At 40.7% G+C, this 144,179-nt stretch overlaps 5 protein-coding genes and 2 long non-coding RNA genes across 11 annotated transcripts in view; 2 read left to right on the plus strand and 5 right to left on the minus strand.

Annotated features, from left to right (window-relative positions):
- The window catches only part of LOC110953107 (ribonucleoside-diphosphate reductase subunit M2), a 5,946-nt gene extending 1,054 nt beyond the window's left edge, over positions 1 to 4,892 (minus strand). The window contains exons 1-10 of the mRNA XM_051960598.1: positions 4,756 to 4,892; positions 3,569 to 3,667; positions 3,210 to 3,278; positions 1,943 to 2,092; positions 1,745 to 1,861; positions 1,475 to 1,608; positions 1,302 to 1,396; positions 1,083 to 1,216; positions 793 to 897; positions 589 to 702 (exon numbers count right to left, since the gene is read on the minus strand). Of these exons, the coding sequence (XP_051816558.1) occupies positions 589 to 702; positions 793 to 897; positions 1,083 to 1,216; positions 1,302 to 1,396; positions 1,475 to 1,608; positions 1,745 to 1,861; positions 1,943 to 2,092; positions 3,210 to 3,278; positions 3,569 to 3,658 (1,008 nt within the window). The 5' untranslated portion in view covers positions 3,659 to 3,667; positions 4,756 to 4,892. The remainder of the gene's footprint in view (positions 1 to 588; positions 703 to 792; positions 898 to 1,082; positions 1,217 to 1,301; positions 1,397 to 1,474; positions 1,609 to 1,744; positions 1,862 to 1,942; positions 2,093 to 3,209; positions 3,279 to 3,568; positions 3,668 to 4,755) is intronic.
- Positions 4,893 to 7,617: 2,725 nt separating this feature from the next.
- Positions 7,618 to 34,237, minus strand: LOC110953103 (palmitoyltransferase ZDHHC14-like). Of its 2 annotated transcripts, XM_051960594.1 has the most exons (10): positions 33,357 to 34,237; positions 30,572 to 30,610; positions 28,529 to 28,689; positions 26,053 to 26,196; positions 24,737 to 24,874; positions 19,768 to 19,816; positions 18,850 to 18,952; positions 18,603 to 18,712; positions 12,949 to 13,054; positions 7,618 to 11,604 (listed from the first exon to the last, which is right to left on the minus strand). In XM_051960594.1, the coding sequence occupies exons 1-10, from the start codon at positions 33,650 to 33,652 to the stop codon at positions 11,161 to 11,163; spliced, it is 1,590 nt and encodes a 529-aa protein (XP_051816554.1). In that variant the 5' UTR covers positions 33,653 to 34,237; the 3' UTR covers positions 7,618 to 11,160. The 2 variants fall into 2 exon arrangements, with proteins under 2 accessions (XP_051816554.1, XP_022052638.2); XM_022196946.2 differs by lacking the exon at positions 30,572 to 30,610 and having other exon boundaries at positions 33,357 to 34,223.
- LOC127537673 (uncharacterized) lies at positions 27,408 to 28,802 on the plus strand. Its single transcript, XR_007947464.1, has 2 exons — positions 27,408 to 27,728; positions 28,545 to 28,802. It is a non-coding gene; the product is annotated as an uncharacterized LOC127537673 (long non-coding RNA).
- Positions 34,238 to 36,151: 1,914 nt separating the features above from the next.
- Positions 36,152 to 37,079, minus strand: LOC127537674 (uncharacterized). Its single transcript, XR_007947465.1, has 3 exons — positions 36,975 to 37,079; positions 36,782 to 36,855; positions 36,152 to 36,331 (listed from the first exon to the last, which is right to left on the minus strand). It is a non-coding gene; the product is annotated as an uncharacterized LOC127537674 (long non-coding RNA).
- tmem242 (transmembrane protein 242) lies at positions 36,989 to 42,849 on the plus strand. Its single transcript, XM_022196953.2, has 4 exons — positions 36,989 to 37,126; positions 38,772 to 38,872; positions 41,512 to 41,649; positions 42,031 to 42,849. Exons 1-4 carry the CDS (start codon positions 37,042 to 37,044, stop codon positions 42,163 to 42,165), a joined length of 459 nt encoding a protein of 152 aa, XP_022052645.1. The 5' UTR covers positions 36,989 to 37,041; the 3' UTR covers positions 42,166 to 42,849.
- Positions 42,850 to 51,035: 8,186 nt separating this feature from the next.
- On the minus strand, positions 51,036 to 113,375 carry arid1b (AT rich interactive domain 1B (SWI1-like)). The gene is given in 27 exon segments (XM_051960605.1): positions 51,036 to 53,213; positions 53,918 to 54,608; positions 54,721 to 54,851; positions 55,493 to 55,765; positions 55,768 to 55,821; positions 55,824 to 55,925; positions 55,928 to 56,252; positions 57,405 to 57,486; positions 57,845 to 57,926; positions 57,929 to 57,960; positions 58,537 to 58,680; positions 59,317 to 59,384; positions 59,416 to 59,503; positions 60,471 to 60,606; positions 62,675 to 62,894; positions 63,147 to 63,356; positions 69,043 to 69,183; positions 73,419 to 73,528; positions 73,612 to 73,775; positions 76,519 to 76,861; positions 76,993 to 77,148; positions 77,959 to 78,042; positions 78,136 to 78,382; positions 90,678 to 90,791; positions 95,791 to 95,961; positions 106,349 to 106,540; positions 112,103 to 113,375. Coding segments are annotated over 27 exon segments (6,621 nt in total). The 5' UTR covers positions 113,309 to 113,375; the 3' UTR covers positions 51,036 to 52,158.
- A 15,203-nt stretch (positions 113,376 to 128,578) lies between these two features.
- LOC110953105 (claudin-20-like) lies at positions 128,579 to 133,733 on the minus strand. Of its 4 annotated transcripts, none has more exons than XR_007947456.1 (3): positions 133,007 to 133,733; positions 131,294 to 132,854; positions 128,579 to 130,094 (listed from the first exon to the last, which is right to left on the minus strand). XR_007947456.1 is itself a non-coding variant. In XM_051960602.1 (3 exons), exon 3 carries the CDS (start codon positions 132,513 to 132,515, stop codon positions 131,700 to 131,702), a length of 816 nt encoding a protein of 271 aa, XP_051816562.1. In that variant the 5' UTR covers positions 132,516 to 132,613; positions 133,007 to 133,044; positions 133,301 to 133,733; the 3' UTR covers positions 128,579 to 131,699. The 4 variants fall into 4 exon arrangements, 3 of the variants coding, with proteins under 3 accessions (XP_051816562.1, XP_022052643.1, XP_051816561.1); XM_051960602.1 differs by having other exon boundaries at positions 128,579 to 132,613; positions 133,007 to 133,044; positions 133,301 to 133,733; XM_022196951.2 differs by having other exon boundaries at positions 128,579 to 132,854; positions 133,007 to 133,044; positions 133,301 to 133,733.
- Positions 133,734 to 144,179: the final 10,446 nt, after the last annotated feature.

Here is a 144,179-nt window from a genome sequence, read left to right on the forward strand (position 1 = left end):
GAGTGAAGTCTCCAGTACGTCTGATTATTAATAATATAGATGCTGTGGCTTTATCAGGAGTGAAGGATGAGAATTGACAGCTCAGTCTGACAGTAAACACTAACTGCTGGTTACTGCAGCTTTTAAAGAGCTGAATGTTTGCGACCTGCAAACACTGTAATCATCATCATCATCATCACATGGACGATCTGCCTGCAGGCTGGAAGCAGCTGATCTGACTGCAGCTCTGACTGGGATCCAGTAAATGTCAGTTTCTACACAACAAACAGCTCCAACAGTCTGATCAGTGGCCTCCTCCACCTCTAAAAACATCACACTGAGCTGACATGATCCTGCAGACGTGACGCTGGAACTCCTGGTGTCTCGGTTTAAAGAAGCCGATCTGTGCAGACGCTGTAACTCATCCAGCTGCTGCAGATGAAACCCTGCAGCTGTTAGTGGAGCCACAGCTCAGTGACTCGGCTAAAAACTGAAACTCCTGGTGTTCCTCCACCAGAAAGGTTTCCGCCGAATTCAACTTTGGAGTCTTTGTTCAAGTGTCACTGGACGGTGGATCAGCTTTACTGGGAGCTGCGGTTTTGTTTGTACCTTTGAGAAGCCGAGCTCCAGCAGCAGTCTGTCGGCCACAAACTCGATGTACTGCTTCATCAGCTCACAGTTCATCCCGATGAGCTTCACCGGCAGAGCCTCAGTCAGGAACTCCTGAACACAGACAGAGCAGCAAAACCATGAAAACCAGCAGCAGAGAAACCAGAGCGACACGTGGAGGATGGACCTGCTGCTGCCACTCACCTGCTCGATCTCAACGGCGTTTCTGATGATGGTGGTGACGGTTTGAGTGGACGGTTTGTTCAGCAGGTGTTTGAACATGAGACAGGCGAAATCGCAGTGCAGACCCTGAAGGCAACACACACACATACAGTTTTAGAGCAACAGTCTGAGTCTGAGCAGCTTGAATAGGAGATGAGCTGCAAAAAACCGACAACTCATTAAACACCTGACAAAAAACAGACATTTATGTCCTGAAACGTAAACGGAGCCGATCAGTTATTGATGGGTCTGGTGTTTGTGTGGGGCGGCACCTCGTCTCTGCTGATGAGCTCGTTGGAGAAGGTCAGGCCGGGCATCAGGCCTCTCTTCTTCAGCCAGAAGATGGCAGCGAAGGAACCAGAGAAGAAGATTCCCTCCACGGCAGCGAAGGCCACAACACGCTCTCCTGTGTGATCAGTAACAAACAAATGATGAATATCAGCGAGTGGCAAAGCGGGAGCATCATGTGGAGTCTCGGCGGGCAGGTTTACCGTAGGTGGCGTTCTTGTTGCCGATCCAGTTGAGCGCCCAGTCGGCCTTCTTCTTCACGCACGGCAGAGTCTCGATGGCGTTGAACAGGTATTCCCTGAAGGTCAGTAAACGCACCGTCAGACGCCAGGACAGACCAGCAGGGTCCAGTATAAACCAGTAGAGAGCAGCTCACCTCTCTTTGGGCTCCTTGATGTAGGTGTCGATCAGGAGGCTGTACATCTCTGAGTGGATGTTCTCCATGGCGATCTGGAAACCATAGAAACAGCGGGCCTCCGTCACCTGCACTTCCTGTGTGAAACGCTCCACCTGGTGGTCAAAGTCAAGAACAAGATGAGGAAACAAATGAGCGTTTAATAGCAGCAGAGAAGCGGAAAAAACATCCACACTGACCCTGAACCTACCACACACACAACTAATGGGTGATCAATAATCAGGTTCTCACCAGATTCTCGTTGACGATGCCATCGCTGGCGGCGAAGAAAGCCAACACATGTGAGATGAAGTACTTCTCTTCTTCCTTCAGAGTCTCCCAGTGCTGCAGGTCTTTGGACAGATCCACCTGAACAGAGAGACAAACTTTAACATCACGTCGTCCACCTGTTTCTAATGCGATGTGTCTGAGAGCAGCAGCTGCTTTTACCTCCTCTGCCGTCCAGAAAGAGGCCTCGGCCTTCTTGTACATCTGCCAGATGTCGTGGTACTGGATGGGGAAGATGACGAAGCGACGAGGATTATCTTTCAGCAGCGGCTCCTCCTCCTCTGAGCTGCTGCTCTTCTTCACGGCTTTGGGCTAAACAAAAAATAAACAGCATCTTTAAGCTTTTTGCAGATCGGCAGAACACATTCTGAAACCCAGACTTAAGATTTCAAAAATCCTGCTACAGCCCTGAAAACCCCTGGTAACTCAAAGTCTGTTTTAGAGCTAAAACTCAAAGCTTTTCTATGATTAATCTACAGATGATTTCCTACATTTATTTAGCAAAAAGTAAAAAATATTTGTTTCAGTTGTCTGACAACAGAGAAAGCTCATGAAACACTTTTGTTGTTCCACACAAAAACAACAAAACTTCCACTTTAGAGCAGTCAAAAACTAAATATTTGGACATTTTGTAGAAAAATTTGTTTAATTAACTAGTAAGTGATCAAAAGAATTCCTCACTTGTTTTCTGTCATCCACTGATCAACTAAGTGCTGCAGCTCTTTATTTCTATTCAATGACAGTTTACTGTAATTTAATGTAGAAATCAATGAACTGCTGATCATATCACAGTGAACCACATTTAATGAATGTTTCAGTTACAGAATATGACAGCATGATCAATAAATACACACAAGGTTTGTCTGTGTTCTATTTCAAAACTCAGAATAAACCTTTGGATGAAGAAATCTAAAGACGAGAACTGAAGCAGCAGAAAAACAATCAGCAAACATTTTAATAACTGATGCATGAATTTAGCTGAAATTCTGGTAAAACTGTGGGAAAAAAATCAGTTATCTGCATATTTTAATGCTGAAAAAGAAGATCTGCTGCATTTCTTTGTCTTATATCAGTTTAAACTGAACATTTTCAGATCTTGGACTTTTGGGGACCAGATTAAAAATCTGTAAAAAGTATTTAAATGTAATTGATCAGTGATGTAGATATTAATCTGCTGCAGCCCTGTCTGTCTAAACTGTACACACAATAATCAATGATGTATTGATCATATCAGATTAAATCCTCTCTGATGGAGGACAGTAAAGGCAGCACTGACAGCTCACTGTTGGCGCCACATCCACAGTTTAGGCGCCACATCGCCGCATTAAAGGACACAAAGTTGCGTTCAGGTGATCGATCTGCAACACTGATAGTTTATTAACTGAATCAGCTGAAACTGTGAAGCTTCAGCAGCTTTTCTCTCACTCACCGCAGCATCGTTGAAGATTTTCCGCGCGGTTTTGGACGCCAGGATGCGGCTGCTGCTCAGACTCGGAGGCTGGAAGGAAACAAAGACTGTCAGCAAACTGAACACAACACTTATCGATAAACATAGCGACTGACTTATTGATTGATTGATTGATGAGGTCAGCGAGCTGAAACGCTGACTGAATGTGGGTCAGTCAGGATGAACTGAGGAGAAAACGTCCGCAGTGAGTTTGCGGTAAAAAGCAGCATCATGCTGGTCTGCAGACGGACATGGGATCGTTTAAACGGCTCCCGGAGCTTCAATTAGCGATATTTATTGATTCCTGCTATTTTCAAATATCGATATTTGTTGATTCTCACCGTGTTTTCTTTGTCCAGCGACATGTTGTTCATCTGACTGCTGACTGTTTTCTCGTTGAGGTCGGAGAGAGGAGAGCGAGCAGAGAGCATGGCGGTTGCCTGGTTAACACGGAAAAATAAATTTAAGAAGTAAAGGAACTAAAAGTAGGTTAAAAGCAAGAGAAAGCTAAACGAACTAACTAGCAGCAGACAGACGGAGAGCAGAGACTGAAGCGGCTTCTTCTGGCTGCTCTCGCCTTTTTATTGAAATCTTGGCGCTAGAACGCAGCCAGCCAATAGGAACGCAGCTCGTGCAGGCCCTTTAAAGAGACGCAGCGCCGCTGCCAATCAGAGGGAGAGACGTCAACACGTGACTGGCATGGAATTGCGGGAAATTCAAACGGCTTTGTTTGTGCGGGGTTACAAAACTGAGCGCAACCGCTGTTACAAAACTACTCACAATGAGCGCTTACAAAACGTTCAGATTGTTACTAAAATACACATTAGTTTGCATTAGAACTGTGATTTAAAAATACCGACGGGAAGTTGAGAAAAATATTGAAATCACCAAAAGTAAACCGACTTCCTTAATGAGCTATTAGCTTGTAAATAGCGCATATTCGTAATTAAATTAATGCAGAAGAGTTGAACTGTCAAAGTGGTCTGTATATTTAATGATTCGGGGCTTCACAGCTGTTTACATCCACTCAAACTCGATTGAATTAATCATGAACACATAATAACACCAGTCAGTACAACTGCTAATATCTTGTCTACTTGCTTTTATATTAGGATTTTAATGTATCTGACAGCAACCTGATTTTGTTTAACGTCTTATTTAAGCGCCATAATAAATATGAGATGCTGTTTAAGTGGTTCACATCTGTTTTGCTTCCCGCTGCCGTGCTTTTTGTTGTTTACTTTCATATAAAGGCGTTGTCTCCATGGTAATTTAGCGCCAAACCAATTTTTCACAAAAAATAATGATTACTGTGTTTCAAGCTGCCGTGCATCTTTGCGTATATGAAAGTTAAAGCTGATATTCGCGGTTTTAAAATGAATCTGACAAGATATCATAAAACAAAAGAACACATGCCCGGTATTTTTTACAGTTTATTTGTTGCCACCTCGACCTAAAAAAAAATAAAAAAAAATTGAAGACTAAATCATTGCGTCTTTCTGTCTCGAATAATCTGAACGTGTTGTACCTTTGATCTGATCAGGGTTCAGCCTGCGAAGCAAAAGTTTAAGCTTCATTTTTCCCCTCTAAAATCAGATGTTATTAAAGGGACTTCGTCCTTCACAGCTGTCGAGGTTCACGGAGGAACTGTTTCCGGGTTACTGCCGAGGCGAGCACTCTGATTGGCTGCTGAGGAAGCCCACGACAGCAAACGTGCATGCGCCACATCTGTCACGCCGCCTGGCGGCTGGGATGATCTGGTTTTGTTACAACATTTATAAACTGAGATTAAACTGTTTGTGTGTTGTTGTTTTTTGCAAACCTTGATTACTCAAATTAAATAAACTTTAGGCAATTTTATGTAACCAAAAATCTCCACCCCAATTTACTTGTGAAGAACTAGACCTATACCCTTTTCTTTTTTCTTATGCCTCTCTTTTATGTTTTTATTTACAAGTGTCCTATATTACAAAGGGAAAATCAAAACCAGATGGTCCGTGTATTTTTCTGGCAGTTGGATTTTCCGTTCTAAAACGGGTATTGAAAAACAAAAAACGAGTGGTTATTTGATTTTTATTTAAAAATACAAAAAATAAATTTGAAATACAAGGCGTTTTTCCTTATCATGATCAAAAAGGGATATACAGATTTTTTTTATTTATTTTTTATCAAGGGTCAGTACCTTTTGGCCCTTGACCCGTTTCCTGATTTTTTTGGGTTTTTTTTGCTCAAAACGAAAAAACGAATAAACGGCTTGATTTTTTTTTTTGTTTGTTTCTGCTGGTGTCTTTTATAGCCAGGAAACGGACTGATAAAACGTACCTTGTCCGTCAACATATGTGATGGAGATAAGCGTCACATAACTGACAAATTAACTAATTAAAAAAGATTGAATTCACTTGTTGCTGCTGAAATCAACACTTCACCCTCACTAAGAGTTACAGTTCATTATTTCTACATCAGGAAAGACTAAATTTGACATTGAAGACCTCAGTAAAATGTAAGTGTTTTTAAGTGCCATCCCAGATACTTTCTTTTCTTTTGTTGAGTAACTGGATTTGCTTCATAAGAACATTTGTCTAGACCTGCAGAAACCCGATTTCCTCCTGGAACTTTCTAACATTTTCACACATTTAATGATTAGTCATTAATGACTCATCTGTCAGTTTACGCTTCATTTTTTAAAAAGAAGTTTTTTTTCAGAGTTATGAAAAAAAAAAAGTCTTTAGTGCTGAGATACTCATGGGTTAGTCTTACTCTCAGCTGGTGATCACATCAGTATGCAGATTTAATGCCAGTAAGTGACAACATCTGTGTGCACATCAACTTCGTTTAAACCTGGAAGGAATCAAAAACATTCAGAAACACAAGAAGTTCTGACATGTAAACTGAAGAAACAACATTTCTCATTCTGATCGACTTCTCTGATCACATTAGCGATATTATACCGCGTTAACTCCTTTGTACAAAGGTGAGATTTCCTTCGGTTGTAATCTTCCACTGACACAGCGTTCAGATGACATTCAGTTGGATTTAACTGACTCATCAAGGCTCGTTTACTAAGACAACCTGCAGCCATTGTTTACCTCGTATAAATCAATCTGCATGTCAGTTTTGCTCATTAAGCAGCACTGTGATGGTGGGAAACACGGCATTAGAACTAAGTTCAACTGATTGTTATTCTGGGCAAAGAGGAGCTTTCTCAGCGTCACATCATGTCTGGACTGAAGGTTTCCAAAAGGTCAGTGCATGGAGCTCTAACACTTTGTGGAAACTGGATCAGTTATATCCAGACAGGATCAGACAGATCAAGAGTGAGAAAATCATCAAAAGGATCAGGCTTCATGAAGCAACATCATGCTTTGTTCACTGAGAGATAGAACAGCACCTTCATGACAGACACAGAATTGACTAAATAAAGAACACAAGACTCCAATCAGCTAAAGTTCTGTGAAAAGAAAGATGTCTAGTAATGTTCTCAGAGGATCAGGAGCGTCTCTAAACCATTTCTCACGAGGTGAAACAAGGCCAAATGCTCGGGATTGACGAAGACGAAGCAGCATTTCACTGTGGATGATGGAAAAAAGGTCCTATTTACCAATGAATCCCAGTGACAGTAACAGAAATCTGTATGTAAAGAGACCAACAGGAGAGAGAATGATACCACAGTGGATCAAACTAACAGTGAAGGTCAGGGTGGATTTGGATACCTGCAGAGAGTCGACTTCAGTATTGTCAAACCAGCAGAAGCTGACATTCGTCTTATAACCTAGCTATTAAAATAAGTTTTATCAATAATTCAGAACTAGAGTAGGCATATGTAATATTTATTTACAATCAGTGTTTTATATTTAATCAATCATGTGATTGTTCCTCATCGACCAAACACTGTAATTCAATTTGAGCTCCCTGAATTTAAATAATACGTTTACAGCTGTTTGGGCAGAAGCTGTAATATATGTTTCTGCTTCATTGGCAATGATTTAATATTACTTCACACGCACGAAATATACCCAAATGACATCTTTGGCATTAAAATTACATACTGTTGTGACAGTTGGAGCCCAGAAGGGTCGACGAATATAAAACTGGACCTGCTGTTGGAAAGCGGTTCACGTTGGTGGAACAACAGTGAAGTTACTGAACGTTATTCTAAGAAACGGCGAAAAATAATCATCACAAGCAGAACTGTAATCAGGATAATAGAAATATTGACGTATTGATTTCTAATACCCCCCAGAAAAAGTTGTCTTTGATCGGTTCATGCCTCAGTTCTTTAAAATTTCAAAGCAGGTTAAAAAACTTTTTCGAAACTGCCAACAAAATTCTGCTGAATGAATCCAATATCTTTTTTTCCCGGTATAAAAGTCGAGTTAAGTTTGACACAGCCTCCTGAGGAATTTTTTTATTGCAAACAATGTTGGCATGAAATCAACAAACTCTTAACAAACTGAAATAAACATTTGAATCACAGGATCTGGAATATGCATGTGACCTTCAGAATAAAAGGACAGACCTGGTTTTGGGAATGTTCACACAAATTCACCTGTAAACAGCCATTTAACTGGTTTCCATCCAGTTGCTTTATGTCTAAGTAGTAAAGATGTGCACACATAAACTATTATGATATTGTGAAAACTTTTCTAAATTATGCTGTGTGAAATAAAGACAGATTTAGTTCATCTCGCTGGTTCCTTCTTCAACCAGAAACGTCTATAAAAGAGGACGTGACATATAACAAAAAAAAGCAAGTCAGAATATTTAAAGAGGTGAACTCCAGCTGAACGTCTGGCAGTGTTGATGCTTTGCTCGACGCAAACTGATCCAATCAGGTTTTTGGAAAACTCACTCCCGCTTCGTGTTTTTGTCCACAGAATCCAACTAACACCTGAAGACTGATGCCGTTTCCATCAGCTGGCACAGAAAACAATCAAATGTCCCGGATCAACCACTTGATTTGTAATAGCAAAAAAAACCCCAAAAAAGTCAGTGGCTTTGGTCCCAATCCGACTGTAGCAGGAGGCAGATGTCTGTTTGGCACTGAAGTAGCTTATTCTGGATTAAATGTTCACTGTTTCAGCAGGAATTTGACTTCATTAGGACCACAGAGGAACACGAACAAAAGTGGAGACAAAACATAAAGGTGTAAAAAAAAAAAAAATCAGACTAACTGGGGGTGAACGAGGCTGAAAAGGTAAAATGATTCACCCCAAATGAATATATGTCAGAATATTTATAATACTGTGTTATTTTTTGTTTAAAACCTTCTGGAGTCCATAAACATTATGTAGCCACGAGCTAAGAAAAGGAAAGAAATGTTTAAAGCCGTAAACTGTTCGTACTTTTAGCGATTCGCAGGCACAAAACTGTGAGGGAAGAAACCACTTCACATGTAAACAGACATTTTTCTACTGTGTATTTGAGCGTATAAACCACAGACTGTATGTATAGATGGACAACATAAAGGGGAAGCCAAAATGTGAGAAACTAGTGGCCATTTTGTTTTGGTACGCATCCAGTAGAGCTCCATGATACATCACTTCAGCGTTGACAGCGATATGCTGGATACAAAAGCAAAATTTGACAAACATACAAGAGAAGTCTGTCTGATAGAACATTTACTCTGATTTAAGAGGGTTTTTTTTTTTACTTCATCTACATGAAACAGAGTTTGTTGACATGCTGGCTCCACATGTGCACAGCAACAGGAGAGAAACACTGAAAAGGAGGATTTGGTTGCAAGAATGGATGCAACACAGAAAAGACGATGTTAACCAGAACTATGTACTCTGTCTTGCAATTGCTGCCTAATATGTTCGATCATCTAAACCTGCAACACAAAGCTCTGTATGATGGATGTAAAGCCAGACCGCAATATTTTTTAAAGCACAAAACTAATCTGAATGCCTTTGCCCGTGTTCCACCAAATGAGAACAGTTCAAAACAGCAGAAATCAATGGTGAGGTAACTTTTCATCTTGCAAGACATGATACCAATTAAAGTTTACCAAAAAAGGAGTTAAAACGTGATCCGGTCGCTTGACATGAAGTAGGATCGCCACACACCCGTCTTTCTCAAGTTTCCATCCCAGAGTTGTTTAAAAGAATTCAAGGCACAAGTTGAAACAGAGCTGTCACAAGTGGATATAAAGCAGCTACAACAGGCGTCTGGTCCAGCTGGACATAAGAGTGACACATAAGTCTCTTTTTTCCCTGGATGATCATACATGTGACAAAACCACAACAGTAATGAGTGAAGCATTGGATGATTGAGAGACATTAAGCCTGTATAAAGACAATGTTGCAGCACTGAACAAGTGGACCAGACTGCATCTTGCAGTTGGTAAGTTTCTATATTTACTAAAAGCAAAACATTGCAGTGGTAGTTTTTTCCAATAATCTGCAGCTATAGTATGAAATCCTGTCTCCGGCCTCACCACCCAACCCGGTCTCACGAGGATTTGTGAAACTGTCACGTAAATTTTTGTTTCGGTTTTGTGCGCACCAACACAATTTCGTTATGTTTTTCGTGCCGCTCACAACGAAATGTTTTTCGTGTTGCTCACAACGAAACCCGCTGTGGTAATCGCATCTGAAAGTGGTTTATACCGGCAGATTCATGACAATCTAAGCTGTCCATCGGCGTATACTGTTTGTGTAATCGCGTTTGCAGCCGTCGGACATTCTTAGAATCGCGTTTGCACCCTTTGGACATTCTTTAAATTCCTATGCAAATTGGTAAGTGTACCACCGGGTTATGGTTAGGGTTAGGGATGATGTAATGCAAAATATAGCGTTGGATTCGCAACGGTTTCACATTAAAAATATAATATACCCATTCGTTTGAAATACGTTCTGAGTGGCACGAAAAGTCCGCCGTTTAAAATACATTGGTGTGCATTTCGTTGTGAGCGGCACGAAAAACATGACGAAATCGTGTTGGTGCGCACGAAACCGAAACAAAAATTTACGTGACAGTTTCACGAATCCTCGTGAGATCGGGCTGCACCACCAACACCAAGCTACGACCACAACCAGTCGATGGGGAAAACTAGACGATATGTAGCTAGCCAGACAGCTAGAAGTTACTAACATGTTGTCCAGAAGACGATCAGGTGTTGAATCTTCATCCCACCCTCCACTCATCGGCTGACGGTAGCATCGCCCGTTTCTGTCAAACTGTGGCTTCACTTTTGTGCTATATGGTAGCCATTTATATATCCAGTCTGTGGCAATAATTTGCAAAATTTTTTGTATTTTTTCCTGTGTTTTTTAGTAGACTACGGATATGGGATTTTTTTTGAGGCTCCCGTGTAATTTTTTTGTATCACGGTTTTACAGTTGTTAAAAAAAAAATCATAATTTTTTTGTTTGTTTAAAAGCTGACAAAAATGAACCGAGCTGAACTCCATGGGGTTTAAAAAACAAAATCCAAAACTTTGTCATGAAGAAAGAAATCATTCTGTTTTTAAACACAATTCTTGGCTTGTCAAAGTAATTTGGAGATTTTCTTCATTTACATTTCAGAGAGACGTACTGTTACTGCTTAACATGTGTGATTTGTAGTTAAAAAGAATTAGCCAATTGACACATTAACTTTCCATTTAAACAAAACTCAGATGTTACTCAGATTTTCTAAAAATGGATAAAAGAAAAAAGCCTATTTGATGTTTTTGTCTGTTCACTGGAAGCTTCAGAGTACGTACACTGATGCTGTTTCCATTTGTTCTGTTTTTGTAATCAGCACAACAGTTTGTGCTACTGAGTCATTTATTTTTCTACAGTATAATGACTTTGCTTTTTAAAATCCCAGTTCTTTTTTTCTTCTAAATTGAGGGTGTATATAAAATCAGATGATGGAAAACTATTCAAATCAAAGGTCACATTGAAGTCAGATGAGTCAAACTGAAATCGAATGAAAGAAACGGTTTTGTTCAGACGGAGCTGAGCTTCACCAGCCCTCTGACCGAGTCCTCATGCAGAGCGTCCTGACTGGCGGGGTCGTACAGGGCGGCGGGGGAAGGGACAGGTGGGTGAGGTTGGGGGTGGAGGTGCAGGTGGGCGGGGCAGGCCAGGGCGCCCTGCGGCGTGGTGCAGGGCGTCTCCTCCGGGCTGACAAAGTGGTGGTGGTGATGGTGGTGATGGTGGTGGAGGTGGTGGTGGCAGTGGGAGTCGACGGCGGCGTCCCTCAGGGTCAGGACGTCTCCACCACAAGACGGCAGGGATGGCTGGGTGGGGGCCAGGTAGGCGCAGGGGCCCCCCAGTGTGGCGGTCTTCCCCGGCAGAGGGGCCAGAACCACGGGGTCACTGTGCAGCAGGGGGGTGGCTGCAGCCTGGAGGACAAACTTGGTGCTCTGGATACACTGATCCTGATCACACTGAGGAATCGGAAAACATTCAGAACGTTGAAGCTTCAGTTATGCAGCTAATTTACAACAACAGACACATTCAGACCGGATCATGTTTTCTATCAATACAACGATGAAATATTGTTCATTTACGTATTTAGCAACTTGTAAACTGCCCAAACGTCTGATCTGTCACTTCATTATCCACCTAAAGAGGTTAACCCTCAAAGTGTTACTGAGGAACAAATCCAGAATAACCTAATAATACAACCTGTACAGGAAAAGGACAATAGCAACAACACCAAGAGTCCTGTATGGACATATTATGAGCTTAAGTGGAGTATCAGGGTTATAAGTTATAGATGACTGAAACTCAAATCACAAGAAAATGTAATTTCAGAACATTTAAAGATGGAAACACCTAAAATTGATCAATGCTTCTCAAAAAAAAAGATAACCAAACCCATGTATATCTCATTCAAGCTGAGTTTCAGTTGTTACTTTACACTGAAGACCACACAGAATGTTTAAAAGGCAAACATTAGCTTCTTCAGGCTAATGTCATCTTGAATACCCTCACCAACCAGCTAATATTAGCTTGTTCAGGCTAATGTATCAGATAACTTTGTCTTGTTTGGGCTAATGCAGCAAGTAGTGGTTTCCTGTTTAAGGTAATGGTGCATGTAATGTTATTTTGTTTATGCTAATGTCGTGGCTAACATTCCTGTTTAATGCATGTGCTTATATTGTCTTCATAGACTAACACATCAACTAATATTATCTAATTCAAGTTAATGTTATCTTGTTCAGCCTAAAATTGTAGTTTATGCTATCTTCTGTCTGTCAACATACAACTCTGTGAGCAGCAGGTCATTTTAATGAATTTATGTTTCTAACACATTGATTTGACAGATTTATTTGCTTTTTGGTATCAAATTTGGTGTCAAAAACGATGGACTTTCAGTAGTTTTGGAAGCAACTAGCACCTTACTGGTACCAAGAATGCAGCAGAAAATGAGAGAGAACGGAACACATGAGGTGTCAGACACTGCCTCAATTTCATTAGGTACTGATTCATTCAGAAATATCCTTTAAACTGAAAAACAATCACTCTCTGCATAAGATGTTTCGTATTAACTCTAAATCAGCTGCTGAGCAACACAATCTAGTTTTAAACGTAACTATAAATATTTTTTTTCAATCCAACACCACTGGTTGTATTTGTTATATCAAATAGACCTTTTTGTTGCTGTCCTGATGCTGCATCAACACAGACTTTAGACAGATGTGATGTGACTGCAGCTCCCCTCCATGCTCTGATGATTCACATGATGTCTGATGTGTCGGTATCGATCAGCAGTGTCCTCCACCTACCATGTGACTGCGGAGCTGAGTGGAGGCGTAGCTGCTGCTGGTCCCGTTAGACTGGGAGACGGTGTGCGGTGTGTCACACTGAATCAGACCTCTCCTGTCAATCAAACTGGAACACAGAACAGAGAGATGGAGATGAGTCACTTCACTTCAGATTCTAGCCTCACCGGCAAAAAAGAAACAGATACACAATATAAAAGCAGAGACACACAGTACAGGGACCCAAACATCCATTTACTGACATAACTTTGTACTGGGCATTAAAGGACAGAAGCTAAAGTTAGCATAGCTTAGCATGGATGCAAGCTATTAGCATGGTTTCGTACAGTGTTCTGATGAAGGTGCATTCCAAATCGCATACTTTTTTCTTTTTACTTAAAGTACATACTACAATTTCCCTCAAAAAATAAGGACTGTTCTACACAGTTAGCATACAACTGACACATACTACTTTGTCAAAATAATATCTGTTAAACTTTAGCTATTGCAGTCTGCTGTGTGAAATGAACTGCCACCTGTGTGGGAACTTTGGACGGCTCAGGCTCTTTGATACTCACGAGATCTAATTTCACAAAAGATTCTGGCTCAGAACATGCAGCAAAGCATGCTGGTTTACATACTTCAAAAACTACACAGATGTCCTGGTGTTTTTGGCATACTGCATTTGACATTCCGCGCATTGGGATACACCTAATATTTTTCTGGAATATAGTATTGAAGCATTGGTAATATAAGATACTGTCATCATACATGCATTTCAAGAGCACATCTCAGCCCTACTGTTAATTTTTCCAGAGGTCAGTCATGGTATTGCAAGTAAAAGAGACAAACTCATCATGTAGTGACATTAAACAACTAAAAAGATGCACAAAATGCTGACAAAGAGTGACAAACAGACTAAAAACATGTCTCTATCAGCCTCATGAGGGGCCTCATCATTCATCCACTGCTAACTGGATGCCCAAATCAGCTCATGTTACCATTCAAGACACTGAGGTGGAACTTGTCTCCAGCTACAGATATCAATGATTAAAGCTGGATAAAAAATGAACTGGGCCACTCCTATAGAGGCCCTATGTAAGAAGGGGTAAGAGTGTCTTCTCAAGGCTGAGACCACCTGCAGACCTCTTGTGTGCACCCTCTACTGAACTGTAGTGGCCAGTACCACGTTTTTTCATACTGGGACACAGTGCTCCCATAGCAGACAAAAACAGGATTAATAAACAAATCAGGGAGGCCAGTTCCATCATCAGGACTGAAATAGATGTTATTCAGAAAGTTACAGAGGTGAGGTTGCTCTCAACATAGAAGTGAGTTGTGAGAAATCGTTCACAGCTTTTTCACACCTTGGAGGTCATTCAGCAGAGCACCATCGGTAACAGACTAAATAATACATGTATACATCTTAACATTTATAAATGTACAAGTCATCTTTTGCACACTGTATTTTGTTTTTCACATGAATGACTTTTTCTTACATTTTGCACACTGCATATTTTATCTACTGAATATTTTAACACTACATGTCACAAATATTTTTATTACCTCGCTCTTCAGTACGTTAGAATAGTTTTTGTGCTGGAAATGTTTTATTCATGTTCAGTGTTAGATGTGGGAAACTGCAGCTGTAACAAAGTCATTTCCTACAAAGGATCAATAAAGTATCTTAATTATTTTCTGCTTGTGTGGGTGAATTAATGGCAGGGTGTGCTCCAAAGTTAAAACCGTTACAACAAGCATTTCTGTTAGAAGAATTACACTTATATTAGAATGATTATACTTATGTTGATTTGAGGTTATCATTGAGTGACTATGAAGAAATGAGGACTACCATCAGCATTCTACGTTGTGACCTGCATGTTCTCGGAAGTAACAACGTAAAGAACAAAGCTGACTTGTTCCTATAGTGAGCTGACTCGCTCTTATGATAAGATCATGCAAGTAACACATGTTCTGTCTTTGTACTGCTCTGATATCTTATGACTGACGTATGATGACTCCTCTGTATCGTATGATTGTGTGAGAAGGAAATAAAAAGACAAGGAGAGAGGCAGGCTCTCCAGAGTTTGTGAGGCTGTAGCGATGCATACTGCAGAGCTGTGGTCTCTATCTCTCTCCTTGTGCGCAAGTAAAAGACCGCAGCTCGTGAGTGCTGTCCTTTCTTCCTGTGCTGTTTGTGTATTCTTCAGGTTTGAACCTAACAATTTCCATTTCTGTTCAAACTGAACTCTGAATAAAAGTCAATCAGTTGAGATAAATGACGTTCACTTTGCCAGCAGGAACCCCCAACGTCTGCGATTCCTTCGCTGCTCGACCTAAAAAGCCTTTTCCTGGGTGTGGGTGCGTGCAGATGGATGTCACCACCTGTTTGGGTGTCAGCAGGTGCAGCCGACATGTTAATAAGCTGCCACCAGCCAGTCATGAACTAACAAGCAGACTGTGTAATGAATCTCCATATGTTCAGCCCTGGAAAACAAACCTCTCCTCTTCGACTGACACCAAGCTTTTACTTTCAAAACCCAGCTCTCATATCGAGCCGCTGGCAGCTTCTTCTCTGACCAACATCATTTTTGAAAATCACTCAAGAGGTTTGTTCTATCTGTGTCACCCCCAGAAGGCCACAACTGACTCATCAATCAATCAATAATCAAACAATCTGTTCTAACAGTCAGGCAATCAGAAGTGAATGGGGTGAACACAACGCTGTCAGCATTTGGCTGAAACCAGGATCATAATTAGAATAGTAAATATTAACTAAATATTATTACATGTTTTAGTAGAAACAATAAAATAATTAATGTTCTCTTTTCATGTAAGGATCACAGAACCACAGTTAATGGCTTAAAGTGAATTAAACTGAAAGACTGTTGTACTATTAAGTGTATAACCAAAAATTACTTAGCTTATAAATCTCCTGAAAAGCATTGGACAATGAATACTGATATAAACAAGAACAAAGTGACCCTGTTAAAGAAGGAAAAAGTATGCTTCAAAATGCCTAAAACACACTCTTAATTTTATAAAAGAATAAGCTCTTGGAGCTAAAGTCAAAAATGAGAGAGTCTGAAATTGCATCAGTACAAGAAGAATTAAATGTGCAAATTTAATGGAATTTAACCGTAAAACAGTTCAGAATAGACAATAAAAACCGAAACACAACACATAAGAATACATACATACTATATAGCTAGAAGTATGAGGACACCCCAGTCTACTTATGTGCAGATTTGGTCTGTTTCTCCTGGTTTATTTGAAGCAGATTAGTTAAAATGCAGGGAAATATTAACAACAGCGTCTTTCCTGCTTTGTGTCAACAGAGACAGATCTATAAAGAACTTAGTCTGGCTACCACACGGTCCCAACCTCGACTGGATCCAACAGCTGAGGGATGAACTGGAACCCTGACTGTGAGCCGGACCTTGTCAGCCAGAATCACCGATGCTTTTTTGGATGGAAACTGGAAGACGGGAGGCTGTTATAATCAACGCCCACGGTGATGTAGTCACCATGAGAGAATATTCGGCTGTCAGCATACGGCTGGCATGCACGATATGCAACTAAAAAAAAAACATGTAGTCCAAATCCATTGCTTCGCTCAGCTTTTAGAACCAAACCTCGTTTAATTAAAGCTTAACTTTGCTCCCATTTCATTTTAGACCCATTAATGAAACAGAACTAATCAGCTGCTTTGACAAAGCAATAAATAAACTTGCCTCGAGTCCTGATTTCAACCATAAAACCCAATCCAACACCTGCAGAACGAATAAGATCACTGGTTGTGATCCAATCACCCAGTGTCAGTGTTAGACTTCACGGATGCTCTTCAATCCGTGGAAAAGACTGACACCAAAAGATTGGAGGCTGTTTAAGCAGCACATTAACACATCATGGTGGTACAGCAGCATGTTGATATAATCCTACATGGAGAGAATATTAAGCTGTCCACAAATTTTTGGCATGCAAACGCATACTGGGACAAAAATTGCAAAAGAAAATCCAACCAAAAACCACACCTTCGCTCAGTTTTCAGAACCAAACCTCATTTAATTAAAGCTCAACTTGGCTCCAATTTAATTTGAGGCCCGCTGGGTGAAACAGTATCAATCAGCTGCTTTGACAAAGCAATAAAGACCATCAGTAAACTGTCTCAGAATCACCACCCAGGTCTGCAGACGGATGAGGTCCTCCCTCAGCCTCTCTAATGATGATGTATGACACAGAAGTCGTGTGCATGGAAACATAAGAGCAGATGAAAGCAAAGAGCAGGAGGCTTATATGATGAACTGTAGAAAGTGCTGCGATCCATACCCCAACTCTGATTGCTTTTTTGATCAATTTTTCAGGGTAAATGGTAGAGAAGCACAGCTGAGAGATAAGAAACTCTGAAGGCGAGGATAAGGGAAAAGCAGAGCGTAATTACTTCAAGGAAGGTCTCAGCTGAAAACTGTCCTCATTAAACACAGGAACATACCGTCTGCTGAGAATGCGGGTGGCAGAGAGGAAGAATGAAGGTGATGATGGAAAGAGTGAGAGAAAGTAAACACAGAGGAAGACAGGAGTGAAATAAGAATGTTTTAGACAGTTTTATAGCCTGAGGCACATTTGAAGTATGACATTTTATATATTTTGATACTCAGACGCCAGTCGAAGGAAGCACAAAGCAGATGTGATAAAAAGAGCAGCAATGAAGCCAAAGCTTTCAGGCACACACTAAGAAATGAAAGATAAACGTGTTTGTTCTGGATTGTTTGCGGTTTCAAATATAATCTGTGGTTCAGCCAGATTATTTCTCAGCAAAATGCCATTATTGAGTTAATTGAATTAGTGTCTACTTAATATTTTAAATACTTCAGTCTTCAGCACCGTGCTGTCAAAAAGGACAAGATAAACAGCATGCTGGCTGTCCGCAAACTAATTAAATATTAGGTAATGCATTAATATTTTAAGCAGAAAAGCTGTGAGTTATGTGACGTAACTTGGATTCAGTCGACTGAGTTTCAGCCCTGCAGCTGTAAGAACAAATGAATCTGAATTAACTGTAAACACAATTAAAACATGTTGGTCTTTAGACTCCTGAAACATATTTTCCGTGTCTTCTTAGATTTTAAGGTGACGTTGATGTAAATTTTAAGAGAGAATAAGAGATCGTAAATGCCCTAAATTCATATCTGACTTGTCCTGATTTTAGTCCTGACTTCGGTGCTGAGATTCATCTTGAGTTTAGTCCTGAGTTTAGTGTTTATTTTAGTCCTGACTTCAGTCTTGAGTTCAGTCCTGTTTTCAGTGTTGACTTTACTACTTTTGTCCTGCATTTAGTACTGAATTTTCATTTCTTTGTTTCATTGCTGATTTTATTCCCGAGTCTGTGCTGATTTTAGTGCTTCTTAAATCTGAATTTAGTCTTGTTTTATCCTGACCAGCAGACTTCAGTCCTGTTTAGTGTCGAGTTTAGAGCTGACTTTAGTCCTGCATTTAGTTTTGAATTTAGTCGAGTTTAATCCTGACTTCACTGCCGACGTAAGCTGTGTTTAGTCCTGATGTCAGTGCTGACTTTTTTTCCTGTTTAGTCGTAAACTTAGTCCTAATTTCACAGCAGACTTTAGTCTGGTTTAGTCCTGACTTTAGACCCATATAGTGGTGCAAAGGATGTTACTGACCTGGGCGGCAGAGGTCCACACAGGGCCGCACAGCAGTTGGTCAGGATGTTTCCATAGCTGTAGGGGTTGTAGTTATCCTTCCCTCGCTTGGTGGACCAGGACCCTTTAATCTGAACCACATCAGACCAAGACAACATCAGGACAGATACAACAAGAGGAGCGTTTGTCCACTGCATTAGAACCAACAATATTTTTCTCTTTTTTTTGTCCTTCGACTACAGTTTCAGGCCCAAATAAATATACTTACGTCCTCATTGGTGGTCTGGTTGGAGCTGATCAGGTAGGTGTGGAAGCCTGACAGGCCGACAATGGACCAGACAGAGAAGAAACACACCACCACCTCCAGGACGGTGCAAAACAGAGTCAAGGACAAACTCGGCTCTTGGATTCTGAGGATATTGTGGACCACTGGCTCTACAGTCCACTAGAGTGTTTTCATTTAATGTGAATTACTAGGATTTATATCTGGAGCCTGGATCCATGGACACAGAGATGGATGCGCCCTGACTGTCACTAACAATTTGCTTGTCGCTATAGCAGAAACAAATAGAAAACAGCAGAATTTGCATGGAGCTGAATGTAAATACGTCCATAAGAGTGTGTGACAAGGGCAGTGAGTTTGACCTTGGTGGTGCATTATGGGACATATTGATCTATGGCTGGTGACAGCGTGAGTCATTGATTTATCAGAAACACACTACAGAGTGGGTGTATGAGGGGAATTAGTGTCTCTGTTTGATTTTCTGTGCATGTTGCGGACTGCATTTAAAGGCAATTTAACATATTGCATTTGCTTTATTTTGTGCGATCATCAGTCAAAGAACAGCAAATTTTGAATTTATAACAATAAAAAACTGGAACTCAAGCAAAGACTCACATCTGAGGAGTTGGAATCAGAGAAGTTATGACAGCTTTGCTTAAAAAGAACTACTTAACCTGCTATCAATAGCATTCCATGTGAGCTCTAGAGGATTGTCTGGTTTCTGGATGACTGACGAAATAATGAAAATCACTTGTACAATGGGGTCCAACAACAAAGTTTGTGCCCAGAGGGGCTCTTTTCAGGTTAATCTAACCATAGTTGTGGTGAAACCGTGGTGAAATACTGTGGGGTGATTGAGTCATTCCAGCTTTTTAACCGTGAATTCTCCACAGTAAAGGATATCTGGCGGGGCTGTCTTTGAGCGCGCTCAGGAAACCTGTCCGGTTTGATCCTGAAAGACATCCAGACAGGAAACAGAGTTAGATTATTCAGTTTACCTTTTTATTCATTAGGACAATATATATAAAAGTAGGATTAAATTTTACAGCAGCAGCAAAGGCTAAGGCTGTATAAACCAGCTCTGGCCTGTAAGATATTTACCCCTACTAGGATGAAAAATTAAATCCAATCTGTGCTGGAAGTGGGACCAAATAAACTGTGTAAATCATATACTGCACATGGACTACCATTAAAGCTTTGAGTTTATATTTGACCATCACCATCTTGGTCTTTTGAAACCAGATGTGATGAGTGAGGAGTGACTCTGACTCAGAACTTGACATCATCACACACAGCCATCTCTAAACAGGACCAAAATTTACAAAGTTAACATCGTGTTTAATTAAAAGAGACTTGAAACTAGCAAATGAGATCATAAACTTATCAGGAATACATTTACTGAGATAACAAATCAAGTAAGAAGTGGGGGTATTTTCTCATAGACTTCTAAGCAATCAGAATTTATTTTGCATCCAGAGGAGTTGCCCCTCTGCTTGCTGTTAGAAAGTAGTTTTAAGGCATTTCCACACTGGCCTCACCTTTCAGACCCACAGATAGCATCCATTTTTATTATCAGGCTATGGTCTAGCTCAGTGGTTTCCATCCTGGGGTCTGCGCCCCCCTAGGGGAGGCGCCAGAGATCAGAGGGTGGTGCGCAAAGCTTTGTCTGCTCAGAGGCTGTGACGCTATAAAAATTTGATTTTCACATTCTGGATAAAATCAGAATAACAGACTTACTGTGTCATCAAAAGTCTACCTATAAAACATTTTAAAACAAATTTATTTACTCTTCCCTCAAAAATCCTTTGCTACTTCGATGGCCATGCCTCCTTGACCTTTCAACCTCTGTCCACACTTTCTTCAGGTTGGCTTGCAAGCTCATCCAGATTCATTATTTTTGTGCGCAGTTCGAAAGTTACTGACGGAAACGATGTCTGGTAAACGCAAAACTGCTGGAAGATTCCATTAGTGCCTAAAAAAAAAACCCAAAACAACTCTGGTTGTACCTTGAGAGTTACCTTAAATTTGGTTTTATTGAAGGACAAGACATGATTCAACCCGAATGCGTCATTTGTGGTGACATGTTAGCAAGTGACAGCATGAAACCAAGCAAATTATGGCGACATCAGGAAACAAAACACAGGTCGGTAAAGATGGAAAGATCTTCACAGATTTGGACTTCTGGCATCAATAAATCATCAGATATACGAACAGTTTAATCAAAAATAGCCGTCTTTCAAGCAGCCGAAATTATTTTGGTGACTATGGGGAGCCAGATGTGTGATGAGTGCACAGGGACCGTCTGCAAATTGTAAAACTGTTGCAACAACAAAGGGAGACACAAATATTCAATAACTTAACTCTTATATATACACTGTAGGGTCACAAAAATCACTGCAGACAGCAACTGGCTCATCCTTGGGCTGGGGTGTAGCTTATAGGGGGGTCCAAGAGAAATAGGTTGATAACCACTGGTCTAGATGTTATCCGAGCATAGTGGCCCTTTTAGGATATTTCAAACCTATTCTGTTAGGTTCAGTTATACACTATTAGACTTAGGTCACTTAGGTCAGCTGTGTTTAAGCTGAGCTGTGAGGCCAACGTCAACATGTTAGCACAAGAAAACAGACATGTTTATAATTCTCTCTCTCAGACAGTGGCCTTTATGCTTAGCTGGACTCAGCCTTTGATCTTAATGCTAATGAAAGCATATTAACAAGGTAGAATTTAGTTTGTAATGTTAAGCATGGTTAGCACGTTCATATGCTAAAATCCATCCATCCATAATCAATGCACCGCTTAATTCTCACTAGGGTCGCAGGGGGGGGGCTGGAGCCTGACCGGGTCAACCTGGACAGGTCATCAGTCTATTGCAGGGCCATATGCTAAAATGTTTAGCAATAATTTAGAATACAATTTTAAATTGCTACGCTAATATTAAGTGCCCGACTGTTAATATGCCAAGTTTTACACATGTCCCAATTTGTCATATAATGATTAACATATTTGCTGACTAGCATTTTGCATGATGACATGAGCATCATTTCTCATTTGAGCATGTTGAACGACAGCTGTTTACTGTGTATCGGTATGGAATGATATAGCATGTTAGTATAAACAATAATTAGGCAGCGCTGAGAGTTTAGAACTGTTTAGCATGCTAGCTTAATATGTGACAGCATAACTTTTCATCATTTCACTTTCAGCTCATTAGCATGATGACATGCAACATTTACTAGTTAAATGTGAACGCTAACGTTTCAACGATAGAATTAAAAAATTAGCAATAATCTCGGTGTACAGCAACTTCATTGCAAACATTTCACAACATCTGTTTCTATTTATTCTCTCAGCTTTGAAGATGCTGAGATATAAACTGAAAACAAATACAAGAACATAGCATCTGAAAGGGGAGTAAAGCTAAAATGGTTCAATCAAGAAAAATCACAGCGAAAGCTTGTGGTGGTGAATGAATTGGTTCCTATTATAACTCCACATCTGACTGAGGCATGTCATCCTAAAGACATGCCAAGATAAACCAGAAAAAAATTCTGACAACAAGAGTAAACATCACCAGCAACAAGAGTAAACAAACAGTAATGAGCTGAAGTCTTCAGCGCAGACAGTCACTGCTCTCTAAATTTACATCCTGTAGATCAAAGTCATGACACCGCCAGATCTTTTTATAGCTCCGCTGCTAAAAACAGCAAACAAACAGTGTAGTGTTCAGAGGAAGGCACGGGTTTATCTCAGACAGTCTGCTGGTTAAGAGTTTTAGTTTAAAGCAGCTCAAGGCTCCAGTTTTCTGACAGTTTGGACCTGCAGGGCAGGAAAACAACATCAGCAGCCTGAGCAGAGAATTAGGTCAATGAGCATGACAGGAAAGAATCGGCAGGCGGCTTTAGATCCTGAAACATAAAATCAATGATCAGTGTTAAACTTCCTTACAGGCAGCCACTCGCTCAAGCTAATTTCAACGAAATGCAACCTGAGGAGAGTCAACATGTGATCGTGTTGCTCTTTAAGGCCAAGTTAAAAAGCAAAAGTTCAACCAAAAACAACCAGAACTCCATCACAAATCAGCATCAACAGAGCCTTAAAATTGTGAAATTTAAACACCCACGATGCAGAGACAAATTTAAACAAAATCATTGTTTCAATAAAGTCCGGTTCATATATCTGCAAGACCAAAACAAGCACGAGTCAAAACAGTCACGAGACCGAGACAAGTCAGACTGAGAGCGTATACTGAGTATAATCCACAACTCTCATGGCTCAGGCAAATCATGTAGCATGAGGAGAAAGAGTCAAAATATAAACCAGACTGAGTCAATGTGAAGTGCCCCTATGTTCAAGACAAGTTTGAGTCAAAGCACCAAGACAAGTAAAAACATATCAGAGGGAGAGACGTATGAATCACAAGTCAAAGACAAGTCAAACATGCCCAAGGAAAACTGCCCATGACATAGACAAGTCAATGAAGCCTATTTGCCCATGAAATCAATAAGCACGAGTCAAAACACCCCTGAAAATGTGACAAGTTAAATCCTGCAAGTCCAGGATAAGACAGATGAGAGAAAGTGCAAAACATTCACAAGTGAGTCAAATCAGACAAAGAAAGGTTTGATGAGTCCATGATACAACGAGTCACAACTCCCAAGAAACCAAGACATGTCAGGGTCCCCATGCCAACCAGGCTGAGTCAAGTTCTAGTTAAATACAAGTGAGATGAGACAAGTCAAACCATCCACAAAGTCGAGACATGTCCAAGCAAAGTCATTCATCAGATAGAAAACAGTCCATATGCCCACAAGACCAAAACAAGTCAAAGCACCCAGAAGTCCAAGAAAACACAGACTGAGAGAATGCAAAACATTTACAAGTGAGTCAGATCAGAGACCGAACAGTTTGACCAACAGAAATCCATGATAAGACTGAGTCAAGTCATCTATAAAGTTGAGATAAGGAGGCAAACAACACTTCATGTTGAGACAAGTCTGAGACCCAACAATCAAAAGGCCTGAGACAAGTTAAAACACCCACAAGGTCAAACGAAAACACTAATGAGATTGAGAAAAGCCCAAGACTGAGGCCACCTGTATGTGAAGTAGTCAAACCGGATCATACGTGATATAATCTCAGTGTGATCGGTTGATTTCTCTCACTAATCAGGTTTTTGTTCTAAGTCTGATTCAGCAGTGTTCATATGACCTGCACCTTTCTGTCTCGCTCTGGTCTGATTGATCGATGACAGGAAGCAGGAACAGACTGCAGCCTCAGCCTCCCTCTGACAGCCTGTCAATCAATTGACAGTGGGCGGGGCTGTGGACGATCAATGGCCGAGCTTTGTTTCATCCATTACACAGATTAGGAAGCTGGCACAAAGCTACAACACACAGACTTCAAAGCAGAGACCCAAACAGGCCTGATGCAGAATAAGTTTGCCCACCAGGTTATTCAGCCTCAGTTTACCAAATGTCCCAAACCTGAGCATCTTCAGTGTGATTGATTGTTTTTTGAAGCAAACCAAAACCAACGTCTGTATTGTACAAATGTAGGTCAAAGAATTATCAGCAGCTTAGAAGAAATTTTAAGTTAAAAATGTTGCTGTTGTATTTTAATCTGTGTCTTTATTTTGTTCTGCAGCGTTTTCTACTTCTATTCTTTCTTTCTTTTGTATGTGAATAGTCTTTTCCAGCAGAATAAGAGCTGAAGGCGAGTACGAGTGTTTCACAGGAAAGACCCGAGTGCATCGGAATTTCAAAATGACTTAGAGAGGTAAAAAATGAGTGTGGCAGGGAAGTCGGAGAGAGGAATCAATAAGTGAATCACAGCAGAAACGGTGTGTGGAGGCGGCAGCAGCGTTACTCACTGAGGATGACATGTGTGATGACAAAGGCGAAGATGAAGATGGTGAGGAAGGAGAGGGAGAGAATGAACAGGTAGAAGAAACGATAGTTCCTCCGTCCGACGCAGTTCCCCACCCAGGGACAGTGATGGTCGAAACGCTCTAAGGGAGGGAAAAAAGAATCAGAGCTTCAGTGTATTGAAACAAAATTCAAATTACTTTAAATGAAACAGTAAAAGCTTTTGTTAATGTTTTACTGCTATTGTGTCCATCTAAATGTGTAATTATCACTGGTGACAATTGTGAATTTGTAAAACTGCAATGGAAAAATGCCCCTCTCAAAACAAGAAAAAAAATTATTTCAAGGAACTTTTACCTTGAAATAAGTGAAAAAATGGCTTGGTAAGAGCTCTTCAGATCAGATATTTAGAATCTTGAGATGGTAAAATGAGCTGGGAAAACTTATTTTAAGCTATATTTTACCAAGATTATCAAGCTTAGGCGTCTTAACCCTCCTGTTGTCTTCATTTACAGCACCAAAAAATACTGTCTGAAAAAAATACAGAAATTCAACAAAAAATTCCCCAAATATATAAAAAAAATTGCAAAATCTTCAGAAAGAAAATCCCTTAAAAGTTTCCCTTAGAAGTTATTAAAAAAACAATTTTTTCAAGAAATTAAAATAAAAAAAATGTAAATGATTTCAAAAAATAAATAAAAATCTTCAAAAAAATCCTAAAAATATTTAAAGTGATTACATATATATATATATATATATATATATATATATATGAGTGAAAAGTCTAATATTTTCTTCAAGAACATTCAGACAAACAATCAACCAAAATCCAGCGAATTTCGCCGGATTTTGGTTGATTTTTTTTCCAAATGTTCTTAAAGAAACATTTTTTAACATATCTTTTTTCCAATCAAAAAATGTTCGAAAATGTGAAAGTTTTCACTGTGAAAATATTTTTTTTCCCACATTTTCAAACTTCAGAACGGGTCAATTTGACCCACAGGACGACACGAGGGTTAAAACAAGATAATTTCAAAACTGTTTAACTTAACAAGATATTGAAGATGCGTTGTCTTAAAACAAGTCCCTCCATCTTGCTAGAATGTCACTTGTTAAGCGAATTTATCTTAAGTCAAGTGAGATGAGACATTTTGACTAAAAATAAAACAAATAGACTTGATAAGATTTTGAGTTTTTGCAGTGTGTGCAATAAAGTGAGTGGGTTTGTTTCTGCTTGACTAATGCTGGCAACATTAGCTTTGTGCTAAGGGAGTTCCTGCAACGCCAATACATCTCAACGTTCACGGAGACACACACTGACCCACACAGTTGTCACACAGGCTGCAGTGTGACGCTCGAGGCGGCCTGAAGATTTTGCAGGTGAAGCAGTACTTCAGTTTCACCGTCTGTCCGTTGATGAGGACCTCTCTGGTACGAGGTGGAGGTCTGGAGCAGCCCGCCGAGTCTGAAAACAGACAACAGATTGTTAATGTACTAACGATTGCTGGACTTGCTAATACATGCTAATGTTAGCAAAAAACAAAGCTTGTCCTCTTAAAAAACAAAAATAGTTGATTGTATGCCTGAACACAGGAAAAAAAAACAACTGACAGGCAATAAAGTTAGTATTTTTGTCCATTTAAGAAAAAACAAGAATGCAACCTGACTTCCTTTAATATGATTTATAATTACTTACCGTAGTTATAATTTACACTCTGATTAGCATTAGTGGGCGAGCCTTTTGCTAAAATTGAACCCTATTAATTCTTGCATTCTTGCTTATCCAGTGGTCAGTGGAAAACAGAAATTAACTTCAGATATAAAAATCAAGTCATCTGCAATTGTGGAAAAAAGTGTTCGGATACCCCATACATTTCCATGTATACTGCATTAAGAATCACTCTTAGTGCATGCTTCAAGTGCAATGACTTTTAGTACAATCACAGTCATAGTACTAAACAAATCCTAAAAAGGCCCTTAAAAACTTAAAATTGATTGGTTCCATAAAAACAAGACATTTTGAGTATTTTGTCATTTTGGCAGAATTTAGTTTTATTAGTTTTTCTTGTAAACAAAAAACAAAAAAAATCATTTGCATTCGTTTGTGTCTGTCTAATGCAGCCACACCTCTTGAAAAACAAAAGAAGATTTTTCCACAAAATTCCACTGTTTGTTTGAATTGTATAAAATTTTAGGGGTGTTCGACATCTTTTTTCCACCCCTGCAGTTTACCCCACCCCTAACTGGTTGAGGCAGACTACTGCCCTCCCTGAGCCTGGTTGTGAATTGGTGCAATATAAATAAACCTGTGTTAAACTGAACTGTGTTATTCTGCTAAAATTTTCACATTATGTATAGTCATTACATTTATCATTTTATGGTATTACAGAATTTACTCAAATGTAAATGTGGCTTTGGGATTACTTTTTCTTTCTTGTTTGTCAGACAGGAAGTGAGGATGTTATTTCAAGCTGTGCATCAGAATAAATTCCTGACCACCATCGGACAAAACAAACAAAACACAGTAAAAAAAAAAAACGCCTGCCATTTCTATTTCCATCTTTCCTCCACATGTCACACACACTGAGCTCAGCGGGTTTAACGTCCACAACGATGCCCAAATTTGGTCATTCTCTGAGCCTGGGTTCTGTTGTCGCTCCACGGATTCCAGGGCGAAAATAAATTAATTAATCAGAAGAGCAGAAAATATAATAACAGGGTTCCGAAAATATATCTGAGAGCTTCAATCAGTCAGTTTCTGTGGAAACGACTGATTCGCCAAGACAGATAGAGGAAGCCTGAAAGTGAAGAGATGACATGTGACTGAGCACACACACTTATAAAAAGACACACACACCGACTGGAGGAGGCGGTGAACGGCTTTCTGTGATGACTCAGTATAATTAGCGAGCATTAGTCTGCAGCTGATTTACAGTTTCTTAACTCTGATTAGAGGAAAACCTGCACAGACAAAATGGAAACGGAGAGTGGGCAGATGTGAGTAAAGCTTACAGTAATGACAACCATATAATATTACAAGTCATGATGGTTAAAAAATACTAAAAAGTTAAGTATTAACATGTTAAAGAAAAAAAGCAATAAATTTACCTTAAAAATATAACACTACAAATAGATAGTTTAGTTTTTTGGCTATGTTTTCAGCTACAAACGGTGAACGTGTCAAAACTTACTGGCTTAAATAAATCTTGCTGTTACATGTGGGCGGTCTAAAGCACCCCTGTGCACTAATCATGGTGTCTAATCAGCATCTTGATATGGCACACCTGTGAGGTGGGATGGATTATCTCAGCAAAGGAGAAGTGCTCACTATCACAGATTTAGACAGATTTGTAAACAATATTTGAGAGAAATGGTGATATTGTGTATGTGGAAAAAGCTTTAGATCTTTGAGTTCATCTCATAAAAAATAGGAGCAAAAACGAAAGTTGTGTTTATATTTTTGTTGAGTGTGTGTGTGTATATATATATATATACACATACACTTCAAAAACATCTGTTACACCGTTGCATACAATATTTAGATTTTTTTCATTATTTGTCACTAATTTGACTTTTCTGACTGACACACTACCACTGTTAGATAATCAACAACCTTTTAAATATTTTGTATTTGTTGTTTTAATTCAGTATTTTTGCATGCTCTTTCGGCATCAAAGTCCTTGTCTACTTATCAGATGCTTTTCCTTGAAACGTGTCTTCCAGACTAACAAAACTACACAAAAAATCCCACAGAAGAAGTGATTTCTCATCTCTAATGTGTGCCTCTCCATGATTACCAATCTGCCTCTCCAGGTCGGCGGCCTCGTCTGGTGTGGCTCGGGGTAGAACGCCGGGGTCGCTGAAACTTGCCCTGAACAGCATCCCCATTACAAACACAAAGAGGATGCCACCCACTGCTGGAATGGCCGGGGTCAAGTTGGATGCTAGGAAGGGACAGCTGAAGACACAGAGAGAGAGGACAGTAAAAACAAACTGAAGGTCTCAGCCAATCACAGGAGTCTGCATGTGTTTGTTCAGGAAAATAAATATACAGCAGGAGGCCAAAAACAACAGGGTTTCACATCAGGGACTCTTCCTTCATGTTTACTTGTTGCTCCAGTGTCCAAATTTAAAGAGTCTTTGCTATCAGGCTGCTTGACTTTGATAAACAGTGTCTGACGAGATTTTAAAAAGCCTTTTAGTAAAGTACTTTGTCATGTTACCTATTAATAAAATTATTCTAGCTTCAGTTTCAGAGAATTGTTAAGCAGGTAAAGTTAGGTGTCATCTGCATATTCATGCCTCTTGACAGTTTTTTTAAATAACATAATTTACCTCACGGAACTAAGTAAATTATAAACATCAGAGGACCTGGCATTGAGCCTTGGGCAACTCCGAGTAATATTTGATTAGACTGGAGACAAAGTAGCTTCTGTTCTAAAGATGATTTTATTTAACTGGTGAAGATTTGCCTGTTTGCAGCGCAGATGTCCGTGTTTAGATACAGCTGTATAGTAAACGTTGACATCCATGTTTACGATAGAACGCGGACATCCGCACTGCATCATGCATACATAATACATGCATGATGCAGCGCCGACGTTCGTCCGTGTTCCGCGCTCCGGTCGGAAGGGAATTTCTGTTGCATTGCGCGCTCACTTCCGCTTTTGATGACGTATCGTGCTCAGACGACTCGTCGACGCGTCTTTAGGTGCAGCCCTAATATTTTGTCATTTTAGTTTTCTTAAAGTAAAGTGAAAATATCGTCTCGTCTCGTTCTCGTGAACCCAATATCGTGTATCGTCTCGTCTCGTGAGCTGAGTGTATCGTCACACCCCTACTACTGACCATTCCTTATTTGTACTGAAACAACCATTTATCTGGCGCTGCCCAGTTTGTTTGGACTGGAGATAAATACCTGTCAAAAATAAATGATCAATAGGCCCAATGTGCAATAAAACCAGAACGAATTAAGTAAAAAAATACTCAAAAATATGCAACATTTCATAATAATCACAGTTTTGTAACGTAGGTTTTTCAAACAAACTATTCAATAAGATTTGTCTCAGCTTGCAGTGAAAAATCTAATTGAAAATTAAATGAAAATCAAATAAATTGAAAAAAAAATTCTAGACTGTTTGCTGATTGTCATCTTTTGAAATGGAGTTATTGGTTTTAAAGAGCTTTGTGAGTGTAATAAGTAGAATGTTTCTTTTTAAAATCCATAACGGAGAAATAAACATTGCCGCTTGGTTTCCACCTGACCACTTTGTCATACACATTTCTATCACCTTAGAAATGTGGAAAACTGAATCGCAGGTTTACCTACCCTCCCCTGTTTCAATCTCCTGCTGTTACCGTAGTGACATGAGCTGCAGAAAACGGTTACCGTGGAAACGGGAAACACTGGGGTGCTGTGTTTAGGAAGTTGCAGTGAAAAATGTGGGAGGAAAAAAAAAAACTAAATAAACCCTCCAGACGTCCCTTTGGGCTCTGAGAACTTGTTTGGACACTATTTTTGACATATAAAGACAACTACACTATAAAAATATATCACGAAAGATTCTGAACAACAACTTTTAGTGCCATTAAATTAATGTCTCATTTAAAATTTTTTATAGCGATTTCTAAAACCAAACACAAGGGAAACTGCCCCTTTTAGACTGTTGAAAGTGAAATGAGGCATGAATAAATCATAGCAAACTCATTCTGCAATTTGAAGAAATAACTCATTTGACTAATCTGTCCACAGCATCGTCTCGGGTTCAGAAGTGGTGTATAGAGACCAGCGGTGATTTTCAGGACAAGCAGAAACAACCTGAAGCTGATCACAGACTCACCTGGTTTCTGTGTCGCTGCGTTTGTTGGCAGTAAATCCACTGAAACGAATCAAATCAGCGAGCAGGAAAATCCAGCAGAAAACAACAGTTTACATTCATGTCAGAGCTGCAGCCGCAACACAGAGACGGTTTAGTTAGATTTAGATGTTTCTGTGACTCAGGAGGTTGAATGACGTCAGGTACATCCAGTGACCCCGTGCACAAAGCAGTGACTCTTCATTTGATTTAAGGACGTCTCCAGAAATCAGAACATAAAACCTTATAAAGAAACGCAGGTGGAATTCAGAGATTTATAACACGATCGAATCGACGTGTAACGATGATTTGTTTTCACAGAAGGACATTTGGGGCATTCTTACCGACGCAAGCTCAGAGGCTCCAAGAGTCACAACGTACACAACAAAATGTCTCTAATAAAGACACAAAATGAACCCCAAGACACGCAAAGCAACAACAAAGAGACACATGAGAACCACTGACAGTCAGAAAATGACCACAAAGATACAAAAAGCGACCACACACCACACAAAATGATCACGACACACGAAATAACCACAGACATACAAAATGACCACAAAGACATACAAAAGAACTACAAAGACTTACAAAATGACCATAAAGACACACAAAATAACCACAAAAGACACATATAATAACCACAAAAGACAAAAAAAATACTCAGATACACAAAAAACACACAAAGAAACACAAAAGAATCACAAAGACACACAAACTGACCTCAAAAACACACAAAATGACCAGAAAGACACAAAATAACTGCAAAGACACACAAAACAATGACAAAGGCACACAAAGTAACTACGACAGACAAAATAACCACAGTGACACACAAAACAACCACAAAGACACCAAAAATACCCACAGAGACACAAAAGAATCACAAATAAACACAAAATAACCACAAAGATACACAAAACCACCACGAAGTCTCACAAAATGACCTTAAAGTCACATAAAATGAACATAGACACAACAAAGACACACAAAACATTCACAAAGACACACAAAACAACCAAAAAGACACACAAAGTAAGAACAAAGACACACAAAGTAACCACAAAGACACACAAAATAACCACAAAGACACACAAAGCGACTACTTTGAGACAAAACCACAGCAAGCTCATCAGATCAGGAGGATAACGGAGCTCAGTTGTAGGAGATGAAAGTCCTTCGAAGCTTCACAGATGGATTCAGGAGAGAAACTCACAGTCATTGCTAAAATAAAAGCTTCAGGAACAGAACGCTCGTGAATCCTGACGCAGCAGTGTGTAAAAATAAATCTACTACAGTCAGTTAATGTCTTCCTCTAAAGCTGAAATCAAATCCCAGTTTTATTTGGATTAAATTACTGGAAACAGCTCACAAAGAAAAACTAAAACTCTGGAAACAGTCCAATGAAATTCTAAAATTTGGCTCCAATAACGTCAGTCTGAACTCAATCTGAGCGTATTTTACTCTCAGCCCTCGAGCTGATTCATGTATTAATCAATCCACAGAAAAATGACTGCCAACTATTTGAATAATTATTTATTTTTTTAATCATTTAAAGAAAAGCGAATATTTAGAAATACAGTCAGACTGAATAAAGAATACATAATGCATAAATCAAGACTTTAAAGGACGCAAAGAGACACAAAAAGACACTAAGCAAACGCAAAGACACACAAAATAACCAGAGAGACACACAACAACCGTGAAGGGACACAAAACACCGACTGAAAGACACAAACAAACCACAAAGAGTCCCTAAACAAACAGACAGCAAACAGCCATTAAGACACACAAAACAGCAACAGATGGACACAAGGAAAACAAAATGACACACAAAGCAACTAGAGACAGACAAAACAACCACAAAGAGAAACATAACAAACACAAAGACACAGAAAACAATCATGAAAACACACAACACAACCACAGACAGACAGAAAATGAGTAAAAAGACACACAAAGCAACCAGAGAGATGGAAAACAACAAGACAAAGACACACAAAATGAATACAAGGACACAAGACACACCAGATGACAACAAAGACACACAAAATGACCACAAAGAGACACAAAATAACCACAGACACGCAAAACAACCCCGAAGACACACAAAATAACCACAAAGAAACACAAAACAACCATGAAGACACAAAATAATCAAAAACACATCAAATAAAAAACAAAAACACACAAAATAACCACAACGACAAACAAAACATTCACAAAGACGCACAAAACATTCACAAACAAGCACAAAATAACCACAGACACACACCATAAACACAAAGACACACAAAATAACCACAAAGACACACAAAATGACCACAAAGAAACACAAAACATTCACAAAGACACAGAAAACATGAACAAAGACACACAAATATACACAAAGACACACACATAACCACAAAGACAGACAACATGATCATAAAGACACACAAAATGTGAACAAAGACACACAAAATAACCAAAAAGAGACACAAAACGACCATAAAGACACACAAAACAACCACAGGCACACAAAATGACCATGAAGGCACAAAAAATGAATACAGACACAACAAAGACAAAAAATAACCACAAAGAGACACAGAACAACCACAAAAACATCAAACAGGACATTTTTCCTATTTAATTGCAGCTTCAGTGGGAGTATTTCAGTTTATTTGTCTGACCAGCTGGGATTACATGTTATTGCTGTTTGTTTGTTTGTTTTGATAAAAGATCCATGTAAATGTCAGACTACAAATTAAAGTGTGTTTGGACTCACTCGAAGGTGAAGAAGAGGCCGCTGGTGAGCAGGATAAGCACCAGGGTCAGGTAGAAGACCCCGGTCTGCCTCGCCATCATGATCCTCCCGTTGCAATAGAAGCGGTTCCTCCCCGGGAACACCTGCCACTTCCTGCGGGGGGTCCGGCTCCTGTGGCCCGGGCAGGAGGACGGCTCGCTGCCCTCTGCGGGGGCCGGTGACCCGCAGCTGCTGGTTCGGGTGCAGATCTGGTTGTACTGACCCGGCTGCTGCTGTTGCTGCTGCTGGTCCAGAGCCGCATGGTGCATCTGAGACATGTGTCCTCTCAGGTGAGCGCGCAGGTGAACGACGACACGGTGATTAGGAATAAAAACGGATCCGGAGCTGTACGCGCTGCCGGTGCTGCGTTCAGGCGCTCCGGAGCTTCAGCCCGCCTCCAGCCTCAGTCTTCGGGAGCCACAACCAGAACAGATGCGACATTTTTATTCTTCTTTTTAATTTTTTAGCGCTTTTATTTCGTAAACAAACACGAACTCGTGGTCAGACGCAGGAGCGCTGGCTGGCTCCACGTCCAGACCCCCTCCACGACCACCCCCGCCTGGCGCCCCGATCACATACTAATCCGGCGTCTCTCTCCCGGGATGCCGGATCAGGTTCTGCGGGTGAGCCGGGTCCGGATCTGCAGACAGGAGCGGCTCCGGGGCTTCAGATGGTGTGTGTCGGTGAGGAAGAGGAGGAGGACGTGAAGAGCATCCTCATCCTCCGCAGAGCCGCTGGAGCTCCGACCGCACAGATCCTCTCTGAGGGAGGCGCCACTCTGTAGGAGGAACACGAGCCTACCTGTAGCCTTACAGTCAAAGCTGTGGGCTAAAAGAGCTGAAGATAGTTAAAACAGTGAATATTTACTTTCCCCCTAGTTTTACCTCTCAGGTCATGTCCATGTCGTCTCATCTATGGTGATTCCATCGTTTTAAGACCCTTAGTTTTAATTAATTAATGAAATAATAATTTAATAAAATTATTTTGAGCACCTTTTCCTTGAACAATACAAATTATATACTTATGCACACTTATGATGTTGCTCTGGCTTTGAACGTTAGCTAACACATATAGCATATGCATAACTTTCAGTAGGTTTGGATTTTTACCAATTAATTTACAACTGAGGGCCCAAGTATTAATGTTATACCTTTAATTGATTATCACTGACATTTAAATTCATGAAAGATAATGACAAATCATCAGGGAAGTCTAGCTGAAAGTAGCAAAGAATTTAAGCTAGCTCGCTATTAGCTAGTGCTAGCTAAAATAGGAAAACGTAATTAGCTTAACATAAAGTCAGCTACTTAGTCTTCTAGACAGATAATAATACTTACTAATAGATGACAATACGTGAAAGTTAAGAGTAAATAAAAGTTTACATATCTATATTCTGCTACAAAAAATAAATTAACAAAAAGGGCCTTATTTTGTCTGTCAGAATAACACATCATCTTACCTAAAATCCACTGCTTTTGATTTCCTCAGATCTATCTATCTATCTATCTTGAAATGCAGTCATGATGTGCAGACGTTGCTCCCTTCTTTTTACATTAATTTCTAGAATGATATAAAAGTGTGATTAAGAACGGAGTATCAGGAACTGTCAATAGGTTGTCCTGAAGAAAAAATAACTATAATCTGAAAATATTAATATGGTTCATCAGGAGTTTCAACTTTACAGACACCTGGTGAAAAATAGGGGCAAAAATCCCATCAATGTACAGCTCCTGAAATGTTTTAATTGCCCTTTGAGACCGACATTATCATTTAATGAGGGAGGAAACACTGGCTTTCAATTACAGGCAGAGAACAGTGAAATCGACTGCCTGAATATAGTTTGGGTGTTTGGGAATTAAAGTTAGTCATGATCAGAATATCATCATCCTAGATGTTGGTTTGCAGAACATTTCTTTCATTTGTACCCAGATTAGAACTACCAGTCTTTAAGATGTGACTGGGTTTATTTATTTACAACGCCCTCACTGGTCTTTTGCCTCCTTACGTGACTTTACTTTAGCCTTCTGATGTGGTCTTTCACCAAGCGTGCTTAAATGAGTGATTTACACTACAGTGTAGGTTGTTATTATTGAGTTTGGAAAATCTGGTTTTACCCACTGCGACCTAGAATAACCTGCAGAACAATCTACACCTGACATATTTTTATCTTTAGACTGATTCAGGCTTTTAATGTCATCATATATTAAATACCCACTGTTTTAGGTGAGTTGTTTGTTTTTCCATTTTTATGGTTTTAATCACTTTTTTAAATTTTACTAAATTTGCACTTGAATATTTGAATTGTTGTTGTTGTCCAAGTAATTTGTATACGTGTGTCCTTTATTTTCTTACTTGGTTACGTTGTAATTGAAACCTTTGCACCTCAGTTATTTTAAACAAAGGTGAAATAAATGAATGAACATTTACACTCATCAAACCTTACTTGCGTCCATTTGTCAACACAGTGTTGGGTATGTGAAACATTTATTGTAATTGTGAAAATGCAAATTTATCCAGCAGGTCTGCTGCTGACTGGATGGAGAAAATGCTATTCAATCAACATTATCTTGCTTTTAAAGGTATAAATAAAGATTTCAAAAAGCCTGACAGTGGATTTATAAGATAAAAGGCCACATTCATAACACTGACTGTGTTTTATGGTGTGTTTAAAGCCCAAAGCTTTGTGTGTCATTCAGAGTTTTTCAGCCTGTAAACTCATCCTAGAAGAGATGCGATCAGCAAAAAGAAAACCCCAGGAAGATTTTCAGGATGTCTTATTTTACATTTATTTATCTAGGTTTTCAGGGATTTTGTGGGCCTGGAAACTGGTGTGAAGATTTTACAGAATGGGGAAACCATGATTCCACTTCAGCCCTGCTACAGACTGGCAACCTGTCCAGGGTGTCCCCTGCCTTTGCCCGATTCAGCTGGGATAGGCTCCAGCACCCCCCGCGACCCTAGTGAGGATAAAGCGGTGTATAGAGAATGAATAGATGGATGGATGGATGATTTCTCTTAATCTATATAAAAAAAAAACAGCTAATACATGAATCAATAATTTTGCAAAAATATATCATATATTTTAACAGATCAAATGCTTTGACCTGTAATTCTACTGTGTAGCTTGTTTCTCCCCTCAGAATGATAATTTCAGCTAATTATATTTTCTCAGTAACTGTACTTCAGTGGATTTTTAGGTCTTTCTCACTTGATTTTTTTCATTTTATGCTTTTTTTTTTTTTTACCTCAGTACACAGAGTTAAACGCAGATTATCTTCATTTGAAGTATATGACAGCTTCAATCGTTAGTTACATAGCAGATCAACATTTTACACGCAAAACATGCTACAGATAATCAGATCTAATCTCATTTCACACTCGGATAATTCACTGAAACGGAGTGAGACCTCCTGATTGCTGCCTCCAGTGAATCAGCTGCAACCCCGCATCAATAGACGATCTTTGTTTCAGGATTCCCCATCTGTAAACAAAATACATATACTTGATATACAGTTAAAAAATAAAATGTATGCAGTATTACATGTACATAAATTGAGATTTTATACAACACAATTTCTAAAGGTACAAAATGAAACACACTTTGCCTTTGCGTTCCTAGCGAGGGTTGTTTCCGTCCGGTCGTTTTACGAAGACGGACCGCAGCAACATGACAGCGGCTGGTGGAGGAAGAGTTGTGGATGCAGCAGAAGGAGCAGAAAGAGATGAAGAGGAGAAACTACAGATAATGAAAGGCAAGACAGCAGTCAGCGGTTTAGTTAACCTGGTTTGTTGACAGAAAGTGTTCCCCGGTTCTGTTGTTTGTTTTCTGTCTGAGGTCACAGCAATGTCGACCCGCTGCACCAAACTCCAGTAAAAAAAAATAGCATTTTAACGACCATCCAGTCACTGAGAAACCAGGAAAGAAGGCATGTGGTAGTTTGAGGTTCATGGCAAATTAAAAATTCTGCTTCAGATGTGAAATGTGATTAAAGTTTGTTCCTGAAACATGAAGTTCTTCTGCTCAATTCGGTTCAGTAAATTCCACCAAAACAGTCTGTTTACGTTGGTTTTGTTTACTCAGTATCTATGCTCCGATGTTTCCTATTGTTTTTAAAACAGCTGGCTTCAACATACAGAGAAGTTTCTGAAGTTTCCAGAAAACACTGGATGTCTTTGTGTAACTGATTGATCACCAATCCTCCTCAATGGCCTCCACTTAGACAAAGGACTTTGTGGTACAGCCTTGAACTGGTTTATGTCATACCTCTCTGGAAGGACAGAGTATGTCAGCCTGGGCAGTACCAGACACATCCTGCCACCTGCGGTGTCCCCCAAGGCTCTGTCCTCGGTCCAACCCTATTCATTTTATATATGCTCCCCCATTGCTGCGTCATCAGTTGCCATGGAATCTCTTTCCATTGCTACGCTGATGACACACAGCGTTATTTCAGGACTGTCCCAAACCCATCTACTCCCCCGCCGTATTCATCATCATTGCCATCATCATCATCATTAGCAGCCGAGGCCTGAATTAATCAAAACTTTCTCCAGCTAATCAGCTCCAAAACTGAAGCCATTCTTGTCGGCACCTCTCATCGGGTCCAATCATCCTTCACAACCACCATCACCATTTATGAAGAAGACATTCCCATCTCATCAGCAGCTACCAACCTTGCTGTGAGACTGGACCCTCACCTAACATTCAGCAACTACTTGAAACATCTGTGCAAGTCTTTCCACCTCAAAAGCATCACCAAACTCTATCCCACCCTCACCCTTTCTGATACAGAGAAACTCATCCACATCTTTGTCTCCTCCAGGCTGGACTATTGCAACGCACTTCTCATCGGGATCCCTAGCAAGAGCCTGCAAAAGCTCAAGTATATTCAGAACAGCGCTGCTTGGATCCTGATGAGAGTGCGGAAGCAAGACCACATCACACCCATCCTCCGTTCACTTCACTGGCTTCCCATATTCTTCAGAAATCATAACAAAATCGCTCTCTTCACCCATCAGTGCATTCATGGCAAAGCCCCGAAATACCTCAAAGAACTCCTATGCCACCAGTCATCCAAAAGAAACCTCCACACTAAAAATGATCACCTCCTCTGCTTGCCCAGAACCAAACTCCGGATGGTGGGATATAGAGCCTTCCACTCAGCCGCCCCTCACATCTGGAACTCCCTCCATGACCACTTGTGAGCTCCACAGACAGTGGATGTTTTTAAAAAAGGCCTTAAAAGCTTCCTTTTAAACAAAGCTTTTAATTAAACTTGCCCTTTAATTTTTTTTACCTGCTTGTTTTGTTTTGGCCTTTAATTTTTTTCAATGTAGCACTTTGAGATTTTGCCTAAATGAAGAGTGCATTATTATTTATTATATTATTGATGTGTGCAGGCGCAGCGTTTCTGACCACGGTGGCGTCTGCAGGGATGATCGCAGGATTTGGTTCCACGTTAGCGCTGGCCAAGAAGAAAAGCCCAGACTGGTTTAGTAAGGTACATGTGTCCTGAATGTTTCAACTCTTAGTAAGGTTGTTTTTTTTGGTGGCTTCCAGTAGAAAGCGTTCTCCTTCTCGGAATAGAAACACTGAACTCTTAACACACCGCCATGAAAAATAAATTTTTAGATTTCCTATGATTTAATCTGTCTGATGACGTCAGTATCTCTCATGTTTGTTCTGAGGAAATGTCCGTAAATCTGATTAGAAAACAACAAAAATAGCTCCTGAAAGTGCAGAAGTTCCCACAGTGTCACAGTAATCCAGTGCTAGTTGTCTGTATAGCCATGGTTGCACTATAAACAGAAGCTGCTAATATGTAATTCTGTAGCTTTTAAATGGTGTCATGGCGACTCACAACTTATAGTGTGGATTAAGGTACTACTTAGACCATAGCTGCCACAGTTTGTACCTGAAAACACACTCTTCTTGAAGCTGTAACTCAGTTATATGTAAACACACAGTCATGGAAAACCCTTTTCTACATTCTCTATGACTCTCTCTGATGATATCAATATATCTAATGTCACTTATGAGTAAATATCTATTATTCCACTCACAATAATCCAGTGATGGCTGTCTGGACATTCACGAGTACATTACACACAGGAGCTGCTAATGTAATTTAATTCTGCTACTTTTACTGTGATAAAATAAAAACAAAAACAAGATACTTGAAGCTCAAAGTTTGCATTAACACCTGCATTTAGCATACACTACCAGCTAAAAGTTTGGACACACCTTCTCATTTAATGTTTTTTCTTTATTTTCATGACTGTTTGCATCGTAGATTCTCACTGAAAGCATCAAAACTAGGAATGAACACATTATGTAGTAAACAAAAAAGTGTGAAATAAGTCGAAACGTGTTTTATATTTTAGATTCTTCAAAACAGCCACCCTTTGATTTGATTACTGCTTTGCACATTCGTGGCATTCTCTCAGTGAGCTTCATGAGGTCGTCACCTGAAGTGGTCTTCAGTGAGAATCTACAATGCAAATAGTCATGAAAATGAAGAAAAAACATTAAATGAGAAGGTGTGTCCAAAGTTTTGACTGTTGGAAAAGTTTTGGTATTTCGAAAAGTGACTTTCATCAGAACTGATAATGTCAGCTAGTCTGTTTGGGTTCAGTACAGGGACTCTGGTGGGGAGAAACTTATGATTGACATCAGGTTGTTTACAGTCATGGACAGATGAAAACAGTGTACTGCTGTTATTGGGATCTCCGTGATGACGTCTGGTTTCCCTCCTGACTCATCTCCACACATTCCTGCAGGAAGATGACCTGAAAAAGTCCAGAGAAAAAAGACTTTCCATGAAATCTCAGTAGCATAACACACGTTGGGTTGAGTACCTGATCTTGGCCCGTTCACTGGAACTGTGCTGTTATTGGCGCCGCTGGATCCGATTAAACATGACGCACATGGACGTTCGTGTCGAGATAAACTTAGCGTGGAGGCACAATCGACTCTTGTAGCTGGACTCTATTTCTGTCACAGGCTCGTCTTTGTTGTCTGCGTTGAGCCTCAGAGCCTCAGACCGAACAGAAATTAACAACGTGAAATTTGATTAAAGCCACAGCAACACGTGGTTGAGGGTCGCTGTGATTTCTCCTGGATTCACGTTAAACCGCTGCTTTCACTCAGTCTGGACTCTAAAGCTTCCTGAATATTATGTTATTACACTATTTGATCAATCTGTCCATATTATCCCATTGTCTGACAAATCATTTAGTCCATGAAATAACCAAAAAAACAATTTGTGTGAAATTTGCTCTAAAAACTTGGAAGAATGGAAAACATGCAGTCGAATTGAGGATAAATGATGTCGGACAGTCGAATATAATTGAGGCTGTTGTTCAGAGTTCAGAGTGAACCACCAGCTCAAAGGTGAGAGGTCAAAGACAGATGACAGAATCAGGTGACTCTGCAGGAAAAACAGAAGCAGCAGAGAAAGTTCTCAGCGGTTTATGTAATGGACATTGAGTATTAAGCATAACATGTTTCTGCACGACTCAAGAATTGTACCTTTAATCCCTAAGAGAAAGAGTTAGCGATGTAAGGTCTTCAAGAAGTTTTTACTGTTATTCAGTCAGGTTTTTGAGGACTTCGAGAAGGTTTTGGAGATTCAGGAGGTTTTTTACGTCTTCATACGTTTTAGGGCTCTTTGTGGAGGTTTTCAAGTACTAGCAGTCTTCGTGGAGGTTTTGGAGATCTTTCACAAGGTTTTACACTTCATCAAAGAGGTTTTAGAAACCTTAAGGTCTCTGTGGAGGCTTTAGCGCTCTTAAAAAAGATTTTACTGTTCTTCAAGGTTTTAGAGATCTTAGAGAGTCAAGAAGTCTTCAGGGAAGGTTTACATGTCCTTGATGCTGTTCAAGGAGTTTATGGAGAGGTTTTTGAGGTCTTCAGAAAGATTTTGCATTTCTTCAAGAAGGTTTTTAGATATCTTAGAGATTTAAGAGGTCTTCAGGGAAGGTTTACATGTCCTTGATGCGGTTCAAGGAGTTTATGTAGAGGTTTTAGATGTCAACACTGAGGTTCTGCAGGTTTTGAAGGAAGTTTTAGAGGTCCTTGTGAAGGTTTTAGAGGTCCTTCCATCTTCATGTAACATCTTACTGTCTGTTACCTCCACAGGGCGTCGCAGCGACAGCATCAGTCCCAGAGAGTGGAGCATCTCTGGCTCTCAGGGCTCTGGGTTGGGGTTCCCTGTACGCCTGGTGTGGAGTCGGTTTGCTCAGTTTCACTGTGTGGAAAGCCCTCGGTGTCCACAGTGTAAGTATCTGTAAACTTACAATTTACTGGATGGACTCGGTGACAAGTTTAATCTGTGTTCCAGACAGCCACAGTTTTCCCTTGTGAGTTTTTTAGGTCACTTCAGACTAAATCTAGAAATGTCCTCTAACTGAGCAACGTTACGACCGCGATATGAGATTGAGATGAAAATACTGTGAAGGATAAAGCTGACCAACAGTTGAATAATTTAATAGACAAAACTGAAATGTTTCCATTAAAAAGTCATGTAATTTCAATTTAGAGTAGACATTTAATGGAGAACGCATGGAGTCAGAAAGCTGACTGAGAATTATTGTTGAGGAGAACTGGTTCTTCTGTTGTCATGTTTTGATTTGTGTTCTCGGTAATGATCTTTTTCAGTTACCTGAATTCAGACATAAGATGCAGTCCTTCTTCCCGTCCATACCAAAGAGCGCAGAGGATGCAGCTGGATCTGAACCTCTGGACTGGGACTCTGTATTCAAGTCAAAGTCACCTGAATCAACGAGAGACTGAACATGAACGAGGACACCAGCAAGACCTCTGCTGACGTGTTTCTCAGCAGCTTTTTCTGTTTTGTTCTGGAGGCAGCTGAGAAACTGGACAATTCTATGGACCAGTTTGTTCCCAGTCTGGCTCCCAGCAGCTCTTCTGGTTGACAACGATTGTGTAATTGTGAAGCTATGAAATGAGCGAGCTGTGAGTTTTGGAACGATGTCGAAGTGTACGTCGAGATTGTGCAGTCGGTTACAGTAATATATATAGATATATGTATCATGAAATGACATGCACCGTGTTAAGCATCTATTTTAAACTCTGAATGTGATCTTATGATTTTAGCCTCTCTGAGCTGCTTTGTGTTTTTTTTCTCAGCTTTCCGTCACATTTTTCCCGACGGCAGTTTAGCTTCACATTCATAATTTTCAACTGTGGTGGTCTTTTACAGCTGTGAAATGAATATAAAGGAAACAGAACTCCACTGAAAATGTGTTAAATTATGTGTGAAAGGATGAAAAGCATGATTAAAAGGCCAGAAAATAGTGCTGAAGTGATGCAGTAACAAAGAAAAAAGAAAGAAAGATATATGTAAAGAACTGAACTAATTCAAAAGAGTTGCAAACTTTGATTAAAATAAGGTTCAATTTTGTTAAGGGAAAAAGTTGTTAAAAAATTGTGAATAAAAATATTTAAAGAAAGTCATACTTCTCATTTATAATTTATCTTCTATTATTGTACATTTCACAACACAAATCCCTGTTCAAGCAGCCACAGCTGACTAAATCACAACCTGCACAAGAAAACATGTTAGCATACAATTACAGTTAGCTAGCTAGCTAATATGCTCACTTCAGAAAGCTATTTTGCATTAAAGTGGTACCATGTTATAGCAAAACTACTGTGCTAACATAATGTGTGCTTTCAACATGCTGCTGTACCTGGTGGTGCTATTTTGTTCAAAGCTGAGTATGTCAATATATAAGACAGAAAAACAAACTGTGCAGCTGGAATCAAAATGAAATTATATGCTAAAGCGCAATAAATTTCTGTTAGCATTTAACGTATGCCAATATAGGTGACAACATACGAAGCAAAGGTGTTTTAACATAGCAACAGTCTCATTATGCTATAAAGTGTTGCACTTTGAAAGCTAATTTTCATATTGACCACTAAAACACAGACTTAGACTGGTTTAAATAGAGCCAAGTCAAGACCAAGTCCGGTTTAGACTCCGTATCGGTTGATAAACAGCAGAGTTTAATGAAGTTTAGACTGATTTAGTTGCAGCTGAGTCAGAATATGTCTAATTTAGGCTGGTTTGAACACAGTTAAATCTAAGTCCATCTTAGACTGATTCAAATTAGTTGAGTTTGAAAACATCTAACTAAATAAAACCTTGTCTAAAAGTACAGCTCAGAACTATTTAAATACGGCCGAGTCTGACAAAGCCAGATAAAACCGGTTTAAGTTCAGTTAAGTCTGAATAAATCCAGTTTACAGTGATTACAGCCAAGTCTGTATCCAATTTAGATAGATTCAAGTCCATTGAATCCAAATAAGCCTAGCTTACATGTCTTAGTCAGCTAAGTCTAACAAAGCCCACCTTAAACTGATGTAAGCACAGCTGAATCAGAACAAGTATGGCTTTAAACTGCTTTAAATACAACTGAATCTGACAAAGTCCAGTTTAGAGTGGTTTAAGTACAGCTAAATCTGAATAAATCTAGTACAGCTGTGTACAAATGTGTCTGGTTTAGACTGATTTTAAAACAATGTATTCTGTCTGATTAAATCCAATTAGTCCAAAAAATCCAGTTCAGAATGATTTAAACAGAGCTGAGTCCAAATGAATCTGATTTAAGCACAGCTGTCTGATATTTGTAGAGCCGAGGCTTAGTTCAAAGCTGAGATCATGTGCATTTAGCAGTTTTATTCATGCTAATATGCTACCATTAGCTCAGAACACAACTGAGCTGAGACCTATAAAGGCCAGCATACAAAGGATTTGTTGATTGAAGTTAGAACTTTTCTTCTAGTGCCACCATCAGGACAAATCATATATTTTTCCTAATGTGAGTTGGCCCACTTTTTCCCCCACACATTGTAGGGTATAAAAATGTTTTATTTGAAAGCAATGTTTGGGAAAAAAGAAAAGAAAATGTGAGCATATACAATTACATGACACATTAACTATGTGGCGTAATAAACATTTCACCCTCACAAGGGCACTGAAGTGACAAACACACTCTTACCTTGTGAACAGATGACAGTTGAGAAGCAAAACTCCAGTGTTACATTGAAATCTTCTTAGTTTCAGTACAGCGTTAGTGCTTCAGTGTCTTCCTAAACGTAACCCTAAAACGTAGTTAGATCCTGGAAAACATTTTGTACTCTTTGTTAAATGTTTCCAGAAGCCGTAGAGTGAAACCCGCCGCACAGTTCAAACAAATACAGTAAAGTTCGGTTTAAAAATATAGTCGTCACAGTGAAAGACTGTTATTTGCTCAGTCTGGAGAAGCTGACATGATGAGTACAACATTAATGCTACAACCATGTTTTTATAGTTCACCAATTATTCAAATAAAAATCCCTGATGTGTTGTTACTTTAGCATCAGGTTTCATCATCACTGTCCTCTGTGTTGCCTAAATTTAAAAGTTGATTGGTGATTTCCCATAATTGTGGCTGTTCAGGTGACAGACATCATCATGACCATAGGAGGTCGTTTGCTATCACTTCGAAGACTCATCTGACAATCTAGAAGTAAAAAAATTCTTTGTCCACTATATTTTTTCTGTGACAAAGTGACCTACTGGTTCCTCTTCTGGCTCAGAAAGATGGCGAGCATCCAGAGTTAACTAGAAGGTGAAATCTTCATTTGGACCAACAGCTTCTTCTGAACGGGAACTTGTGGAACTCAAACTGGACCCTGACTGGAATCATTTTAAAACGTACAGGAGGGAAAACACACTTTGAACTGGATCATGCTAACCTTGCATTCTCCACCTCTGTTGTAGTGTTTCAGGGTAAACAAAGCCTGAACCTCTGACAGCTTTCCAAATAAACACAACTGTCTCTGAGTTGGACAGCCAGTAAACACAGAAATCAGCCAACTGGAACAAACATTATGTCCAACTGCAAAGGGACCCAGCTCTATCTGGCTGAATCACCCTGTATATTCATGTGCACACTGTGGTTTGTGTACATGCTGATACACTGTCTTCTGTGGAATTCAAAGCAGTAAATGCAGTGATTGTGTCGCAGACCATAATAAAGACAATCACGAGTCATTTTACCTTGATAGGTGACTAGGTATTGAAGATCAAACTGTTGCTGAATAACCCCATTTTCAAGAAAAGCAGGAGTGCTGCAGTTCATCGCAGTTTTTCTGGAAGTAGACTGAATTAAAAGCTGTGGAGAGACTTCAATCACAGAGAGCAAAACATCTTTGATGAACATTTTTAACATTTGCACAGTACCATGTTAATGTTGCAACTGGATTTGACATTTCTTGCAGATTCCTCAGTCTCCATTTCACACTCATAACATATACGACATGTCATTAGTGACTGTTCAAATGCCAACATTAACATTCAATGTTGGCATTGCCAGAGGTGGCACTGAATTGGTTTGTCTTGCAAATCACCAGTAAGTTTCCAAAAAATCCCTGAGACAAGACCAATAAGATTCCAGCTTTAAGACAAGTCTCAATGTGAGGTACCAAATCAAGACAAATGAGTCCTCCATCGAGTCTCAAGTTCAGACCAACAAGTACTAAATCCAAGACAGAAAAGTCCTGTCTTGGTCTCATGACCAATAAGTTTCAAGTTGAGTCTCATTTGAAGACTAAGAAGTCCTGAATTAAGACCAACAAGTCCAGTACTAAGTCTCAAATCAGGACCCACATGTCCAAAGTCAAGACTGACAGATTCTACGTCAAGCCTAAAAGGAAAACCCTATAAGTCCCCAAAGCAGAGTTCTTGAGCCCAAGACCGACAAGTGTCAAAGTAAGTCCCATTTGAAGACCAAGAAGTCCGAAGTACAGACCAAAATGTCCAGAGTCAAGACCTATATGTGCCAAATTAGAACCAAGTTGAGTCAAGCCTAAATTCAAGGCCGACAAGTCCAAAGTCAAATCCTCCAAACCCCAAATAAAGTTACAAGTTGTGAGTCGAGCGACTCGAGCCCCATGTTAAGCTGCACCTGTCCTGAGTTGAGTCCCATTTGAAAAGTTAAATGTCCAAAATCAAGAACCATTTGAAGACACAGAAGTCCTGGAGTCAAGCTGCAAGTCAAGACTAAAGGCAAGATCGCCACTCCCAAAACAAGTCCTGTCGAGTCCTGTTTGAAAATCATAGAGTCCTCTAGATGTCCTAAACTAGCCCCAGTGTAACTCCTAAGTCAAGATCAACAAGTCTGGAGTCAAGTCCTCAGTCAAGACCTATATGTCCCAAGTTATGAACAGACCATGAGTGAGGCCCAGTAAGTCCAGAAGTCTCAAATTCTCAACTAAGTCCAAAGTTAAGTTGGACATATTGCAAGTTAAAATTTGCAAGTTCCTATTCAAGCTCCAAGTGCAGAGAACGTTCTACAATCTATAGGTTTTGTGACTCCTGACTTGACTTAACTCTAATAGGCTGTATTGGGACCATGGGAAAAAGTGCCTAGAAAGTGAATTTCGTTCCACTCACGTGGATCTACATGAATTCTGCTTTATAAGATATATCTATTGCTAATTAGTACCCAAAAAAAGTTTCTACTCACCGTTTCCAGTCATTTTTTAATAATTAGCGTTTTTGTGTCGGTCTTTTTTTTTACTGTGGCGTAGTGATATTTACACGGGCGGACTAGGATTTGCAGCGCGTGCAGCGGTTTTTGGTCACGTGGACCAATAGGAGCCGAGTTCTGTTGCTGTGGTATCAGATCAAAACAACATGGCGTTGACTGTATCTACCACAGATACGAGGAAAGATAACGAAAAGAAAAGAAAGACAAGGAAACCGCCTTCAAAAGTTACTAAAAAAGGATCGAAACGATGCTATATGCATCTCAAAGTTTTTGTCAAGGCCTATGGAAACAAGTACTGCAACCCCAGATGAAGCATGAGTTATTACAATGCATTAACATTTTAATACACATTGTACATTTCAAAATGAGGCATTGACAAACAACATAGTCTTTAGTTTGTTTAACTGTAGTTCCAAAAACCTATTTGATAATTTTATTCAGGAAAAATTGGCGGAATAGACAAGCTTAAATAATCTTGATTGGATGATTATGTAAATATGACATGGCTGCAATCCATTTGTGGACATAGTGAAGAATCAAGAGGGTCTTGATGCTTCAGAATACAGGTAACCAAAATATCATTTCTCTCTCACGGTTCTTGTAAACAAAAAAGTAAATACTACAGGGTTAATTGTTATTGACTTGTTCTCACAAAAAAGGGTATGCGCGTATGCTTATGTAAACACACATGTGCATGCGCACACACATACTCATCTTTCCCCATATTTTTTTGTGTTTCAGGCAGGATCTACTGAAGAGGCGGCTGACGCGTGACTTCCCGCAGCTCACTTTCCACTGCCCTGCCAAGAGAAACATCAGTGAACTTGTTTTTGTTGAGACACTGTCAGCTGATAGACTATTACAAAAGGTACCTCCACAGTCAGGTACATCTACTGAGTCCACTGAGGTAAGCCAAGCTGAAAGCCAAACTGAAAGTGACAGTGAACACATGGCTAGCACAACATCTGGACAGAATACTACTGATGTCACAAGGACACTGTACAGTGCAGGCTTGATCTTAAAGAGGGTTCTCAGTGACTCTCCTGGTATGACATGGCCCTGGCCTCCCACCGCTGACAATTTAAATGTGTCTGATGCTCAATCTGTTGTGCCAGAAGAACTATATAATCTAATTGCATGGATTATAGGGGCATCAGAAGAGGCAACAGGAGTGGGTTATGTCGATATTCCCGATGATGTTAGGCTAAAAGTTCTATCTGTTTGTCATGACATTGTTTACCTTGCATCTAAAGGTCGAAAGCAGACACCAAAGTCATTGTGCCTTGGGCTAACTGTACGCCATTTAACAGGATCATCTAATCTTTTGTCATTGCTGAGTAGACTAGGACATTGTGCTTCATGGAACACAGTACTCAGTCTAGACACTAGCCTAGCTGAACTACAACTGCTAGAGAATATAGACAAAATCCCAAAGGGTTTCTCAAAGAAGGTGCCTACAATACCGGTGTGGGACAACATTGATTTTGGGGAGGAGACACTGTCTGGTGGTGGAACCACTCACCATACAAATGGCATTATGCTCCAAAGTTCTGTCGCTGAAAGTGAGTCAGGATCAGACAGACCGCCGCTACAGAAGGCAATTTACACATTCAAAGCACCTCCTAGCATCCCTGTAGAACACTACCAACAGTCTAAAAGACAAGGGCCACAGAGCTTCTCACAAGGAAAGTGTTCCATTGCAGGCAGAAACATACAGGCTGAATACTGTGTCGGCTGCCAAAACTGAACTGGCATATGTTTTATTGAAGTATGCAGAGGCTGAAGCATGCACAGTGCCAATCTGGACAAGTTTCCATACAATGCTTCAATGTAATGCGACTTTGCAAAAGTCAGCATTGTATTATCTTCCAGTCATTGAGGCTTCACCGACAGAGATGTCAACTGTTAACACAATTCCGAAGAGAAGTGTTGCAGTTGCTGATCAGCTAGAACTGGACCAGGTAATATTAGTTTTTGACCAAGCTATATATGCCAAAGCTCAACAAATCCGTTGGAAAAATGACAATTTCATGAAGCGGCTAGTGATTCGACTAGGTGAGTTTCATACATGCATGTCTTTCCTTGGTATTTTAGGAAAAAGGTTTGGTGATGCAGGATTGCAAGATATACTCATTGAGTCAGAAGTTGTTGCCCCAGGATCCATCACTGGGGTGATCAGTGGTCATCAGTACAACCGCAGCATGAGGGCACACAAACTTATGTATGAGAGTCTGCAACGTATTTGTATGTGTATTAATCTATATTTTCATATTCAGAGACACTGTCCTATTTGAATAAATGTTTTATACTATACTTGTGAATGACTCTGACCTTTTGTGCATTTTTTTTGTCTTATTCCATTTTTGCCATTATTCCGATTTAGGAGGGCGTGGTAGCAATTCGGTTGATTGTCAGCCATTTATGGCCATGGTGTGCATTTTTATTTTATATCTTTCATAACACAGTAGGTTGTGATATTTTTAATATATGACACATAAGCTTTTAGCTAAATGTACTATATGTTTCACTGTGCTGGGTGCAAATCATCTAAGTTGAAGGGTTTCCTTCAAGAAATTAGCTACACTTCTCACTCTGAATTCACCTATGTGTACACTAAGGCACCAATACTTGGTTCAAATGTTTGGTAGATGTGTTTATGACATTTGATAAAGATTTTGTGTTGCCAGAATTAACATAGCACTTAAAACAAGCAAAAACAGCAGCACCAGATTTTCGTTTTTTGGGTATTCTCATAAAGATACATTTCTGGGTGGTGACAAAGTTCGGACAAATATTCTGAGTAGAACTTTTAACCCAGAGTCTAGAAGGGTATTGTCTATGAAAAAATGCATTGAACACGTAGATCCAGTGTAGTGGTGCGAAATTCACTTTCTAGGCACTTTTTCCATGGTCCCAATACAGCCTAAACGCAGGTTGTGTAAGCTTCCCACCGTTTCCGTGTAAAGTCCTGCACGTCTTCGCCCTGGACATCTGTGAGATGCATATAGCATCGTTTCGATCCTTTTTTAGTAACTTTTGAAGGCGGTTTCCTTGTCTTTCCTTTATTTTCGTCATCTTTCCTCGTATCTGTGGCATAGACTGTATATATAGTGGACGTAGCATCTGGCTCCAGAATTGAAGCCAACCCGGAAGTGTCAAAAACTTGCAATATCACGCCGCCCGCTAGGGTTGGCTCCAAAAAGCTTTTTCTCCATAGACCCCAATTCATTTTTGGAAAAAATAAAATTTGATAGACTGATTTTCTACAGCTCAGGATTTTTTCCCCGTTAGTTTTCATGGTCAAAATGAGAGATCAGGTGGTCGATCTTAAAATAAATCAATACTGAATTTTAAATAAATCGTTAAAGTTGGCGGAGCCAGGGGGCGTGGCTATACTTGATAGAAAGCAACAGAAGCCTCTGCGGTAAAATGTGGGCGGGATAAGAGAGTCTTCAGCCAATCCTGCCCCTAGTTGCTCTCCGGTCCAGCCTGTTTGATGACGCTTTTTACGTCACTGGCTCCAAAAAATCCAAAACGGCGACCAGGAAGTAGCAAAATCCGGGCTTCATTTTCTTGGCGTTGAAACCAACGGGTGACGTCACAGTTAGTTTACGCCTGATCTGTGGTAGATAGTCGACGCCATGTTGTTTTGATCTGATACCACAGCAACAGAACTCAGCTCCTATTGGTCCACGTGACCAAAAACCGCTGCACGCACTGCAAATCCTAGTCCGCCTGTGTAAATATCACTACGCCACAGTAAAAAAAAAAACGCTAATTATTAAAAAATGACTGGAAACGGTGAGTAGAAACTTTTTTTGGGTACTAATTAGCAATAGATATATCTTATAAAGCAGAATTCATGTAGATCCACGTCAGTGGAATGTACCAACACAATCTCGTTCAGCCAATACAGCCTATAAACCACTGTATTCAAACCAGAGAGGAATGCCTGTCCATGAATCTGTTAATAGTTTTCTTCATGCTGATGTGTAATGACCTTCACAGCCTGAGAGGGGTGCTCCTGTGACTGCACATCTGTAAGTTTTAAATTCTGTCACAGTTTGGATCTTGTGCTTACAAAACCAGCCCAGATCTGCATTCACAGTGCTCAACCAGAGTTCATGTACGTTTATTCTTTAACATGTTGTGGAACATATAAAGATCTCATACTGAAGAAACAACGTCTGTCAAATCAAACGGGAGACGTTCTGAATGTAGAGATTTTCTTTTTTCTCTCTTTACATTTGTTATAACTGTTTCTGAAGTCGTGTCAGTTAACAACATGAGTACAGTCCCGCCCCCCGACCTCCTGTACATACAGTCTCTCAGATCAAACACACCCTCCCCAGAGGAGACCCCATAAAACATCCTGAAACTGAGGCTTTTCTTTAAATACAGAAAAAAAATACTCTTCACCTGCTGCGAAGAGCAAAACTGAACGTTCAGGTGAGCAGAAATGTGATTATAAATGATGACCGTTAATTCATTACCAGCTACCGTCACCGAGTCATGACACCATGTATTGCAGCTCAAATATACATCGTCTATTTACAGGAGGATGATGACGGTGGAGGAAAATTTGGATTTGATTGGTGGAGGAGACATAAAAAGTTCTTAAAAAACAGAAAGTGACACAGTCCCCTGTTCGTTTGATACTGCTGTGGTTCGGCAAAATACTGATGGTCAAACGGCAGATGGTCAAATAATTCACATTTAAAAACGCCCAAAACAAACTTATTGCACCAGAACAAAGTACATGACTGAACATCAGTGTCTCTGTCAAACCACATGAGAAAAGAAAGGCCTATCTACAACATGTGTCACTATTTAAATAACGCTGACCCCGCCCCAAATCTAACTAACCCCACCCCCCGAACAGAAAGAAACGACCATGTCTGTTTAAAAACATCGAAGAGAGCCAGAAACCAAGCGTTCTCCACCGTCACACTTTGGTTAAAACAAAAAACAGAACAAAAAACTGCCAAAAGAATAAAAAAATTAAAAATACAAGTATTAAATATTTTTGTATTAAAATTACTTTAAAATCCCAAATAAAAATTTGCGGATGGAGCCGAGGAGCTATATATATTCTATATATATTCATTTGTATGTAAAAACATTTGTTTTCTGTTCTTTAAATAAAAATATAATAGGAGCCGGTTCGTCACATGAGCGGAGCTGCTTCCAGCGCCACTGAGCATGCCCCATGGCGGTGTTTGTGTCACGAGCGTCCGATTTTAAACAGTACTTCACACATGATGGCCGCCACAGAGGAGTTGAGGGCGGACGAAAGCGAAATGTCCAGCAGCCGGCTCTCATACAGAACAAACTCCGTCCGGTTCTCCTCCACCTTCGCCATGGCCAGCAGCGCCTTGGCAGCACGGCACATCATGTTGATGCTGGGCGGCTCCGTCGGGGCCGTGGCGTGCAGCAGGCTGTGTGGATTCTGCTGGTACTGAGCCACGGCCACGCTGTCCTCAAGGAAACCAATCAGAGTCCCTACACTGCCCTTCTGCAGGGCCACAGCCCTTGCCGCCGTGGAGTCGCCCTGAGCCAGGTTGGACAGGACGGCCACTGCCATCTCCCGGCACACCTGGCTCTTCCTCTCACCCACCAGGCGCACCAGCGTGGAGAAGAGCTTCTGCTGGCGGCTGAAAGGCGGCGTGGCGAGCAGCAGGTCCACGTTGCAGTCCTGGATGCTCAGCTTGCAAAGACACTCCAGCACCAGTCTCTGAGGAGTGAGGGATGAGAAGCCGCCCGCCGAGGAGAAGGGGTCTTGGGCCTCAGCGGACGGACACACCATCCAGTGCAGCAGCCCGTCCAGGATGGGCAGGCAGATGCTCTCGGGGTACAGCGACAGGTCCAGCTGGCCCGAGATGTTGGCCAGCGTCACCAGCGTGTTCTCCCTGAGCGCCGCCAGGCAGTCCCACCACCACTCGTCCCGGCTGCAGGCCAGACCCTGCTCCTCCTCCCGCTGGTAGGTGGGAGGCGTCCGTTTCCTGCGGGGGTGGTGGTGATGCAGCAGCACCAGGCGACCCAGGATCAGCACCAGACCGGGGTGCCGCGACAGGACGGCGTCGTTGCCGGGGATGAAAGAGAGCCCGCGCACGATGTTGGAGATGCAGACGCAGCGTTTGGCCAGAGAGTCCTGCCAGGACTCGGCTGTGGACAGAGGAGCCTCATCCCAGCAGCGAGGCTCGTCCTCCTGATGGCTGATGGGACTCCGAGCCTCGCCAGGAGTCGGTGACCTCTGACCTCTAACCTCTGACAGACAGTCTGTTGGCAGAGCACAACAAAAGCGGAGTCAGACAAGAGAAACACTTCAGTTTACGGTATGATTAGGGAAAGCCAGAGTCTGATCATAAATTCCATTTTAATGTCTATGTTATGTTTTGTCATGACCCTGTTTGTCTGGAACTCAGTGTTATATTGACTAGTATAGGTCTCTTAGTGTTGTTTGTCAGTGACTCAATGTTGTCTTATGCTAATTAAGGACAGGTCCCTCTTGAGAAGGAGACTCAGTGTCTCAGTGAGATTACCTGTATAAATAAAGGCTAAATAAAATTAAATAAAATATAATTGGGACCAATCTTAGGATGAAATTTAAATTATTATCAAACAGAAATATAATAAACAGCAACAAAAACTGTATTCAAATGTCCTGCTGACACAAAGCAGTACCGTTTTATTTTATCTTGGCTTACTTTGACATATATTTGCTGGCCTGAAGTCAACAAGTTTCATTCTAGTCTCTGTCATGGTGTTCCTATATGAGCTTAATTCCCTCCTCTTCTGAATGTTATAGGATTAAATAGTAAGGTACCAGCTACTACAACTGATGTACAATACTTAAATTATGCACATTAGGAAAACGGTATCCGCTTTCAGCAGATATCTAATATCAATTGAGCAGCAAAAAACAAAAAAACTTGATCAAAATCACTTTTTAAAGATGTCTCCTGCCTTCTTCAAGTCTTTACCTTGTTTGTTGTCTTGCGTTTCACCTCCATCTACCAGGCTTTTATTCACGCCTCCGTCTGCCTCGTCCTTACCCTGCTCACGTCTCTCATTTTCTGGACTCCCCCCGTCATCTCCTCCCTCCCTCCCCTCCCTCTCCAGCAGCTCGGGCAGAGTGGACTCCCCCATGCGGGACTCAAAATGTGTCTGGATGTGAGTGGTGGAGTCTCCTCCTCCGGCTTTCCAGTGCAGGAGGCCACTGATGAAGCCGTTGGGTCGGCTGAGTCTGGCCCAGCGCTGCTCCACCTCCTCCCACTCCTCCCCAGTCTCCTCCACCTTGATTGGCAGCTTGTCGTACTTGCTGGCCTGCTGGGGGCGGGGCTCTGACTGCTCCTGGTGCTCCTCTTTCACCTCCGCCTCCTCCTTGACAACAGGTTTGCCGTCTGCCGTCTCCTCTTGAGAAGTCGTGAGTTGCGGCGCCGTCTCCTCCTCCTCCATCGCAGGCCTCCTCTGGATCCTCTGTTCCTCTGCTGACCAGCCGTCAGGTTCAGGGGTCGCAGCTGGCGGCTCCTTCAGCACCTCCTGCTTCTCAGGCTGGGGTCCCAGCAGGGTCTTCTTGCCCTCAAATCCCACTTCATACTCCTCCAGGATGCCGAAGATCTGGATGAGGCAGCGGCGATAAAACTCCACGATGAGCTCCAGGAAACCAGGCAGCTGCAGGAGGACAGGAGGAGGTGACACACACAAATTATTACACATTTTCGTAAAAAATTTTTTGTACTTTTGGGATATTTTCATCATTTTTTTTAAATCAGTTTTGTCTGACCTGTGTGAGGCTGAAGGAGCCCACAGTGCTGTCGTCATACAGCAGGATGTTGATGGTGTCCAACGCCCAGGTGCTCTCTGCTAATAGGCCAGATTTTAGTGACATCATCACCCGCCACGCCTCCGGGGTTCCTGATGAATTAAATCACAGAATGACAGAAGCCAGTGTGTCAGCAAGTGTGTTTGTGTTACTGTGCATTATTGTGTATTGGCTAATGTGTCTGTGTGTCTTATTGTTTGTTTGTGTTACTGTGTATATTTGGTTGTGAATGTGTATGAGTGTGTGTGTTTGCTTGTTATTGTGTGTTACTGTTCTTGTCTAGGGCTGCACACTGGGGTAGTGGTTAGCACTTTCGCCTTGCAGCAAGAAGATCCCCGGTTCGAGTCCCGGTCTGAGCCTGGGATCTTTCTGCATGGAGTTTGCATGTTCTCCCTGTGCATGCGTGGGTTTTCTCGGGGTACTCCGGCTTCCTCCCACAGTCCAAAAATATGCTGAGGTTAAATTGCCCGTAGGTGTGAATGTGAGTGTGATTGTTTGTCTGTATATGTAGCCCTGTGACAAACTGGCGACCTGTCCAGGGTGTCCCCTGCCTTCGCCCGAGTCAGCTGGATAGGCTCCAGCACCCACCGCGACCCTAGTGAGGATAAAGCGGTGTATAGAGAATGGATGGATGTTCTTGTCTAACAGTGTGTGTGTGTGTGTGTGTGTGTGTGTTACACTATATCACTATTTGTAATGCAATTGTGTTAATGTGTGTTACTGTATGTGCTACCTGTGTCCTTGGCGGTCAGCCGTCGCCGTGGTTTCAGTTTGGGGGGCGTGGCCTCCACAGAGGCTGGGGGAAAGCTGATTTCTCTGTGGACGAGGGGGAGGCCCTGAGTGGGTGGGGGTCCTGGCGGGGCACCTGGCAGCCCCGGCTTCTTGATGGAGGGCAGGTATGGGGTGCTGTTGGGGGACAGAGAGCCTCCCAGTGGTCGGGGAAAGGAGGAGGGGCTGTGGGAGCGGCTCACGTGGTTAGGGACGGTGGGTGTGGCCTGAAAGGAGGAGGGGGCTGTCTGGAGGGCAGGGGGGGCATGGAGGATGAGGATGAGGAAGAGTGGGGGGGAAAGGAGGCTGGCGCTGGCTTAGGTGACTGGGGGGCCACTGGTTGTCCTGAGGGGCCCTGCCCTCCTGGTCGTCCCCTCGGTTCATGCCAGGGTAGGGGGCCCCTGACCCTGCCGACTGTATGAGTAACCCATATCTGTCCTGGGGTGCCACATGTTGGCCTGTGGACCTTCACTGGGACCCCCAGAGACTGCTGGCGGTCCAGAGCCCATCATACCGTGCTGTGGGGGCCCTTGTCGGTCTCGGCTATACGGATATGGATACTGTCCCTGGACAGGCCGGCGCTCAGGGCCCATGTAGCCCCCACCTCCTCCTCCAAAGGGGCCAAACATGTCGGGCTGCTGTGAGCTGTACTGCTGCACACTGAAGGCCTCCCCCTCATGACGCTTGGCAGCTGGATACATCCCCTCCATGGGACGCTTGTAGCCCTGCAGACACACAGAGACCTCCTTCAATAACCTGATCACAGCCACAGCTCTCATGTCCTTGGAAACACTCTTCTGTTTCCTGTTGTGTGGCCGTTGTCATGGATACAGCCAATGCCTGTGATCCATGCAGGAGTATTTCTCTATACAGACTGCACACATCACATACACTACCGTTCAAAAGTTTGGGCTCACCCAGACAAATTCATGTTGTCAATGAAAACTCACACTTTTATTCATGTGCTAACATAATTGCACAAAGGTTTTCTAACCATCAATTAGTCTTCCAACACCATCAGCTAACACAATGTAGCATTAGAACACAGGAGTGACGGTTGCTGGAAATGTTCCTCTGTACCCCTATGGAGATATTCCATTAAAATCAGCCATTTCCATCTAGAATAGTCATTTACCACATTAACAATGTCTGTATTTCTGATTCATTTTTATTATTGTCTTCAATAAAAAAAACTAGACAAATAAGGACATTTCAAAGTGACCTAAACTTTTGAATGATAACGTATATGAAAACGTACCACATAAATAAACTTGTTTTTAAAAAGGAAGATGTCTTCAGTATTCACACATTTATTCTGGTGAATATAAATAATTTCCTTCTTTAGGTCCAAAGACCTTTAGTAGAAGGCAACTAGACTTCTCTTTTTGTGGTTGAAACTCCTGTGAGGACAACAATGTTGACATTTTGGGCAGAGCAGACAGGTGATTTGAGAGGAGTGAAGAAGGCCATCAATAGGAAGTTAAACCGAACAACTACCAATAGCCGGCGTACAACAGCACTTAGTTATAATGCAGTCTTTAGATGCATCTCAGACAGTTTCACCACCATTAACACTTTTAAGTCATGCATCAGCTGGGAGTTTCACACCCGGATACATGTGACTCTTGCCATGTCACTTGGTGGTGAGAATGAATACCATAGACTCTCCATCAGTCAGCTAGAACTGAGGAACCTCCTTTGATGAATGAGTGAAACATATTCAAAAACTACAAAAAGAAAAGTTCAGTCACTTTCTATTGAAGCACGCAGTATTGTGTTGACCTGGAAGACTGTGAATATACACAAATCCTTGCAAGTAGGTTGTACAGGCACAACCTGTAGTTCATTTTGCAGTGAAGGAGAATCTGAATAGTCACCTGCTGCTGAGGATACAGGGGCTGATGGGAACCGTAGGCCATGCTGTGAGGATACTGCTGCCCATAACCATCATGTCCATGCCTGAGGAAAAGAGTGATGAGTCAGCAATAATTTGCACTTGAAAGACTGATAGGAATTAAAACTTTGCTCAAAATATCCAATATGTAAAAAACAAACAAAAAAAACTTCTCTGCACTAAAACAGATGTCAATAACATTATTGTAACAATAAGCCAGACCAAAGCATCACTGTATGTACAATAGTGAGACAACACTGCCATCATCCGGACGAAAAATGTAATTTTCATCGTCCAGTAAACTCTTTTGACATTCTGACAGTAGATTATTGTTCAAGACGAACAGTTGATGGAACACCGGGAGCTGTGTGCTGTATGTATTACAGGGTTAAAGATATTAATTGTCTCTGAGCCTCCTCTTACCTCTGGTGGGGGTATCTGTTGGCAGGATACATGCCAGCCTCATTTCCAGATGGACCCATGCTGTTCTGGCCCCCAGGGGCGCCATGCCTCCGTCTGGACCAATCACATGGTCTGGCCTGCAGAAACACACAGAACCAACATAAATTATAGGGCTGTCATCAAATAACAGCAATTTCACATTCTTTATAACCTATATATCTTTAAAATAAACGTAGTAATGCAAGGGTAAAACAAGTAATTTATTTCAGTTTCCCGTTGAAAACTTGGCAATACCCTAAATGTAAATAGTTAAAGAACCAAAAACGTAAAGAAAAGGTGAATAGAACTAGATTTTTTAAAAGAATTTTATCTACTTTTATTTATGAAAAGTATTAAAAACATTTAGTATGCTTCATTTTCATAGCTGAAGCCCATAACCTCAGGTAGTAAAATGAAAAAGAAATCACATGTTTTTACTATAAATATTGGACTATTTACACTTTTTTGCATCACTGTCCACTCTTATGTAATATATACATTGTTCATATAGATTAATTGTCTCTCAAACAGTACACCACATATTTATTAGTAGTTTAGTGTTTTGAAACTGTGGTAACAATAACAGTCATCTATTCTCTTTCACACCAAGACAAAATTAGCATTAGTAGTAGTAGCAGTAGTTGTGAGACGTACTACGGCTCTCAGTATCTTACCTCCGCTCGTAGCCAGGGCCGTAGGGATACTGTGGTCTGGGGCCCATCCCTGTCAGGGGCCCGGATGGTGGCCCACGGGGGTACATGTCCTGCATGGCACCACTGGGCATCTGACCAGGACCGAAGGCTTCACCGGCCCAGGACCTGAGGAAGAACAAAAATGAAAACTCCGACTCCTGAAAACCTCCAATGGTGCACTTAAAGTTTTCTTTGCGTGTTTTTATAAATGGACTGTAGCCGTAGAAGGAAGAAATAGGACTGGTATACTGCTGAATACTGCTCAGTGGTGATGTAATGTGGATGTAACCAAGGAAAAAACTGCAGCAATCCTCAATAAGAGTAATAGTTGAGATTTCAACCACCAGGGGGCAGCAGAGCACAGTCATTCCCGCAACTAAAGACCAGAGCCACAACACAAATCCAACATAGCGCACTACTGCTCCTTTAAAGAGCTCATCCTCGGCCTGACAGCCGCTGGGTTTTTCCTGGCACTGGGTGATCTGAGTTGAAATGGTGCTGGATTATGGACCAGGGTCAGAGTTTTGAGAGAACGTACTAAAACTTAAACAATTTGGTCCTGTAAAAACATATGTTGAAGAGCATTTAAGTTTCTTTACAGGTGAAATGAGTTGCTCATTAACCAAACAGAGCTCTGAGAACTACTTGCAGCATATGAGCTACAAATACAGGAAAATAGAAGTTTATTAGATGTAATTTATAAAGCAACCTATCGTGTTTCAGATCATTAGCAAAGCAAAATTTTCACTGTGTTCTTCCTACTCCTCACCCTTCCTCGGTCCTCCGAACGGATCTTTGTTGGCATCATACTGCATTCTCATGGCAGGGGTCTGTTGGACCTCCTCCCTGCTGGTAGGGGGCGCCGCCGGGTCCCGGGCCTCGTTTGGGGTGGAAGGCTGGATCGCTGCCTTCAGAAAAGGGATCCTGGACACTTACTCCTCCCATATTCCTGACAGGGAAACCAGACGTTAGAATAGAGTAGAAAATAGATCTCAGTGTAGAAATTTTAAACACAAAAGTACTGTTTCCATCTTTCCGCATTCTTCTTTCCAGTCCTGGAAAATTCATAGTGTTTAAGTGTATTTTGGTGCTATATCATTAGCGACATGCAGATTCAGCCCAATATTATAGAGTTTTTCTTTGAGTTTCTAAATCAGGATCAGCAGGGTGGCAGACAACCTGCTACCGCAATATCTTGAAAGGTTGTGTATTGAATATTTTAGTATTAGAAACTAAGCATCATGCTGGGGACCAGAAAAATTACCATTAAGGACTTGTCATTCTCAAACCTTTTCTACATGCTACGAAACTGCGAAATACCTGTCACCTCTGCTTAATACAAGTTAAGATTAAAGTGATTATTAATCAATTAGCTCAATCAAAATGAAATTAATCTAAAAACCGTCTGGTTCCAGTTTCGCAAAAATGAGCATTTACTATTTATTTTAAAATAGAACAAGAACAAAAACTGACAATAGCATAATATTTTCTGCAAAAGGTTGGAAAAGTGAGTCAACATCTTCAGAACATTGCAGAGTTGAAGCTCAATTATTTTTTGCCTCTTCCGATGTCTCATCAGTGGTAATTTTAGGTGGGGTGTGCCTCAAGGCTCAATCATGGGTCTCTTTCAGTTAAGTTTATATTTTTTGCTTCTTAAGCCTAAATACTCACTTTGCATTCAGCTGACATTCAGTTTAAGATATGTCATACCAGAAAATAAACTTTATTTCTGACATCTATCTACGGAATCTGCATCTTCCTCAAGCTAAAGAAAGACTGCAGAAAATGTAGTCAACAGAAACATGTGACAAGGAGATAAAAGAAGCTTTAAGACATTTAAACTCTGAGGTACTTTGTGTTGAGATGCTGAGTAGTTCCTTGACAGGCCATTCAGTTTGACCAGGTGAGTTTCCTACCTGTTTCCAGGCTGGGGGCCCATCTGGCTGTGCGGGGTGGAGGCAGGGGTTGGGGGCTTCAGGTCTCCGGGGGCCTCGGTCAGGGAGCTGCTGCTGGACTGAGGGGTGTTGGGGCCTTGTAAGGAGCCTGAGTTTGCTGCAGAGACACAGAGCAAATCTGATCAATATCTGATGAGAACAAGGCCTACGCATCATCGTGTAACAAGAAACAAGGAGTGTGCTGATCAGCACGAAACTATTCCATAACAGTTTTGATAATCAGTGTGAGTCAAACTTTTAAGAAGAAACCTCTCTGGTTTAGCTGATAAGAACTGTTGAGTGAATATCTGTGGTTTTGGACTACTTGTTGGACAAACACCATTTCTGAAAATGTCGACATGAACTTTGGGGTAATTTTCTAACATTTAGCAAATCAAATATTTGACAGCTTAAATGAGAACATGATTGATAATAAAAACATTTAGTAGTTGGGTTACCTAACTCAACTTCACATAAACACTGGGAAATAAATCCTTTTGAACATTACAGATTATTCCATAATTTTTGGTGATGCTTTGTGTTACACACGATGCATTTAGTTGATAACTGATGAAAAATAATAAGCAGCAATTTTTTTTATAAAAGATTAGTCATTCCAAGCCAAAAATACCAAATGATTTCAGTTTCAAATGTGATGATTTGTTGGTTTTCTTTGTCTCATAGTAAATTTGACATATTTGGATTTTACAGTCAGACAAAAAACAAAACGAGACACTTAAAGACATAATGTTCATCTGTCATTAAGTATTGACTGAGATTCTATTGAACAAATGCTAAATAGAAGAAATGCATTTGAAATAAAGGATGACACAAAGCTCAATCAAGAGTTCTTTAGTTTATAAATGCTATCTTACAAAAGTAAGTATTCAATTTCTTAAATCCATCCAGTAGGAAAGAACTCAAGAAAATAAACTGAGCTAACTGGAGGTTTGTTCATCTGATATTTTGAACATTCAATGGGTTCAGAATTTCTGCAGTTTAAGGTGAAAAACAAGCCTCAGTAATGACAAACTGCAAAATTGACAACGATAATATTCTATAATGATATTTTCTGCAAAAGGCTGGAAAAGAAAGTCCACCTCTTAAGTCATCTTCATTTAGTTTATTCTCTCTGTAAGTCTGATCAGTGTTAATTTCAGATGAGGTGTGCCACAAGGTTCGATCACAGGAACCCTTGTGGTTCAGATCAAATATGCTGTTTTTAAGGCCAACATCAACTTCGTTTCCTTTTCCAATTGGAAAATAATCCTCAGATTAATCAGTCAATAAAAATAAAAATACTTAGTAACTGCAGCCCTATTTAGTATTGTTTTATTTACTATTGTTCGGGGAATATGCATTTGACCTTGATATGCGGCTCTGTTAAGAGATATTCATCTGTGAGCGGCCGTAATTAGGGAACATGGAGCATTATGCTGTTTATATTTTTCAATTTATACTATTGTTTGTGCATGTAAATGTGTTGAAATTGTATTGCTTTTCCCCACTGAATTTCCCTCAGCATTAATTATCTATCTATCTATCTATCTTATTTTTACAGGGTTGTATATCCAGTTTTCTTCCCCTCTGTCCTATGATTTGATGCATAGTTTTTAGATAGAGGGGGAATTGTTTTAGAGTTTTTGTTTTTCTTTGTACACACCATGTAGGTCTGTTTTGACACTGCCATGTGAATAAAGGTTATTAATACTGCGGCACTGGTGTACACGTCTAGCGAAGACACAAAAGGAATTTTCAAAAGGATAATAATAAATGCCACGAGTTGTGCTCACTCTGCAGTGCATGTGAGGAATTACAGAGCGGCATCGTGGGAAATTAGGTCAGATTGAGGTCACTGATGTTTAAATTCACACTCTCCTCCCCGCCTGACAGCTCACTCTGCATCTCTGTTACATAATCAGATGAGTGTGTGTATGTGTGTGTGAGAAGGGATCCCTTCCAGCAGCAATCTGGCATCAATAACACTCGTTTCACACAGTCCAACTGCAACATTACAGGCTTCATCTCTCTTTAATTTTAGTCCTTGTGGGATTTTTATCAGTTGGAAACAGAAGGAAGAACACTTGCCAAAACCTCACAGGTTTCTTACAGTTTATTGTGAGAAGACCCGGTCTCCAGGCTGGAATGGTCTTCTGGTGGTTAAAATATAACAAGTTATTTCGTACCTGGGGAGGGTGGCTGAATCTTGGCCTGGAGGGACGGAGGTTTCTTGCTTTCTCCGGCAGGCCCCATGGCTTCAGGTGGAGGTTCCTCCCCTCGCTCCACTTTGCACTCGTAGGCAAACAGGTACTGGATGTACTGCTTCTTCAGAGAGCTGGCAGAGCTGCTGGACGTCCCCACGTTCAACAGGGATGACAGCTCCCTCCACTTCTTATTCTTGTTGACCTGAGAAGAGGAAGAAGAAAACAGATTGATGGGCTAAATTCAACAATAACTGATAACAAATCACTAATATTACGGCTATCTTTAAGCTGCTCATATGAAGCTGAATCTACACTGTATTCAGTACATGAGGACACATGCTGATTACAATAGACAAGACAAACTTAGGTGCTTAAATTAACACTGCAAGAAGAAGAAAGTAAAGAGGATGAAAAGAAATAGAACACAGAAAGAGGAGTGTCAGTGATGTCTCACCATGGCCAGTCCTCCGATCTCTCGAACAGCCAGGTACAGTCTGCAGAGGTCCAGCGGCTTCTTTCCGACCGCAGGCAGGTTTGGGACGGGCGTCCCCCTCTCCTCCATGAAGGACAGGTAGCGGTCCACCCACAGCCTCCTCTCCGGCTCGGAGCCCATCTCATACAGCCGGGTGATCTTCTCGTTGGTCATGGTGGCCACGCTGGGCTTCTGGAGAGACCGAGACACGAAGACAACCATCAGCTTCAAGTTTAGATCTCAAAGCAGAGATGAAACGCACAATAAAACCAATCACCACCTTGTCACAGCCAACATAGATTAAACAGACGGTCTCAGAGGGAACCTTTGAATGGAGCTTGTTTGGCTACACTAACATCAAAATCCACCACAGACTAGGGGCTGATGGTCATTTCCCACCACATTAGCTGAGGGATTTTTCAGATTAGTTGCACTTTAAAGGACCACTAAGCAGCTTAAAAGGTAAAAATGTAAAGAAAGAGGTGAAGTTCAGTCGCTGTTCTATAATCACAGACAGAAACTAAAACCATCTTCCTAGAGAAATATCAGCACAGGAACATTTGCTGTTCTTTAGTAATTCTGGTAAACACCTCAAGATTTTTTTTTTTTTTTTTTTTACAATTTAGTGTGCCTTTTTAAAATTGATATGTTGAAGGTAATTTTCAACACTAAAAATTAGAGCTAGATGAGATTCTTAAAATGTGTAAAATAATATGTTTCTGTAGATGACTATCAGGTGTATAAGCCATATCTAAATTTGTCAAAATATTTAAAGGTTTTAACTGTGTTCCACTGACTATAATTTGCTGATTTTTTTCCTGATTTATCATTTCAAGGATTTTAACAGAGCTGAAATCTAGTGTTTATCCACATTTTATACACTTTCATAATTAAAAGTCAGACTTTGAAAAGACATTTTCAGCCTTAAATTTTATGGAATAAACATAAGACTTTAAGAGGATGGTCAGACATTTAGCATTAAAGACCTACTGATGAGATTTACTGACTCCGCCTGATCTAAATGATGCTCTACTATAAAATAAAAACACTAATTTACAAAGGTTAAAGTCATTTACGTTTACAAACTGTAACTTTTGATTAAAAAATCCATTACTGGTTAAGGAAGAGATGTTCAATTAATGTTATTTAATTTAATTTTCAAGCTAGAATATAAACAAGTAACAAACCAAGATAATTTGCTTTACCTTGAACATACTGATCAGTGATTAGCAGACGTGTCATGTCAGATATTTTATAAATTGGCAGCATGACATGATTTTTAAAGGAAATGCGTAGTGCTCCATAAAGGTGCAACTGAAGTCTGTAAATCAGTTTTCATGAATTTCACATGCATTGTAGCAACGCTGTTACATCACAAAGACACAAATGACACAAAACATCAGCGCTACCCAACCTTTGTAACGCCGGCCCTCTACAGAGGAGCCATGCTACTCTACAGTCTACTTCCACATCACTACACCAAGGGAAGATGTTAAACTGCTGGAAGTCGGCAAAAACAACCCCTTTACAGATCTGCAGCCCTCACGTCTGTTACGCTCAGGTGACATTTCTGTATCACATTCAGCATGAAATCATTCTGAAAGATTTTTAAGCTTGCATGAGATGACCAAGTACTGAAGACAGTCCAGAAGTGACCATTAAACAGACATCATTTAGACGCAGCGAGCGCAAAGAGGAGTTGTTTGTATTATTTGCTGAAAGGCACAAAAGTATTCAGAGATAAGAAGACAGCTTAATGGCATGTGTACTGCTTAGTCTCACCAAATACTGTGCAAATCTTGACTCTTTCCGTGATAGTCTTGTCTGGGTAAAGATGCAAGGAACACTAACGTCGCGAACAACACAAAGCCATCACTTTGCCGGCTTAATGAAGCAAAAGTTAGGTATTCAGTATTTTAAAAGGGCTTTATTATTTAAAGGTTTATTCCGGTTTGTTTAGATCTGCTGTATTATGTTTTAACATGTGTATTCTATCTGTAAGGGCCTCTATCCTGAGATTCATGGAAACGACAAGGTGAGAGTCAGCCTCAGCTCAGTCAAGCTTGTTAAAATGATGCTCTAGTTTGACTGCTGCCAGCGTTGATTGTTTAATTCCCTCAAGACAGGTGGATAAGTCTAGATAATTAGAATATTAGTTTTATCATAAAGTTATAAAATTCTGTTAAAAAAGAGACAGCAGCTTCTATTAAAGAACGAGATGTAAACATTTCATGAATCGTTGATTTATCGCCCAATCCAGACCGATAACTGCGTGGAAGTAGATCAGAGACAAAACACAGCCAGCAGACGTCCTACAGGTTGGGCAACACTGTGGCAGACAGCCGACACCGAAAACACCAGCAGAGAAATGACCACATGGTTCATCCTGTGTCTGAGCGCAACGCCTTCACAGCTGGAGAGACTTTCTCATTAAAACAGTGACATAAGTTTCAAGACTTTAAAGACTTCTCACAACATTTCAAAATGTCCGACTCTTTGGTTTTAGAGCTACAGTGCTGAGTTTCAAGTAATAGCTGTTGGTCAAGTTTCTTGCTTCTTAAATGAGATGATCTACTGCTTGTGTTTGTTACATCTGGCAGTAAACCGAATGCTTTTAAGTGTCAAATCTGAATACACCACTTTTGTGGGAAATCACTGCTGGCATCTACTGTTTTCTGACAAAACAAGGGATCCATTACCTGAGAAATGATCAAAACTAGTTATTAGCTGGAGCCCTTGTTATTAATCAAATTTTGTTTCTCTAATGAATCATGTGACCCAGATAAACCTCCCTGATCTTCTGCTTGAACACCGATGGAATCTAACGTTTGTTCTGCTGCAGAACAACCTCCTCCAGCTGAGCTTCTACAACCATAACATTCAAACTAAGTGGATTTGAACGTAAAATTTACATGAGTTTAATTTAGAATTCTTTTGTAGACGAGAAAACAAAATGAGGTCTGAACATTTCTAAGGGAGGCCTGATGAGGGCGATGTCAAACCTTTCCTTTCACAATAAAAGGTTCTTGACATATTTCACGAAGGTTGGTTCAACTTTGATAACGCTAATTGCATGTACACCTTAATTATCTCTTAACATCCAGCAGAAACTGTAGATTTTTTAGATTAAAAAAAAAAACTTTTAGTCACTGATTAATGAGAAAGTCTCGTTAGAATTCAAAGGCAAAACATAAACAGCTGTCAGACACATAAAATATACAGGACTGTGCAAAAGTTTCAGGCACTTTTGATGTCTAGATTCTCATTCATTCATTCTGCAGGACAAACATTCAGTCATAAATCTTCATCTACGAGAAGAACGAAGAGTCCTGCAGCAGATTTGAACCCCACAGAGTCCTGATTCCAACGTCACGGAGTCAGTCTGGATCAAATGAAAAGACCAACGACTGAGAAAGACTGAATCCTCAGAAGAACTGTGTCAAGTTTTCCAAGATGCTGAACAACCGTCCTCCCCAAAAGATAAAAAACTGTGTGCAGGTGTTCTGAGTGAAGTGGTGACAAAGTGCCAGCACTTTAGCACAGTCCTGTACGTCAGATGGAGGCACATTGCTGCTTTGTCTAATGAAAACATTGCATGTTCAAAAAGTCACATTGCGGAAAAGCGGTAAAACAGGAGATCGTGATCAGGTGGACGTCAACATCACCTGCAGGGTTTTAACAGCCCTTTCAGACATGCCCCTCTTCTGCTAATCTGACAAGAGTATTTTGGTTTGATGCTTACACAAGAGACATCACAGCGTTTAATCTGCAAGCCCCCGATTTCAAGTGTTAACATGTTCTCTGAAATACTGAACATTTAACAGTCAGAGAGTAGTTAGTGTTGTAGATATAGTGTGGCAAAAATATTTGATAAAAATGCCTCTGAATTAGTCTGAGATCAGTCTCAAACATCACAATGGATGTCCTCTAATGTCTGAATAAAGCTGCAGGTCCCCCATATCCATGGCTGGACCACCAACCAACTCCAAAGAGATTCACTGGCAGCTCAGTGAATTGCACAAAAACCTGAAAAACGATATCAACAAAGGCTCAGGCTGTAACTAACGATTATTTTCATTGTCAGTTCATCTGTCGATCCTTTTCTTTATCAATCGATTTGCTGTTTGGTTTATAAAAAGTCCAAAAATGTCAGTCAGTGTTTCCCAAAGTTCACGTTAACATCCTTGAATGTCTCATTTTGTTCACAACCCCAAAAGATTCAGTTTAGAGGCACAGATGGATATGGAAACTAGAAAATATTCAAATTAAATAAGCCAAAAACCGAGACTTTTCTTTTAATTCTAAAATTCCTCAAACTGATCAATTTATTATTTGCCTATCTAGATAGGGATCATTTAATCGGGGATAACTAATCGATAAATCCTTGCGTGTTTTTGTTTTACTTCATTGTAGTAAATGTTTCTCTGATGTAGGACTGCAGAATTGTAGAGTTACGTCTACGGTTGATTTTGGCTCCAGTCACTGGTCAGCTGCAGTTAGCGCTACCATTTTAGACAATAATGGCCACAGCCCAGTTTGTTAGATGTGAAAGTTTTCATAGACCCAAAGCTTCTAAAGCACTGAAGTACTTCAGATGATCATGGAACATAAAAATGATAGAGTTTCAATAGCTATTCGACGGAGAGGCACTTTACATCTGTTTACTTCTCTCCTGCTCTCTGTGCTCACATATACTGTGTTAATTCAGTCTAATTCCCAGTAAAGTCGTTCTCATTTAGATATTTCTCTGTTCCTGTTATCAGACAACGGAACAAGTATGAAGGAGTGACTGACATGTGACTCATTAAGACTGCATGTTGACCAGCAGTCACTTCTAATATGCTGCTAAAATCCTGACTTCATAACTGTGATGTCTGACAAAAATCAGATGGTTATTTAGTTGACATTTTAGTGATATCCAGTCATTTTTTGAAATAACTGATTGTTTCCATAATAAATAAGGATGGAATTTGTAAAGACATGATCATAATGAACATAAAAAATATTAGCTTTTTTAAATTCAATTCAATTTTATTTATATAGCGCCAATTACAGTCAAATTGTCTCAAGACGCTTTACAGAACCCACATGCCTGACCAACAGAGCAAGTCCATTAAAAAAAAAAAAATGTACGTAAGATATATCCCATGGACCCCGGTGATATTTTCATAGAAATCTAAGCTGCCAGAGAACAATTCCACAATAAGGAGAAAAGGATTTGCTGTAAAAATATCCTCATTGGACTTTGTGCAATATACAGATTGAACTTTTTCACTCAGTGGCAGGGTTTGATAGAAATTTGGATTTCTTTTGGACTTGCACTACTGAGTTTAATCATAAGCCCTTGTTTTGTTCGCCCTGATGGAGTTTAAGGATTTTCAGTTTAACGCTACAGTTGTGCACTTTAATATTTAAAATAGCTTCTTTTCCATATTGTGGGGCACTTACACCATGACATACAGACAGTAAAAATAAATAAACTTAAAGCAGGCAAATTGGCTTTTTCGGAGGAAATTTAATTGTTAAGTTTAGCACCAATCACTCAAATAATCGATGGATTAATTGACAGAAAAATGGTGGTTCTGCAGTCTTTATTGAGCATCTTTGTGCGCACAGTACAGATTCCTAAATGAAGTAATGAGTTGTGCGAAACGCTAACAAAATGGCTTTGGATAGGTTAGTCTATTCATTAGGTAGAACATGTCTGAAAAGGGCCCAAAAAGCTAATGCAGGATCTGGAATTACAAGGTTTTCATCAGCAGCAGCAGGAAGCAGGACTCTACAGTGTAGAGACTTCAGAGGATCAGAGCCAAAGATCATCAAGAACACTGTAGAGCCCTGAAAATACATGAACAAGAGTTGTGCTAGGGGCACTTACGGGGCTGGTCGGAGTCCTGAGCCAGGCGGGGCTGCTAATGCTATCACTGTCCTCCCCGTGACAGGAGGACAGACTAGCTGAGCTGGGGGACATAGGGCAGGGGGTGGGGGGCTGGGACACACACTGAGAGCTGTAGCTGTCCTGTGATACAAAACACACACACACAGACATCATTCACACACACGCAGAGGCAGAAGAGGGAAAGGTTTCTTCTTCAGGTTTGAAGTTTCACACCACAACATTCAGAAAAGCTCAGGAGGGAAACCTGCTGCAGACAGCGGCGTTAGCGTTTAGCATCGAGCAGATGGACAGTCAGGTTAATGTGTGTGGAGGTCAGCTGACAGCAGATGTCTGATGGCAGCTGGTTAACAACAAGCTGCCGGCTGCCGTTTCCTTTCATTAGACAGCAACAGCAAGAACGAGTGAAAAGAGATGCAACAAAGGCTGGACTCGTGGGATGCTCTAGCTCTGCTAACACAAAAACGCCTTGAGTTTCTCCTTAAGTGTGACACCTTAATTGTTCCACAGCTGAGAGATTTACTTATGGGAGTTTCCTTAGTTAACCTTAAGGCATTTAGTGCATCGAAAGAGATTCTACAGTGACAAAATCCTACAGTTTCCATGGAGACTGCTTGCTTGCACTTGTGATACCTGTTGTCATCTCACCTGCTATCACCTAACAAAGATAGAGCTTAGATAATGAAAAACAGCAAAAGAAAAGACAATAAAACCAAATCATTCAGGAGGAGATGCTTTTCTTATTGATTCCTGCACAAGTATTACACTGATAAACCAATTTGATCCTTAAGAAAACAGCAAACAATGGCCGTAAGAGGAAACTGCAACAGAGGAGTGGTGCATTCATTTTCTTCATTTATCGCCATAAACTCAGTTTTATTGCAGTTAAAATAGACTCCAAGGTAACTTCAGTTTTCCTCCTTACATTGGTTGGAAAGGTCTTTTTGGATTTCTTAAGTACAGGGCCAAGATATGGAAGCACCCTTAAATATCTAATGGAATATTTTAAGGAGACGTCTTAGGGTGTTTTCTGCAACTATCTTATTTTAAGGAAATTTAAGGTAAGTTCTAAACTGCATACAAAGTTTAACAGTCTGCTGTTGCTTTTCGCTGATCATGTAGCAGAATTAACCTACAAAAGGACAGATCCCTTGCTTTCCACTGTGTATTTTGCACACTGGATGTCAGGCATAAGCTGTAAAACAGGTTTTTAAAAGCGAAATATCAAGAATTTCACAATTACGATGGGCTCATACAAGAGTGAAAGCACAATTTAGAAATTTTTACGTGACAGACAGCACAATTAAAATAAAAACAAAATCAATCAATACCAAATAAAATGATCAGATGAAAGAGGTTTCACAAAAAACAAGTTAGATGACATGCGTCTTTTGGGTAATTGCATTTTGCCTCTGATTATTCCTTTTTTATTAGATTTTTAAAAACGTCAAGCCAAATAATGAAAGAATTTACTGAGATAAGACCATTCATCTCAAGAGTGGGCCTGATAGGAAACCATTCTATTCTTTTTTGAATGTGTTTTACCTATTGAATGTTTTTTTTTGTCCTTGAGGGCCGCCATAGCCAACAAACGTTCCTTAAAAGGCTTAAAAATATTCCACAATCCGACACAAATATATAAATAAATAAATGTCAGAGAAGAGAACTGCCACAGACTCAACAAACACTTCAATATTAATCAATATTCATGAGTTTTAACTTCACTTTAGTAGTGACATTTTATGCTGATCAAAAGACAAATAAACAGTCAGGTCTTCCCCTGCGCCTCAAAGAAAACAAGCGGAATCGTTGTGAATTTTAACATCCCACTGAGTCTTTAAAGATTTTACATTTCCTGTTGTCTCACATCTATTTTGAAATTCTCTGACAGTTGAGATGAAAAAAACAACCGCCGAACTTATGGAGTGTCAAACCGTGAGCAAACTGTTTCCGTACAAAACAAAAAAGTGGCAAAAATTAGCAGCAGCAGCGTCTCCGCACTCTGGAGAAACTTGACGCCGAGCTGCTGTAACTCCTCGACAAACTGCAGACACAAAGCAGCCACTTCTCATCAACCGAACCAGAGTCAAAGCGGAGGCAAAGACGAGCCGTCTCTCGTAACCCCCGACCGCCAGGAACAGATCTGCGCCGGCTGTGATCAAGGTCGACTCTTCGCTATTAGATAATGAGGAGAGGCGAGTCAGAAGAGAGCAGCGAGGAGGAGAAGTCGGAGCTTTCAAAACTCTCCAGCTGCTGAGCGGAGTGCGAGCTAAACAAGACGGAAAACAAGAAGAAACAAGCAGACGGAGAAGAAAAAACCTGAAGAGAAGCTGCGTTGGAGGAACTCTGGCTCGTGTTGGCAGCAACCGGTTATTTTGGGTTTTCTGTAACACTTCCAAACCAGCCAAAGCCAGATGAAATAATGACAGGTGTAACAAACACCGAGCTGCTGGAAACAATCTGATCAATACTGTCAGCTACAATGAAGAGCAACCAGACGCAGTAAAAGCACGAGGGAATCAGCGTCTTTGTGGAACCTGGAACAAACAGACTGCACTGAAAAGCTGACATGTCATTCTGAATCACACGTTTCTTCTGCAGCTTGTTTACAAACCCTGACAGATGCTGCTTTCTGATTCTCAGAGTCTCCATTTGTTTCTCTTTTGAACCTGTTAGCCATCCCCAGCCCAAAAACTCTGTGCTCTTATCGTCCTCCAGCTTATGCATAATTATGAATGTGCGGTATGGGTGCAATATTAAAGATTTAATTTATAATAAAGGTTATTAAAGCTAGATTTTGTAACAGGACCTCAAAATTCACGAGTTTCCGACAATCAGTTAATGAAAACAACTAGTTGACGTTGAACCTGGAGCCTCAGTTTGCTCATCCAGCCTTGCTTTCTTGTCTTTTGGGGAAAATACTTCTCGATACTGACTGCTTAACGACAGTTTGTGTCAATATAATCACACAACACTGGAAAATATCAAACAAAAATAAGAATGAAGAGTGAAAAAAAACTCACTGAAGTAATAAAGCATCATCTGAAATGATGAACTTATAACTTGCAAACAAATTATTGGATTTTCTTTGACATTTGTTTATAGTTTTCTCTTTTTCAATCTCACTGATCAGACTTTAACCTTTACTGTCAGCTTTGTGGTTGCACCACCTGCCCTCTCGTTTGTGTCACCTGACTTCCTGTTTGCACTTCTGATACAAGCCTCTCATATGGGTAGGGTGTTTTCAAGGGTGCATTCCCACTGTCTAATGAGTTTCTGAGCGACAGTTCAGTGTCCCAGATGTGGTGGACAGAGATTGCTTGCTAAGTAAAGAAATGAGAAAGATCCTCCTCTGTCACTTCTAACTTTCTCTCTGAGTGATCACTTTACATCAAAATGCTGTCTTTAACTTGTGAGCATGATTACTTTGTCAGTGACATTGTGGTTTTTAAATCTGGTTTTTAGCAGTGCAGAGCAGCAGCTTAGAAGTGACTGCTGCTTGACATGTAGCTTTAATGTGCCATGTTTCAGTCACTGTTTTGTTCTCATTCTATTGTCTGACAACAGAAAACAGAAAGATATCAAAATGTGAACTTCATTGGGATTTAGCTATATTGAAATGCAGCATTTGTGAGCACAGAGAGCAGGAGAGAAGACACCAGATGTAAAGAGCTGACAACAGCTGGCTGTAAATACCCCACTGTCACTTAAAAACCCATTAGCCTTTGGGAAGGCACACCTGAAAATAAACAAACAAGATAGCTGCCTGACTTTTTGCAAACAGAAAGACGAGAGAAGAGACAGCAGCTTCATAACCACCAACCTAACAGTAAGGCTTCAGATCAGTGAAAAAGAACAAACTATTTGTTTGCAAGTTATAAGTTAAACTTTTGAGAAGATCTTTTCTCACCAGTTAGCATTCCTCTTACACTCATTTTTGTTCGGATATAAAAGAAGTTTGGTTTGATTATTTTAGCAACAAACTGGACTACCTTGTATGATCCAGACTCCTTTAAGCAGAAAGTAAGCAGACCGATGGATTTTAAATCAACTCATCACATGTATATCAGAATGTTTCTACATATTCATCTAAAATCTCAGTGGAGTTATCCTTCCTGACTATCATCATTATCAAACTGCGAAATATAAATGTACTTTGCGGTTTATAACATGTAAATTGTTAACATGACACTGTCATTCAGAAACCATTATCAGAGCTGTGAAGGTGTATTCCCTGCATCAGGCTCAGCACGCATGCATCTGTTAGAACATGCCAGGAGAGCAAAGCCGGCACCGAGAGACGCTGGCAGAGCAAACAGCCACTGTGACTGGTTAACAGAGCCAAAAGACAAACAAACCTTGGGTTTGGGTGGTTCGGTGGCAGCGCCAACTCCCTCTTTACTGAGCTCAACTCTTTGCTTGACATCTCCGTGAGGACCCATCCCTTCTGCTGACATCATCATAGGCCCTGAAAGGTAAAGGCAGCAGATTCACTTTTAAATGGTGGACAAAGCTTCTGGATCATTTTTGACAGATGTTCTATGATCCTACCTGATGATGGGGCGTTGTAGGGGGGTCCCTGTGGCGTCATCCTGCCAGAGTTACTGCCTGGCTGCTGGCTAAAAGGACCTCCAGGACCTCCAGGACCTCCAGGGCCTCCAGGGCCTCCAGGGCCCATTCCACTCATCGGCGTCATGCCCGGGTAGCCGCCCTGCCTGGAAATCACAACAGAACAAAGTGTTTTGATTATCTGTGAGATGTCACTCAGCAAATGAGGTGGCAGCTCACATGCAGGAGGTTATGCAGAGGAAGAAGGTAAGGAATAAAGCATCAGCATCCAGGATCTGAGCAGGAAACAGATAAAAAGAAAGACCTGAATGGTTTCAAGATCAGAGCTCAGTGGCAGACGAGGTCATCTGGATGAAACTCTCCAGTATGCTGTAATAGGACCTCTACACCTGTATGCTTATTTGCAAAATGCACTGCGTTACTTTGTTTCACAATTTACTGTTAAGTTAGTGTGAATACTCGGTCAGTAATTGACATATCTGCCTAATGCCCTAAATTAAATTGTTGATTTTCAGTAGGATGCAAGGTTTTTTTCATGTGTACAGAGCTTAACATCCTCTACTGGATGTCTGTATAAAGTATCCTGTTGACTCATGTTGTTTGGAGTCTGTCAAATAGTACATTGAAATTTTATCAGATCAGTGTTTGTTTGTACTTCCTGTTTGCAGGCTAAAAGTAATGACTGTCGATATGACAACAGTGTGCACCAACACACAAGTGTGTGGCTGAAAGCTACAAACCTCATAATGACATCAGTGAGGATTTAATCCAAAGGCAGCACAGCGTTTTTCCTAATTTTATCAAATGGTGAAAGGAAAATGTGAAACATGTCTTTTTGTCACTGTTTGGAGAGTGGATGGTCAGATGAACAGCAGATAGGTATAAGTCTCTGGTCAATGCTATAAACTGATGCAGAAGAAGAGGACACAACGGAATATTATTAAGAGCTCCAGTGGAAGCTCAAACAATACAAGACATGACGGAAATATGACATCATGGTTAGTTCCAGCTGTAAACAAAAAGACATATCAGCAGCAGCAGCCTCTCTGAAGCCGAGCAGTCCGTCAATGGACAGGAGGTTCGGTTAGTAATACACCCCGTAACCTCTGTGTGTACGCAGAGCCTGACAAATACTCATCACACAGCTTCATCAGGTATAGAGCTTATATCTACATTTTGTGTTTTATTGTAGAATAAACCACATTTGTGCAAGAGCAGCAAGAAGACAGACGAAGCGTTTCTGTATCTGTCAGGCTCCGACACCAAACCTACCCATAATGCTCAGGGGGGGTCTGCACGGTGGGCTGAGTCTGAGCATTGGCACCCTGTTGGGAGTGGTGAGGAGGGTGAGGAAGAGGAGGATGATGGTGCTGAGGGTGAGGAGGGTGGGAGGGGTGAAGGGTAGGAGAGAGGGCGGGTCGACCCCCGAGCCAGGACTGGTTGTGGTAGACGGGCGAGCGAGCGAAGGGAGGCCTGGAAACATGGTGGGATGGTGGAGGTTGAGAGGCAACACACAGTCGACTTTCATCAGTTTAACCTCCAAACACATCAAACACAAACCAACTGATGCTCTTTTGCTCTGTTTTGGAGAAAATCCAGTTTAAATATTTTGGGAAATGTTCTGTGAGGAAGAAAATACAAAGAATTGGCTCATGGTAACACATGAAGGGCTTTGAAAAGAGTGAAACAGAACTTTATTTTGAACCCCTTTCTATAGCTGGAATTTCTTTATAGTTCTGAATTCGCACTGTTTTGTTTAACAGTGAAGCTACAATTTTGCTTAATCTTTACATTTCCTTAGCACAAATTCCTGAAGTATTGAGGTACAAAAAAGACATTTGTTGCTCCAGACTAACTTTTCCAAGTGGTAGCAATGACGGCACCAGTACATGATTTGGTCGTATCGCTGCTGTGCACAGAGAAGCCTCTAGTTTCCACGTAGTCGATGCAGCTGTGGGACCAAGAACTACTTTGAAAAGAGCTACTTCTAATGAAAATGTCACTCAAGTTGTCCCAAGCAGTCTGGAGCATTTTAAACATAAATGTCACAGTTGACCATGTTTATTTAATTTCATTCATTTTGCTGTGCTGCATTCACTGCAAAAAGTCAAAATCTTACAAAGTTTGTCTTATTTTTAGTCAAAATGTCTTATCCTACTTGATTTAAGATAAATTCACTTAAGTGATATTTCAACAAGATGGAGGGACTTGTTTTAAGACAATGCATCTTAAATATCTGTCAAACAATCTTGAAATTACCTTGTTTTGAGTTGTATTGTACAAGAAAACTCAAAATAAGTTTCATACATCTCAAATTAGGAGGTTACATGAAAGCAAAAAATATATATTTTTTAGTGAAAAACTGCTTCTTCTTTTTTTGCATGTCTGGCTTATTTTAAGACACCAAAGCTTGACACCTAAAATATAGCTTAAAATAAGTTTCCCCAGCTAATTTTAAGATCTCAATATTCTAAATATCATATCTTTTTTTAAAGAAATCTTACCAAACCATTTTCACTTGTTCTATTGGCAGATTTTTTTTACTTATTTCAAGGTAAAAGTTCCTATAAGCTTTTCTTCTTGTTTTGAGAGGAGCACTTTTTCCAGTGTTAGCCACTGCATGTAAAAATAGTTTAGTGTTTCTTCTCACTGACTCAGTTGATGTCTGCCTGCCTGAAATTTTAACTCACACACTTCCAAAAGACAATTGGATATAGTAGTGACATTTTTTTGTCACTGTCTGGACATTGAAGCCATATTTGGGTTAATGACCTACGCGTCTCATACTAAAACAAGCTGGTGTCCACTGCTATCTAAATCTTCTTGAAATTGTTAAGATTTTCAAGATGTGTCCAGGAGTTTCCAGCACCTGCCTCTGTCAGGACTCACCTGCTCTGGGTGGCAGTCGTGGACGAGGAGTTGGCACTTGGTCCAGCATTGGGGCCAATCTCAGGTGGTTTGCAGCTGGTGTTGGGCCCTGGAGGTCCCATGCCCTGTCCGGCAGGCTGCGGCATGCCGGGGGAGGTGGGGGCCATGGTGTTCCCTCCAGTGTGGTAAGGCCGTCCCCCGGCACCAGGCCCAGGGCCACGACCTGCCGGGGTGGAGGGGCCCTGACCGTGCATGGGGCTGCTGGCGTTTAATCCCAGGCTGTTGGCCAGGCCAGAGCCTGGGCCGGGTCCACTGTAATTGGCACTGGGGGCCCCGCCATAGTGGGGGGGGCGAGGGTAATTACCTGAGGAGCATGAGGCAAGACATGAGACGGAGACATAGCGAAGACAGAGGAGACAGCAGACGGAAGTAAATATTATTTTCCTGCAGAGGGTAAACATGCAAAAACCGTTTTCGAGTTGCACCCGTTCATACCTGGGGGTCCATACTGGCCAAAGGAGTGGCTGCCCTGCTGGTAGGAGCTGTGGTGCATGGGACCCCCTGGTGCTGGGTGAGGAGCCATAGGTGGTGCAGACTGCTGGGGGCCAAACTGGGACCCCGCGGTGCTGCGCTGCATGGAGGGAGGGAAACCTGAAGGAAACACAAACCAAGAAAGGAGAAAGTAAATTAGGTTACATATTTATGGTCCCTGCAGAATGGACTGAAATAACATCAGTGATCCTCTGACTTCTTATGAGGTCCACACTTTGACTTCCGACCAAATACCTGAAAAACAGCTTCGACCGGAGTCTGTGTTTAGCATGCTAACAGAGGACATTATACTTGATAAACATTAGCATCATCAATGAGCGTAAATAAGACTGCACAGTTTAACTTGCCATTAGATCCTGATCTATCCTGTCTTGATGTTGAGGTAATTTAAAATTATTAGCAGCTGCTAAAATTACTGCTATTGTTCCATTTTTGTAAACGGAAGTAACTGCCTTTCTTTGGAGATGCTCATATTTATCCAGCTCCTGTCTGGTGCTGTAGTTTAATAAATTCAGAGTAAAGACTCCTACAAACAGCTGGAAACAAATCTTCAGTTGTTGATAATGTTTTGTGAAAAAAAACACACAAGTTCCATACATTGCTGATGAGTCTAATTAATCTGAGCTTTCTTTATGTAAAGTTGAATCTCTATGGAAATGTATTTTCTGTCTGTAAAATTTATAAAGCAACATTGGTGCTGAGATGCAGAAGAAGCCTTCCCTAGATTGCTTCACACAGCTCAAAGTGCATCCGCTTGTGCATCCATTAATATCTGTTGATGTGACGCCGTGCAGCTAAGATTTGTACTTTGCTGAAAGTCAAATGTTACCAGGTTTGACCTTTCAGAAGCTGCTAGAATAACTGAAAGAAATGCATGTCTGAAAGGGGCTTTATGCTGGTGAGTCGTACCTCTGTCCTGAGTCATGGCAGACTGGGAGGAATGAGGACCAACATCTGATCCAGGACCAGACATCTGAGGGGTCAACTGAGAGCCTAAATCAGACAGAAGGACAGAGTGAGCATTCATACTATGCTGGCAGGTCCACATTCTAATGTACTGACTATCCAGAAGATTTGGAGTCACACCTGGTCCACTAGTGGCGGGGGACAATGGTCCCGATCGTGATTGGCTGCTGGACCCAGCGGGCGATGGAGAGGGGGAGGGAGAAGGCCCGGTGCGAGCTGGTGGGAGGAGCCGAGGTGAGACGTGGGGTGAGAAAGGCGAACGGGCTGGAGTCCCCTGGTCGCCCTGAGTGCTGCCTGAGCCCGACGCCCCTGAACTCACCGCCGCTTCGGTGCCGGTGGGCAAGTCATCGATGGAGCCGGACAGATCCTGAAACGGAAGGCAGACACGGGTCAACAGATGGATAAAACATCTGCTCATTCTACTTTCAACTCCAGTGTTTAACCATTTCTTCTTTATTTTCTTGAAGTAGTCAACATTTTCTGAAGATTAGAGCAGTAAGGATTAGTTAATTTTCTGCAGTCACCTACATTCTTCTATTTAGAACTTTAAATTTTCTTATGGAAACATTGCAGCACTGTGGTTAATGGCATCAGCTGCAGTAGACACGTCTACCATTACATTCACAAACAAAAAGTCCTCTATGTTATCTATAAAAAGGCAAGACACTTAATACACAATGCCTTTCAAACGTTTGATACGTTTCCTGGTTCCAAAACTTCTTGTCACCTGGAGTAGGACATTTAAGGGCGATATTTAAAAGAATCCATGTTTCAATGTACATATAATGTATGTGGCTGCATTAAAAAAGAAGAGGTGGTTGTAGTTTATGAGAGGCCAACAATTTACTTAATTTTGACTGATGAGCAACTCGTTTTATATGTAAAGAAAATGTAGACGCTGGCTTCCACACACCACAGAGAGGCTAATCAATTAGTTGATTGTAAAAATAATTCAGTAACAACCATTTTATTGCCTGACTAATAAAAAACAATTACCAAAATGTTCACAGTTCCAGACTCCCAAATGTTACAAAACAGTGATTCTTTAATGCCTGCAGTGAACATTTTTGTGCAATCAGATAATTTATCGACTACGCAATTGTCAAATATTTTTTTGAAATTCAGTATTTTTATAAGTGAATTTGTATTTTCAGCTAAAAGTATATACATTCTTCAGTTTCAGAAATTGAATTTGGGGGTTTGATGCAAATTTATAGACCTATTGCTTGATCTGTTAACTGGGATGATGACCAGTAGATCAACTGACGATTAAAATAATGATCAGTTGAAGCCCTGTTGGACAGACAGTATTTGCTTTTTGGATTTCTCCACTTTCTTCTGCTGGTTTATGCGGCACGGTGGTCGCACTTGTATTTCCAGTGGGATTTCTGACTAACAGCGTAATGAAGCATTACAGCTGCTGCTCGGTAAATGACATCAACAACACTCTTACAGGAGGATCATTGACTATTCTTCATGGTGGCTCATAAACGCAGCTCCTAAATGAGCCGCGGAGGTGGAATCGTCCCAGCTGGAGGACATTAAGAGTCCGACCCAAAACCAACAGAACCAAGTGGAAAATCTGCAGCTTCTTACAAAGCTAACGTCAGAACACTAGGTCAGCATCCACCGCTGTGATTCAGTGTCGAGTAAGAAAAGAGAAAGACAAAGAGCAGCTAACGGTGGGGGAAAAGAACGGAGAGAATGGAATTAAATGCAGCTCAATTCAAGGGTTTTTGATTCTAAAAAGGGGACTACACGTCATGTAGAGTGGTAGAAAGGTTGGTGTATTAATCTCTTAACATTCATGCCAATTCTGGGTACAAAATGAGCATGAATGTTGAGAGTTACTATTCCTGAATCCTAAATATTGCAGTCATGACTCCGGTCTCTCATCTGTAAGTTATGATTTTTCCAGTTCTCCATTAAAAAGGCAGATTTTATCAAAGTGATACTCAACCAAACATACATGGACACAAAAATGGGCCACAAGGGATAAAATATGTACACCGTTTTGGGCACAAAAGCACGATAAAAAGGCATTGTCCAAAGCATCCATTCTGAGACACTCGAAATTTTGAGTTTTGACACATTTCATTGCCAGTGTTTCTGGCAGCTGCTGTTTGTGAAAATCTGTACAAAGCCTCCACACAGCAGCAAACTGCAGAGAGACACAAACAAAGGCAAGCTGATGATCATAGTGATGCACTTATCAGCTAAAGGGTCTTATATTTCCCTGAGGAGCTGGTGGAGACCAAAAATAGAGCTAAAACAAAGCAAATATATAAGTTCTTTACTAAGATTAACATGCCTCTAAATGAATCATCCTGTCACCATAATGACTTTATATGCTGAAAATCTGCTTATGGAGCAATTTTTTTTACACTGTATTAGTTGTGTTTAGGGACACTCAGATGTTTTTCCCAGCACATAATAAATATTAAGTGTTCCCATTTTTGCAAGTTTCCATACACATCGGTAATTTCCTAACAAATTATTTACATGATTGTAATCGAGAATGAAAGTGTAGATAAATGTTTTGCACATTAAATCGATTCTTTTTTCCTGAGGATAATCTTGGGCTTGGACTCAAAAGTTAGTAAAATGTACCTCCTCTTTGGCTATACTACCCTTTCTTTGCATTTCTGACTCCTCATGCTTTGGTTTGCCGTTTTCTTGCACTGAAACATTGCGGAGAGGGGAAACATTTTGCTGTTTTACCACTTCAGTTGAGAACGTCAGCAAAAGCTCTGTTCCCAGCGATGTTTTGGTCCCACTACTGGCAATGCTTTAGGCTATTGGTGGCTGTTTGATCATATATCAGTGTTTCCCACAGGTTGAATATTGGTAGGTGGGGCAGCATGGCCAACAAACATGCAGAGACTTGACTAGTTTACAGTGGGAGAGTGCAGCCCAGGCTGTTTTCTGAAACTACTATTCAAAGAGGTTTACCTAAATGCCTCACATGCACCAGTAAACAGGGTTAGGTGGCTGTGCAAAGGGAAGCCTCTAGTCTCCACAGCAGCTCAGGCAGCTAAGGGACCAAAATGATACTGAATTGAGTGAAATACGATAGTTTAATGTCAGATTCACCCAACTTGAAACTAAGCGATCTTATCTACTATGATGGGGCACGTAGAGACACACACAGACAGTCCTGCTGAATGTCAAATACAGGTGCACCAACGAAAATTTTTAGTTGACTGTTGTAGTCCTTGCAGATTCTTGAACCGTTCCATAAAAACAAATCATAGTTTCCTCAAATGTATCACAAAACATCAACATTATAGTGAAGTACACCTGTATAGAAAGTGCTTGACTTGCATCTACAGCAACAAAAGCAATTAAATGTTAAAGCTAAGGATCAAATTCGACATGTGGAAATGAAGTGTACTGAGACAAGCTGGGGTTGTGCAAACAGCAAATTAAACTCGGAGCAGAAATCAGGCACGAATGAAAAAAGTTCTAATATAAAGCCACAAAAAATAGAACTAACAGCTTCTCAGCTGCTGACGTCAATGTACCAAGAATTTAAGATAATTGTTTCTGCTCTTAAACAGTCAGACCTTGATGAAGAAAAGACAAAGGAGAAGCCAAAAGAAAAGGTAAAACAAGCTGCTGCAGAAGGACTTTTCCTACATCTCCAAACTCTCCTGCAGCTCGCTGATTTATGGGTGTAATTACTGCGTTTCATTAAAGCCTCACAGCCTCTGATTGGATGAATAGAATTTTCCGGCCTCATCGCTCATTCAGAGTTTTCCTGCAGAGTGAAGGAGGACGAGCAGAGGAACAGACGTCTCTTTATGTTTCCTCTGCGGTAACAGAGTCCTCCTCCTTCTCTCAGACTGAACATAAAGCCTCATGACAGACAACACAACCTCCTCACATCAATCCAACAGCGAGGAGTAACCGACGTCATCCTCCACATGTGAAACTACAGGAGCAGCGGCTCCCACTGTTACTGTGTGTTCAATGCTGTTTAACGAGCATCTGTGATCAATACTTTGTGATCGCTTTAATTAAAATGTGTTCAGAGTTTCAGTGTGTGACAGCTGGCAGAGCAGGAGATTGATGGCTTTAGATAGAAAAAATATAAAGTTTAAAGTTGATTATCATAAAAGTCACTTGTCACAAAAGTCGCACACTCTAATATTTTGTTGGACTGCCTTTAGCTTTGAGTAGGACATTTATTCACCATGGCATCATTTCGATAAGCTTATGCAATGTCGCAGCATTTATTTCTGTCCAGAGATGCATTAATTTTTCACCAAGATCTTATATTGATAATGGGAGAATCGGACCGCTACCCAAAGTCTTCTCCTGCACATCCCAAAGATTCTCAACGAGGCTGACGCCTGGACTCTGTGGAGGCCAATCCATGTGTGAAAATGACATCTCCTGCTCCCTGATCCACTCATTCACAATGTGAGCCCCATGAATCCTGGCATCGTCATCTTGGAATATGCCCGTGCCATCAGGGAACAAATATTCCACTAAAGGAAAAACCTGGTCATTCAGTATATTCAGGTAGTCAGCTGACCTCATTCTTTGGGAACATAACGTTGCTGAACCTGACCAACCCCAGATCATAACTCTAACCCCCACAGGCTGGTAGGCGCTAGACATGATGAGTGCATCATTTCATCTGCCTCTCTTCTTACCCTGATGCCTCCTTTGGAACAGGGTAAATCTGGACTCATCAGATCACATTTGTTCCTCAAAGATGATAGTTCACCACTATCCTTCTAGGTTTTAATAATGTGTTGGACGTTACTCCGATTTCAGCAATTTCATAAATCCCAGTTGTTTTCTTTGCTTGATGATCAATAATTTGACCCTTCTGAGACAGATTAAGATCCTTTCCATGACCACAGGATATGTCTCCAACATGGTTGTTAAAGAAATAAGAGGATCCTCACTGCATCAGCTAGGGTTGAAGTTGTTGCAGCTGAAAGTATCCATCACTGCAGTAATTATCTAATGGAAGGCTCCTACCTATTCGCTTTGTTAAATCCAGGGGGTGATTTTTCTCTTCAGTCAGGAAGTGTATTATCAAAGTTAGTACTGCTACCAGTACTGCCAAATAAGCAATATTCTTTCGTATTGAAATAGGATTCAAGTTTAATGTTTATTGTGTAAAGTCCTTATTTTTCTGATAGATAAACTATTTTGAATGATTTTTATTAGTCTTCTTGTTGTTTAGCAAATGTAGCTGCAGCACTTGGTCTAAATTGGGGCGGCATGGCTCAGTGGGTAGAGTGGCCGTCTTTTAACCGGAGGGTTGCCGGTTCGATCCTCGGCCCGTCGTGCTCATATCGAGGTGTCCCTGAGCAAGACACCTAACCCCTAATTGCTCCTGATGGGGTCGTGGTTAGCGCCTTGCATGGCAGCTTCCGCCATCTTACAGGTATAGTAAAGCGCTATATAAATACAGACCATTTATCATTTTACCATTTAAATCATGGTGACCAGTGTGTTTTCCTATGTTGAGGGGACAAATTTTAGTTTTGCATGTGAACACGTGTTGCATTCACATTTTAAGAACATCTTGAGCCTGTTTTAGGGGTTCAGGTGTTACTGAGTGTCCTCACAACGATATAAAGCGATGCATGTAAAAAAAACAAAAAACACTGAAGTGTCGAACTGATGGTCGTAATCGGGAAATTGCAGGAGGAAAAGAGAGAAAGAACAGGAGAGAAAACGAGGAGGAATGATGCAAAGAAAGTTGGACAGCAAGAGTCAAAGAAGAGAAAAGAGACAAGAGGTGACAAAGAAAAAGTGAGAGACATGATGAAAGGATGCGAGGAAAGAAGAGAATCAAGAAAAGAAGTGTGAAAGAAAAAAGTCTAAGAAGAAGTGGAGAGGAAGACAGATACAAAGAAAAAAGGGCAAGAAAAGGAGGAAAGAGAAGGGAGGAGGAAAGGAAGGCGCAGGATAATTGGGAGGAAGGAGGGAAGAGAAGATGAGATAATGAAGGAGAGGAAAGGAAAGATGGAAGTAAAGAATGAGAGGAGGAGAGAAAGGCAGAATATATGAGGACAGAAACAAAAGAAATGAAAAAGGAGAGTTGAAAAAAGAAGAAAACGAGGGAACAACAGAAAGGAGGAGGACAAAACAAGGAGACGGAGAAAAGAGCTGTGGGGAAGATGGAATGAGTAAAAGAAAAAAGAGTAGAAGAAGATAAGAAAACGACAGAAGAAAGAGGTGGAGAGTTGAAGATGCAAAAAAAAGAGCAAGACAGAAGGAAGGAGGAATGTAAACAAGGAGGTAAAGGAGAAGAGAGAAAGTAAAAGGAGAAGAGTTGATATAGACAGAAGGAGAGAACAAAAAACGAGGAGAAGAAAGGGATAAAAAAGAGGAGGAGAAAATGAAGAGGACAGAAAGATGGAAGGAGAAAAAGGAGAAGAAGACTGAAAGGCAGGAGATGAGAGGAAAGGAAAGCGAGGAGTAGAAGAAGAGGAGTGAAGCACTGCACTCAAATCTCCCATCTGCCCCTGGGCCTTGGGCCAGCCAATCACAGCGCAGCAACCCATCCTCCCTCCCTCCGCCCCTTGCCAACAGCTCGGCCAATCGGCTGCGGCGCTGCAACACACACAGTTCTAATTATAAAGAGTGAGCTGCAGAGAGAGAGTGTGTTGCTCTGCAGCCTCGCTCGACTTTCCTCCATTCCTCTTCCTTCACCTCCTCCTTTCCTTCCTTACTTAGCCTCCTATCTGTCCTCCGTCCGTCACATCTTCCTCCTCCTTCTCCTCCCTTACCTTGCTCTCATACTTTATTCATTTACCTCATATTTCTTCACTTTTTGTCCTCCTCCTCACCCCTTGTCCCTTTTCTCATCTCATCCTCCATCACCTCCTCCTTTCCTCTCCCCCTTGTATGCTTTCTCTGTCCCTTCTCTCCTTTTCGCTCATCTTCCTCCTCCTTATCTCACCCCTTCAACCTCCCATCCTTCACCACCTCCTCATCTTCCTCTTTTCCTCCTCCTCGCTTCTAATCCTTCTCTGCCTCACCTCATGCAATCTTTTTTTCTCCCTCAGCTTCTCTTCCTCCCATAAATGAAACCTCCTCCAATTTTCCTCCTTCGCCTCCCTTCCGTCTCCCTATTTTATACGCCTCATCCCTCCTTCTTCTCTTCTCTCCTCTGAATAGTTCTGAAATCAATTCAGCCCTCTGAGATTTCCTCCTCCTTCAATCAATCAATCCTTCTCCTCATTTTCAGTTTTCTTCCTTCTCTACGCCTCCTCCTTCCCTCTTCTCTCCTCCATTCCTCGTCCTCTGCACCTCCATCCTCTCGTCTCCTCCCTTCCCTTCCCTCCATCACACTCTCCTCTCCTCCTCCTCTGTTAGTCAGCGGCTGTTGTTTTGTAATTCAAATATTTCTCTTGGCTCGGCAGCCACATGAATCACCGAGTGTGTGTGAGCGCTCGTGTGTCTATCTTTACGAGGACCGCCTTCAGTTTCAGACCCGCGGCTTCCAGCTTCTTTCCACCGACGGACCTCACAGATCCATCAGATGAGCTCAGGCACCTCTCAGAATTAGAATTAGTCTTAAAACTGAGTTGTCAGTGCTTCGGCTGCTTTCATCAAGTTTGAACGTCAAGTGGATGCTTCAACCACTTATTGTTTGCTGTATATTATTTTTTCTGGCAAATTACTTCTCGGTTAATTCATTACTTTTACCAAAATATTTCAGGTTTCTCTGCATTGCAATGGAAGGAAATTATACAGTAATGACCAGAGTATGAGTGACAGTTGTGTCATATTTGAGCGTGAAATAATTATGTGCTTTAAATTGAGTTGTTATAAGTGTTTCTACTGGCTGGTTGTCGCTTTATGAGTTGTTTGTAGCATTAATGTTTCTAGGTCAGTTTGTAAATTTAGAGTAAATCAGCCCTAAAGTTGGTTAGAGTTGTTGCCACAGAGGAAATAAATTCATGGCAAGTGAAAATAGTTCACGTCTTTACTGCAGAAATAAACAGGCAAGAATGGCAGTCATTTAACCATGCAGGCAACTGCTGATAGACTGTTAAGATGCTACCATAGGACCAAAAAAGATTTCCTTCTTTCTTTCTTTTTAGCTTTCTAGTTCGTAGAGGGTTTTAATAAAAACACAACATAAAAAACACCCCCTCAACCCCACATAGAGAAATAAAAGGCCATGTCACAAATGAAGGACTCAATAAAAACATGGACTGAAGAAATGAGGGATCATGACCCTAAATAAATCTAATAAATTTGCAATTAGGAAAAATCAAAGGGAGGATAAAGAATCCAATAATAGAAAAGCAAGTAGACAAGTAAATATAATCTAATTACTCATAGTTATTAAATAGTTTTCTGCTTTGCTTTTAAAATTGGCACACTCTCAGCTGCCCTCAGAAAAGAGAACTGCTTCTTACCTTGAGAATACAATCTCTAGGAGTGTAAGATAATATCTTTCTTCTCGATTTGGCTAGTTTTCCACACAAAAACAACATATTACTACCACGAATGGTTACAGTGTTCACATGACTTCGAGAGATTTGTTGACTCATCCAACCACCCCGACATCCTCCCTACATGACTGTGAGGCTCTACGACGTCACCTGACTTCCCCCTTTGCTCCCATCATACTTAACACATCCTCTACAGGGTGCTGCCACAATGAAACATAACTACAGGTTGTAATAATCTGCTGCACATCAACCTATGTAGGTCACTTAGAGGGAATATAGAGAGGCAGCTTCACTTTCAGCCACCCTCAACTGCAGCATAAAATGCATTAAAACTAACTCTGGCTGGCGGTTTTTATCCTATTTGGCTATTTATTTTCCTTTGTAATTGTAGAAGTCGTTTCGATTTTGAAAAGAAAATGAGAGACAGTCAACAACAACAAAAGACATTCAGACTTTGGTCTCAGACTAACTGAAAAGAATCAAATCCTTCAGGCAGCACTGAATATTATGAACTCTGAAGTGAAGTCAACTTATTAAACAGTCCGCGAGGCCTTCGGGTGCACCTGATTTCTGCTGATTTTTTTATTTTCTCTTCCTGCAACGGAGCCGTCTCCCCCTCCGCCAGCAGTCGCCATGGCAACTGCATCAGCACCCTGACTTCAAAAGGAGGCTCCGAAAGAGAAAAGAGGGAGAGAGAGAGGATGAGGCTGGCGGCACAGTAACAAGAGAGGGAAATGACACAGAGGAGGAGAAGGAGGGAGATGGAGAAAAAGAAACAGAAAGAAGGAGAGGATGAAGGAGGAGCAGTGAATGCAAGGGGAATAAAACAGACTGTAAATAGGCGGAATTAAAGATGGGTAGAGAGACTGAAGGTGAAACAGAAAGCAACAGAAAGAAAGAGGGGTGTTTATGTTGGTGCTGAAGGTGGTTTAATTCAAGCTTTAAACAGTTACTCATGGTTTTCTAACAGTCTGAAATATGTGCAAATGAGTGTGACAACTGGGAAGTATTCTGTTCTGGTGTGTTATATTTCACATCTCACCATGAAAGTTGATCAAATTGACAGATTTTCTATGTTTAGGGAAAACTCCAGAAATGAACAGAGGTGTGCCTCAAGGCTCGATTCTTGTGACACTGTTGTTTTGCAATTATATGAATAAGAGACTATTGTTAACAATTTGTCATCAAGAGAAAAGTCATTGTTTTAGGCAGGTTTTTAATCAATTTTAATGGTAAACATCCCCCGTTTGTAGTTGTTCAGATTTGAGGATTTGATGCTTTTCATTGGTCATACGTGACGGTAAAGTGTATATCTTTGGATTCTAGATGGTTGGTTGGACACCTTTCTTTAAAGTAAAGCTATGTGGAACAAACTTAATATAGATGTCGATATAATCAATAATTATTGATCATTTTAAATTACCTATTTCTAACAAAAGCCACAAGAATAAAAAGGTTAATTTTGAACTTAAACACTATTTACTAGGGTACACTGGTTAGGGCTGAGTGATATAGAATTACCACGTTTTATTTGCATAAAATGTCAATATCAATAATTACTGATAATATCTTTATGGTCTATTTTAAATAATGATACCAAATTGGTACACTGACAACAGCTCTTTTTCTATAGATTACCTACAATTCAAACAAAACTGGGGAAGTGCCATCCTTGAAAAGTACTTGCAACCCCGGACAACATAACGGGGTTTAACTACGCCAAGAAGCGTTCTGAAGCCAGACCTCCTGATCACACTAAGTGCTCGCAAACTTTAGCACTGCAATCTGATGCTGTAAGTCTTCGTACTGTTTGTATGTTTTGTCATGCTGTATTTGACTTCATTGTGGACATCCTGCAGTTTTTTTCTTGAGATGTTGGTCGTGACTGGCGGTATGTTGCGCGCTCCAAAGGATGATGTGGTTAATGTGATAAAACACATTTGTTCTATTCTCACCCATGGTTAGGACAATTTTCCTGCACAGTTTCCACACAGTGGTGTTCTGGTATTGGTCAGCCAAAAACTGCCATATTGACAAGTTGGCTTGGTCTTTCTTAATCCACAGTTTCCTCTCTGCATGTACTCATGTCTTTACTCTGCTTCTGTTGGTGTATCGTACACTGACAGTGTAACATCACAGGGCGAAGGGATATGATTGGCTGTTTATGAGCCAGGGGGAGGTAGCTCTGCATTCGTTTGTGCAACCGAGCTTGCATCTAAAACTGGATATAAGCAAAATTAGTGAACATTAGATTGAACTTTTTTAATCAATGATTTATCAACAAACACTGTTAATGTTTTATTGTGCAGACCTTAAACAAAAACAAAAATAAAAAAAGGTACTGTCAATACCAGTACATTGCGACATCCTTTTTGGCGCATATTTTTGGCTTAGTTAGTCCTTCAGCTGCCTCGACTCTGCTGCTACAACCAAGTAGTTTTCCAGGAAAGCTTTCCTGCTTGTGAAGCCAGAAGATCTCACAAACTGTCCTGGAAAACATCAGCCTTCAGCTGCTGTGGCCACAGCTGCAGCAAAGGCTCATAGATTTTGGTTTGGTAGGTGTCACTCTTGCAACTGTGTGCAACATATGACAGTAGAAACATGAAATATACATCAGTCTGACTTGACTCATACTCATTCAAGTTGAACAAAAGTCTTTCTGATGTCTACAAACGGTAATAAAATCATGTTTTGTCTGTTTGTTAATCTCTAAAATGTATAGAGGCAGTATATTTTTATTATACGGCCTTAAATGTTTTGTGTAAATACAGTGTCACTAATGGTTCAAGGCATGTAGGTGTGTTTTAAAAAAAACACGCCTTTTAAATGTAAATTACAGTTCAGGCTGCGTTGTGCCACAGATCACCACGACACATCATTATTTCAGTTGTGCGTCTCTGTACAGCCCGGCCGACACAGGGCGAGCCAGCAGGAAGCCTCAGGCGCTCAGAGCGTGATACCTGCGAGGTTCAGCTCCCGAGAAAAGAGGACGCCGTCATTATCGACAACAACAACAAGCCGCACAACAATCAGAGTGTGCAGACAGCAGGGAGGTCTGAAACACGTTCAATCTTTCACACAGTCAGAGACAGAATCACGACCACTGAGCCTGACAGCAAAGCACTCTTCTTTTTCTATAATGGAGCTCCATGTGTCGGCTTTGACCCTATGATCTGCTGGTTTTGTCACAATCAGGACAGAAAGTCAAACCTCTCAGCTTCTTCTTCCCAGAATGCATAGGTTTGTGGACTTAAACAGGACTGGAAAGTTTCATGATCAGAGGACTTACTGTTATCAGTTTCATTCAGTCTTAATGGCACCATCATTTACTGAGTTTATATAAACTTAACTTGAAATGCCTGTTGGCTGCGAATGAATGGGACAGGAGCGGTTAGCTGGGCTGAGGAATGAAAGATTGGCCCACAATTGTGTTTCACAGTCATTCGAAATCAAATTATTTGGTTTATTACAGCCCAAGAGCACGGAAATGAAATTCACAACAAGAATATTTGCCAAATACAAATCTGATCTAAAATAAATAAGCTCAACATCAGAAGTCATCTATATTAATTTAGAATTTCTTTGTCGTTCCATGAAAGTCTGATTGACACAGAGTGAATATTCTTCATGTACTTAATACATCAATTCTTTTTTAAACTCTAGTGTGACAAGCAAATGCTTGACAATTTCAGCCAGTAACATTTTGTTTGAAGGATTTTGTAGGAAATATCCTGCAGTTTACTACAGCAAAGTTCAGAAAATTTTGAGAAAAATGTCCAGAAAAATTATTTTGAAAATACAGGACCTTAAAATGAAGAGTGACCAATCATCCATAAAATCCCTGTTGCCTGTCAACAGCCTTTATTTGGGTTATTCTGAGTAGTTTTTTTTTTTTTTTTTTTGCTTTTTTGCTTCAGGGCCATGTATAAGCAAGGGAAGCTACTATCCTGTAATCTTTCCATTAAGAAAAAATGAATTTCTACGGAAATAAGCTATTGTGCCATAGTCTTATCCTGTTTTAGGCTGCATTTTTGTTAAGATGCTTGCATTATGCTCAGTCAATCTGATTTCTTGATAATTTACTGTCTTTTTATATGAAATAGCAACTTATCTTGATCAAGTTTTCAGTTGTTACAAGCATAAAGGATAACTGATTAGACCACGTAAAGAAAGCATCCTCAGTGGTTCTTGTACCAAAGCTTCAGCCAGTGATGCGTTTAAACTCACCGGCAAGCTGGACGGTCTCTCTTGTTGGCTCAGACTCATCTCTTCATGGTTTGGTTTCCCAGGAGTCATAGCAGCAGACTGGCCCCGTCCGCCATACGCCTCCTGCGGCACCTCCTGTATCGAGATGAGTAGATCAGTCATTTTTACTCTTCTGGTGACAGTCAATAGTCCCTCATCTGCATCTGAGTTTTAGAATTTCCTAAATGTGTGACAGCTGTCAGACACCACCTAGATTCTTCATGTCTCTCTGTGTGAGAAGCTTAGTCATCAGACATTGAGTGGTTCCAAACCTACAGATAAAATTTACTGAGGGGTCACTGCATGATTCATATTAAGACAGCAGAAAGACAACTTTGCTTAAACAGGTCTTTCATAGTGTAGATTGTCTATAAAATAATGCATTACACCCTGATTTTTATGATGTTAGGAAGCAATAGCTTCCTGATGGACTCGACTGACAATGACGAAAAGCACAAAACTGTCACATTTTTCAATCACAGAATCCATCTGGTAAGCCAGCAGAAAAACTGATTCCTAACCCCGGTGGACTGCTTTCTCCAAGCAGGTACATTTGTGCAGCGTCAGCTGTAGTGTGGGTGGATTTTTTCTTTTCATTTTTTTTACAGGATCGTTGTGGTTCAAAGGAAAGTTAGCCTGAAGGCAAAGCTTTCAATTGAGCTGTCGATCTCTGTCCCAGCCCTCACCTGTGGTCATGAGCTATGTGTAGTGACTGAAAGAATGAGATCATGAATACAAGTGAGTTTTCTCTATGGGGAGTCTGGATTCAGCCTGAGAAAAAGGGTGAAGAGCTCACAGGAAAGCAGCTGCTGCTTCATGTTAAAAAGAGCTGGTTGATGTGGTCCAGCACTCCATTTGTATCCTTCTGGGCAGGTTCCATTGGATGTTTTCAGGTTGAAGAGGTAAAGGAGAACTTGGAGTGGAGCCAGAACACACTGGAGTGATTACAGATTTGACCCAGGAACACTTTGGGAAAGTGTCACTGAAGAGATTCCTGAGCTAACTGCTGCCACTGTGACCTGATCAATGATTACATATAAAGATGGAAGAACACCGTGTGATTAGGGATGGGTATCGTTAGGTTTTTCATGAATCCGATTCCGGTTCTGCTTATCGATTCTGGTGCCAAATGATTCCTTAACCGGAATCGGATTCACGAAAAACCTAACGATACCCATCCCTACATGTGATGCAGTTTTGAAGCTCGGCATCTTGGCAGTGCCAGACTCCTCTTAACTCTCAGTTGATTAAAAAAATGAGCAAAGAGAAGCAGCCACATTTACACTCACCAGCCACTTTAATAGGTACACCTGTTCAAATGCTTGTTACCACAAATAGGTAATCAGCCAATCACATGGATTTAGGCATGTAGATGTGGTCAAGACAACTTGTTGAACTGCTGATCTAATTGGATTTTCACATACAACCATCTCAAGAGTTCACAGAGAATGGTCCAAAAATAAGAAAATATCCAGTGAGAGGTCAGAGGAGAATGGGCAAACTGTTTGGAGATGATAGAAAGACAAAAGTAACTCAATTAACCACTCATTACAGTACCGGACCACAGAATACCATGTCTGAACGCACAACACGTCCAACCTTGAAGAAGATGTTCAGCAGAACACCATACCGGGTGACACTCCTGTCAGCTAAGAACAAGAAACTGAGGCTACAATTTGTACAGGCTCACAAAAATTGAACAATAGCAGTTTGGAAAAACATTGCCTGGTCTGATGAATCTCCATTTCAGCTGCAACATCCAGATGGTAGGGCCAAAATTTGGCATAAATAAATAACATGAAAACATGGATCCATCCTGCCTTGTACTGACAGTTTGGGCTGCTGCTGGTGCTGTAATGGTGTGGGGGATATCTTCTTGGCACACTTTGGGAATCTCAGTACCAACTGAGCATTGTTGAAATGCCACAGCCTACCTGAGTACTGTTGCTAACCAAGTCCATCTCTTTATAACCACAGTGGACCATCTTCTGGTGGCTACTTCCAGCAGGATAATGCTCCCTGTCACAAATCTCAAATCATCTCAAACTGATTTCTTGAACATGACAATGGGTTCACTGTACTCCAATGGCCTCCACAGTCACCAGATCTCATTTCAGTGCTTTGCCTTTGGGATATAGTGGAACAGGAGATTGGATGTGCAGCCGACAAATCTGCAGTAACTGCGTGATGCTATCGTGCAATATGGACCAAAATCTCTGAGGAATATTTCTAAAACGTTGTTGAAAGTATGCCATGAAGAATTAAGGAAGTTCTGAAGGCAAAAGGGGGTCCAAAGTTTTCCTAGCAAGATGTGCCTAATAAAGTGGCCAGTGAGTGTATATTTCTGTATAAATTCAAGCCTTCATAAAATTGAAATAGGTAACCTATCAAAAAATTTCACTCCTGCACAGTTGTTATGAAAGGATAAATTAGCTACAGAGCCCAAAATTGATTTTTAAACCAGGCTGTAAACATGTTTATTTATAGTTGGACATTTTTACATGGGGGTCTATGAGGACAGACTTGCTTTTGGTAGGGCTGGCCCGAATAGTGGTTTCTGGCCTCCGAATATTCGGGCCCTATTAAAGACGAATATCCGAATATTCGTTCCGCCCCGTACCGTCCAACGAGGAGGGGGGGTGCGGCGTGGCACGGCGCGGCGGTGTGGTAGTGGCGGCGGCTTGAGCCCGAAAATTCGGATCCGTTTTCATTTTTAGAAAGTTCTGGCCAACATTTCCTGATGACAGATTGAACCCAGTGTAAACCGACCTTCGTTGCCTTCGTTTTGTCTTCAGCAGAGGTCTTCGGCATCTTGTCTTGTGTTTATGCAACGAAGTGAAGCGCAACGTCAGAGTCGGCAGCCACACGGCCATTCGGGTGGTGTTTACAAACAGGAATGGAGGAGCCGAAGAACACGGTGGGATGAGCCGAAGTGGGCTGAAGGCGCAGGGAAGAGACGAGCTCCGAATATTTTCGTCTGGGGGGAGGAGGGAGTGATCACATAGACATATGTGTATATGTTATAGACATATGTTTATGTGATCACATGATGAGATGAGCCGATAAGTGCCGATGTGGGCCGAAGGCGGAGGGAAGACAGTAACGCGGCATATTCTTTCCGCCCGGTAACGTCCGACGGGGGGTGGGGGGGCGAATATTCGGATACCAAATTAATATCCAGATAGTGCTGTAGCGAACGAATATCCGGATATTCGGGATATTCGGGTCCAGCCCTAGCTTTTGGAGCCTTCTTCTGGTGGCCATGTGAAGAACTGCAGTTTTTTTAGCACTTCCATGAAGGGCTCATTCTTCAGCCCTGGAATTTGTTGTTTAGATCCAACTCTAATTAAGATGTGAAAAATGTATGCATGGATACCCAAATGATGACACACTGTTTCCCAACCAGCCCTCTCATTTTTGTCCAAATCGTGTCCTTCAGTGTGAAACGGTGACCGTCTGCTATTCTGCAGGTGAACACAGTTTCTGGACAAACTCACTCATCAGGGGTTTTCCTTTGTTCCAGTCTCTTTCTCACCCTCTCTGAGATAATTAAAGGTGTCAAGTCGGAGTGTCTCGGGGGGAATCCTGCTTTATGTTACAGTGATTGGGTTTTTTTCTGAACCTCAGACAGGCCAACACACACACACAGCTGATAATTTCACCTGTATATTGATGAGATTAAGCCAAGCTGTGCCAAAAGTGGGTATTTTCGGCAGCCGAAGTTGCCGTTTTCTGTCTGCAGAGAATAAACGATTTAAAAAACACCCACAACAACAGTCTTAAAAACTCTGAAATACGTTGCATATCATCATGTCTGAAGCTGCTGCTGCTTTAACTGTCATTACAGATGGATAAAACCGATCCAACTGTTAATCTGTGACTGTTTTTTTTTTTCCTTAGTGCTTCGTGTTGAACTAAAAAACCTGTCGTCTGCTGTAGGTCCGACTTTCTGCTGAGCTGCTCGTGTCGCCTCGTGGCAGATGAAGGAGATAAAGCATCAGCTGAAGGTCGGGGTTTCCCTTTTGCCTGCAGCTGTAACTCAAACTGACTATTAAAACGCACTGACATTGTTAAAGTGATCTGATAAAATACTCCGAAAGACATTTCCTTTTCCGCTGATCTTTTAAAAATTCCTATTTGATGTCCTCACTAAAACCTGTGTAAACAGAGTCCTCTGAAGGTCTAGCTGCCAAAATCCAGACGAGAGAAGAGAGGAGCTGCTCAGCATCAGTCTTACGAACTGTGACAAAAAATATTCGCCTGCTTTTCTCATGGCAAAAACTAGAGTAAAACCGAACAAGAAGTTACACTATGACTTATTCTATGAGTACGGATCAATTTGTAGAAAGAAGTTGTAGAGATTGCAGCATTCTCGAGAAAAAAAATGATTTCTGGCATCAAAAACTATAATTCATCCTTGTGTGATTTTACATTTGAGTTTATTTTTGTGCTACGTGGTTAGAGATGTAAACAGCATTACCTCAATGTCTTTACTCTCAGTTCTAACTTGGGCCTAAAGAAGGTGAAACAAGCTTTACATCAGGAGACAAAACAGTTAGTAAAAGCATTTTTCAGAGGGACAGTCAGGGAGGTTTCGACCTTGCTGAAGTCTCTGGGGCTTTGAGACGCTGCAGGAGAAGCCAATGGCCTCAGCAGCAGAAACTTTAAACTCTTTGGAGGCCTCGCCCGAGCCGTCTCCCCTCTGAAACATCCGCTTTTATCTCAGTCTGGTCCAGCAAAACAAAGAAAGCTGGCGACAGAGGGTAAAGGACGAAGCTGGCCAAAGATCAGAGCCATGATCAGAGCGACGCCGTTGATCTGACCTGCAGAGACTCACCGACCCACAACGTGAGCTGCAGTCTGATTCTACCATTATCTCTCCGTCTGACCAAAGCTACTCAGTTCTTCTTTCTCACTGGACAGTATGTTAAAAGGAAGCCCCTGTTTTTCTCATCTTCTAGTTGTCCTGGAAATTTGCTGTACCCCTCGGCCTCTATGTCTTCCAGGGTAAAAACCGCAGGATAGCAGATGAATTCACAGTAGAGATGATCAGAACGAAAGAGTCAGTGAGTGAGAGCGGTGCTTCCAGTCTTACCTGCTGTGGCAGTGGGCGGGGCTGCATGTACGGCGGCTGGCTGGGGGCGGCGGGCTGCTGCTGGGGAGGGCTGAAGTACGGCGGCTGACCCGGCTGACAGTAGCCGCCAATGTTCTGCTGCTGCTGCTGCTGCTGTTGCTGCTGTTGCTGCTGATTGTACTGAGAGCCCATCTGAGAAAACAACAACGACCAAATACATCAGTAAAATGAGAGTGATTAATAGAAGAAGAGTCATTACTCCGCTGCCTGCTGGTTTACTACAGCTCCACTGTGACCACACACAGCTGAGAAGACATTCTGGACGCCCTAGGTCCCAAAAATCCTATTAATTTTCCCTACAGACACCAAGCGTGTCTCTGCATTGTTCACTTATTACATTTATCAATGAAAGCATAAAGAGGCACATAGTGATCCAGATTAGCAGCAGAAACATTGATAGATGGGTTAATCAAATAAAATATCATTAATTAAATTGTTAATTTCAATAGAAATGCTTCCTGACAGCCAAAATTAATAATGAATTTTACAATCTGCAGCAGAAAAAATGAATTATTCATCATTGTTGATTAAATTTACCTTGGAATATCTTTAAAGGTTTTTTTTTAAACTTACTGATACTTTGACACTAAAGACACAGAAAAAACAAACGAGTGAAAAAAGCAAACAAAAACTCCTCAAAATATCACAAATCCGGCCTCCCTGTTGTGCAAAGGCGTGAAAGTTGTTGTGTAGATAAAAATCAAAGTAAAACTGAATTGGTAATTAAATGATGGTGAATGTGAATCACATGATTTCACTCAAGTCTCCAGTGATGTGATAAGCGCAGCAGACGTGTGAAGAGACAGCGAAACTGTGACCTTCCTCAGTCAAATACACAAAGCTGATTTCTATCATTTTTTCCATCTCTATGCTTTGACTGGAACATTTTTAATGATTCCATCTCATGGCCTCTTCTTATCAGTGGTTTAAATGGCAACGACTTGAGTCAGAAAAACTTGGCCTCAACAACCTTTCCAGTGTTTATTGCTCTCTTATGCATTTTGTTTTTTTTAATCTACAATCCTGTTCTGTTTACCTTCACCTCAACCACTGAGGCAGATGGCCGCCCTCCCTGAACCTGGTTCTGCTGGAGTTTTATCTTTCTACTGCTGTAAAGTGTTCTGTCAAAGGGAATCCATCTATACCTTACTACGTGAAGTGCTTAGAAATTACCGGTACACATAAATTGAATTGGTACCACGTACACACAACTGAACTGACCTGAACTCACTGTTTGTGGGAAATAATTTGGGTTTGGGTTTTTATTGTTTGCTTGTTGTTTTGTAAACAGATTTACTAGAAATTTGTTCCACATTTTACAGATACTTGAAAAAAAGTTGGAGCTCTTCTATGTCTGGAACTACTGTGAAACTTCTGGTTGTAAATATCTGTCTTCTTGATAACAAGCCTGTTGCCACAAAATCTGAAAGTGAAGAAATTAACTACGACTCCCGAGGTGCAGTTTAGTAACAAACATCCAATCACAGAACTAAATATTCCTCTTGCTGTGAAATTTTAGGTCTAGTTTTCTGAATTTGCTCCTCCTCTGATTCACATCTTCAACTGGCTTTTTCTGTATGACGACGGCAGCCGAGGCTTATGGGTGTTGTGATACTTAGAGCTGTCAAATCAAAGGACAAAGCCTGATTTAAACAAATATGAAAGAATTAACAAATGTTGGCGGTCTTAGCATGAATCTATGTAGTGTCTGTGTTAAATAACACTTAATATTAAAACAGAGCTGTACTGTACTTGGCGTTTTTTGCTGTCTGTCTGCATTACACCATGAAACCAGTTAGGAAACACATACGGCTGTATTCCTTGAAAGCGACCTATATATCGAATTTCCTGAAAATCTCTAAAATCCCCTGAGGATTAAATACGTTCTCAGACTGCCTCTGACTGGAATATACCTCCCACAACTTTGTGATATCACACTCCATGTTATTATTTGCTCCATCTACTGTCCAGATGCAGAGACACCTGACTTGTGATCTTTTTTTTTTTGTTCCTGGCACCACAGGACAGCCGTATGGTGATCATCATCATCACTGCGAACCACATTCAGATTATGAACGCATTCCTCATCTGTTCAGATCAGCTCTGGTCTGATGAAGAGTTAAGAAAAGGAAACAAAGATACAGCTCAGTTTCTACAGGCAGACTGTTTCCATGGAGCATCCTGGTTTTCATCATATGATGAATACTTGATAAATCTTCCTATCTGCTTTGTGCTACTTTTTGCAGGCGCCTGTGACAATTTGAAATGGTTAATGTGACGTTCCTGTAATGCTAACTCTGACTGAATCTGACTTAATCGTTCCAATAACTGGAACAGCGCAGTATTTTCCAAACAAACTATTCCTGTCAGAGGTCTCTTTATGTTGATGTGTCTTGGAAAAGAAACTCAAGTTCTACTCAGACAGTTTTGTCAGGGGACCGATTGATGTCTATCAGCTTCAGCATGCTATCAAGGGTAGCCTTAAAAGCTGTGGACTGTGATTGTTAACTAACACTACAGGCTTTAATTCACGCAGCCAGAACCTGAAACATCTCTGCCCGACCCAGTTGAGCGGCCATTCCTGGAGCTCCCCACTCTGTCGATCCACTGATAGTTCAATAAAGGTTATTCAAACAGGACGGCTGTGTCCTCAGTGGTACTTTCTGCATTTTTAAGCCAAAAACTACAATTCTGGCTTCCATGTTTCATTTCAGCTCATCATGAATATGTCCACATGCTTAAATGGAAATTTCTATTATTGCGCTATTATAACTCAGCGGAGTTATGCGACGATAGGCATTGGTTTGTCTGTCCGTCTGTCTGTCAGCAACATTACTCAAAAACAGACCAACAGATTTGGATGAAATTTTCAGGGAAGGTCAGAAATGACACAGGGACCAAATGATTCAATTTTATCAGTGATGCGGCTTATAGTCTAGATCTACGGATTTGTTCAAGATTTCTGCATCATTGCAAGATAGCGGCACAGCGTCACTGTACCCATGACTACAAGTGAACACTACATCAGTTGCCTGCTGACGATCATGTGATTGCAATCCTACTACAAATTGACCGGTGTGGACTTATCCATCGGAAATGATACAAGGAACAATTGATTAAATTATGGGGGTGCTTCCAAACCCATCAATTCCCGCCGCCCGCTACATATTTAGGTCGTGATTCCGTATCCGAACATAACGTACACATGCACAACACACAAGTGTCCTCAGTGCAAGGTCATTTTGTTTGTGGGTGCATCTATATTAAATGGCCACATTCTACAGTGCCGAAACTACCGCTACAGACATTATTGTACATTTTGTTTGACACTACATTATGTTTATGTCCAAGATGCTTCAGAACTAGGTTTTTCTACTCCAATGTCTTACTTCCATTTTAACTTTTAAAGGAATGAAAACCAACCAAAAACCTAAGAGTGATGAAAATCAACCACACACATTCAGACAAAAAAGGAGAACATCTTTAAGCCAGATTTTAAAGTGTTCCGAGTGCTGGTTATGTTGTCTGTCTTTGTTCAGACATGCTCATTTGATATTTGTCAGCTGGTCCATAGCAAGAGAGAAAAAAAGAGAAAAGAAATGAAAATCAACAAAGAAGAGTATCATTTACAAACAGTTATTTTATAGCTAAAGACTTAAAATCCATCATAAGAGCTCTTTGCTTTACTGAATGAAATGAGCCATATTACTCCTCTTTAATAATTTTTATACCACCTTAAAAAAGGCATATACAGAGGCTGAAATTCTGTATTTTAAATCAGGACTGAAATGTGCTCCAACACTTCCACAGACCTTCTCTCTTAGATCGTTATCCCATTAAATGCAAACGCTCTCCGCGGGAATAAAACGACACAAAATGCAATAAGATGCAACCGCAGTGCAATCTGTGAGAGCTGCAGCCGCTCTGGAAGAACTGGGATATTAACTGCCTTGCTCAAGAGCGCCTCACATGCCTGCTCTAAAGGTGAAGCGTGATATAAAGCAGGTGATGTCTGCAGAGGGAAGCCATCTGACAGACTGAAAGTGAAACGAAGACAAGCATGTTCCTCACGTGCAAACGAGGAAATATGAAAAAGTCGAACCGGAAACGGCAGATACGGAAAGAACACAAAACCAGTTTATTCTTCTGGCACATGCTGTGTTTCAGATGGACGTCCCTCACAGCTACGGATGGAGATTTCTTTTACATTCAGGAAACCACGACTTGGCCTATAGCTGACATCAGCTTCGGCATTTTTGACAAATTTCTGACATTTTAAAATTGAAATTTTTGTGATTAACTTGTTACATTAGTATCTACAGAATATTAAAATCCAAGCTCAACAGAGGAAAACAATGGAGCCATTAGTCGAGGTTAGGAAGGAATCTCCTTTAAGTCTCAGGTATGACTTCCGTTGCAAACTATCCTTTTCTTGTCTCACCCATTTCTCCTCGGGAATTTAAGGAGAAAAATATGAGAAACACATCAAACAAAATCGAAACTAAAACAAGGCTGAAAAGAGAATCAGAGTTTTGCCTCCTAAGCTATAGAGGAGCACTTAGATTTTCCTCTGGGGAGGTGCAGTGTAGAACTAATAACAATGACCTGGTGTCTGCTCCAAAGGATGATCCCTTAGAAATATAAGTATTTGTGAAAACCAATCAGTTTTCATTGAGTTTATTTGTTTTATTTAATGACATAAACCTTATTTGTTTCAGAGGGTTAGGTGCTCGGACATTCGGGTCCAGCCCTAACATAGACAGAATTTTTGTTTTATTCATTTTTTTTCTACATTCGGTTCTAACAGGGTTAAAGACATTTTAAATAATATACATAATGAAATCTCAGGCGTAAGTGTGAAAGCGTAACTGAAAACCAAGAGGAAGAATATAAACTGGAATTATTTATTATCGCATTATTTCTTAGCAATCGGTAACAATTATTCCCCATAATATAAATCAATAAATTTGTGCCACATGGATTGAGATAAGCAGCAAAAAGCTGAAGGATGCTTTAAAATCTTTACCTGTCCATCGTGAGTTGATGAGCTTCCAGCTACAGTGACAGTGTTTGACTGAAAGATCACAACAAAAGGAGCGAACAGTCTCCTGCATCTCAGTCTACTGTCACAACATCGAGGTGGAGAGCTTTTACTGGCAGCAGCACACACGTTTAATAACCAACATTAGTGTCAAATTCAATGCTTTCACACTTTTCACAACCAGCTGGAACGCTACAAGTCTCCCAAAATGTCAGACAGCTCCTTTAAAGTATAGGAATATTGTAGTTTGTGGTTTGGTTTAAGATGCTGAAATTGTTTTCCGGCAGTTAGAAACTGAGGACAAGGAACCTCCTGAAACCAGAGTCAGTCTGAGCAGCTCAGAGGAGAAGCTGACTGGTCGACATCCAATTTCGTCTGGAATCAGAGAGTTAATAAAGGCAGAGTCCCGGGGCCATCTGGGGCCTCGGTGCTCAGATAAAAGTCATTACTTTCCCTCTCTCTGGCTCCGTGGCTGTCTTCATCGGAGCCTCGGTGTGATGGGAGAGCGAGCAGAGATGACAGCGCTGACACAGGTTCCCTCAGGCTGAACAGAAAACAGCCTGTCAACCTGTAATGATGTAATAACGTCGCTGTTACTCCGTGATGACAATCTCTCTTTGGAGGAATGTGCGAAAAGCTCCGGGGGAGGAAAAAACAGCGATGTGTGTAATGTACGAACAGAGGCGAGCGCAGAGCCCGGAGAAACCCACCTGCAGAGGGTTCACCTGAAATCTGAAGAAACCACGGCGCAACAGTCATGTTTCCTCGCGGCTTTAACGTGATGCTTTCGGATTTTAATTTTTCTAGGAAGTTCAAAGGAGGAAAAAAAAAAAGAAACCCAGCCTGTGATTACGTGATACACATCTGAGACTGAGGAGCCCCACGTGATGCTGGTTTTAACTGTGTGATCAACCAATCATCAAACGCTTCACTGAATAAAAATACGCATTTCACCCCAACGTCTACGTACAGCCTGGGGACTAAACTTTCTAAAAGCAGCAACAGCAGAAAGGTTCAATTTGCATCAGTAAACAGGAAAATAAGGCTGAGATCTGAAAGTAAGAAGAGGAACACAGGAGCGAAACTAAACTCCAAACTTCAGATTCAAGAAGAAGCTACTGAAATACCAGGAGAGATTTTTCCTCTCCTGACTCTTAAAAGTTTAGCTGCTGACAGTACAGCTATCATCAGACTCAAACTGCATGATACGAGTCTGATAACAACCAACCAGAAAGACGTGGGACTGATAATGAATATCTCTGAGGCTTCCCATCTCTCATCTCATGTGGCAGCTTCCACAATGCACGTGTGATGTTGACCAATGAGAACACAGACTGTAACCATCACAACAACCAAAAGATGAGGAGAATCCATACTGTCGATGCCAAAGATAATGCTTCTGTAAAGCAACATGCAATCTGTAGGTTGCTGTAGCTGTGTTTGGTCTGCTCATATGCAGAGTTTAGTATTCTGGACTACGTTTCAGTTGCTATACAATAAGAAACTTAGCAGTGGAAGTGGCAGCGGTGGCGCAACGGTTACGTTTCTGAACTACTGATCAGAAAGTCAGAGGTTAAAACCCCCATTGTGGCCACTGTTGGACCCTTGAGCAAGGCCCTTAACCCCTCCTGCTACAGGGGCGCTGTACCATAGCTAACCCTGAGCTCTGATCCCAATTGGGATATCCGAAGACTATATGCAAATTTGCACTTGTGGGAATACTAAAGGATATTAACCAAAAAAAAGTCACGGCTAACTAGTGTTTTGCTGGTGTAGCCATAGAGCGACACAGACACACCAGTGTGCAAGAATACATGCTCACAACAGCATAGTCACTTGTTTGCACCGTAAACTCAATGGATGAGTATAAATTTCGCTAAACTACAGCACTGTTTCAGAGACGTTGAGTCACCGAGGATGTCTGGAAACTTTTACAACATACAGCTATCAAACTGGAAATCCGTTTAAATATAATTAACGCTACACTAGTTGATGAAAGGAAACAGGGGTCAACTGAGAAGCTACAGGGAAATGTCCACTTTGAAGAACATCAGGATTTTCTACAACTTTTTACATGTTTATAATTTGTCAGGTCTATAAAATGCCAAGAAATGTGAAAAATATCAGAATAAACACATCTAAAATAACGTGCAGAGAAGTAAGTGTCAGCAAGCATTCAACATGGTGGAATATTTTTCTCACGTTGATGTCCAGAGTAGTGTGTAAAATGCCAAGTTTTTAGATGTAAAAATGTAAATAGTTCGGATCGGACTCTACAATACATAGAGCCATCATGTTTTGCAATACTAGCCACACCTGTGGGCACTAAGAGAAATTATATACAAATAGGCACTTTTTCTTTTTGAGTTCTTATGATGGTTGTTCTGTCTGCAGGACTTTCTATTGCACTAAAAGAATGTGACAGGAGCCAAAAACTCTCAGAAACTGCTCGGAGCTCTCAGGGTTAATGGTTAAAAGCTGATCAATTAATTTCTGTCATGACAAATGTCCGTTCTTGGTTTCCTCACCTTGAAAGCTTTGAAAAAATAAAAGTAGTGGCGGTTAACATGACTGCCTTTCCTTCTAAGGACTTCATACTACAAAGATTGAGACTGTCTTCAAGGCTTGGAGGGTGGATTTCCGGAGCCATTATTATACGTATTAAACTCCCAGAATTGTATCAGAATTTTCAGAGAGACTGAAATTCATTTCCATGCTGATTCTTTCAGCAAAAACAAGTTGCTTTCTGACTGCATATGACGTATCAGTTGTCAGTAACCACTGATAAAGCGGGAGAAGCCAGTCTACCCAGAGCAGCAGCATCAAACTCAAACCAGCAGTCTGGAGTCTATAAATAGCCTGAGCCCAGGGTGCACCAGGAATAGCCTGACCCACACCGGCCTGGCCCGACCGGCTCGGCAGAAGCCATGTGGTCTGTCAGCATCAACAGCTCCGTTGTCCTCGGAGCGGCTCGTCCACAGTGACGAGGCGGTGATGCTGCAGATGAATCAGCAGAACGAGTCCCTAAAAACGAGCGCATTCTCAGCAAATCCAGTGTTGAAGGAAAAACTGAAACGCTCCCTTTACACAAGCTAACAACCCACCAGCCAGTTTTTCAACATTTGTGCGCTGACTTTTTGTTTCCTGACACATAATCAATGCTTTTCAGTTATTATCTGCACAGGCGTACAGCTGAGGTCTGAACCAGCCTGTACAAATATCTGAAGAAACCAAACTGATATTCGGATATGAAGAGAAAAACTAAGGCCGCAATCAACACAGATGACAGAGGGAGTTACAGGGGAAAAATCTGACTGACTTTCTGTGTCTGAGGTTTGTGATATTAATGTTACTTAAAATCTGCTCAGTGATTTTACTGGAGTCATCTCCTCCCCAGAAATAATTACAGCTCAAAAAAGCACCTGTTTTTGCAACCAGGATGCTTCTCATATAATTTAAACCTCTATCATGACCAGTATTTTTAACAGCTCAGTGTGAAATTCAGCTTTTCTGTGAAAATGGAGGAAGTGGAAAATATTGGAAGCATGTTCTGATGCAATATTACAGCAGTCTACAGCATGTTTGCCAGCCACTGAAACAAAAACAATATCCTACAATCTGACAAAGTGTTTGGCCGCCATAACATGCGGAGTGCCCCAAGGTTCATATTCAGGCCCAGGCATATTTCATTTATACATATTTTACACGTATCTAGTCCAGTTGCACCTCTGATCTCATTTCTCTGGGTGAATATCTGGAAATGTGAAAAACTGCATGTCTGGCTTTCCACTGCAGTTTAACTATGACTAAAGTAGAAGTCTTTTACGCACAAGTGAATCAGAAATCCACCCCGAATCAACCTGTACACCTGCATGAGGTCCTCAAAGAAGAACATGCTGTCTGTTTCTGGGTCAGATTTAAGAGTAGAGAACCAAGTTTTTCCACATTACAGCACTTCAACTCTGGAATGATCTGCCTCTTAAGCTCTGACTCACCAAATCCCTCTTTTAAATCACATCTGAATGCTACTTTTTACATCAGAACCTAAACATCTTACTGTTATTCTTATTTTTTGGTATTTTGTTCTGATGTCTCTGACATGTGACACAAGAACCAATACAACAATTGAGAAAATAACGGCGTAAGGTGAGCTTCACCCTGAAAGCTTACCAACGTGTAGCTGCCCAACTACATGGCGGTACAACTGTTCTCTCTGAGCCCAGTTTTTAGCCGGGATTTGTTTTCATTTTGCCAAACTGGTGCTTTACAAAATATCCAATTTATCCGGTAGCAGCTCTATAACCAGATTACTGTGATCCTGAGGAAAACTTAAAACTGTGACAATTCTCTTTTGTCTGTGAGTCCTAAGATTTATTGAAGATTATTTGTGTTTGTTTTCTGCTTTGATTTTTGAATGGTGATGTTCATAACCATATTTTTCTAGTTTAAAACCGCATTCAGAATGACAAGCAGCAGGAACCACAGGGTGTCACATCTTTTTAGGGTTTTAAGTAAGTATATCATAACTAGGGCTGGCACTTCAATGCATTAATTTGGATTAATTATTTACAGAAAAAAATGCGTAAAAAACCCGCATTGAATCACACCTTTCTCAGTTCCCTAATTTCTGGAACACCGGTAACTCTGATGAACACTCCAGCCCAGTAGATGGCAGTAACGAAACTAAAGTCTGTTTGTCAGCCGTGAAGAAGATGCATCAGATACACAGTAGTAGCTTCAGTCTGGTAGAAGTGTCGGACAAACACGGTGGCTTGGCCTAAATTTTCTTTTTTATTACACAAATGCTTCAGCAAAAAGTATTTCTGAAAGCATTTGATGGAAAAAATAAGCTGTGCACTTGACTTTTACTTTTACATTTAACGAATATTTTGCGATGCGTTGGGCCACCGCTGCTTGCACCGAATTTGCATAAAGTAGAGGTCAAGTGCAAATGAGCTCTGGGGAGACACACCGGAAAGCAGCTCGAAAAGCGGCGCAACGCAGCCAGAATGCAATGCGGTACGTTTCACACAAACAATGAATGGGATGGTAGAAATTGACAATCCTGTGGACACATTAGCTATGACAGTCCCGGTACTGGTAAACTGTGTAGCCATCCCACAACAGACCACATTTCAAGACATTAAAATTACTTGAGTTTACAAAAAGTCTTAAAATGTTGAATATAATCTCTATATTTGCACTTTGAGTTTGCAGTAATCTGTGGATGTAGTAAACAAATGAAAAATGCAGAGATAAATATAAATGAAACAAATATTTTTGCTGTTTAGGTTCACGTATATGTCTATTCATCGATTCAGTTGTCAACCAAAAAAAACTTTGCTTATTGTGGCAAGTATTGCCTCTAATTAATTACATTATTTTTTTAATCGTGTCCCTCCACGAACTACAACATGACAATAATAACAACAATATATAACTTTTAAAATTAATATTTGGATCATCTGTGCATCCTACCTGTTGCTGAGGGTACTGCATCCCTCCCATCCCCATCTGCCCTCTGCCGGGCATCCCCATCGGGTATCTGTGTGGCGAGGGGGAGCTGTAAGGTTGGCCGGGGTACGGCGCCCCCTGCTGCTGAGAGTACGGGTTGTTGCTCATTCCGTAGAGCTGAGAGCGTTTCATCGCCATCGGGTCCATGGACGGCACCTGAGGAAGACAAATCATTGGACGGTGAGTGATTCTGAAGAGGGACCATTTAACTTTTAGCCTCATGTCCCTGCAGATTGAATGTGAAACTCCCAAAGTTTCAGGTGTACGCCAATGTGAATAATAATTTCTTTAACTGCTCAGAAAAATGTCTTGTGACAGTAAATCCCTGCTCCCATGTGGAGCCTTGGGGGAACCAACCCTGAACCTGAAGTGGTCCATCAGGGTTTCATCACTTGTGCTTGGAGACTTTTGAACTCACTTCCGAATCTTAATTCTTCTGTTGTTGATGGAAGTCACATTCCACTAATCAGAGGTTAACAACGTGCGTCTGCGTGTCGAGTCTAATTTTAAACTGGTTTAATTTCTGTTTAATCAACCTAGTGCCAAGTCAAACATGAAATTATATTTCACACTCAGGTATGTGCAGCAGCAGATCTGATATTGTAAGCTGTGAGTGTTCATAACATTGCTACTAAGGATAAAACATGGTGCTGTGAATATTAATAAATCTGGGTTTAATTTATCAATGTTTCTGTAGTTTTCAGATCACTTCGTATTATAAGGTCGGATACATGTGAGGTTCAAAGAAAATCTAAGTTTTACACCAGTAATTCTGACTTGAATTTTGATGTGAGCACAATTTGAAAAGCTGGAATTTGGCAACTGCTATGCACTGGCAGAAATGAGTTTGACCAGTAGTGATCTTCTATCTATTTGTGCATAATCACCTTGGCTTTGACAGATTTTGGCTGCAGTGTGACGCCCATGTTTGATTTCTAAGGCAGTTTCTCAATATTTAACTTGAGGCAGTGCTGTACAAACAACTGAATATTAATCACCATGATGATTTTGGCTTCCCACAGTCGAAAATTATTGAGTGCAATATTGACATTTAAAATGCTTCGCCCATGGAAAACTTTGCTCTTAGAAAACGGAGCATGTAGATAAAAACATGTGGTTTCAACATGACAAACGATCACCTCAGTCTTCTCAAACTAGGTTGAGACTAGAAGCTTCTCTGTGCACAGCCGCCAAGGTAGCCTCTACCAACGTCTGCATGTGAGGCATTTAAGGAACACTGGAAAATTGTAGTGTCTATCAATAATAGTGAGGCATTTTGGCTTTACTTTGTCTCTGGGACATGCACTAAAAAGAGGTGATAGAGGTTATTTTGAAGCAAACATCTGCACATTAGCAGCAATGTAAAACAATATGGAAGTGAATGCAGCACTCTAATTTAAAGGCGGGACGGTGAATATGTGATATTCATATTTTATCGCTAAAAATCAATGACTAATTATGATAATCAAGGTTATCACTTGGGCTATAATCATGCAGCCCTTGCTCCAAATCAGATATTCAGGGCTTTCAATGACGTCTGAGCTTCCCATTAATAAGTAGAATGACTTTAACAGTGGTGTAAACGATGCTTCTAAATGATTAACTGGTAATTACACTTACTGTGGCCAACCAAACCTTTCAGTTTATGTGACGGCAACTGTAATGGGTCAGAATAAGCACTCCTCCCACTTTTCTGTGCAAGCCATGCCTGCAATTTTACTGTGTTGAACTAATAAAAATTTTCGCATTTCTATTTCCACTTTTACTAAAGAAGCAGTCTGAATGAATTAAGTCACACTGATGGATAGGCAACACAAGACTGCAACACTTTTATACATGCAGTGTGTCTACAAATCACGACAGCTGAGGAAAAATAGCTGGAAAGTAGTCCGACGCACACCTCAGAGCTGGTCTTTCATCACGGCGAGGACAAGATAATCAGGTACCTTAACGGGGCTGTGAGGGTCTAATACATTATACCCAACTTCCAGTGCTGTCTCGTCACCCCTGTAGGAAACTGTGTGTTCATGGCTCGACTGTGGTTGTGGCAAGTCTGAATAAAGTCTTAATGAACATTAATGTAAAAGTCAATGAAGTGGTGTTTAATCAAATATTAGGACCCATATCCTGTGCAACAGATTACCCGAGCTGTGTCCATATCTAAATGCTACATATTCTACGTCTGAAAAGGGCTTATATGATATGAACATTACATCAAACGCAAGTTCTATTTAGCAGCTTTAAATTTAGCCGAGAAACATTTTATCACCGAGTGCACCGTGCTGCTAAATGAGTCCAGAACCGACGCTGACGTGTTTCACCATCCACAGCAGGATAAATGCAGTACCTCACAGCAGAGAGGCAGTTTGCCTGCTGAGCTGCAGGTGGAGCCCTGCTCAGGTGTAACCATCAGCTTGCTTTGATGAGAGCCAGGTGGGTTTCTGAGATCGTCACCGAGCCAAAAAATACAAAAAAAAAAAAAAAAAAAAACGACAGACAGCTGAGACTAAACTCTCATCTGCAGCAGCACTCAGACTAAATGTGAGCAATTCAAAAGCCTGGGAGGCCACTTTAAGCTGGAGTCAACAGTCACGCTTGGATACACTTTAATATTCACACTCGCACTGTATTTGACACACTGACATAATAGTAGGTGAGAGAAGTGACTCAGTGAGAACAGATGTTTTGCTGCTGCTCAGATGGCTTTGGCTAAAAATAGAAAGCCGTTGATGGATTTTACGCTAACAAAAAAAAAGGGAAAAAAAACGATGCAGACTTATAATCCTGTTCCTTAATCTCTTCTCTGGACGCTACGTTTCCATCAGTCAGCTGAGGAGAGTAAATAAACAGAAAAATAAGTCGAGCACGCCTGGAGCGCTGCCGAGTCAAAACACCTGGTTATAGGCAGACAGGATGATCAAGGTGGAAAAGGCCTGATCAATAATCCCAACGTAAACAGGGGAAAGGCAAGCTCGGCCGTCACAGAACTGACGGTGGAAATCTCAGATCAGCCTTGAGGCTCAGGGTTTCGATGGCATAAAGCGACCGACTAAAACTAGATTTTCTTCAGCAGATCAAACTGACGCTCTTTGGCAGTCTAGCTGTCTGGTTTAATTAAAGAAATATGTTTTACTCTGAAATAGGACAGGTCTATATGATGACAAACATGATGAGATAATATGGATGTGCAAATCATGAGAAGATGTTGTTTCACTTTTCAGTTTACAGCCAGAACTGTTCATGTCGGTAAATTATCAATATATTGTACTTGTAATGAACTTTTAGTTTTTGGGTTGTTTTATATATGAGGGGAGGTTAATTTTTCAAAAACATATGACACAAATTTATGCAGTTAATTGAGATTATGAATAATGATTACTGCTACATTCAGTTCATCTATCCAGTCCAACAACCTCAACAGAATATAAGCCTAAAAAGAAGAAAGACATCAAACCTGACAACTCTTAATATTCTGACAGTGTCGGGTTGAAATGCTAACAATCCTGTAAATCAATCAGCTGCACTGCTTTTTGTCACTATTGAGGTTTTAAGAGGTTTTTGCATCCAAAAGAAGAGAGCATTTTAATTCAGCAAGTATATGATTCACTGTTTTGACAAAATCCGGTCCACAATTCTAAAGATATTTGATTGACAATGATATAAAACAAGGAAGAGCATCAAATTCTCATATTCTCATACTTTTCAGCTCGGAGACATGTCATCAGGGTTTTGCACGAGAAAGACTTCAGGATATCTGGTGATAAAGTGACTATACAGAGCGATGAAGACTGCATAAGAAGGCAGCTGTTTTGGATGAATGGAGCATACATAACACAGGACCTTCACCCAGGAAGTTGGGGTTTGACATTTTTGTTTACCATCCTTTATTGAACTACAAAAAATGTCCTTAAGGCTTTCTTACTAGTATTATATTTCAGGAATTTGCCGACCAATATTGTGAATTTACAAAAATCGCCTACAGAATGGCAGTCATCAAACTTATATCCAACATGGCTTTAAAACTGAGAGTTAATATTTAGATATTATTAAAATGTGTTAAGGAACTGCTAAAAACAAAAACAACCAAAAAACTCAAACATTTTTATATTATGAATAACGTAGCACAAGCAGTCAGAAATGGGAATTCTCATGAAAGAAAAAAAGATATATATTTTTTTCAGTAAAATTGAAAACCGTTCTCATGTAGAAGAGATAAATATTTCTTCAGATAGTTAAAGAGTCTGATGAATCTAGAATTATTCATCAAAACTTTTGAGGAAACGCAGCTCTGCGGCTAAAATTTGACGTTATGTGAGCAAACTGGAACAAAATATAGCAAAAACTTTCTAATAATTTATTTTTTTTTTCAAGCAAAATGCTCAAAATGTTCTGAACTGTGAGAATGCCCTGCTACTTTCTTATTCCTTACTTTAAACTATAGGAAAATAAGTATTTTTGAGTTTTAGCCAATACAATAGGATCATTTTGTTCTGTTGGATGCTTAGGATTGACATTTTTCACTGTTTTTATGTTTGTTTTATGGACCAATTAAGAAGGAAAGATAAAAATCTAAAGTTTCATCATAATATTAGTAACTGTTAATAGTAGAAAACATGTTGCATATTACTGTACTAAAGTATACTCAGGTCTCCACAGTGTTGTTGGATGAGCAGCGGTTCTGATGAACTGACCCTCACATGAAGTAGCACTGACCGGTGACAGGAGCGACGCACCGGGGCTGAGGCCTCCTTTGGCCTCCCGGACTTCTGCGGTTCCAGCTGGAGGAATACGCGGTATATTTTTAGCTCCAGTGTTATGCCGGTGGTGATGGGCACATGGCTAATCTGCATGTGTGAAGGTCAGGGCTCTTGTGTGGAGATGGGGCCATAATGGGCTCTCTGCCAACAAAGTTGTGGCCAGATCACAAGCTAAACGCAGAAGCAGCAGGGCGACGCAGCCGATAAAAAGCTAATTTCCCTCCACACGGTGGTTTGATGGCACCGCGGAGAGGCTAAACCAAAGCTGTGGAAACAATACAACCCAATGGCCAGTGACACCTCGAATCACTTCACAGCGGATAATTAGCATATGTGAAGCAATTAGTTGGTGTCGGAGTTGAATGGAGCTGTCAAAAAACGACAGGGGGCCGCAGCTACATGTTAAGTCCTGCCACCGATATTCCTGCGTTCTCACACTCCATTTAACAGTAAAAGTGATAATTAAAATCACATAGTTTATCACACCGCGTACAGTAACCGAAACTGCCTGCTTACATACATGTAGCCTCGCCAGGCCTGTGCGGTTAACAACAGCTAAAACTGCTAATGCTAGCTTAGCCTAGCAAGCTAAAAACGGAGTCACCTTGGACACAGAATCGAAAACACTGACTTTACTACCAAATTATATCTCAAATGGCCATTATTTCTCGTTTATTATGCAAATTACTAACTGAGCAAGAGTTTTTATTCACTTAATAGTCAAAATTGCCCAAATGTGTGAGTCAAGCTGTATATATTAGATCTATCTGCAGTGGAAATAAAAAACACACCTAGCTCGTCAGCTAGCTGGCGTTAGCTATTTGGGTTAGCATGATGGCTAACTTTGTGATATAACGTAGGCTAACAGGTTAGCCATAATAAGATGGCTATCTGTCATTAGTCAGGCAAGTTTATAACCAGTCTGAATGAACAGACGGGAATTTCGTAAGCGGGTATTTACCTGGGACCTGCCGCTGCCCTGCCCGTTGTTCCCCGGGCTCATGGTCGGGTGATTTCTTTGTTGTCCTCCCCAGCCATGAGCAGCCGAGCCGTACTGGGAGCCCATGTCTTTAGCCAGCCCCATGCTCGGCTGTTGTTGTGCAGAAGGATTATTATAATCTGGATATCCACTTCCATAACCTCGCATCATCGGGCTCGGAGACGTCAATAACTGGTTCAAAGTCGGTGTAGCCCCTGAAGGGTGCTGCTGCTGCCCCTGTCCGGGGAACCGCTGAAATCCTCCGTTGCCGCCGCCACCTCCGCCTCCAGCCGGGGAGCTGGTAGCAGCCATAGCCGCTTTGCTGTGGTTAGCAGCGGCCGAGCTGCTGCTGCCCGGGCCCATCAGGTTATTCCCCTGGCGTGAGGGACTCATCATGCCTCCATATCCACTATTCCCGTAGCCGGGTCGGTAGTTCGGGTAGTGGTTGTACGGGCTGTTGTTGTTGTAGCCTTCGTGAGAGTTCTGAACCTGATCCATAGTGTTGTGTACCGAGTGCGCCGCTGTTACCCCAGTCCCTGGGCTTTGTTGTCCGCCATGTTGATCAAAGCAAGGCCCTCCTCTTCCATTCCCATAATAATGATTAAACTCGGAGCTGGTCCCACTCGGAGGAGGGTTGTTGTTGGTGCTGTTGGTGGCTGATCCCAAGCTGGCATCCATCCGCTCCTCCTCCTCCTCCCCCTCGCTTTGATTCAGCTGGTGTTGGTGATGGCGCTCCTCTGCTCGGCTGTTCCCCACCAGGAGGACGTCTTCTTTTCCTCCATGGTGCTGCCGCTCGCCGCTGCTCAATCCCCGCGGCTCTCCCTGGTCCTTCTGGATGTTGTTGTTGTTGTTTATGATGTTGTTGTAGTGGATTTGCCGCTGGTAGTGATGCTGCTGGAGAAACTGGCTGAACGGCGGAGGTGTGTGGTGGGATGATGATGATGGTGGTGATGATGATGATGGAGGAGGAGGAGGTCCAATACCAGCAGCCGCAGCTCCGACACCAATACCGAGCTTTTTCCCTTTATGCCCGCCGAGCATCTCCGTCTGCATGTCGGTCACATTAGAGCCGCCCCTCGGCCTTTTATCCCCACTGTCCCTGCGTGGTTCACTTTGTCCAGCGGTGGTTATTCTGTTCCCCAGAGCCCGGCCTGGATCTCCTCCAGGATTTCCATCTACATTATTCATACTGTACACTCCAGCTGATGGTGCAGAACCACCGGTCCTCCCAGTTTGAAGCTCTGCCGGGACTATCGGTGACTTTTCTCACTGTCAGACGCCGGGGCTGATGCTACCTGCGCGGCCGTGGTCAGGTGCGGACGACCCGGGCAGCTGTTCCAGATCACCCCGGTGGAAGAACCGCGGAGCATAAAGTACAAAGTGATTTAAAAAAATCTGATTTAAAGAAAGTCGGACTTAATCCTTCAGAGAACGTAGTTTATTTTTGTCAGTTGTTTATCTTGTCAGTGGTTTCACAACTTCCATGACCTTCCAAATAATTCAGCTCAGTTGCAAAAAAAATTCCTATATTCACCCACATAGAAACTCAATTAACTGCACAATACTTCATAACAGAGCTGACATTTTCTTGTGTCAATTTACTCCAATTTTCACACATGACAGGCTGAAACCTTTAAGTTTATTTTTCATGCTCTCAATAACTAATTGTCCCAACTAGTTACTGATTAATTTACAGTCTAACAACTAATCATTTCATTGACAAGATGATCAACTCCAGCTCATACACACCCTTTAGTTCCGTACATATCCTCCATATGTTTTAAATAGTTACCGATATATGGTATACATTACCATGCTACTGCAAATATGTTCATCACATGCAAGGTTTTAATACAATAAACATGCAGGGATAAAGGGACATATCCATCAATACAAAGTGCTATTACATACTAAAAATAAAACTCACAGATTAAAGAAAAACACCAGAGTGGACCTGTTTTTTGCCCGTAAATATAAAATAGAGTCTTTGTTGCGGAGCTCATATTGGCCCACAAGGCTGGTTTTAAATGAGTCACTGGCTCCCAATGTCCTCCTTAAATTTCACATCCCGATAAATGGACTGATAAAACAGGGCATTTTATTATTTTAACCTCATAAAATTTCACTTAAAGTCAGACTTACACACATTTCATGCACCGATAAGAAGTCCGGTACATAAACCTCCCTTAAAAATAAAAGAATATATGTATGATCACTGTCAACTTACTGCCAGGTGACATGAGACACACTTTAAATCTATATAGGATAATTATAGGAATACAGAAAGAGTTTAGGTTACAGAGTACTTCAAAGTAATAGCATGTTGAATCGTTTAACAGGCTTCATATGAGAGAAATCTTACAAAACGGGACACAAACTGTGAAGTCCCTCATTCATACATCACTACGTACATAATTACTGACCAGTCAATAGTTTTACAGACGTCTCTTTTACGCTGGAGGGAAATGTTTACAGGAACAGCCTCCTAATTTTACCTTTCAGTCTGTCCATTCAACCATGATGTCAACCCAGTGTCTACAATTCTACAATTTCATTTAGCAGATGCTTTTGTCTAACCTGGCAATAGCCAGATTAATAATTGTGTAGTACTTGATAGTACTCCACAATATCAATCTGGGACCGCTCCATGTAAATCCGTTCGGAGGAAAGTGGCACGGATTGGACAATGCAACAGCATGTCCCGCCTCTGACAGGTTTGTTTTTAGCCAATCGCGGGATCTTCACAACGAGCGGAGCCAATTGGTAGATTAAACTCTTACCAAAACCTGTAGATAAAAAAGCACAAACATCTTTACCATCCAGAAATGCGCAAAGCGCCTCTCGTTGTTCTTCCTTCAAAGAAGCGATAGGAGATTCAGCGAAAACTGACTTAATAGCAGCATCTACACGATCGTTGTCCTCCGTTGCCATGTTTGTTTTGATCTACTTGTTGTCGTCTTCACACCCGGATATCCCGCCCCACACACGAATACTGCTGCGTGATTGGCCCGTGCCAACTTGGCTCTGTACGAACAGTGAATGCGGGAGCGGAGCAAGATGATTTCTTGAGAGATTTGTGAACTCACAAATATCGCGAGAAATCAACTTGCTGGCAAGGTTAGCTTTTGTCCAAAGCGACATACATCTGAGAGTAGATACAACCAGGCGTAAACTAACCGTCACGTCACCTGTTGGTTTCAACGCCGAGAAAATGAAGCCTGGATTTTGCTACTTCCTGGTCGCCGTTTTGGATTTTTTGGAGCCAGTGACGTAAAAAGCATCATCAAACAGGCTGGACCAGAGAGCAACTAGGGGCAGGATTGGCTGAGGACTCTCTTATTCTGCCCACGTTTTACCGCAGAGGCTTCTGTTGCTATCTATCAAGTATAGCCACGCCCCCTGGCTCCACCAACTTTAATGATTTATTTAAAATTCAGTATTGATTTATTTTAAGATCGGCCACCTGATCTCTCATTTTGACCATGAAAACTAATGGGAAAAAAATCCTGAGCTGTAGAAAATCAGTCTATCAAATTTTATTTTTTTCCAAAAATGAATTGGGGTCTATGAAGAAAAAGCTTTTTGGAGCCAACCCTAGCGGACGGCGGGATATTGCAAGTTTTTGACACTTCCGGGTTGGCTTCAATTCTGGAGCCAGATGCTACGTCCACTATATATACAGTCTATGGATACAACATAAGCAAGGATCTAGTCAGAAGAAAACAACCTGGAAAAGAGCCATGAAACAAGTTCAGGTGTGATAATAGGACCAAGGTGTCTACAGGACGTGCAGACGTAATAGGATTTTTCTTTTTTTTTTTTTGAGTCTATCAAGTGCAAAGGTGTTCAATGAAGAGCTGGGTTTTTAGTCTGTTCTTAAATACTGAGAGGGATTCTGTTGATCGAACAGACTTTGATAGCTTGTTCCACCACCGGGGAACCACAGAAGAGAAGAGTCTAGCTATCGACTGGCCCTGTTGTGGTGGTTGTATCAGGCGCCTTTTGTTGGTCGAGTGCAGTGAGCGGGAGGGAGTATAAACCTCAATGACAGAGTTCAGGTAGGAGGGAGCTGTTTACATTGTAGTTTTGAGTGCAACAATGCACAAACTGCATCAAAACAAATAGTACTTACGAGATGCAATTTTACTTCTGTGAGCACAGAGCATTTTGGGTTTGTTATTTTAGTCTGAGTTTTACACATTTATGCCAGGGTTGAAGAGGAGAAACCTGCTGTTCAACAGGGACAATGAAAAGGCAGCAAAATGGCACTTGAAGCCTTTCACAAGAGTTTTTCAGGGCCATTCTGAAAGACCTAGTACATAATACATTCCCTTTCTGTCCCATGAAAACAGTGCTGAAAGAGGTTCTACAAGGCCAGTTGTTCTTCACAAAGTGTTCAGACTGTTCAAAAACAGCCTGAATGTTCCAAACGCCTTACAAGTCACCATCTGCCCTGTACCTGAAACAAATACTTCACCAACAAGCCTTTAACATATGCTGTTTACAGTCTGAACACCCACAAACAGAAAACTGCAGTTTAAGAAAATCAGAATCCTCCTGAAACACTGTGAAACAATCCAGCATACCGAGGTCTTAGAAGCATAATGAGTATACTTCTAGATGCATTTGGTTCTTGCGTAAAGTCACATTATAAGGTTCAGATAACTCTCATATCTGGATGCTGAACATGAAACTGTCCAGCAGCCTAACATAGCACAAGGGGGAGAATCAGGGAATCTGCTGACCTGACTTTGCCTGTAAGTGGACAGTCTTATGAACATTTGTGGGATTTATGTGGACACTTCAAAGACTGAGCTGTTGGGGAGACATGAGGGAGGCAGGCTCACCCATTAGGACACTTTGTACCCCGTTTGTTTGAAGCATACGATGATCATCAGTCCCATTTGATTGTGCTTGTCCAAGTTAGGCCTGCAGTCAAGCCCACAGATAGTGTTTTAGGGAGTTTAGACATGGACAGCTGAAGGACTTTCTGTATTTGTATCTGAGGGTGTGCATGACATTAATTTTGTCATCCTCCCAAGTCTCCAAGCATCTGCAGAACACTCATCTGTGTGCAGGCCAAAATTTGTATCCGAGTTGACCACACTACAGGAGCAACAGTGTGCACGCTCTACAGTATTGCTATACAACACACAGCACATGTAGATAATGGAGTCTTCTAAGTCGACTCCTGCAGAGCAGAAAATCATTGGTACCAACCACAGTGTAATAAAGGCACAACACTGGATGTTAATTACTTGGAATAAAACAACGGCAGCGTGCAGTCAAACAAACAAAACCTTCCAAAGATTTTAATCCAAACCACGATCTTTCTCCAACCATATCCAAGTTATGTTGGTCAATAAACCAAAAACCTACCCCATCAGCCATCATAAATGCTTGATTTTTAACAATTTCTCTGTTGTATATATAGCCTGTTCTAATCGACAATGAGAAGTGATTTAAATAAAAAGAAAACCTTTTTTATCTGTGTCTATATTTCTGCATCTGTGTGACAATCCAGTAGCCGTCTTAACTGCAATCAGAAGGGGGATTGTTGATTAACCACATAGAAACAAACGATTCCTAGCAAACCTGCACAACACAAGCTGGTCATATTAACTACACTAAATGATTTTGACAGTGGTTAGGAACCCCCAACCTTATAAACAAGTAGACACAGAAATAAACAGACAAAAAATGAATAAATAACATTAACAAATAAATGAAATAATCTAAATAAAAGCTGATGTGTCCAAATGCTAATTTTTTCACTACGAAAATTTACGAATCTTTACACAGTTTTGTATGTCATTATTTATTTCTGTACTTGTTTTATATTTTTACTGAAGTTAGTTTATGTCCTTCAAAGACTTTTATGTGTAATCTAGGAGGGGAGGGACAAACCACCTGTATGGTTGTTCAGGTTCATTAAGAAATAATGAGGTAATCTGTGCTGTTAGTCAGATTTCTATCAAAATGGAGCACAAATTAGTGACTCAATTATAACATTTCCGTCTCCTACTGTGATGGGAATATTAGGTATTAATATGAGGAAGGTTACAGTGTCCTCATTGATTCACAAACATCTGATATTCTTCTCTTCACTAGAAGCTTGAGTGGTGTTTTAAGCATCATGTATGTTATTGTTTATCCACTAAGTTCATGATACCTCAGGCAAGAATAAAATAGTTTTTCAGATATTTTTCAGTTTCTAGAAACAGACTTTATTGCTGCATGCAACCAAACATTTAATCCAATTTTTAAAGATTCTGTGACTGTGCTTTCAGAACATAAACGATGCTGAGGCTGGCTGGTTTAGGTGGATCAGGTGAAGCTCACAGCAGCTGCACAGTTTGTAAATGGTGGGTTACAATACAGCAAAATTTTCACAAATGGAGGAAAGTCTTTACTGCACATGAGCAAGCACGCTGAGCCGTGTCTGTGACTGGAGACCCAGCAGGGACCTCCCACAGTAGCACTGGAAACAACCCAGTCAAGTCAAGCAGGGAAACTGGGTCAGAAAGCAGCAGCAGCTCTCAGGAACACTCTGATGGAAGCACGACGTCCTGCTCTGGTGCTGAAAACACGACGGACGGCAAACACACGCTGATTGACGCTCGGTGCTGTTTATTATCAGGGTCATGCTGATAATATGGGGACAAAACTGGACATGAGTCGCAAAACATTGATCTTCGGATGCTAAAATCCTTCTTTTACAACCTTCTGTTCCACCATGTGGTTCCTCATTTCTTTGATCAGTCATTCTGCAAAGCTGAAAAAGCTTTTTACTGATATTCTTAGAAAATTATTATCAAGTACAACTAGTGTTGCCAGATTTTTCCACAACTGGCCTTTAAATCGAATTGTTTTGAGCGAGTTGCAATAATTTGGACAACTTTTTGTATCATTTACATGGCTTACAACAATGAAAAATTTGTTAAACATTCCAATAAACCAGCCCCTCTTCTCAGACAAACACACAATTATTTGTGCAGGTCACTTTTAAACAAAAATATAATTTAATTTATGGATTTTCCTTGTTGTATGTTATCTTTAACTTATGTTAGAACAGATAGTGGGACAAAATTAGGCATTCTATGACTTCAATGTCAGCTCATGAAATGTAATTTTTTTTTTAACAGACCAGTTGATTACTTAATTTATTAGAAAATGAGCAAGATTAACTAACACTAAAAAGAGAAAAAGTAGTTCATTGGGTTCAGCTGAATGCACAGATGTTTGGTTTCCATCCAAATCTGTAGCAAAAAGTTTTAAATAAATACCAAGAAAACCTACAGAACAAAATTACATCCACTTCTCTTATGTGAACAGTAAGAATAGGTTTGTTGAGATAAACAGTTGATAATGGAAATTTCCAGTCTGACAATATTTTACCGTTGCACTTGGTCCTGATTTATTTTTATTAATACTCCAACTTTTCCACTTCAGCAGAGTTTTTATGCAAATTAAAACCATGCATAGAAAAGGATGGAAATGCACCTAATGACGGTTCACTATTGTAAACCAGACATCATTTCAGTCCATTACAGGTGAAAGATTGAGTTATTATTCTGTCACAGCCCTGCTGTTTATGGGACTGAAAATGTTTACCACTTAATGTAACATTAACATGAGGACATTTGCTGTGTGCCTATTTTATGTTTTATATTACAGGCCCACTTTGCCGGTCAAATCTGTCTCAAATGTTTTTGTTTCTGTGTGTTCGACTCCAAAGCTGACATTCTGGGTAACAAACAAGTAAATGAACATTTGTAGAACACTTTGGATAAAAGCTTTATGCAAATTCAGTCAATTAGTTGAGACTTGGAACTTGAAAATGCTCTCCTCAGGATCAAACTAAAAGGTATTTGGCATATTTTTACCATAATTAATACAAGAATTTAAGTATGTTGTTGACTGGTTCTAGGGACAGAAATCTGTTAAAACACTGAGATTAATTTGTAAAGCCCAGAATGGATGAAGATTCCACCACCACCAGCACAAACCGGAAACAGCAGAAAGTAATATCATGCTGCCCTCTACTGGAGCTCTGTGCTGATACACTCTGCTCCACTGCACTCACATGAACACATTAAGGCAGGGGTGTCAAATTCAGCTCCTGGAGGGCCACTATCCTGCATGTTTTAGATGTTTCCCTCTTCCAACACACCTGATTCAAATGATCAGGCTCATTATCAGGCTTCTGCTGAGCTTGATGATGAGCTGATCATTTGAATCAGGTGTGTTGGAAGAGGGAAACATCTAAAACATATAGGATAGTGGCCCTCCAGGAACTGAGTTTGACACCCCTGCATTAAGGTCATGTTGAGGCTGAGTCACCCCGAGGCCTGGGAGTGTGTTCTGCACAGCATCTTAGCTGTTACTCCGACTGGAATTAGAGACTTCAGATGTTGTACCACGAATCTTCCAGATTGGGTCTCCCAGTTTGGGCTCACTGCTCTGTTTTTGATTGCACTGTTGATGGAAATTTTACAGAATTCTGTTCCAAAGATACGCAAACAATAGGACAAAAAGTTGTTTTACTCAGTCATAACATTAACATCACCTGTCTAATAGTCTGTAGGGCCACAAGAACAGTTCTCCCCAATTGGGGCATTGATGAAGAAGCTCTTGGGTTGTCCTGTGGTGTCCAGGATCATGATGTTGGATTGTTTAGCTCCTGTGGGTTGCGGGATGAGGCCTCAATGGATGTCTTGGTCATGATTACACCAAAAAAAGTATCATCTCAAATACATCTGTAAAAGGTATTTCATTATTTCAGAGTCATGCAGAAGATTCACAAGAGTCATTGTGTATCAGCGCAAAACTCATGATTAAGGTTATATAAGGGTTTTTCTAGTTGTACCACAAGACCAGAAGAAAGATGACAAACTAACTTGGGCTGTTTACTTGAATTTAAAACACACATGAGTTCTAGCACTTGAACAAATAACATAATTTCACTCTAGCGAATTTGGCATCTCTCCAATTACAGTGATGTGCCTCAGGATTTGAGCATCAGTGTCACTGATAAAGTTGATTTCTAAATAGTAATTCTTTTCTGTGAGAATGCTTTTTTTGGGGGGATACCCACTCTAATATTTACAATATTTCTATTCATAAATTACTGCTTTATTCTGAAGTACTGAAAATAATTTTAACAGTATTGAATCACGATCCACCTCTGAGCAAATCAAACAAATAACTTTTCAGGAGCACTGCACTAGAGATTCTTTAAACATCTGTGGAACTGAGGGCCGGTCTCATCAATTTTGGGGAGAATGGCCTCTTTAGGAGCACAAGATGTAAAGTGAAAGTATTACATTTTACCACAGCACACAACCCAGTGAGTTATGATTCTGTCAATTTAACTGAAATAAGTAAACTAAAGAGCAAACAGATACAGATCAGCAGTTACATACAAAAAGGAAACTGTTAAAGGGTAGTTATTCTCATTGCACACAGCACTGGATCACACTGTAGGTCACATGGATCAGGTTTGAACTTTCACATATATCCAGATTGAGGAAGCAGCTACGACTCAGTTTCATAATGACTGTGTGAAATGTTTCCGCCTCCAGATGCTTCATAAGTTCAGAACCTTGTGCAGATCTAAGCAGAGTGACAGAACACAAAAGCAGATCTGACTCATTAAAAAAATGCAGCAAGCTGCATTTCTTCTTGTGGCTGCAGTACACAGCTTGAAATTTAGGATTTCAAAAAGTAAGTTCTGTTGATGGTGGTCTGTTTGTTTGTATACATAGAAGATATAGGTTCCCTACCAGCTTGATTTGTTCAAGAGCTTGTATGTTCCATTTTGCCATCTTTCATAATAAACACAAGAGTCATTGAGTATTACAAACTCCAGTCTGCCTTTTATGAAACAATCACTGGACAGACCCAAGAAAAATGTTCTAATGCCACCCATGTCTTCCATCTTCAATAAAACATTCTTGTAATATTTATATCAAGAATCAGGAATCTTTATTGTCATTGTGTTTCCACACAGCGAAATTACGACAGGTGACTTCTAGCTATAGAGAAAAAATAGAAAATGGCACACTATAGAAGAATAGAAGTTTTTTTAAATCCTCAAAAATATAAATATGTAAACAAGTTAGTGCACATGAGCAGCAGGGTGAGTGTAAAGTGCAGTCCAGCGCAAGACTCAGTTTTTTATTGCACATCGTCTGTCTGTTGTGTGTGTAGGGGGAAATGGATCGGACAGCTCTTGGGTAAAAACTGTTTTTCAGTCTGTAGGTCAGAGTTGCTATGCTCCTGTACCATTTACGCGAGGGAAGCAGAAGAAACAGTCCATTTCCTGGGTGGGGTCGGCAGCGATACGTTGGGCCTTCCTCTGGACCCGGCCTGTGTATATTGAGTCCAGGTCTGGAAGAGGACTTCCCACAATCCCCTGCTGTTTTCACCACCTGGGATAAGATCTTTCTGTCCTGAGCTGTGCAGCTGCTGTACCACGCTGTTGCTGTGTGTGTCTGTTGCCGTCTGTGTATTTAATTGTAATATTTAAACTTGTTTGGGAAAATTCAAACATTATTCATATTTCTCTGTTGAAGAGCCCTTTGGCCTAATGCCTGCTGTTTTAAATGTGTTGCCATGGTGGACAATTTTCTTTCGGACCCTTAAAATTTTACACAATCTCAAATATTATCAAGAAATATTTGTGGAAAAATCTGTTTTGTGTTTCAAGAGGTGTGGCTGCATTAGACAGACATCCCCAGAGGTCCCATGTCCATGCCCCACTGGGTCAGAGGAGTTTTAGCAGCATAAAGAAGACCAACACAATATTAGGCAGGTGGTCATAATGTTGTGTCTGATCGGTGTACATACATGTAGACTGATGCACAGCTTGTTGGCTGATGGCAGCCTGCAGGTAATATGTGTGTGTATGATCTATGTTATTGGTATTTTAAAAGCAGGTATTTTATCTGTTCAGGAAAACATCATTTGGGACAATAAATTCTGTCTCTTGCCTGTTCAAACATTGCAGCAGACTTTGCTTGTAATCTTTCCTCTTTCTTATACTGGCACAGAAGTAATACATTTGTCTGAGTGTCTGTTTCCAGATCTGTTTCAATTCAGGTGATGGACAAATATCCACAGTCCTCAGTCTGTGTAAAAATACATTCCACAGTTGATCTGAAACAAATATGAGACTGTGTATTTTCCAAAGTTAAAGTTGTTTTACCATCTCCCTGCTGCAACTCTGCAAGTAGACTCAGACTCCTCATTTGCATGGTTAAATAACAGAATGTGTTATTGCATTTGAGGAGGACTACACATTTTCCCCATTACTGCTTACAAAGAAAAGTATTTTTAACTGTTAGAACAGGAGGAATACTAACAGCAATCAAAACCTGTTCCAGTGCTCATAGAGAACTACTGCATGTTATTTTACAACAGTATCAAATATTTAAACCTCTTTAATAAATCATTATCTTCAGTTAAAGCACACCAAAACTTCACAATACACTGTTGAATCACCTTTAATTAGTCAATATATTCCATTCAGTTTTTGATTTACAGTGCGTCCAGTAACTTTTGTTCGTTTTTGTTCAGTCTACTGTAAGAGCACACACAGCTTCAAGTTTAACTACCAACCAAGTGTTTCTAAACACTTGATTTTACACGCTGCAGTTTTTTACTGTGACTATATTTTCTTCAGTACTTGACTCATTTAACTCCAGCTTTACAAAAACAAACAAAATCAAACACCCATGGGCCTCCAGACATCATAGAAACCTTTGCTGTGCTGGGACAAAAAGAAAGAATATGACAAGTCTCAAAGATCACTTGTAAAAAAAACACTAAAAAAAATGAATTTCATGCTCAGGTTTTTAATTTCACTTAGATCAGATACGTGACTAAATACAAGTTTAGCTTAGATTTCTCTTTAAAGGTGAAATGTGTTGACACTGTTACACTTTTACCCTGGGCAAAGTTCTTTTGCTTTGTCTTTTCTATTGTATTTTGGCGCACAGCTTTATTTCTTACCAACACTCCGTGAGTGTCACACGGAGAGCATCTCTGTGACATTTCCAGAGGCCTCTCACCTGTATTTTACTCAAATTGTTTTAGCAGACTGCACAATACCATATGTGACTATGCTTTCCTGTGTTTCAGGCACAGTGACTGTGTATTTGGTTAAATGTTTCCAGTGACATGCAGTTCATTACAGAACCTGAGCATCATCTTTGTGAGCACCAGACATGGTTCAGTAATATTAGAGATTATTTATCATTGTCATTATTATCATCACATTGAACAGATACTAAAGTGACATTAAACCCCTAAATATTCTACAGATGAAGATTGGAAGCAGAGGTCTGGTATAATTCAAACTGATGTATTTCGTATGTATGCTTTCTATGGCTTCAAGTGTCATGCAAACTTTGCACCCGTTGGATCCGTGGTAGAGATTTGACCCCCATGCAACTGAGCATTGGTTTTCAGTTCAACTGAGAGGAAATGGAATCTAGCTGTCCAGAATGGACATTTAACACCTGCATCAGGGCTCCAAGGACACTTCCTGTCTGACCTCATAACTGACATGTTCATTCAATGGTTTGTTTCCACATGTGAGTCTGGAACTTGACTTTCTGAAAACCAAGCAGCTAAATGTAATAGAGGACTCCCTGTGGATCATATATTATCTTGATCGCATATTTTGGAAAACGGAATCCGCAAATGAGGAGCCAAATCAAATGGAAGATGAGACTCAGAGAATGGAGTCAGAAGCAAAAAGACAGAGTAACTCTGGAAACCTGTGGTGCTCCTGAGCTCCCTGTTCTGCTGATGACTCAGGAGGGAAACTATTGCTTCAAAGAGTGAGACCTGATGATGGCAGACTGGGAATATCTCCATGTGTCCATGAATGAGAGTGGAACTGCAACTAATCCACCTGCAGCTCTGATAAACCTTGTCTTCCTGGGGATGATGGTTTACCTGACTAAATATACTGGAAAAGAAGACCCAAGAGTAGCCAGACCAGACACTCAGCTCTCTGTACGGTCTGCAAATTACTGGTACAAACATGTCAGTTCCAAGCAGCTACTGAAAGTAAAAGCAATGAAATTATTGTCGAGATGTTGGCAGAAAATCAGAAACAAATTAGATTGTTTGCATAGAAGTTGACTTTATTGCCTTATTGATGTAACCATGGGCTCTTTACCAAAGCAAACAGTTAAATATGAATAGTGACTGAATAATCAGTATGCAATCAGACTACTACTTGATTGTAATGTCACAAAATGTGTTATCAGCATAATATTGCTGTTGTGTAAGTGGGGTATTGTCATGATATCTCCTCCCACAGTTTCAAATAAGTACATAATTGCCTTCAGGAAAGAGCAGAATACTGAAAACACTTGTTACTGCACAGATTAAGACCCATATAAAGTTACATGATCCCCTATAATTGCATATAAACAACATTCCACTTGAGAGACAATTTATGTGTTGTGTCAATGCATTTTAAGCCTTTTAAGACGGTTGAATTGTAAAACGCCAAAAAGCTACCGAGAAAGACAGATGCTGGCCGAGTAGTAGAAGTAAGAAGTCAAGAGCAACTAGGACCAGATAAACAATCTTTGTCAGTGATCTAACATCTGCAAGATGTTTTTATCCAAATATGAAATTGTAAGCTTGTGAATCAAACAGAAAAAAAAAATCATATTCTGCCAATAAAACAAGAACGTTTTGTCTGAAAATTTCTTTCAAAGTTTTTGATTAGCTAACAGTTTAAACCCAAAGACATTCAGTTTCCAATCCTGTAAAACAGAGGAAAGGCTGGTTTAGGCAAATATGACTGTCAAACAATCATCAGTTATCTGACAAATTCATTTTTTGACTAATTATTTCAGCTTTAACAGCTACTCAGAGTTTAAAATTACTCACCGGTCTGACTCCATCACATCCTAAAGAACTTCACAGATGAAGATGAGCTACCTTCTAGTGAGTGAGTATACGAGGGACAACAGTTCACTCATCCTGACAACCAGACCGGTTTGAGAGCTGATGTTTCATTTGCTATTAAATAATTTGTCTGACCGTGTTAGACCAATCACAACTGTTTATCTAATATGGGTCCTTATTGGTATGGTGACTGTACAGAGGAGGCACTTTAGTAAACTACCAAGATTCTGCTGAATAAAACAACTATTGCATCCTCTGTGTTTGAAGCCTATTTACATTTGTCTATATTACATGTTTTGATTGCTTGCCAGTCAATTAAACTGTGTCCAGAAGGCATTTTGACGCATTTGTTGCTAATCCTCCTTGGAAAATTAAAATTATTAAAGTACTTCTACAATAGAGGGGTTTCGTTAGGTGGTTTTTCATTGTAGGACCTCTAGGGAGGCAGGATGTAATGTGAATGTTTCACTTGTGCTTGTTTCCACTGTAGTGCAGCATCCAACAACTTCAACTGTGACATTACCTCCAACTGCACAAAAACAATGACAAATAATTACCGGATGTCACTCCAGTTCTTTTAGCACATAGGAGTAGAACAGTAGAAGTTTGCTATGCTGGTCTACCTGGTGAATTTAACATTGCTGATGCTGATGTTTGAGACTAAAAAGACCACTGCTCATGAGAATATCAAGAGGGCATTTACTGATTTTCTCTCAGGGTTCAACAAGAAGTTTGTACCGCACAGCAGGTATTTTTGACCCCCCAGAAATGTACCTGGAAGGAGGTCCTGCAGAGATTGTTAATGTGGTTGGAACACTTTCAGAGCTTAGAAATGGAAAATTGATTATTCTAAAACAGGTATGGGCAAACTACAGCCCCCGGGCCACATACGGCCCACTGGGCTTTTCAATCCGGCCCGGAAAATAATTTTATCAAAATTAGAATTGACGAAATTACAGTGAAGACCACATTCATTTGGCCTTCCCCTGCAGTACCCGACTTTTCTGTTGTCTCCACTAGATGGCGCACTCCAGACACAAGTGACCTTTGTTGATTTATTTTCTGTTCTACTTTGCAGCTGCATTGAGCCCTGCCGTAACAATGAGTAGATCAAAGAAAAGAAAAGTCGACAGTGAGTGTGGAGTGTTTCAGAAGGAGTGGACTACTAAATATTTTTTCGCTGAAGTCTGTTCAAAGGCTGTATGTTTTATTTGCAATGAAACCGTTGCGGTTTTTAAAGAATACAATATCAGCCGGCACTTTTCCACGAAGCATGCTAACTATGCCAGCAACCTACGCTACCCTATGCAAACTACGATTCAAGAGTCAAGCACGAAGGTAAGTTATTTGCTAGCATTCAAAATAGCAAAGGCTAGCAAGCCTTTCTCCAAAGGGGAGTTTTTGAAAGAATGCATGGTAGAGACAGCAGGTCTCCTGTGTCCAGAGAGCAAAAACAAATTTGAAAAAATTAGTTTATCAGCAGGACAGTTACTCGCCGTGTTGAACTAATCGACGAAGACTTAGCCAGCTCAATGAACGAAAAAGCAGAGTCCTTTAAGCTATCTTCATTAGCACTGGACGGAAGTAATGACATAAAAGACACTGCTCAGCTTTTCATTTTTATTAAAGGGATTAATGAACATTTTGAGACAACAGAGGAATGTTTGACCATGGAATCCATGAAGGGGAAAACACGTGGAGAGGACCGCAGGATAGGGTGTCTGGGGTCATCCAGAGGATGAAGCTGCCCTGGTGGAAACTCGCCAATGTCACCACGGATGGATCACCAAACTTGACAGGAAAAACGTCGGGCTGCTGAAAAGAATCCAGGATAAGGTGAAGGAGGAAAACCCTGAGTTGGATCTGATTTTCCTACACTGCATAATCCATCAGGAAGCGCTCTGTAAGTCTGTTTTGCATCTTGACAGTGTCGTGAAGCCAGTCGTAAAACTCATTAACTCTATACCAGTGAGAGGGCTTCAGCATCATCAGTTCATTAAGTTTCTTGAAGAAACTTTGACACCAAACTTTGATGCGCTGGCAAAAAAGGGTGAGCAACAACACTGTTCCCACTGAAACTGAATGTCAGTATTCTTTACTTTGTCAGTATTGTCTTTAACATGTAATTCATATTAGTTTGCACAATCTCCAACCATCTGATGATTGTCTGGCCCGTCTGTTGAATTTCAAAAGTCAATGTGGCCCCTGAGCCAAGAAGTTTGCCCACCACTGTTCTAAAATGTGTTGAACGGGACATGAACAAATTAGAACAGATATTAGGGTCTTCATAGATACATTCTAGACAAAGCAGCGATGTAAAGCTACATCTAAGCCATTTTTAAGATAGGAAAAGATTATTTTCATGGAAAAAGAGGAGTATCGGTTTGTAATCAGTGACCTAATAGGGACTTTAAAATAACTACTTTGTGAGTGCATTGTCTGCCATTTTATAATCAGGCCTACATTGTCCACTTTCCCAGCCCTGAGTTACCCACTGAAAGGAAATCAACAGCACACAGCTCATCACTATTAGCGGACATTTAATGTGGTTTCCTACTTTTTCAAACAGATCAATGTAAAGGCACAGAACCTTTTTCACCCACTTCTACCCAACATTATTTGTTGTCATTTTATTCAGACGCAGGCAGCCACAGACGCGAAAAGGTGGCTAGATAAATAAAAATATAAATGTAAATCACAGGATATTTTTGTGTAACTTTTGTAAAACAGATTCAAATCTGCAGCAAATTAAATATTACATGAAGCAGCTGCATATCTGACAGACGGAAGGACCTCAGTGTGTTTCAAACCTCAGTCCAAATTGTTCATATATCAAAGCAAATATGTTTTCAGATGATGTAGAAATGACAGCAGGAGCACATAAATTATAGCATTGGTGCCTTTTTTTTTTTTTTTTACCTCAGAGCAGGCTTTAATTTTACACATTTGTTTGGTAGCTGCCCGAGTTTCATGTTTGCTTCAATGTGTCCCGTACACGAATGAATCGCTGTCAGGTTTGGCAGCGCTGACGAATCGACTCTGTTTTTTCGTCTACCTCCTTTTTTTTTTGCAGGTTTGAAGCTTTTCCGTAGAGGCAGGCAGTGTGGGCGTTCAGTTCAGCCTTCTCTTCTCCTTGGTGGCTGGTGTGATTGACAGCTCAGTCAGGTTAAAGGACACTTGGCCAACCAGACGTACACAATGCTGTGGAGTCTCCAATAGACTCTAAGTTACATCTTTGAAAATGATTGCGTGTCCTTTTCATACAGCTGAACCAGGGTGGTGGAGGAGGTGTGTGTGTGCAGTGTGCATCCAACCGTGGTGAGAGGATAATGGGAAAGCAAAGAGCATCATTACCTCTCTCCACGCTGCTCTGCACCTCCCGCCTCCCCCCCAAACCGCTGGGAAAAGACGGCGTGGATGGCGTTCTTTTGATGCTTTTGGATCGGGATTTGTTGAAATCGGCGACCACACAGAATTTATGAAGCTCGACAATGTCTTTATTGCTTCAGGCGCAGTCTCAACAATAGCAGCTTTCACTACAGGTAAGCCGTAAGCAGCATGTAAAAGCACTGACAACATGCACAGAAATCACAGCTGAGTTCAGTCGGCCTAAAGCAGACATGATGGAGGACCTCCGGCCAGCAGGGGGCCCAACGTAGGAGTCAGAATCAGGCATAATTTAAGATACATTCTGCGGTTTTGTCATTGTATTCTCTCTGTATCAAAAATCAACAGTAATTTATCTTACAGGTCTCATGTTTGCCAGAAAGTTTAATTTTAAGTTACTAAAAATTAGCTTTAGTAGAAAGAGAAGAAGTTTTAGAGTCAAACCTGCTCATTGTACTTGAGTTTTTAAGAAAACAAAAAGATGGTGAACTAAGACTTTGTTCAATCTTAAGCCAAAAAATGAGCCACACCAAGTCTTTGTTCTTGCTCTGTTTGGAGACACAGCTGCTGAGTGGCTGAAGTCTTACATTCTTGAGTGAGCTTGATATGTTGATCACCAGTTTATTGGACCAGTTTATCCACTGCATCTTAACTACGGAAAAAAGGAAAAGTAGTAAGTAAATGAATATTGACTGAAGAAGGTGTATGGCGACTTTCTCTTCTAGTTTACAGTGAAATAGCAGCAAACTATTTGGAAATTATTCCTTAGACTTTTGAGGAAATTAGACAGAAAACATAGAAATGTTACAGAGCATCTTTTAAAGTTGATGTCTGTTAAGTAATTTTGTGTTCACAGCATCATTTCTATACACTATATTTGATACTTTTGGCACTGAGCATGCTGTGTGCATGCTTACATTCTGTTTGCAGAATTGGAGCCCGTCAATGTTTTCGGCTGCACTATTACAAAACTTAGCCCTTTGTAAAATATTTGATGAGTCATTTTAGAAACCCGTTAATGTGATTAACAAGAATAATAAAATAAACGTAACATTTCATGCAGTCATTTTGGATTACAACAGTTTCCCTCATAAAATGATAATTCAGAAGTCCTTTGAATGATTTTCTCTTAAGATGATGATATTATTCGGATACCAAAATTAATATCCGGATTGTGCCGTAGCGAACGAATATTCGGATATTCGGGATATTCGGGTCCAGCCCTAGTGTCCAGAGAACGAAGCCTCCTGACTTTAGTGATTTTCTGACCTATTTTATTATCTGGTAGGTCAAATGTTAAAGGTTTCCATGACTTTAGATGATGAACATAAAGTACAAATACCTGCCAAACCAATGATATCTCCGTTAAACTCAGCTGCATGTGGTGTTTAGAGCTAATTAGCAAATATTAGCTTGTTAGATGAAAACAAGTTATATTCAGGATTCTACTCACATCATTATTATTTTGGCATTGTGCTTTATTTTAATTTTCCTGTTTTAGTATAATTGATTTATTTAGTGTAACAATTCACAAGTTTATTTTTTACTATAATTCTTATTTGCTTTTTTTATTATCTTTCCATCAAATATCTAATTTTATTAAGTTGTTTTGGAGCATATTAGTCTATAAATCTTTTTTTAGAAGTCTGTTTTGTCAGGCACTTTGAACTGCATTTGAATTCTGTGAAAAATCTTATATAAACTCTTCTTGATTGATTGAGAACACACAGCAAAACCGGAGATTGCATCTTAAACAATACACTCTGTTTCTTTTGTGTGTTTTTTTAAATGTGTACATCACATAAAAAGCACCTAAACAGCATTTCTCTTTGAACAGAACTGTAACTTAACTGCAAAGCTGTCAAGTTGAAGCGAGTTCAGATCCAGCTCAGGGCCACAGAAAGCTTTGGTCCAGCCCTGTTATAAGGTAGACAGCATCCACAGCAGGAAAATGATGGCTTTTCGATCTCAGTCAGAGCTCAGATATGTCTTTTCTCTGTATCAGCAGGTTCAGTGTTTTTTGCTTTCAGACCTTTGGTATATGCTGCAGCAGTTTTTTTCAAAAGATTTTCTGTGTTCAGTGCCTCTGCAGTTTATTTCCCCTCACAGAGTCCCTGTTCTTTCCTTCTGAATTCACAATCTGTCATTTCCAACATTTGGTAATTATTCCCTCTCTTACACACCTCCCCCAGACCACCTCCCCCTCCCCATGAGCCACAGAGCCTCAGCTCCACATTTCACCACTCAGCCACGAGGGTTAAACATACTCCTGGAGGCTGTAGCTGTCCTTGATGTCTTTTTGGGGGAGTTTGGAGGGAGACGAGTAGAGCTTCTGCTCCTGATCCACTTTACCTTTTTCCTGCTTCACCTCGTCCATCTGCAGTTGGACGCATTTGTGTTGCCTGGTTTTCGGCGGCTCGGCTTGCTGCTCTCGCCTCCGCTGCTCGTCTCGGTATGGCACAAGTCTGTCAGGGTCGGTGGGGGAAGCGTAGTCCGGCCGTCTCGATCTTTTTCCGGGACAGGAAAGGCAAAAAATGACTCCTCCAGCCAGGAGGAAGCCAGCAGAGATGAATGTCACACACAGAGCTCCACCAGGCTGATATTTGCTGCTGTCCGGCAGGTCTGTGGTCAGGAAGGCGGTGATGACTTCGTTGGTGAACCAAGACGCAGGGACCAGGCAAAGGAGGCTGGCCAGGACGAAGCAGCCCCCTGCAGCGATGGCCGTGTGCCCCTTTGCTCGGTGGCTTCCTCCCCAGCGGGTACATTTGAGCCCCAGGGAGGCGAGGCAGAGTCCAAAGGATGCCACCATGCAGGACAGAACCATGGCGGCCCGCATGGTCTGCAGATGCGCCGGCAGTGACAAAACCGAGTTCTTCATGGTGCAGCTGAAGACGCCGGAGCTGTACCAGACACAGTCCATCCACAGACCCTGCATCTGTGAGATGGGGGTCATGACGCTGGACCAGACGTTGACGCTCACCTTCCAGTTGGGCAGCAAAGTGGCCACGGTGGCGCCGAGGACACCCAAGAGTGCCAGGGCAAACGCCAAGATCTGAATGGCGGCGGACAGCATGGCTCAGCCCCCCCGTCCAGCCTCCGGTCCCTGTTGGCGCGGCGGCGTCCCGGACAGGTCCTGACAGCAGATAATTCCTCAGCACAGGCTCCAGCGAGCTGCAACCAGAGGAGAAATGAGAATTGAAGTGAGCGTGGGAGCGTGACGGACGCACAGCTGAGGCTGCTGATGGGAGTCTGTTTTCCTCTCCCAGATTTCTGATTTCTGTAGTAGGGGGGCGAGCGCGATGATTGCCTGCATTAGTTACTCTGCAGCTGATGTGGTGATCATTGACACTCAATTATGTCCTTTTAAAGCTGCAGTGTCCCTCAGCGATGCTTCCTGTGAGCTGCTTTTTCACTGCAAGAAAACAAAACAGAGCACAAACTAAGAGCTCCTGCAAGAGTGAAGTTATTTCCTCTTAATTTTACTCCACCCTGATGGAGTTCAACATCTGCAGCAGGAAGAGAATTATTTGTCTAAGTTCAGTTGTGAGAAGATCGGGGTCTTACCTGTGTTGCGTCTGTGGCAGCGTCTCCTGAAGTGATTCCTGAGGACGAAGCAGAGAAGCAGTGTGAATGAAAACACAGGGCGTGTGGGTTAACAGCCTGTAACTACCCCTCTGCCTGCTGTCTCCTTGGCAACTGTACATACAGTTTCATCCCATTCTGCGTCCTGGAAAAGAAGCACCAGGCGTCCTTTCTTGTTTTTTATTCTCCCCTGCAATCTAAGTCTGAATAGCAGAAATGTTTGTTCAGACAAAGCTGACCGGAATCTGATTCAGAAAACAGGTTTTTGTCTCTAACCTGAAGGTCACCGGCTCTGTTGAAGGAGCCGCAGAGCAGCGTTCTTATCTGATGAGTTGATGGCGGGGTACGTCAGCCCCGCAACACCACTGAAATGTTGCCTTTGTCGCCTTTGACCACTTGAAAATGCTAGTTTTTGATACTTTGCTTTTGTCAGTCTCGCTTTTTGAGACACAGCAACTGAAAGAGTTTTACGAGCGTTTCTAAAATGCGGCACCGCCTCTGGAAAATGATAAGCATGAAGGTAAAAGCTCATTACTGGTTATTACTGATGCTATCTGCTGGTCGAAAACAGCCGCATTTCACGACGACTGACCGGATCACTGGCGCTTTTTAAAACAATCACTGTGCACCATCGCTTTGTCATTTTCGCCCTGGTTTGGTGATAAAACCGCTGAGCTGTTCTGTGTGCGGCTGCAGTGTGAATCAAGGTGTCGCCCGTCATGTGACTGTGTGAAGAATCGCCCACTGCAACGCGCTGATAAGCGTCCGCAGCCCGCCCACCCGTCCTGTAGAGATGCGACCCGGCAGTCAGGCAGCGGCAGCCTGTTATTACCATAATCCTCAGTCTGGGTTTATCAGCCTCAGACCTGCACAGACACGAGCTGCTTCCACCCAAAACGACAACTATAAACGCACATTTTCCTCCCCGTTGCACCAGCCAGCCTCCCTGTGGGAAAACACAACTTTGAGGACGCGGTGGGCGTCACTTTGGCTATCACCACCGCTTAATTAGTGTTGTCATGTTGACATAATAACTCACAACAAATAAGAAGACATTACAGTCGGCTCAGTTTCCCATCACAGATACAGAGAGGTGATGTCACCGCCAACGCCATACGGGGAGTCGCTGTGGCTTTAATGTGGACGGAGTTCTAATGGAGGTTCTGCACTGTGGTCGCATAACAACCGTTGAGGCTCCATTAGATTTAAGACATATGTCCAATGATGGTGCAGCTAGTAGACACAAGTGGAGGGATTTACCTCTTCTGGTTGTTTTCTGAGGCCTAAAGAGCAAAAACATCCACAATTATTAGACATTTTTTGATACAAAACAAATATTTTGTGAAATTAAAATACACGGTATTTTTATACAGTATATATTTAACTCCTACAGAATCCTAAAACAGTCAAATCTAAAGATATAAAAAAGTAATTATAGATCTTTTTGTGTTTAATTATAACCAGTAAATAAATTCATTTATTCAGAGGAATGATACTAAAATATTGTAACTGCAACTTGCATATAAAAGTTGTTCTTTTTTCAACACAGAGCAGCAGAAGCTACATGGGACATCTACTGTTGATTTTAATACCTAATTTAAAATTAATTTTGATTCATGTGTTTTTAAAAATTGTATGCATTAATTTTCTACCAGCTCTTTTCTCGTCTTTACATATATAATATTGGCTAAAAGCTAAAACTTTACGGCATAAATTGCAATGACAGCATGATAGAAAAACAAAAAAAAACATTTTTTTCTTTAAGACAAATGACTGGAAGTACATTTTAACAAAGGTTTGTGTTGTGAGTATCAGTGAACTGTGAGTTGAGGGAAGCTTTTATTTTCTTAATGTGAAAATTGTTTCAGTTCAACACATATTAAAATAAATCTACACACTTGTACAGTACTAAACCTTCGCTGTCTTGTTTCTGTGGAGGTTAAATGCATTTGTGGAGAGTTGTTTTGGACTAAAGTCAAATTCATCTCATGTAACAAAAAAATCTTATTTTTGTATAAACAAGTCAAAATTCTCCAGGAAATCTGACTGAATAAGAAACACTTAATCAGTAACATTTAATGCAGAAAACTAAGAACAAAGAAACATGAATTTAGGTTATCTCTTGTGTTTTGAAGTTTAAATCTGGAGCACGACTGAGTGCTTCAGCAGGAAGGGTTGGATTGGACTAATTTCTTAATTAGCTCAGACCTGTAAAAGCAGCGGCCTGCTCCTTTAAGTCATGCATATGTTGAGTCCTGCAGTGTTCAGATGTGCTGTGCTGGTGGTCGTTGGTGCTCTGTATTAACATCCAGCCGACCTGAGCGACGCTGTGCGACGTGAAACGAGGCGTCGGTCTATTAGAAGCAGATCTCAGGAGGTTCGAGTCGACGCCTGCAGGCCTGAACGCTGCAGAGCGAACAGAGGACAAACTGAGAGCTTCAATATCAAACACGTCCCACTTTGTTCTCCGTGTTCTGCATCATGTTCTGTTTTACGTGTGCATCCCACCAGGGGGTTTTATAAAAATGGTGTTCCTCTTTGTCTTTTTTGCTCCTGTTTTGTGGGAGGTCAGGCCACTGAAGAGCAGATCTTTTTTTATTCTTTATATACATTTTCTATTATATTTTTTCTTTGCTTATTTAATTTTAAGTTTTTCTTTGCTTATTTGTGGTTAATTGTTGATTGAATTTTGTTCATTTTTAAAATCCATTATTTATTCATTTCAAAATATGAATGTTAGTTTTTATGTTATCAGGATACTCTCTCTCTCTGTGTGTATGTGTGTGTGTATTTATTTTGGTTAGTTTTGTATTTGATTCTTTTTCCTATTTTTTTTATTACTTTTCATTTTAGTTTTTGCCATTGCTTGATTTTAGCTGATTAAAGGTTTTGTTAATTGTTGAAAAATGTTCTATTTTATTCATTTAAATCTGTGAATGTTGTGCTTTTTTCTTTTGTTCTGTTTTTTTTGAAGTTTCATCTTTAATTTGTGTTTTTAAATTGTAGATTTCTATTTGCATCATTGCTGTCGTGTCATTTCATCGACCACTGAACAGAATTAATGACATTTGGTGGGAAATCTGGCTGGTGAAGAGCAGATGTTTTTGTATTTAATTCATTTCAATAAACTTTTGTCTGTTAATTCATTTTTTTGCTCTGTCAGTTTTCCCTCATTTTCTTTGTTTTGTTTTTTTTTTTGTTTCAATTTTTATGAAATTAACAAACATCAAACCACATTTGATTGATACTTGTGCCGTGCAGTAACTCAGTGTTTCCATAATGTTGCTGAATATTCTTCTGTATTACTGATCAATCTGTGGAGAAAAAGCTTTCTGATAATTCAGAGGGTTGTAGTGATTCATGACTGCTTAGTTTTCAGTGGACTTAGAGATAAAATAAGCAAACCCAAGTGTGCGTTTTTGATTAATGGAGTTAATTAAATACCAGAAATCCTAGCAGAAATCTCACTTCACTAATTCGCACTTACCAGAAATTGACTTTTTTCGCCCCCAAAAAACGAATGAATAAACACAGAAATATGCACACTGTGGTTTCAGGTTGTGTTTGTTCAGACCGATGAAGCAGCAGCTAAAAGATGAAAACTTGAAGCACATTCAGCTGCTGTTTAATACCAACCTAAAGGTTTTTATTTCCTGCTGCAGTTAAACAGACTCGGCTGAAACTGTATATTTTTATTGTCACATCTGTTTGACTTTTGAATCTTGAGTTTCTACAGCGGAAAAAAATGTGATGAATCAAATGAGATCAGTGTGTGGGTGTTTGCTGAATTCATTTGTATTTGAAAAGCACAGTGAGGAGCAGTTATTGTTAATTTGAAGAGATCTGCAGCCATATTGAATTAAATGTTTAAAAGACCAGGACATTTGGCTTGAACTGACACATGAAGGATTCTTTTCTTCAAGGGCCGAGATTCTTCAATCTTTAATCCAACATGGCTGAAATTAGCTGCTCACTAAAGCAGACAGTTTGACCTCTGACCCCTCAGTCACTGTGATAATAGTTTGGAGCTGAATCAAACCATCTGGCAGAAACAAAAACCCCCCGAGGCTCCATCAGCAATCAATCAGCAGCCAGACGGGAATATAAATGAAGTGCTTTATCTCTGCTGAACACACACACCCAGTCGCAGTGTGTGTGTGTGTGTGTGTGTGTGTGTGTGTGTGTGTGTGTTACACTGGCTTACATTAATTCTCTGAGACTTCCCGTAACCACTATATGTTTAAATCTACACACATCCTCACCGTAATCCAAGTCTGCACCTCTTCAATCGAATCCCCACAATGTATTTGTGTAAACAGATGTGCGTCCTCACAATATAAGCAATATAAACACACACACACACACACACACACACACACACACACACACACACACACACACACACACACACACACCTATTTTGTCAACAGTAGACTGATGTCTTTAGTAATTTTGTAAATAAAATAAATGTAATCGAACATTTCCTTTTGAGGTTGTTTTACAAAACAACAAACGTGCTTTTTTAATTAAAAAAAATTGCAAACAGAGGACCACCAACCCTGACTAATGTCTACCTATCAAACAAAAACTAAAACATTTGAACATCTAGCACATATATTCTTAAAGTAACACAGTCCATTTAATAAATTACTTTTACCTGCAAAGCTTCACTAGTATACACCAAAATGTAAATGTTGTTGTTTTAGCTCTGAACACAGCCTGAGAGAATAGTCTGCTGTTGTATTTTAAATGGAATCAGCCCATTCTTATTTTAGAAATCACATATAAATACATATACAGCGATGCAAAAAAGTTTTCAGGCACCGAAATTTTTTTTTGCATGTATATTGCATTTGAAATCACTCTTAGGTCTTAAAGTGGAATTTCTTTTAGTACAACCACAGCCATAATACTAAACACATCCTTTAAAAAAATTTAAATTGATTGGTTCCATAAAAATAAGAAATTTTGAGCATTGGGTCATTTTGGTAGAATTTAATTTTGTTAGTTTTTGTTGTAAACAATCAACAAAAAATGTAGAATTTGCATTTATTTGTCTCTAATGCAGCCACACCTTTTGAAACACAAGCAAGGTGTTTCAACAAATATCCCATGATAATATTTGAGAGTGTAAAATTTTAAGGGTGTCCGAAAACTTTTTTCCGTAGTGACCATAGCGACAAATAATGATGGAAAAATGAATATCAGATAAAACTGAAGAACTCACCAGCAGACAGACGACATGAGTTTGTCATCCTGCAGTTACTGTGAGGAAACAGTCAGGAGGATACGTGAAAACACACTGCCAGGTTTAGAGGTGGCTGTGATAGTTGCTGTACACAAAGCGAGTGGGTGTCAGGTGTGTGTGTGTTTAAATACCAATGATGTCCAGTTCAGCACATTCCTGCTGTTCACACTGACTGTATGGAAGCAGTGGTGATGGTTTCCTCTAGTTTACACCAACACACTTAGAGGGTTAAGAGTTTGTGTAAATCCTGGACGTCTAATCAAGCCTGTTTTAAGATGTTGAGAAGTTACTTTAGCAAGGACGAAAAGATCTTACATTTAAAGCTGCTGTCCGGAGTTTCTGTTTGTTTTCAATTTATGTATCATTTTTAAACAAAGCTTAAATGTGTTAGTCTAGTTCGATACTATAATATAAAGTTAGTATAACGCGATATAAAAATTTATTCCTGAGCTCCGTCTTCCTCTCATAGACCCCCATGTTATTCCAAAAAGCGCCGGTTGCTGCCGACCAATCAAGTTCGAGCTTCAGCTTTGTCATGCTGTCAATCAACGGTTACGCGCACAGCAAGCAAGCCCATGCAGAGGTGGGCGAGCTACACACTACGCAACCGCGCGCACATTTGTTTTGCTTGTGGAGGAGAGAGCATCAGGGATCAGCAACTTCCAGAAAAGTTACCAATCCCACGGCTTGTCAGGCCAAGAGACTGCAGGACGTTTTTTGGCTCGGGGTGCTCGCGTCGCTCCCCGACCACGGCCTCCATAGCCCGGCTGACGGCTTCGTTTAGATGCCCGACCTCTGGAGGAAGATGTTGGGGCGTCTGGGACATACTCTTCGTCAGAGGAGTCATGCAATTCTGAACTCTAGATAGAAATAAATAAACAGTGTAACACATATACACGCGTAAATGCACTAAGTTTGGTAAACAACGTCATCGAGAGGGATACACGAGTGTAATCACATATTGAAACTTTACTCGTTCGTCCTAGCAGATTCATGTTATTTTGGTATTAGGACAAGTTAGACTCAATACAGCATTCTAACGTAATTCCTTTATTATTTACTAAATGTACTAAATGTAGAAGAGGGGAAAACAGCAAAACAGGCAAGATGCTGCAGCACTCCTCTCATGTACTGCGCGCGTGCACAAATAAAGGGGCGAAATCAGAGGGACGGAGGGTGGGACCAACAGTGTTTTGGGAGACGCTGCGATTCAAACTCCGGACAGCAGCTTTAATGATCAAAGGGTTAAATCTGGTCTCTGATATTGGAAATCTAAAATGTTCCTGCAGACTGTCAGTTCTCTGAACTGAAACTGGGCTGCAGGAGTTTCAGTCAACAACCATCAGACGTGCAGCAAACTCTGTCAACACTTAGTGAATGTAATTTAATGGAGTATTTACATTTCATGCTGCTTCACACATGTACTCCATCACAAATCCTTTTTCTGACAGCTTTAACTACATCAGCTGCATCATGACAACATTTGAAAGCTTTTGTAGTGTACATGTAAATAAATAAATATTAATACTCCTATAATATACTGTAGCCAATAAATATTATTGTGAATCAGACTGACTTCAGGTAGTAAGTAGTTTTACCACGTGGTTCGATATGTCAAAGTTTGAGTTGGATTTTATCTTCTTTTATTTATTATTGATTGATATTTACTGTTGTTTTGTTGTTATCATTGTAGTTTTTGACCCTATTTTCCCAGGATTAGTATTACCTCGGGACCAGTGGTGATTTGTAATAATTGCGGAGGATGTCTGTGATCTTAATCCTGTGCAAATGCGCCATGTCTGTAATTTGTAAAGTAAAAATTCCACCGCAAAGTACCTAGCATATTTCGCCAAACACTGCCATCCTGATATAATACTAGTCCCATGCAAGTCTGCATCTCAGTGATTGGGGGCTATTTTAGTTAGGGTCCGAGCACTGACGGTGCCGAGGACCCTATTGAAACCCTAGGGTTTATTTATTATTCTTTGTCAGCCTCGAAATTGGCCTTTTTGACCCCCTAAACATATATGAAAACGTGTGAAAATCGCCACACACATCAGGGCCAGCGAAAAATTATATATTGTAGGGGAATGGAACATGTTTGTGCCAAAATGGCTCAACAGCGCCCCCTAGAAAACTAAGAACATTCAGCCCCCAGACAGGGTTTCACTTAGAGCCACGAAATTCGGTACGCGTATCTAACACATCAAGGGGCACAAAAAAGCCTCTTGGACCATTACCCATAATCCAACAGGAAGTCAGCCATTTTGAATTATGACTCATATTTTGGACAGTTTTGTGTCATTTTTGGACACTTTTCAAAATCTATAAACTCAAACAGTGTAACCCCGAGAGGGCTGAAATTTGGCCAGGATGTACTCCAGTCATGGGTGATCAAAAGTTATCAAAACGCTCCGCAAAAGTCTTAGAGTGTGGCCATGGCGACCCACGGAATGTGGCCATTTTAAATGCCTCGCCACGAAACAGGAAATGCTGTCTAACTAGCCTGTACATGCTCCAAACTGCTTGAAACTTTACATGTGTGATCAGAGTCCGGCCCCAATCACTTCCATGGGTCGATATACGCTCAGAGTCATAGCGCCACCTGCCAGCCATTTTGAATGTCTCGCCACGAAACAGGAAGTGCTGTCTAACTAGCCTGTACATGCTCCAATCTGTCTCAGATTTTACAAGTGTCATCAGAGTCACCTTTTGCGTGGGCCAGCCGGGGCCGCAACAAGAAGAGAGAAATTTCAGAGGATACTGAGATGGATGACATACATAGCAGCATGTGCTAAGATACATTTTTCTAGGCCTGTCTTTCAACAGGCTAAATACAAATGCCCTGACGGCCTGTTATCCCAACAACGCTGCCCACTGTTCTCAGGTCACGTTGCTGCTTTGACATATTTGTTGTTGCCATGATGACTATGTACCACGTTGAAAGTGATCATCTTAACCCGAACCACAAGCTTTCCATAAACCTAACCAAGTGGTTTTAGTACCTAAACATAACAAGACCCTAATAATAGTGTTGTTCCAACATAGGCTTTTAACAGTGACGTATAGGACTAAAGGTTTTGGAAAGCACGACTTGTGTCGTCCTGGCGACACTATCGATTCAGTATGTTGGACAGAGCAGGTATCACACTGTATTCTGTGACCCATCAGATGTGTGCAGATTTGACATCATGTCCGGGTTGTAATGCCAGTAAACCCGAGCAAAATACAGACTTCATTTATCCCGTGCAAGTGTACTGCAAGAAACACAGACATGAGGGGGTAATTCACAAATTACCAGAGATCCTCAGGTAATACTCATCCTGTGCAAATAGTACTTTTGTCATATTTGCTGTTTCGACCCTCCCCATTGAATCTGGTTTCACTATGAAACCACACTTTATATTTTTGCCACGTACTCACCCACCATCTCCTCACTTATTCCTGCTTCACTGGTCAACTGTCTGCAGAACCCATCAACTCAAAACAACCAGAAAACTTTACTCTGAGAAGAATCTACAGAAAATTCACTTTCATCAGTCTGCAAGGGAAAAATAGCCAGGAATCACGGCAGTGTGCTTTTCATTATTAAGTCTTTTAATCAAGTGTTCTTTCCGCTTGGTGCTGCTGTTATTTAAGTAAAAACTGTCAGTACTGCTGCAGCAGGAACATCACTGTCTCATAATAAACAGGTATTGATTTTTTTTAGCAAGAACTTAAACATTAAATGTCTTCTTTATTTATTTAGTTATTTTGGTCACTTTTCTAAGTCATGTCAGTTTACTTCATTGCAGTTTTGAAAAGATGTGACATAAATATCAACAAATTCCTCAACTTGTAGGAGTCATAGTGCTATTTAGATAATCTTTCATCAGAATGAGAATAAAACTGATCTTAAACTGAGTTGTTTGTCGGTGATTTGGTGAAAATGCAGAAACCTGAGATGACGTATATCTTGAAACACGCGATAAAATCATAAATAATCCATAAGCAGTGATGAGTAAACCTGTGATAAATCCAATAACAGAGTTCATTAATGTGTTTCCAGTTAGTAAACAAAGAGGGAGAAGAGACCCTTGTGCTCTTACAACTGTATGAATGTGTGCTATGGAGGGCTTCCTTTCTGCTCCATACAGCAGTTACTGTGGCAACAAGAGCTGAAGAGACTCATCACACACACACTCTCACACGCACACACACTATGCCTTCATTGCCATATTAAAATTTCATTTCACTATCCAAAACAGAACATTTACAGCTTTGTGGGCACCTGAAGTCAAATAAATAAAATCAATACATGAACTGAGAGAACTTTTCCTCAGGTACAAAATAAAAAAACAAACACACAAAAAGATTGTCGTTTGCGGGTTATTTGTTTTTTGTCCAACAGTGAGGAAAGCAAAAAGGGTTGCTACTCAGCAATCAAAAACTGAAGATGAGGTCAGCAATTACAGCAGGGGTCAGCGGTCCCCCTGTGATCTGATTGGCCACCCCGTGTGCCCCCCCCAAAATATTCATTGGAAATTTACATTACTGATTCTCCGATTTCTGCCGCTCCTGAATGCAACTTGGTTGTCCGACTGCACCTGAATGCGCCAATGACGTTAGTTTGATCTTTTGATTGTATTTCGTTTGGATTTGAAGAAGCTTTGAAGACGTTTCCTGATGCTGGAGGAGAAGAGAGCAGCTTTGCACCTTTGCGGTAAGAAGACTGTGGCCGTTTCTCAGTAGCTACGTAACTGTCCGTACCTGGTTCTCAGGTACTCATGAAATGTCATCTTTAAGACTGCATTGGATCAGACTAGTAAGCATAGATATGAATCAGCAAATAGATGTACAGGGTGATACAAAAACATGAACTTTTTAACAATCCAATAAAACCAAGAGTGATGGAAGAAAAATATTTTATTCATAGTAATTGAAACCTTAAAACATGCCATTCAAGAAACAATGAGGGGAATTTCCTACTTCCTGTAGATGGCGTCCTCCTGTACGAATGCATTCTTGAAATCTACCTGGGGCTATCTCAAGAGTAAAGTGTACACGACTCGACCAAGAACTCTGGATGAGTTAAAACAGAGAATTCAGGATGAAATTCACAGTATCCCAGCTGAGATGTTGCAGCGGTCAATGAGGAATCTCAACAGCAGATTTCAAGAATGCATTCGTACAGGAGGACGCCATCATCAGTTTCATTAATTCGTTGAAAATGGTCTCATTTGTTGTTGTGATGTTGCTGCTGATTCAATAAAATCTGGTGATCTGTGATCTCATGATATCTACAGGTATGGCTCTAAACTAGACCTTGTGACACAAAAAGGGCATTACACTTTTTGAAGGTAGTCACCTTTAACAACTAACATTTCAAAAAGAACAAAACATACATAATACTACCATTGGAATGACTACTAATACTTGTATCCCAATTTAAAGTACTGAAAAGCAAAAAAGTGTAATGCCCTTTTTGTGTCACAAGGTCTAGTTTAGAGCCATACCTGTAGATATCATGACATGTTGACACCCATTTGCAATGCATACATGTAATTATAACATACACATACAAATTACATGTACAAACTTGAATTCAGGGAGCTCTGGGAGTTCATGGTTGATTAATTTAAAAATAACAACAATAATATTGAATTTTACAGTATCAGTGCAGTGGGATTAAACATGTTCAATTAAATTGTACAATGTCATGTTACAAGCAAAAGAACCTATACCTAAGTTATAACTTAGGTATACCTAAGTTATACCAAAGTTATACCATTACCATTTTTGAAGATAGTCAACTTTAACAACTAACATTTCAAAAAGAACAAAACATACATAATACTACCATTGGAATGACTACTAATTCTTGTATCCCAATTTAAAGTAGTGAAAAGCAAAAAACAATTTTGACAT

Source organism: Acanthochromis polyacanthus, chromosome 16, assembly GCF_021347895.1.
Source record: "Acanthochromis polyacanthus isolate Apoly-LR-REF ecotype Palm Island chromosome 16, KAUST_Apoly_ChrSc, whole genome shotgun sequence".
In the NCBI taxonomy this organism is placed as follows: Eukaryota; Metazoa; Chordata; class Actinopteri; family Pomacentridae; genus Acanthochromis; species Acanthochromis polyacanthus.

What these genes read in the sequence shown, in the direction of transcription:
- LOC110953103 (XM_051960594.1), bottom strand. Translation starts at nt 33,652, where the DNA reads ATGTCTCAGATGCACCATGCGGCTCTGGACCAGCAGCAGCAACAGCAG. An exon ending in CGCAGCGACACAGAAACCAG is followed by an intron (nt 28,690 to 30,571) that starts GTGAGTCTGTGA and finishes CTGTGTCTTCAG; the next exon opens with CTGTCCCTTCCTAGCATCCA. An exon ending in CATCACACATGTCATCCTCA is followed by an intron (nt 19,817 to 24,736) that starts GTGAGTAACGCT and finishes GATGTCTTTCAG; the next exon opens with GATCAAACCGGACAGGTTTC.
- tmem242 (XM_022196953.2), top strand. Translation starts at nt 37,042, where the DNA reads ATGACAGCGGCTGGTGGAGGAAGAGTTGTGGATGCAGCAGAAGGAGCA. An exon ending in GAAACTACAGATAATGAAAG is followed by an intron (nt 37,127 to 38,771) that starts GCAAGACAGCAG and finishes TGATGTGTGCAG; the next exon opens with GCGCAGCGTTTCTGACCACG. An exon ending in GCCCAGACTGGTTTAGTAAG is followed by an intron (nt 38,873 to 41,511) that starts GTACATGTGTCC and finishes TTACCTCCACAG; the next exon opens with GGCGTCGCAGCGACAGCATC.
- LOC110953105 (XM_051960602.1), bottom strand. Translation starts at nt 132,515, where the DNA reads ATGCTGTCCGCCGCCATTCAGATCTTGGCGTTTGCCCTGGCACTCTTG.